This window comes from Monodelphis domestica, chromosome 2 (genome assembly GCF_027887165.1).
Source record: "Monodelphis domestica isolate mMonDom1 chromosome 2, mMonDom1.pri, whole genome shotgun sequence".
Classification (NCBI taxonomy): Eukaryota; Metazoa; Chordata; class Mammalia; order Didelphimorphia; family Didelphidae; genus Monodelphis; species Monodelphis domestica.
Window position 1 is genome coordinate 122204225 of NC_077228.1, and position 144179 is coordinate 122348403.

Below are 144179 nucleotides of genomic sequence, written 5' to 3' on the forward strand. Positions count from 1 at the left end.
AATAGAAATCCTATCTAAGATAGCTGTAGATGGGGGCAGCTGGGTGGCTCAGTGGCTCAGTGGCTTGAGATCCAGGCCCAGAGATGGGAGGTTCTGGGTTCAAATCTGACCTAAGATACTTCCCAGCTGTGTTACCCTGGGCAAGTCACTTAACCCTCATTGCCTAGCCCTTACCACTCTTCTGCCTTAGAACCAATATATAGTATTGATTCTAAAATGGAAGGTAAGGGTTTTATAAAAATTAAAAAAAAATAGCTGTAGACAATATAAAATACCTGGGAGACCACCTCTGTAGACAAATTTAGGAATCACAGAAACAAAACAATTCACACAAATAAAGTCAGATTTAAACAAATGGAAAAACATTAATTGTTCATGGGTAGGTCAAGCCAATATAATAAAATAAAAAATTTTACCTAAATTAATTTATTCAATGACAAAATAATCAAATAAGCACAAAAATATTTTATAGAGCTAGGAAAAATAATAAAATTTATCTAGAAGAACCAAAAGCCAAGAATATTAAGGAAATTAATAAAAGAATATGAAGGAAAGTGGTTAGCTGTACTTGATCTTAAAATGTATTATAAAGCAGCAACCATCAAAACAATTTGGTACTGGTCAAGAAATAGAGTGGTGGATCAATGGAACAGATTAAACACTCTACACAGCAGCAAATGACCACAGTAACCTAGTGTTTGACAAAACCAAAGATCCAAGCTTTTGGAAGAAGGACTTAATATTTGACAAAAACTGCTAGGAAAAGTAGTCAAAATTGATATATGATTTAGAAATAAGGAGAGATAACATGAACAAATAAGGGAAGAACAAAATAGTTTACTGTCAGATCAATGGAAAAGGGAAGAATTTATCACCAAACAACATAAAGAACATTATGAGATGTAAAATAATTTTGACTACATTAAGTTTAGAAGTTTTTATACAAACAAAAACAATGCAACCAAGATTAGAAGGTAAACAACAAACTTGGAAAAAATCTTTACAGCAAATGTCTTTGACAAAGGCCTCATTCCTCAAATGTATATAGAGCTGAGTCAAATTTATAAGAATACTAAGCATTTTCTAAATGACAAATGGTGAAAGGACACGAACAGGCAATTCTCAGATGAAATGAAAACTATTTTTAGTCACATAAAAATGCTCCAAATAACTATTAATTAGAGAAGTGCAAATTAAAGCCACTCTGAGTTACTATCTTATACCTATCAGACTGACTAATAGGACAAAAAAAGGAGAATGATAAATGTTGGAGGGGATATGGAAAAATTGGGACACTAATACATTGTTGGTGGAGCTGTGAACTGAAACAAAGATTCTGGAAAGGAATCTGGAACCATGCCCACAGGACCATCCAACTGTGCATACTCCTACTAGGTCTGTATCTCAAAGAGATTAAAAATAGGGGGAAATATTTATAGTATTTCTTTTTTTGGTGGCAAAAACCTGGAAACTAAAGGGAAGTCTATCAATTGGGAATGGCTGAACAAGTTATATTATATGGTTGTAATGGAACACTATTATACCATAAGAAATGATGAACAAGATCACAAAAAACCTGGAAAGATTTATAGGAAGTACAGTACCAGAAGAACATTATACACAGTAAAGATAGTGTACAATGATCAATGCTGAAAGACAACTATTATCAGCGAAGCAAGAATTCAAGACAACAACTTTGAGGGACTCATGATGAAAAAGAGCATATTTACTGTTATTAAAGCAACTGATAGTCTGAATGCAAACTGAAACATACCTTTCTTCATTTTATTTGCTACATGAATTTTTCTCTAGCTTAAGCAATATGTGTCTTGTTTCACAAGACGATGAATATGGAAATAGGTATTATATGATATCACATGTACAACCTATATCAAATTACCTGTTGTCGTGGGGGGAGAGTAGGAAGAGCACATATCATAAAATGTCAGAAAATTATTATTAAAATTTTTTTAATTTTTAAAAATTTAAAAAAATTTAAATTAAAAAAATTTTAAATCATTATGAAATTAAATAAATAATGATAACTAATAAAATTATTATTAAAATTGTATTGATGTATATAATCTGGAAAAATTTTTAAATATTTTTGAAAAAAAAGGAATGTAAAGAACTCCTCATTATAGAAGGTTTGAGAATGACTGCCCTGTTACTATTAGAAACAGCTAGATGACCCTGAGGTCTTGGACCCTGACTCAGAGAGACCTGAGTTAGTACACAGTTGCTAGCTATGTGACTCTAGGAAAATCCCTTAATTTCTCTCTACTTCAGTTTCTTCGTTTGTTAAATGAAGATAATAATAACACCTCCTTCTTAAGATTGTTTTGAGATAAAATCAGATATTTGTAAAGTGCTTTTCAAGCCTTAAGTCCTTTTTAGATACTAATTATTATTACTAGTATTATCATTATTATCATTCTTTGAGATTACACATTTTTTCTTCTCCTGCTACTTTTTAAAATTATTTTTTCCCCTTTATCCTTTCTCTTCTAGAAACCAGGGAAAGAATAGCTTAAGAAGATGGTGTCTGTGACTACAAAGTAGTAATTATAAAAACTACTGAATATTTTATTTGTTTTGATACTTGATTTAAAAAAAGAAAATAAATAAGAATACTGAGGTTTTCAAACATATTAAATATATTATTTGACTAAGCAGCATTTTCCCTTATATCATCTTCTGGACCTGACATTCAGAGAGAGAGACCAGAAAGATCCAGAAAAAAACAAAAGCCTTGCTTTTACTAGTTAGTATCTTTTGAAAGGACTCCAGTTACAGCAAATATGCAAAATACACAAAACTGAGGGGAATAGAGGATCTCTACCTGAACAGATTAAATTTCCAAAAAAAGATTTCAAAAGTCTAGAAATTTGGGTTTAATTTAATACAAATGAAATTAAGAATAAATATCACTGTCAAACACTAGGTGTCACTGGTGAATAAGACAAGATGATGTACCAGGTATTGTTCTGAGCTGAATGCTTGAAAGGACAACTTGGTTCTTCTCCCTTTAAATGGGTGGAACTTCCCTAACAGGTTGCTTCCTTTTAGAATTCTATCTTTTCCTTTCCATACAGCTCACTCTCTCTACTTTTTTTTTTTTGGAGCCATGGCTTTATTTTCACATATGGCCAGCCAAATCACCATAGCCAGGGAAAAAAGGGGGAAGAGGAATAATTTTGCTTCTTAGATATTCCTGTGTGTTTGTTTGTTTTTTTTTTTTTACTTTACCTTCTGTCTTAGAATTTATGCTCTGTGTTTGTTCCAAAGGCAGAAGAGTAGTAAGGGATAAACAGTTGGGGTTAAGTGACTTGCCCAGGGTAATATTGCTAGGAAGGGTTTGAGGCCAGTTTTAAAAACCTGCTCCTCCTGATTCCAGGTCTGGCTCTCTTATTCATTGAGCCCCCTATCTACCCCATCCCTGGGTTTTAAAAAAAGATTTCTTTTGGCTAGTCTTATAACAGTCCAATAGTCCTTCTCTCTCATTCCAGCCACACACACACACACACACACACACACACACACACACACACACACGTCCACAAATTTTTTTTTTTTAAGTGTCCAAATTACTTTAAGTCAGGGATGGGCTGGAACCAGTTCATACTGGCTCCCTTGAGATGATTATTCAATTTTCAGGGAGAGCATTTAAGCAAATGTTATCCATCAGGGCTTGATTTATTGTTTTGTTGCTTTCTCCACTTAAAAAAGGGATGGTGAAAATGTTAATAACATAGATTAAACTTTGTTACAAGGGAATCACTTTAAAAGACTGATATATATTAATTTAAGGTCGCCAAGGAATCAGCAATGTAATTCCTAAATGAAAACTTAAGTCAGCCGTCAATCTTTTATGGAGTTTAATTACAATAGGAGGAAGTAATTAGAGATAGAGAGAGAGAAAAGGGAGAGAAGGAAATAGGGCTTAAATACCCCTTCTGTTTAGGCTGGGCCAAAAGGCCCAAGCCCTTAGATAGCTGGGGCAAAGAAAAGAGATCAGTCCCTATTACTCACGTGACCAAAATGGAGAAACAGTCTCAGAGGCCCCCACCTTCAGCTTCCTTTAGAGCAAGCTTCTCAGAGCCCACACGAACCACACCGACCAACTACTCAACCCCCCCTGGAGTCTTCAGACCCCCTATCTTTAAGGAAACCCTCCAAGTTGCCTCCCCTCAGTCCTCACATCTACCAATCACTGTTCATCAATTTCCCTGTGCCAATGGAGGCTCTAGCTTAACCCAGGACCGCCCAGAGGTTTCTGGCTTTTGCACATGTCTGTTGAAGGTCATATTTTCAAATGATTAAATCTTTGCTCCTTTGCTACAGCCCTTTCTAAATCCTGTAGAGATTGGAATAATTAAATTTTGATCTAGGCTGCAGCCCTTACTCAATCCTGTTAGGACTGGATAGGGTGGAGATTTATTCCAAGTATTTCCATTGTATCAATTCTAAAATCAATCATGACTGAAAGAAATTCCTGTTCTATGCTTAAGCATAGGTCAAAGTCCTTTCCATTGTTCAGCAAAGGGTTTCTGTCCTAAAGTAATCTTAAGAAGGGAAGAGAAGGAACCTCCCATGCCAATGGGGTTCCCATTCCAATAGACTATCAGTAAGAAATTTTCCAAGTATGAAATATCCCAATGGTGAAATTTCCAACATTTATAAGTCTAAGGAAATTTGAGGTTTACAACTTAAAAGTGTGTCATGAGTTTTTGGAGAGTTAATTAAACATTTGCCAGTACAATCCTGATTCAGGACCCCAGTCAGACTCAAGCATGATGCCTGTCCTCTCTAGACAGAATCTGCCCAGTCTCTCCCCCCCCCCCCCCCAGTCTCTTTCATCTAGGTACTTGGGATCTAAGCAAAGTACAAGCAGAGCTCAGATAATATTATGCTTTTGTCACAGGGAGAAGTATCAGAAGCTAAAGCAAAACTTTAAGGAAAAGATAGAAGAGGGAGGTGGAGGAGAGGAAGAGGATTCACCTGCTTGCTCCTCTCCCTAAGGCAGAAATCCAGAGATTCTCAGAAAAGTCTTCAGATGCATTCAGCTCTGATCTCTCCTTTGGCCCAGCAAGACAGCCTTTGTGTAACTGTCCATTACTTTACTTTTTTTCCTGTAAATTATTTCAAATCTTCTTCTTTGTTTAACTTCCTTGTTCCTTCTCTCTTACCTTCCTGGCTCCTTTATGTACAAGATCCTTTCCCAAAATTTGGTGAGCAGTATGAATTTGAGATTCAGTCTATGTTAGTTAGTGGCTGCAATTATCAGGCCCTCTTCCTTCCAAAACTCTTGAATCATTGTTCCCTGTGAAACTGTTTATATAAAATTTTACAAAGGCTCAAAAATCAATTTTAGAAGTAAAATATAGGAAAGACATAACTAGGTAGCTGTTAATATGGGAAAAATTTGAGCATTTTAGTGAATAGCAAACTCATTAAGAGTCAACCATGTGAAATGGAAACCAAGAAAACTGATGTAGTGGATAGAGTGCTAAGCCTAAAGTCAGGAAGACCTGAATTCCAATTTAGGCTCAGACACTTCCTAGATGTAGGACTCTGGGCAAGTCACTTAATACTGTTTGCCTCTGTTTCCACATGTGTAAAATGAGCTAGAGAAGGAAATGAAAAACTACTCTAAGAGTTACAAAATGCAAAATAAATAATCTGGATTACATCAAATTAAAAAGTTTTTGTACAAACAAAACCAATGTAACCAAAATCAGAAGGGTAGCAACAAATTGGGAAACAATCTTCATAAAAACCTCTGACAAAGGTTTAATTATTCAAATTTACAAAGAACTAAATCAATTGTACAAAAAATCAAGCCATTCTCCAATTGACAAATGGGCAAGGGACATGACAGGCAGTTCTCAGCCAAAGAAATCAAAACTATTAATAAGCACATGAAAAAGTGCTCTACATCTCTTATAATCAGAGAGATGCAAATCAAAACAACTCTGAGGTATCACCTCACACCTAGCAGACTGGCTAACATAACAGCAAAGGAAAGTAATGAATGCTGGAGGGGATGTGGCAAAGTGGGGACACTAATTCATTGCTGGTGGAGTTGTGAACTGATCCAGTCATTCTGGAGGGCAATTTGGAACTATGCCCAAAGGGCGATAAAAGACTGTCTGCCCTTTGATCCAGCCATAGCACTGCTGGGTTTGTACCCCAAAGAGATAATAAGGAAAAAGACTTGTACAAGAATATTCATAGCTGCACTCTTTGTGGTGGCAAAAAATTGGAAAATGAGGGGATGCCCTTCAATTGGGGAATGGCTGAACAAATTGTGGTATATGTTGATGATGGAATACTATTGTGCTAAAAGGAATAATAAAGTAGAGGAATTCCATGGAGACTGGAACAACCTCCAGGAAGTGATGCAGAGCGAAAGGAGCAGAACCAGGAAAACATTGTACACAGAGACTGATACACTGTGGTACAATTGAAGGTAATGGACTTCTCCATTAGTGTCAATGCAATGTCCCTGAACAATCTGCAGGGATCTAAAAAATACTATCCACAAGCAGAAGATAAACTGTGGTAGTAAAAACACCGATGATGAAAAGCAACAGCTTGCCTACAGGGGTTGAGGGGATATGACTGAGGAGAGACTAAATGAACACTCTAATGCAAATACCAACAACAGAGAAATGGGTTCGAGTCAAGAACACATGTGATACCCAGTGGAATCCTGCATCGGCTATGGGAGAGGGAAAGGTGGTGGGAGGGGGGCGGGGAGGAAAAGAAAATGATCTTTGTTTCTAGTGAATAATGTTTGGAAATGATCAAATAAAATAATGTTTAAAATAAAAAAAAAACTACTCTAATATCTTTGCAAAGAAAACCCCAAATAGGGTCTGGAAGAGTCAAATGTGACTGAACCATTATAAGATTTTGTGCTGTACATTGAGAGTCTAAGACTTGGCAGGAGTCTGGTATAGTTCCCTTATACTCTACTATGGTCTGACTCGATTTGGAGAACTATTTCAGTTATGGGTACCTTGTATTAAAAAGCACACTGATAACCTAGAACATCCAGAAGATAGTACAAGATAGAGAAGGGCCTCAAGTTTATGCCATGTGAGGATTTGTGGAAGGAACTGAGGATATTTACCCGGGAAAAAAGAACACTTGGAAGTGAGAGGGGACATGATAGATAGCATATATTTGAAGATGGATTAAATTTATTTTTGCTTGGCCCTCAAGTAGCCATCACTGGGTAGAAGTGGCTATAAGGCAGTCTAAGGTTGGTGCTGGTGAGTGAGGTTGGGTATCCATTGGTTCTGAGTTGCTATGGTGACATCTTCCCAATGGAGCACGCTTTATTAGAGCCTTTCTGCTGAGAAAGCATGGATGTGAGACTCTCTTCCTTTTCAAAAATTAGCTTTTGAAATGTAGTGGAAAAACTTTACTTTTCCATCACATGATGCTTCTGACTTCCTTTATCCTAAATTCCATGGTTTGGAAACTTTTTCAGAGCTGAGAAAAGTCTAACACCAATCCTTCCACTTTCCTCTTCTGGTCAGCTATTTGTGAATCCCAGCCTAACCCAGCTTGACAGAAAATACTCTATCTTTAACATAGGGAAATTCTTCCTCTCACTTTAGCTATCATCTCCGTCTCTGTCTGGTGTGTACAGAATTCCAGACCTGGAATTAGGATGATTTGAGTTCAAATATGGCTTCAGATATTATAAGACCTATGACTATATGACCTGACCAAGTCATTTAACCTCTGTTTTCTTCAGTTTCCTCATCAACAAGATAGGTATAATAATAGCACCAACCTCTGAGGGTTGTTGATATAACAATTATAAAGAGCTTAGCACAGTCCTTAGCACATAGTAAACACTACAAGAATGTTAGCTATTATTATTATTACTTGTCTATCAAAACATTAAGTAAAATATTACAAATGAAGTAGGGTTCTTCTGATCTTTCTGCCCATTGTGAGCATGGCCAAAGATGGGCTATAGTCAGTTTATGTTAATCAAATCAAGGAAACAAGAATTTATTAAGCATTTACCATGTGGCAGGTACTGGGCTAAGTGCTGGGAATGCAAAAAAAGGTAAAAACCAAACCTTTTCTTTCAAGGATTCTTAGATTCCAATAGGGAACACAATATATAAACAACTCAGTACATATAAAATAAAAATACCTAATTGATGGGGGGAAATCTCAGAGTGGAAGGCTTTAGTAGCTGGGAAGGCTGGGAAATATCCTCTGAAGTAAAAATAGATTGGTAAGGGCTACTTCAGCAGGTACAAACTGGACTAGACTTCCATGATTCTCTATTCACTCCCCAAGACTCTTTCTCTTCTAAAAGTCTTGACTTTGATAGGTAGCTCTGAGGGAAACAATATCCCTGTTCCTAAATTCTTCAGTTTCTTTCCCTCAAATTTCTTCATCTTTAGTAATGCTTTCTAAATTCCTTTTCACAATATCATTTGTGCTGCTATGAATCAACTGCTAGTAGACAGTAGTTATCCATTTTGGGGAGGGTCTTTGATAGTCACCTCATGAATACATGCCCTGGAAAGATTTGTTCAGTCATTTCAGCTGTCTCACTCTTTCCTTGGCAAAGATACTAGAGTGGCTTGCCATGACCTTCTCCAGCTCATTTTACAGATGAGGAAATTAAGGCACACAGTTAGTAAGTGTCTGAGGCTAGATTTGAAGTCAGGAAAATGAGTCTTCTTGACTCCACATGCAAAATTCCATCCAGGGCACCTAGTTACCCCTCTAGACATACTAGACTGCTCAGGGGCCAGCTGGTGGCAAAGCACAAAGAAACAAACAAAATTTAGTACTCTTCAGAAAGGAATATGAAGTGTATTCCCTACTGTGACCGCGAAAATATGGTTTCAAGACTGTTAATTGCCAAAACTGTGAAGATAATTTTAAGTGTCTTGAATTAAATAAAAAATAAGTGGTCGCCATGGGAAAATTTCCCAAATATGAGTACCCAAGTCAGCTGGGTTTTATGGAGATTTTAATTAATACAAATGAAGGAATTAAGGGAAGGGAGAAAGACAGAGTAAGAGGAAATAGTAGGAAAAGACCTAGGCCAAATGGCCTAGACCTTAGCCTTAAGAGAGACTAGTCAGTCTTTAATCACTCACCACAAGGTCATTCCAAGCAAAACTCTAGTGTTCATAGAGACCCTCCAATTCAGCTTCCAAACTCAACTCCCTAAGTTCAGAGAGCCAGCTCCTCCACACTAACTCCAAAAACTCCAACCCCCTAAACTGGGTTTAGACAGCTCCTTTTAAAGAGAAATTTCTCTTATGTCACCTCCCCTAAATTGTCACATCTACCAATCACAGTAGACATTTTTTACAGGACTGTCCATTCTTAATTCACATCTTCTTTTGTTATCACCTTCCCTGAGTAGACTAAAACTTCACACCTCTTGCTAAGCTTGCTAAGCTTGCCTAAGCTAAGCTTGTAAGTTGCTTGACATTTTAGTGATTAATTTAACCTTTATAAGTATTAGATCTAAAAACAGACCTAGCTTAAGGGCTTTTGCTTCACTATAAGTATGAGTTGGGGACTTTTCATTGTTCGGTAAGGAGTTTACAACTTTATCTTCCCCTAAGGTATGCCTAAGTATGGGTGGAGTAATGTAAAGTTCTCAATATGTTCCTGATTAAGTGATTAAGATTTGTACAATAAGGGAATAACCTTAACCAAATGTTCCAAGGTACAGTCTGAGCAGTTTTAAGATTCACACTACCTATAATCTCTGCTATTGGGGAGGTTTAAGGTGTGTGTGTTGAAACTAAGTTTGGATCACTACAGTGATTAAAAATTAGTCACTATCCTTCACTTGTTGAATTTTCTTCCTTTGATACTTCATGAATAATCTGACAGCACTTGTGGTTCCATATCATCCTTACCTGGAGTACAAAAAGGTACTTTAACAGAGGGTCCAGCTTTCTCCTCTTTAGGAAGAGCATCATATCATTGAATTAGTGATCTTCTGGGTAATATTCATCCACTACCCAACTCTATAACACAGATCAGAATTCCACTTTGCCTTTCAAGGTTTCTTTTCATTTTTTTTTTACATTAAGGCCTTTCTTCTTTGTGTGTATGTGTGTTTCTATAGTAAACTCTGCCTTGGATCTATGGAAGTAAGTTTTGTCTTAGTTCTGATTGTACAAAATTCTAAATTTCCTAGTAGAGTAGAGAAGGAATCTACTGATTACGTTAATTAGTAATAAGTGATTCCAGAAAATACCATTTGAAAATCAGTTGAGGGTAGCATAACATAATAAAAAGAGCATTGAATTTTTAGTCAGAGGGTCTGAGTTTTCATCCTGGCTTTGCCATTTACCAACCGTCTACCATTGGAACCTTCTTTGATTAGCCTCTTTAAATCTCATCTGAAAAATGAGAGGATTGGTCTAGGTCAACTTTTAAGGCTTATGCCAGCTCTAAATCTGTGGCATTATGATTTAAAAGATATTTAGCCTGGAAAAAAAAAAGACTTACAGAGTGGATTTTAATTCTATGTACAGGAAGACTTTCTAACTATTAAAGCTATCCAAATGTGCAATAGGATGAATTAGAAGGATGTAGATTCCCTTTGTGATAAGCCTAATATCTACCAATGTTTCCCTGATGCAGCTTCTTTATTCAATCTACAACATGGGGTAAGCTAAGCCAGGGCCCCTCCTTTCTCTCTTTCTCAGTGCTTAGCTTTCCTCAACAAGAGACAAAGCTGTCTGGAGGGCTATATTGGCTTCTGCTTCTCCAAGTCAGCTTTCTGGTCACCTGAAGGCATTTAAAAGTCCCATTCAAGGGCAATTGGGCACCCTCTATGTTGGTGGGCTTCTGAAATCATCAGTCAATAAAAATTAAATTCTTATGTGCTTAGGGTTAGGGATGAAAAACAAAGTTTCTGCCCTCAGAGAGCTTACGATCTAATGAAGGAAGATAACACATAAAAGGAATCTGAAAAAGAAGGGGTGAGGGTATAAAAAGTACTTGGAGTCCTAATGTAGAAATATAAAGGAGTACAGCTAGGTAGAATAGGAAGAAATGGCTGGTTTGGGCACCCTCCTTACCTGGAGGTTCTGGGAGGACTTCTGCTCCATTTTCTAATAAAAAAATCATAAAGGACAGAGGGCACTGATATGGTATGAGTTTTAGGGGTGATGTGACAAAGAGATTCTTGGAGAAAGGTGGAGAAATCCTAAGGAGTACAATAGAGTGAGAAATATCACTTACCATCCTCTGCTCTGATGACCAGAGGTGTTTCCAAATTGGGACAAGGGAGACTTCAACCAGAGAATCTGCACTGTATCCTTATAGACTTTTGTTCTGTTATGGCAAAACAAACCTTTTTTTTTTCCCCGTTAACTGTTTAATCACTCACCGATGCCTCCTTTTGTCACAACTTTGAATCCAACAGTGTTGGTATTAGAGTTATCTCCAAGACCCTCACTAGAAATCTTTGAGTAAAGTCATAAGCATATATATATATATATATATATATATATATATATATATATATATATATATATATATATATATATATATATAATATATCTAGAATACTAGAGGGACTTTTAATTCAGGAATTGATTGGATTCTATGGTTCCTGAGGCCTCCTCCTACTTAGATTTTATGATTTGGTCACAAACAATACTTTCTGCCTAGAATGTAAACTCTTCTCAACTCTACTAATCCATCCCATTCCAGTTCAAAGCTGTGTGTCTCTACAATTTTGTCACTGTACGGATTATTTATTTGGTCCTATTTACTTCATTCTGTAGTTCACATACTCTTCAAGTTTCTTTGAGATCAATTCCTTGATAATTCCTTTTTTTTTTTTTAAACCCCTTACCTTCCATCTTGGAATCAATACTGGGTATTGGTTCCAAGGCAGAAGAGTGGTAAGGGCTAGGCAATGGGGGTTAAGTGATTTGCCCAGGGTCACACAGCTGGGAAGTGTCTGAGGCCAGATTTGAACCTAGGACTTCCCATCTCTAGGCCTGGCTCTCAATCCACTGAGCTACCCAACTGCCCCCCCCCCCCCCTTGATCATTTCTAATTGCACAATAATTTTCTATTGCACTCATTTGCCACAATCCATTCAACCATTTCAACTGATGTATATCTTCCTCGATTCCCATTCTTTGCCACCTTAAACATATATAAACTACAAATATTTGTATTTATAATGATTATATATTTATATGTAAATATGTTATATTTACATATTTATAGTATTAAATATGCAAATATGTCTACCTTACTAATTTGATATAAATATCAACTATATAGTTTATAATTATTGTGGGGGGGAAGAGTACACACTTAGTTGAATGTTTTGTTTAGGACTAATCCCTCCCTTATTCTACCCTCTCTCTAATTCTTCCTCTTCTTCCTTCTTTTCTGGGCTAGGCTGCTCTTTCTTCCATATTATTAGGATATTAAGTATTGTCTTATTCCAGTAAGTCAGGGACAACTCAGGCTAGGAACTTACAGGCTTTTAGTGCTCTCAAAGTAGTCTAATCTAGTTTGATCAGTGTCTCTCCTGTCCCACTCCTACCCTGCTGACCTTTTCCTGATCTGGATTAGGGTTTAAACAATTAGTAGTTTACTGCTGGACTCAGCCATTAATGGCTAGTGGGGCTGTGATTCCTGCTCTTCCAACTAGTCTGAAGCCTGAAATCTAGAAGTCAGACCTGCCCTGATCCTGGGGTCCAAGCCACACTGCTGTTGCTCCCTTCTGAGCCTCTTCCATGGCACAGAGCACAACATCTTCCACTGCTCCTTGCCTTAGAACACCATACTCCTGGACACAGGTCCTTTCCTTAGTATGCTATGCAATTTGTGATCTGGGATTGGGTAGTGGGTGACAAAGCTACTAATTGCACCTGACTGCAATAGGTGCCCTGGTATGGGTATTGGATCTCCTCTTGACTCTGCCTATGCTAAAATGGTTTTCAGGTGTATTCCTGGCCAGACCTAGTCTTTTGTGCCCATAGACTTACCTGCCCATCTCCCTGTGTTTACCTGTGTTGGAAAAATGAATCAGTGTGGTTCCCCCCCCCCCCCCCTCGGATTTCCTCATGAGAATTGGATCTTTTGTTTTTTTCTAGATGTTTTTGGAGTATTTGGGAGTGAGAGAGCATAAACCTATATCTACTGCATCCTGCTGCTTCACCATCTTAGTTCATATGCTCCCATTTTCCATATCACTTTCCAAAACTACAATTCTATTGATGCCTCTGGAAAATATGTGGTAGTAGGCTCCTTATCAGTCTTGTGATTCTAAACAGTAATACTCTTCTCTGGCAGAGTTGCACAAAGGGCCAGCCTCACACTGCCTCACTTAAATCCAATTCATGCACAAGCATCACCCCATGATATCACTGATCTTAAAAGGAAGAACAAACAACAATAATCTTTTTCTGGCTAACACTCCCTGACATGTATTGTCTTGATAGCATGTAACCTCCTTGAAACCAGGGACTGTCTCTCTTGAATTTCTATCTTATTTTTAATATAGTTTTGGGACACACAATAAAGTCTTAATAAATTCTATTTATTCATTAATTTTTCCATGTACTATAGTGGCTTAAATACTTTTAAGTTTCCTTCATTAATTAAACCCTATTCTACTGAGATGTTTTGCTTTCCTCAGGCTCTGAGGGTAACCAGTAGGCCTTAAATTTATCAGTGAATTAGGGGGGTATGTACCCCAGAGAGAAGAAGACTTCCCTAGCAGAAGAGGAAGATGAGAACAATTTGTTCCAAACACCATGCCATGAAGGCAATGGAAGCAGATGCTGTAGAGCTCTTAGAGTTTGGTTAGACATAGAAGAAGCCATGGTCATCCACTACATCTTGGGCCATCACCAATGGCTTTTTTGTCTTGCTATTGGGTTTAGATAACTGGAAGAGAGAGTGAAACTGCTGATTTTGTGAAACTCTGCTTAACTTAAATCTAGTTTTAAGCTTGATATCAAACAGTTACCTTATTTTGGTCCTCTTCCAGTAGGAAGGACAACAATCAACCAACCAACCCCAGAGTACTGTTTTGCAAATATAAATCATCTTACCAAAATAACAGGCTTCCTGAGTATCTGAAGAGGCATGTAGGTGGTCCTGGAGTCAGGAAGCACTCCTTTTTCTGAGTTCAAATCTGGCCTGAGTTACTCATTAGCTGTGTGACTTTGGGGAAGTTGCTTAATGTTTGCCTCACTTTCTTCATCTATAAAATGATTTGGAGAAGAAAGTTGTCAAATAATTCAGTATTGTTGCCCATCCCTACCCCCAAATTTTCCTACTAGTGTGGTTACTAGCAGGATACAACTGAACAGTAAAAGTATCTGAATTCCTGGACAACACAAGATAGATGGGGAATCAGCAAAGAGAAAGTAAAACAGGTTAACTTTATTGAAGACACAAGCCTTGTTATATGGAAAATGCTTTGCAAATTAGAACATGTTCTACATTCAAACATGTCATTGTTTACAGTGTATTTTTGTTCTATGAAAAAATACAAAAATATGTCAGGGTATACTTTTACCCCACTATTTTTTCTCTTTCACTACTCCACATAGCCTTTCCAGGGCCTCAGTTTCCTTCTCTGCCAAAGGAGAAGGCTGGACATGATCTCTAAGATCTCTCAGCTCTAAGATTTTATAAACTATCACCTTATTAATAAGCACATTGGCTTCATAATCTTTGCTTAAATTTTGCTGCTACTATTTTCAGAAAAAAAAATCCTAACATAAATCCAGTAGAGCTATATAGAAAGAACATTTTTTTAAAGTGGATCAGAAATAATAACACTAACGACAGAACACTAGTGAAATAATGTATAAGTGGAAAATAAGGAATGGAAGAAAAGAGAAAAAGAGAAGAACTATGGCATCTCTTGCAAGAGAAAGCAGGTTTGTTGGGCCAAAGATGCCAAATGCGCACAAAAAGGCAGCCGGCATCCTAGAGCAAGACGTCTCGAGGAAGAGCGGGGATAAAATCAAGAATAATATTTTGTGCCAGCTCTCAGGTCCTAACCCTAGGTTCTAAGAACAGAAGATCGAACAAACACCGAAACAGTAAACCGGGAAGCTCGTGTAGGCAACCGAACAACCAACCCTATGCGGTTCCAGCTGTAGGATTGTTTTTTGAATTTATACAAATGCACCAATCAGGGACCGGCTTCCCAGAGTGCGAGAACTGATTGGGGCGGCCCGAGAAGATTCGGACCAACGGGCAACTAGATTGCTCTGCGCACGGTGCGTTGCTGATGGTAACGGACGCAGAGAGGGCGGCGGTGGCGGCGGCGGCGGCAGCGGCGAGTTTAAATCGGAGTTTTTTTAATTTTTATGACTCAAGGCTTGGTAGTGGCAGTACCGGAGCTTTGGGGTCCTTTGTTGGAGGTAAACCTTCAGCCTCAGTGCTGTAAGGTAAGTGTCGGGACAGACTTTACTCTACGTGGAGGAAGGGAAAGTGGAAGGTGTTCTGGACAGGGTCGTGGAAGTGACCGGGAGTTGTTTCTATAAAGTTCCCATTTCCCCTGGGGTTGTGAAAAGGGGTGGCCCCTGTATCTCAGCATCTGTGGGTGAGAGGATATTCGCTTTCCTCCTTTCCCTTGCCTGCTGTAATGAGGGGACTTCTGCCTCTTTCCTGTTCTCCGGAATGATGATATGTCGCCCACACCCCAGTATTGACGGTATCCCTTCCCCCACCAACCCTCGCTGTGTGGTAATGAATATTTTCCTTTCCACTCTGAAAGTATCCGCGTTCCGTCCACCCCTTCCCCCCTCCATGAAGATATCCTTTTCTCTTAGCTTTCCCCCCTCCCCCACACAAAACCATGCAGGTATTCCTACCCCATCCCCTTCCACAGTTATACAGGAGTTGGGGTAAAGACAGTGAGTAGGATACCAAAATCCTGGACAAAGGAGAATGACTTAGAACCGAGACCATAATCTGAAATGGTTGAAAAATTTAATAGATGAGCGCACTACCCCAGACAGTTTATATCTTTTGCTACATGTTAGGTATAATTCAGAGCTGGGGGTGAACTTCAAAGGGCCCTTTCTCAGCCTTTTGTCCAGGTATCCTCTCTAGTCCAGTTCTTAAGGGTTTCCTTTTCATCATCCCTCCTGGTCAAGAAGCCATGCCTAGTTAGCCTAGATGGACCTTCCCACCAGACTAGTTAGGGCTCTCATTTTTGTTTTTGTACATCCATTGACTATCTTTGTACCTACTACACATTAAGTGATTAAAGACTTGTTGAATGATCTAGCAAAGGAGACTTGATAAGGAGTAATTAGACAAATTGGAGGTAAACTGTTATGAGCAGTACCACAAAAGCCTAATAATGAGTGTTCCTATGGTGTTAGAAATTAAGAAGCATAAAACCAAGAAAAGATTTAATAACTAAGAAATTTTTGGTAGTTTTAGAGCAAACAGTTCAGATGTGACGTTTATTGCATGGCTTAAGAAATGAGTGGGGAGTGAAAAGTATAGAGTGAAATTCTTTGAAAAGGATGAACAATTTAGATTGTTGGCTTGAGAGGGATAGTGGCATCAAATGAATAGATATTTTTGAAGGATTGGGAGATCTGGACATGTTTGTAGGGGACAGGGAAGTAATCAGTGTACAAGGAATTTCTCTGCCAAACCCTTGGAAGAGATGCTGTCATGGACAAAACTAGATGGGATCAGGCTTGGTAAGAAAAGGGACCCCTTCTTCTTAAGAGTCCAGAGCAGTGGAGGAGAGAATGGGGAAATGGTTGTCTAGGGGTTCGGGATTGAATTGGAAAAAAGAGGGAGGCATCAGGAAGTGCTTTCTATTTCTTCTATTAAAGGGTGAAGAGTAGTGGGAGTGGGAAGTAGTTAAGGAGAGAAGGTAAGGTTTTGAACTGCCACTTTGAGAGACATTCTTCAAGAACATGGAGCAGGAAAAGAGAAACTGATAATCAAGGCATGCTAGGTGAGAAATAGGATAGGGGAATAAGGAATTTGATGGAGTTGAACTGATTTACCTATGTGGTCAACATTTCAGAGTGAAGAAGGAATGATGAACTGGGAAGAGCAAGGAGGAGGGTGTGTAAGGACAAGTTCTGGTGAGGAAGAATTCATTTAGAGGGAGTGAGATGGGATAGGAAGTTGTAGTTTGAGAGGTTAATAGACTTTTAGATCATGGGACCTCAAACAGCAGTTAAGTATGACAATGGAGTCAAAGGCATGAGCATCCTTTTGAAGAGGCTGAGGTTGAGAAAAGGTACATAACCCAGGGGAGGTGATGAATTTTAACTTGGATCATGGAGTTTGAAGAAAGATCACAATCTTTCTCTTTATAGATATTGATAGAGAGGTACATATAGATACATAGACTGATATCTGTAGCTATCTCCTACATATATTATGGCTCTATTTTCTTTATATTAAGTTTTGGATGGAGAGGAAGATAGCCTACTCTTGAACTTGTTGAGAAAAGAGGGAGAATGGGAGCTGTGGCAGTTAACAGCAATCATGTTTGGCAGACTCCTCAAAAGGGAAGTTTTGTATGCAGATTTTGGAAATGATAATGAAAAAGCAAAGAGTGTGTTAGCTATCTTTGTGGACCATAAAAAGAAGGTGCATCTAGTGCAGGATAAGGTATCCAAGAGTTCGGTGTCTTCTGGGGAGAGAGGTTTTTCCAAATAATTGAAAAATAGAACAGAAATGTGAGAATTTAGGTGACTGGGGATGAGTCAGTGGGAAATAGTAGCAGGATAGTGTTTTGTTTTTGCTTCATGAAGTAAGTTTTCTAGATAGAAGATAGTTGATTTTTCTCTGCCTTCCTAATAAGTAACAATAGCTTTGTTCTTGTCTCCTGGCTTTGTGATGAAGGATAAAAAGAGAGAGGATAATATTCAGATTGTATAATTCACTGGATGGCTATGAGGAAAGTGCTTCACAAACCTTAAAGCTTCTTATGAAAATGAATTGTATTATGGAAATGGTGATGAAGCCTCAATGCTTGGCTACCCTTGAGTTTTCCAGTATCCCTGACCTAGTACATATTCCCTGATTTCTAGAAAAGGCCAATCTTGTAAATAATAAATTTGTCCTCCTGTGAAACTTCTGTTTTTTTTTATTCAGCTTATTCATAGCATCCTGACAATTTTGGGTATTAATAAATTGCTTGAGAAATGTTGAAGTTTTGGGGTGCCAGTGAGAACCATCTCATTTGTATAGATAGCTTGGTTGCAGTGAAAAGGAAGGTAGTTGGCAGACAAGCTTGAAGATCACTATAAGAAATTTACTTTGAGAGAAAAGGGGGGGGGGGAGTAATTGACCTATAAGCATCTGGGAATAAGTAGATTATTTTATTGGCAGCTAAAACTTTTTTTAAAGGATTTGATACTGAATGAGCTTGGTTCTTTGTTGTTGCCTCTCTCAAGAGTTTTGGTCCTTTCACAACTATTTTTAACTTGGTTACATTTTGTTTAGTCCCAACAAATACCTCCCAAAACCTCACTACAAAATATATTCCCTCTTTTCTCCTCTCACTCAACACAGTTATAAGTATGTGGCTTTTAAATTTTAGACTATTAAACTAACATTGGGTGATGAGCTCTGATGGGGGCATAATACAGTATGATTATATCTTCCCTATTTCTAGAAGCTATGCTTTTTTTTTTTATGAAGCCCAAGTTTTTTTTTTTATTGCTATGTCACACTGCCGCCATTCAGCTTTCAGTTAACCAAAACCTTTAGGTCTTTTTTAGAGCAACTGCCATCTTTCGCTGCTTTCCTCATCCTTTACTCATGAAGTTAATTTTTGTACCTAATTATATTTTTAGTTTCAGCCTAATAATGCCCTATCCTGTCAAGATCCTTTTGGATTCTGACTCATTAACTGTTAGCTATATCACCCAGTTTCCTGTCAACAAATTTATTGAGCACCATCTATGCCCTTATTCAGTTCATTGTTGATAACATTAAAAAAGCATGGAGCCAATCAGGTCCTTTAACAACAAAGAATGCATATGCTTGTATTCTCCAGTTCACATTTCTCTATCTTTTACACAGGCAAGTATTATTACAATCTTGGTAATTTGTATCCATATTATGGAGTGATCCTCTTAAAAAAGAAAATGAGGTTAGTCTCAGATGACTTGTTTTTGATAAAGTCATTCTAGTCATTTATATTCACTGATTTCTTTCCTAGGTGTTTGCCAACAATTTCTTTAGTGAACTAGTCTAGAAAATTTCCTGGGAATCAGAGCTAACCTCACTATCCTATAGCTTGCAGACTGTGTGCTAAGTGGTTCAGTGGAAGAGAGGGCTGGCTTGGAGTCAGAAGGACCCTGGAGTTTTGGGAGTCAGATTTGGCCCCAGACACTTCCTAGATGTGTGCCCCTGGGCAAGCCACTTAACCTCAATTTCATAGCTCTTGCCACCCTTCTACCTTAGAACAAATACTTAGTATCAATTCTAAGACAGAGAGTAAGGGTTTCAAAAAAGAAGAAAAAATAAAACTGGGATATTTGTCCTTTTCTAATATTGTAGTATACCTCTTGTTTTCCATAATCTTTCAGGATAGTATTGATAGTGCCCAGCAGTTCCTTTTGCCATTTCTTAAGTACTCAAGGATATAGTTTGTCAGGGCCAAGTGAATTGGATTCATTAAGAGAGACATTAGGGTGCTGTCTTACTCTATCTTCTTTATTTTCTTGGGTATCACTTTCTTGTTAATTATTTGTGTTCTTTTCATGTCCTTGTTTCTAGGTCATTCTTGCCAGAAAAAAGAGAAACAACAAAAGAGTCATTCTCCCTTTTCTCTATTGTTGATTATCATTATCTTCTTCAAACAAATATTTTCTATCTTTGATTTTCATTTTTCTGCTATTATAGCTAAATCTCTGCTTTTTATTGTCCTAATTAGCCTCCTTCACTAGCTTAGGCTTATTTTGAGACAGAACATTTCTGATGCTATTTTTTCAGGACTGTGCCAATATCTTCTATTTATCCTCAGTTTTGTGGCTTTGCTTCTATCTTCTGTATGTTTCTTTTAAAAATTTTCATTTGGTTGTTATATTCCCTATACTGCATTCACATTGGACTTCATAAGATGAATGCCATTTGTCCCCTCAGAGCTGTTTCCTTTTTTTGTGTCTTAAGGACAGTAATATTCTATTCTGTTCACATACCATAATTTGTTTAGCTATCTTAGCTCTGGAACTATTAAGGACTTCAGTGGCCAACCTCTTCTTATCCCGCCTAATTTTACAGATGAGTTCAAGGGAGGGTAAGTGAGTTGACAAGGGGTACCAGAGGTGATGGTAGTGTCTGAGGTGGAATTTGAACAACTTAGTAACTTGCCTAATTTCAAATTGTATTTTAGAATGTTTAAGCCAGTTCACAGCTCCTTCCCAGGGAGTTGGGATGCCTGTTTTCTCATCTTCTCTCCAGCCTTGAATTTTCCCCATCTTTTTTTAGAATAGTGTGAGACAATGCCTCGGGATAATTTTATTTTACATTTCTGTAATTATTGGCTTTTCTTGCTTCTTTACGCAGAGCATCAAGCTCTTCAGCCACTTGTTAGTTTTGATAATGATGCTAAAAGGAACATAATCTAAGGTTCTAGAAGGATGGAGGTATAACAGAAAATTAAGTATTAGGGTTATCTGAGCTGATTCATCCAAACTAAGCCACATACTTCTTTCTATAGATAACAAGCTTGAATTACTGTTACCTTTTCCATTGTAATGGCTTCATCATCATGTCTTAAATAACAAATTACAATATTTTAATCTGTACTACTCATTCCTCATCCTCTGCCCCCCATGAAAAAAAGATTATGACATTTATAATAATGATTATGATAATTATATATTGAAAATATCTGACAGGAGGACAGATCAGTTTGCACTGATTGCACTGCATTGTAGAAAGGAAGACACTCAGCCCGGTATTGGGAACATGCAGAACTTTGCTGTCTGCTACAGAACAGTAACATGTATTCTGTGTGCTAAATAACTGCTTTCTTCTGGGAAAAAATCAAATTTCTTATAACAATAGTAAATGTATAACACTATATATGATACTAAAAACTTTGCATCAAAATCAGTGGAAAAGTAGAAAACTATAATATGAGATACAAGCTATAGGATAGAAGAAGCAGCATCAAAAAAGATGCTGTTTTTAACTTCTTGTTATACTTACTTCAAGTGTCATTGTTCAAAGTTATTGTTGATTTTAGTGAAAAGACTAATAATAGCTCTAGATCAGTAACCAGAATCCTCTAGCCAAGCTAATTGGACATTTTATGTCTGAGATGTGACATCTAAAATGCCTGCTCTGTGATACTCTGCAAACTGGACATTACTTTTTACTTAGCACTAGAGAATCTGGATGTGAATAGATTGGTTACCCTATGAAACTGAATTCCTTTTTTTAATAATTTTCTTAATAATACCACAGGTACAGTGATTGCAGTCTTCTTTTCAATTTGTTTTAAAATGTTGATTGAGTAATAACAAGACAACAAAATGAGTTGGGCTTTAGAGGAATGGAAAGAAGGTCTGTCTACCAGAGCCCTTCAGAAAATTCAAGAGCTTGAAGGGCAACTCGACAAACTAAAGAAAGAAAGACAACAAAGACAATTTCAGCTAGAATCTTTGGAGGCTGCCCTTCAGAAGCAAAAGCAAAAGGTAGTAGTATACAATTGATTTAATTATTAACAGGTAAAGTAAAGAGTATTATAATTGCTTGATTATACTTTAATTCACATGACTGGACAGACTTGTATAAATGGTGAGCCAACCTATCCTCATACTGAGGAAAATTTTTTAAATTATAGGCTTGTTTTTAAAAAAAAATTTAATTTTTCTCCTTTATTCTAAATCCTTTAGCTTGCTGTTGCTGGGAGCTTCTGAGCCTCCTTCAATCTTATACTTTTACTTTACTTACTTTTACTTTAAAATAGTTGAAAGGATGATGGTATTTCTCTTCCTCAAGTGTATGGGGTATAGTATCTTAGAAAGATTTTCACCTTGGAATAATTAAAACCTAGGGCTTGAAAATGAATGTATAAATGGCAGTCTTCTACTTCTACACTTTGTCTTCTAATTGGTGACATAATTATTCTGATTGCCAACTAGGAGCAAATGTATTTTAAAATTTTGATTAAAAATGTACATCGCCAAATAATTACATATTGTTCTAAAATTATATATTTTTAGAAAAATCTAGATTAATCTTTTATGAGCCAGAAGCATTTTTTTTGCTTTTTCATTGATATCTTTTTATTTCCACAGCACTAGGAGGGTGTGCACACAGGGCTGTTAAACATTGGAGTAGTTTTCTTGGGGAAGTTTAGAGGAGGTTTCCTTTTATTGAAGAATTTAGAAAATGTAATGCTGTCTCATTTACCAGCAATGGTATAAATGCTACTCTTGTCTAAAGGCAGATAGTTATGACTGGATGATCTTTATGAATCTTAAAAAATTAGGATTCAAAGAATGTTAACCTTAAAGTCTATTTCAAAGAAATAAAACTTGAATTATTAAAATACTTTAGCAATAGAGTGTGTGTGTGTGTGTGTGTGTGTGTGTGTGTGTGTGTGTGTGTGTGTGTGAGAGAGAGAGAGAGAGAGAGAGAGAGAGAGAGAGAGAGAGAGAGAGAGAGAGAGATCCTTACCTTCTGTCTTAGAATCAAGACTGTGTATTGATTGTTTCCAAGGTAGATGAGTAGTAAGGGCTTGGCAATGCAGGTTAAGTGACTTGCCCATGGTCATCACATATCTAGGAAGTGTCTGAGCTCAAATTTGAACCTAGGACTTCCCATTTCCAGGCCTGCTTCTCAGTCTATTGATCCACCTAATTGTCCCTTCAGTAAATATTTTTTTTTAATGATTTTTGCTTTTACTAGATTATAGGTTCCTTGGTCCTTTACATCTCCCTCAGAAATAGAGAACTAGTGGTTTTTGTCTATCAGACACTTAAATTTTTGTTTAATATGTTACTTTTTGATCAGTAAATGCTTTAATTTTAGTATTTTATTTTTGTAAATAAATTTAGAAAGTAATTTAGGAAGAAGATCCTCATTTTATATTCCTTAAATTATTTTTGATGATTTAAATTAGGCTGAAGATCAAAAAAATGAAGGGGCATCCCTCAAAAGAGAGAATCAGAGCTTGATGGAAACATGTGATAATTTGGTGAAAATGAAGCAGAAGATTTCTCATGAGCTTCAAGTCAAGGAATCACAAGTGAATTTCCAGGAAGGACAGCTAAATTCAAGCAAAAAGCAAATCGAAAAATTGGAACAGGAACTTAAAAGGTGATTCTTTTTATAAATGTTTTAGAAAGTTGTTGTAGCTTTTTGTTTTTAATTAAATTCATTTTAGTTTTTATTTGTTTTTGTAGAAGCTAGGATATTTTCATTTGAGAGGAGTCTAATTAAGCTATTAATAATAAGGTATTAAAACTTAAAATCACACTAAGACTTTTGGGATACCCTGTATTTGGGGAATATGTCATATCATGGTTTCTTACATAGATTGGATCAAATGAGAATTGGCATGATGTAATATTTGTGTAGGATTTGAAGTCAGTCTTCCCAGGTTCCAATTCTAGCTTTCAAATTTATAGTCTGGGCAATTCAGAGTCTCTGTGTCTTCCATTTCCTGACTTCTAAAATGACAGGAGTTAGACTTCCAAATTTCCTTCCAGGTCTCCATCTCTCACCCTAAGACTTGGGCTTAGGGCCTGACTGCTTTGTGCTCTTAGGCTCCTCATGGAGAAAGTGAACTAGTTGGCCTGGCTTATAGAAGCCATCTGTAGTCTTGTAGCCTAGATTCCTTATTTTGCCTATGAGAAAACTGACCCGGGGAGACAAGTCACTTCAAGTCTCTTAGCCTTTGTTTCATTACCTATAAAATGAAATGGTTCAACTAGATGAACTTTGTATCTGAAATCTATGTTTCTATGAAGAGTAAGTGATCTCAAATTTTAGGTGATCTGACTCCAAATCTAGCATTCCTTCCATGGCACTGCATATGTGGCATGATCCCTTTGATATTTTCTAATTCTATCCTGTGAAATTGCCTCCACTTCTGAGTATCAGAGTGAATAGAGCATTGGACCTGAAATCTGGAAGACCTGAGTTCAGATATTGTCCCAGACTTGCATTAGCTATATGACCTCACAGCAGGTCACTTAAACTTGATCTGTCTCAATTTCCTCATCTGTAAAATTGGGATAGAAGTCGCATCACTTTCCAGGGTTGTTGTGAGAATAAAATTAGATGTTTGGAAAACATTTTGCAAACCTTAAAGTGCTCTATATATGTGAGTTGTTAATATTATTCCATAATTATTACATTGAGCCAATGTAGATTTACTTAAAAAGTAAACCTTTCTTCTTGTCCCACACCAGTATTAGGACAGTAGTTATTTTGTTTAGTTTTTAACATTTGGTATTTGTTCTTTTTACTAGTTTTTCATTATCAAAATTGTGAAAAGTACTTTATTCCTTCTTGATGTATGTAACAAATAATACTTGCGTCAGACCAAATTGGACAGGTTAGACTTGCAAATGATAATATATTTAGAGGTATCCTGACTTTCTCTTTGAGGGTCACTTTGATTTTTTGAAAGTAGCTAAAATTGTTTTGAAACTAAATCTGGTTTATAATATAAAAATTTTTTAAATTCCTTTTACAACAGATACAAATCTGAACTTGAGAGAAGCCAACTAGTGGTGTTACCAGGAGATGTCTCAACACTAAATAGTACACCGCAGAAGAATTGTGGTACTCCCGTACAATCAAGTCATCAAAGTGGTATGGATTTGATACTTGGCTTATAGTAGCTTAGAGCAGGGACCTCAACTGAAGGGCAGCGCAGAGTTTGAGTAATGTACTAGAATTCCAGCAGACAATCCTACCTGAAGTTTTCTTGGTTTACTTTCTTCTACTAGGACATAATTGCTAGAATCCCAGTTCTGCCTGTGTGTGTGTGTGTGTGTGTGTGTGTGTGTGTGTGTGTGTGTGTGTGTGTGTGTGTGTGTGCAGAGAGAGAGAGAGAGACCATGTATTTATGCATTTGTGGACCCCTCCTTTTCCCTTTAGACCCTTTACCCTCTTCTCTTCTTGTCCTATCTGTTCTCCAAAAATCCCACATTTTCTCTAGCTCAAATGAAGGATATAAAAATGGTTTTTGAATTTAAGCAGAAATGGTAATTAAAAAAATAAATTTAATTTGTTTAATAGGATGGAGAATCTTGTTGGTACAGTTAAATTGCTTTTTATTCCTTCCTAAATATTATCTCGTATTCATCTACTATGCCCCTTTTAAGAAGACTGCCTTCTAATTATTCCCTCCCAAGGCCCAACTCTAGTTTTTGTTATTTTTAGGGTTAAAGCTGGTAGTCTCTATTGTCTTTCCTATGACTTTTTGGGATTACAGTGCCTCCAAGCCATATTGTTTTTTAGCCCATTTGAATAATTGGGTAAGACAGACATAAGCTGCATTCTATAAAATATTTTACATCTGTCTTAACCCCATTACCATCTCTAACCACTTCTTTCTGCTGAAGTTGAATCATGTCTCACACTTAACATCCTATTACCTCTCCCTCCTCCCTATGGTATCTTCCCAGGCTCCCTATAATATTACCTCATCACGTAAACTACAATAACAAGATGTCACTTCCAACAACAGTTTGAGAAAGATCATGTCATCACAATTTATTTCAGCTTAGAAATGTAGTGTACAGAAATTGTCGACTGAGTTTGAGTATATTTGTTTTTCTATGTTCAGCTCAAGCTACTCCTCCAAACTACAGCAAGCTGATGTGAGAGATCTCCTACAGCTCACGTTCCCCAATGTGGTTCCTCTCCCCCAAGTGGTTAGCAGGACAAAAATACTTCCAAATGATGCTATAATAGCTGTTTTACCAAGTAGTTGCTTTGTAAATCTATACTCACAAGTAATTATTAGCAGTATACAATCTCATACTTTTAAGCATCTGTATCTACAAGTTACACAGAAGAAGACAGTTTACCAATTCAGTTTAGGGGAAAGGGAAAGGGATAAGCATTTATATAGTGCCTACTAGGTGCCTAGCACTGTGCTAAATAAAATTTTACGAATATTATCTCATTTGATCCTCACCACAACCCTGTAAGTTTTTTTATTTTTGTTTGTTTTTTATAAACCCTTGGGTATTGATTCCAAGGCAGAAGAATGGTATGGGGGTAGGCAAAGGGGGTTAAGTGACTTGCCCAGGGTCACACAGCAGGGAAGTGTCTGGGGCCAGATTTGAACCTAGGACCTCCCATCTCTAGGCCTGGCTCTCAAACTGCTGAGATACCCAGCTGCCCCCAATCCTATAAGTTAAGTGCTGTTATTATCCTCATTTTATAATCGAGGCAAACCCATATAGTAAGGATCTGAGGCGGAATATAAACTCAGGTCTTTATGACTCTAGGCCCCAGGGCTCTATCCATTGCGCACATAGCAGCCTCAGTTTGTACCCTTTATACTTTTTCATGAAAGAAAGGATGTGAAAACATTGAAGTAGAAATCTCAGACTCTAGTTCAAAGGACTTTACTAACAATTAAAAGGGAAAAAAAAGAAAAACCTGAAGTTTAAAAAAAGAGAGCAAGTCTTTATGTTTTTCTAATTCTAAGTTCTTTTTCTAGGATGGACAAGATTTGTGAAAATGTGAACATGTAGTGGCATGATCCTTGAATAGGAATTCATGAGATCCTAATCCCAGTCCTCATTATGACAGTAATTGGCTATATAATCTTGAAAAAATACCTTTCCAGTTTCTTTTTCAACCTGATATAAGACTAAATGTAGCTATTTAAAGATAAGCAGCTAGGTTTTGTTATCAAATTAAATATTTCAGATTTGTCCCCTAATCTTAATGTTGTATGTCTTTAAAAGGAATTTTGATGTTTTTTCTTGTGTAGGTCTTGAGAAGTTTTTTCTGAAAACTATGTTCTTGGTATCTTCCATTTCTATTTTTAAGTTCTTTTAAGTAATTTAACAGTTCTCTAGTCATGATAAAGTCATTTTGTTTTCATTTGGAATTCAAAATGTTAATTTTTAAATTCTTAGCTTTTGGATAGGTACTTTGTGGGTTTTACAGTGTCAAACTGAAATTCCATTCCTGAAACTAGTTATATCTCATAATTGTTTTTAGGTTCCAAGAATAAAGAACTGCAAGAAAAATATAATAAAGAAGTTGAAAAACGAAAAAAGTTAGAGGAAGAATTAAAAGCATTACAAATGAAGGTAAGTTAATCCTTTGAAAAATAAATTTAAAAAAACTTGTTATAGGCTATACAAGATTTGAATGTATTTTCCCCCAAAAGTTCATATTTTTATTTAATTAGAAAACTAAGTTACTTACTATTGGTAGTGTGCATTATTTTACATGAAAAATGGGAATTTAATAGTCAGGTACAAAATAAGAAATTAGTGTAATAACAGGGATGGATAGTTTGTCTTCATCCTTGCATATAAATCCTACTAGGAGCACAAAACCCTGTAGTTTATTTTATAGATTTATATTCAAACATGGAGTTATTTCTCTAGATAATGAGATAAACAAATGGAAGAATGCTTGAGAAGGCCATGGTCTTGTTGACTTAATTTTTTTTTTAACCCATACCTACTATCTTAGTATCAGTTCTAAGACAAAAGAGTGACAGCAACTAGGCATTTAGAGTTAAGTGACTTGTCCAGGGTCTCACATAACTAGGAAGTGTCCAAGGTCAAATTTGAATCTAGTTTCTTCCAACTAACTTATTGGTTTGGTGCTCTATCTTGTAACAGTTAAATTAATTTCTCTACTAAAATGTATTATATTTTTATGAGGTTTATTAAGATTATTAGAAATCAAGGAAATAAGAAGATACAAAATAAGAAAGGCATGTGCATATGGCTGATTAGCCCATTCACGATTAACTTACTTCTTGTTGCAGTCTCTGAGTAGAGGAAGAGCAGAGAAGTAGGTGTTACAGCCAGTTTAAATACAAATTTTGATCTTGCCCAGGTGGGGATCTCAGGAGAGATTATAGGGAATTCTGGGAAGTACCAAGGACTTCTGGGGATTGAAGTCTGGGGTTCAAATCTCCATTTTTACAATCCACTGGGATACCTACCCACCCTGAAATGTTAACTTGAGTCAGTTGCTTAACATGTTTTGTTACTTTTTTCTCATTTGTTTCAAGCAAATTGCTTTCTCATAGTGACGCTTCTGTAGTTGACTTTTTTTAGCCCAAAGACTTTATACTTTTTTACTAAAATCTTTTGGGGCCCTGACTTTGTTCTCCAATGTACCAGTTTTGTATAATCTCCAGATCTGACAAGGATACTTGTGTCTCCAACTCATTGATTTAAAATCTTAAAAATAACAGAGCCAAGCATAGATTGCTGAGTTACTCCACTGAGACCCCATTAGTGACTACTACTTGCAAATCCAAATCCATCTACTTGTATTATCATCTTGCCAACATCTCCATCTTTTCAATAAAAATAGTATGAGATACTTTTTTCAAATATTTTCCAGAAATTAAAGTAAAATAGATCTATAGCATTCTTCTGATTTACCAGGCAACAAATTTGTTTGACATGACTGTTTTTCTTGCTAAAGCTGTCTTGGTTGTTTGTAATTGTTTCTTTTCTAGATGTTCACTAATCATCTCTTTATCCCTTTAGATGACAGAAATTCTTAACATAATTTTGTCTTTTTCCAATCTAGTGAAGCCTATAGACCCCTTGGCATAATGTCTTGTTTTTTTTTAAACATGAAATACATGGGACTTTTGAAAAGGAAAGAAATTCATTTTATTGAAATATAGTTATTAAAAAATATTTTTACAAATGTTCATAGATTGTAAATTGCCAATTCTGCCAGATAACTGGAAATAAGGCTATTGTCCATCTCATTCCACTACAGGATGAGAATCACATCTCTTGTAGAAGTGAATGTCGGTCTTATTCGCTTCCATGTTAGCAGTCATACAATATCCTCTTTATTTTTCTTGGGCATCTAGGATGTCTCATTCCCCACTTCCAACTTCCAGAGCCTTATTAGGTTTATCTCACTTTATAGGTATGTATAAGATTATATAAATATTTCATTGCATCTTACTACTTTGGTATTCACTCCCCAAAGGAACAGACTTTGATTATTATTTAACCTATTAACACAAGTGGTCTTTTGTGAGTCATAATACAGTTACTTGTTCTCATTGCATCTTCTGTACATATTTTTGATTAAATTAAGTTGTTTGATAAATGGCATTACACTTTTAGATTTGTGTTTTATAGATGTTTATATCCCAAATATTGAAATGCTGATAACAGGTATATCTGTAGAAAATTTCAATGAATAGACAATAGTATCAAGAATGTAGATGTCAATACTTCTGGTTCTCAATGTTTTAAGAATTTGATATGCATTAATGATTGTGGCATTTACCTAAAAATAAGCAGCCTTAAATGTGGAGATTTTTTAAAGTCTTTAGCCATTTTATTATCTTTTCACAGAAAGCAAGTAAGCCAGTTCCCCCAAGCACCCTTAGTCATAGGGAAATTGCTCGGCATCAGGCTTCATCATCAGTGTTCTCATGGCAACAAGAAAAGACACCTACTCATCATTCAGCCAGTGCTCAAGAAACTCCCCACAAGAGAGGTTTTACTGCCTTACAAATTCCTTGGGAACAAGAAACACCGCCTAATAGGAAGTCAAGTTGGCAAACGGAGAGGAAAGATACTAGTTACAGTTTCCATGAGAACCAAAGTAATCTTAACCTGCTGGATCAGTTAAAAGCCCAGAACCAAGGTAATTTATTGAATTATAAGATATCAGATGCTACATGGTTCTTAGGAAGTTTACTTTCTTTTTAAATCCATAACTCCTATCTTAATACCAATTTTAAGACAGAAGGGCAGGGCTAGGCATTTGGCATTAAGTGATTTGCTGAGGGTCCACCAAGGAACTGTCTGAGGCCAGATTTGAACCCAGGTTCTCCCAACTTCAGGCTGGATACTTTGTCCATTATACTACTTTGCTGCCTTGCCCTACTCTTAGAAAAATTTCAAAAGTGATTACAAAACATTTTGTTGGAAATGTCATTTTATGTTTACAGCAAACCTTAGAAATAACTTTCGTTGTTAACCTTTATGTTAAATAACATGTCTTTCATTTTGTGGATGAGGAAACAGACAAAATGAAGTGATTTTCTCACTTTTTAATAATAGAGTTGGGAATAGCCTCCAGGTCTCCTATCAGTAAATTTTCCACTGTATAATGTTTACTTTGGGGAGCTTGAAGACATTATCCTTTTCTTTTTGAACTTTATAATTTTTTTCAATTAACAGGTATATTTTCCTTTTCTTACCTACTATTCCCTCTTTTGCAAAAAGAAGGAAAAACAAAATCAAAATATGCATATATACATAGTCAAGCAAAACATTCCTTCATTGGCCATGTCCAAAAAGAAATGTATCATTCTGATTCTTGAATCCATCATATCTGTTTGGATGTTTTGGTAGGATGCTTCATTTTTAGATCTCTTTTGTTACTGGTCATAGAATCCATGTCTCGTTTTTTCTTTTTAGTGTTGTTTTTGTATAAATTGTTCTCTTCAATCTAATCATGGCATTCTATCAATTCATGCAAGTATGAGGTTATTCTACTCTATTCATGGTCACTTTTTGTGTAGGTGCCATGTATTGCTGAGAGAAAAGTTTATTTTTTAATTTACTTTCTATTTCCATTTAGTTTTCTCCAAAGATCTATCATATTTAACTTTTCTAAAATACTCTTTCTTTCTTGTTTATTGTTTGGTTTGCTTATCTAGTTCTGAGAAGGAGAAGTTGAGGTCTCCCACCAGTAGAGTTTATTTATTTCCTGTGATAACTCATTCAACTTATCTTTTAAATAATTTGGATGCTATTCCATTTGGTACATATATGTTTAGTATTAGTATTACTTCATTGTTTATGGTACCTTTTAGCAACATGTAGTTTCCTTATCTTTTAAAAAATATTTTATTTTCCTCCAATTATAAGTAAAAACAATTTTAAACATTAATTAAAAAAAAAAAACTTGTTCAGAATTCTTTCCCTCCCATGCTTTCTCCCTCCCCACTCCTTGAGATGGTAAGCAATCTGATAGAATTTATGTGTGCAAGCATATAAACATTTTCCTATATTAGTCATTTTGTAGAAGAGATCTCAAATGAAAAAGTAGAAAAAAGAATGTGAAATATAGTATGTTTCAGTCTGCAGTCACCACCTGTTCTTTCTTGGAGGGCAGATGACATTTTTCTTCCCATTTTTTTGGGGATTGTCTTGGATCATTGCATTGCCAGAATAACTAGGCCATTCACAGTTGTTAATCAAAAAATATTGCTGTTGCCATGTACAATATTCTTCTGGTTCTGCTCACTTTGAGCAGTTCGTGTAAGTTTTTTCAGATTTTTCTGAAATTATCCTGCTCATTATTTCTTATAGCACGGTAGTATTCCATCGCAGTCATTTACAATTTGTTCAGCCATTCTCCAATTGATGGGCAATTTCCTCAATTTCTAGTTTTTTGCCACCCCAAAAAGAACTGCAATAAATATTTTTGTACAAATGGATTCTTTGCCATTTTTTTGGTTTTTAATCTCTTTCCTTCCTTATCACTTTAAATTAGATCCATTTTACTTTTGCTTTGTCTGAGATAGTGATTACTACTCCTGCTTTTTTACTTTAGCTAAAGCCTAATAGATTCTACTCCAGCCTTTTACCATTACTCTATGTGTGTTTCTCTGCTTCAGATATGTTTTTTGTAAACAACATATTGTAGGATACTAGTTTTTAATCTCTGCTATTGGCTTCTGTTTTATGGTGGGTTCATCCCATTCTCATTATTACTATTTCTCTTTGTCTTGTTTTTCCTGTTTATCATCTTTCTCTCTTGCTTCCCTCCCATTCTGCCTCTCCCCTCATGTTTCCTTCCAGTGTGAAAGCTCTTCTATGCCTCCTTTTTTTGGAGATAATTTACTGCACTGTGGCTCTCCCCTCTCTCAGAGCATCTCTCACTCCTTAATTTTGTTCTTTTGGACATAATTCCGTCATATTCCCTTGCCCTTTTTCTATTCCCTCTTTGAAAAAGAGTTTTAGGTATCATCTTACAGTGCAGGAATATAAACAGTTTAACTTTATTGAATTTCCTTATGTTTTCTCCTTCCTGTTTACCTTTGTATTTTCCTCTTGAGTCCTGCATTTTAAAATAAAATTTTCTATTAAGCTCTAGTCTTCATCAGGAATGCTTGAAAGTCTTCTATTTGGTTGAATGCCCATTTTACCCTGGAAATATCAGTTTCACTGAGTAGGCAATTCTTGTTTTAATTCTAGCTTCTTGCCTCCTATATCTAATTCCAAGCTCTCAGATATTTTTAATATAGAAACTGCTAAATCTTGTGTACTCCTGTAGCTCCATAATATTTGAATCATTTCCTGGCATCTTACAGTAGTTTCTCCTTGATCTCAGAGCTTTAGAATTTTAATTTTGAGATCTCTTTTAGGACATGATATATGAATTGTTTCAATGTCTCTTTTTTCCAGGATATCAGGACAATTTTCCTTGATAATTTCTTGAATATGATGTGTAGTCTCTTTTTTGGTCTTTTGCTTTTGGGTAGTTCAGTAATTCTTAAATATTTCACCTGGCTGTTTCCAGGTCAGTTGTTTTCTCAGTGAGATATTTATATTTTCTCTTTTTCTCTTTCTTTTTATTTTGTTTTATTGTTTCTTGATATCTCATGGAGCTATTTACTTTTAGTTGCCCAATTCTAATTTTTAAGAAAGTATTTTCTTTAGTTAGCATTTATTCCTTTTTCATTTGGCCAATTGTATTTTTTAAGTGTTTTCTAAAGCGAATTTTTGTACATTTCCTTTCACATTTTCTGATTCCTTTAGCAAGCTTGACTTTCATGACTTTCTTTATCAATCCACTTTCTTTTCCCAAATTTTCTTCTAATCTCTTATTTGATTTTTAAAATCCTTTTTGAGCCCTTCCGGGAATTCTTTTTGATCTGGCACCAATTTACATTTTCTTTGAGGCTCTGAATGTAGCTGTTTTGACATTGTTGTCCTCATCTGAGTTTTTATTTTGATCTTCCCAATCACCATTGGGGATATCTATGTTTAGAATTTTGTTTTGTTTTTTTTTTACTCATTTTCAGCCTATTTCTTGAGTTTTAACTTCATGTAGAAGTTAGGTCTTGTTCCTGGGTTTGAGGAAGCACTGTCCCAAGCTTCTGTTTTTTTGTCCTATTATTTTCAGAGATTATTCTGGGGACCTGTGAGTTTTCAGTTCTTTTAAGCTGGTTTCATCTAAGGAGAGGTGTGGTTACTGATCTTCTGGGGTATGCTCTGGTATGTGAGTGACCACAAACACTCTGGACCTATTTCCTTGTGGCCTCATGCTCTAGTCTGCTGATCCTCTTCCTCATGCTGGAGCCCGTGACGCAGAACTACATTTGGTCAGTGCTCTAAAGTGCTGCATTTGGTACCTGTGGCATATGCCCAGAATCTTCTTCTGACCAGTTCACTGACCCCCTTGACATCTTTGGGCTGAAATCTCTGTAAGTCACTTTTCAGTTGGTTGACCCCAAAACCTGCACTGGCTTGTGGGACAGGATTTTGTTGACTTGCTAAGACTGTCTGTGCTAGAGGTAGACTTTCCTATCAACCTTTTATGTTGTCTTGAGCTGTAAAATTGTTTTACCCCTTTGTTTTGCTGTTTCAGGATCCATTTTGAGGCCTTATTTTAAAGTTATTTGGAGGGGAATTTGGGTGAGATCAGGCACATTCCTGCTTCATTACTCCTCTACAGTGACTCTACCCCCCAGTTGTAATTTTTAATATACTTAAGTTTACTTCTTTTTCATATTCCTTCTATTCAAATTATCCCTGATGCTGGATGGATTTTTTTCATTTCCCAGCCTGTAACACATTCTCTGTCCTAGAGAGGTCCTTACATTCCTCTCTTCAGTAGAAGGGAAGGCTGGGAGGTTTGGGTGGCTGTCAGAGGTCACAGTGAATACTTTTAGCCCTCCCTATTCTTCTACTCCTCCTCTTACCTGAGAGGATAACTTTATCCCTTACATTATTGCATTCCCTTTCCCCCAAAAGCTGTAGATGTAGGTTGTCACATAGCCTTTTTCCATCACACATCCTGAGGCATTGTGTACCAGCTTCATTTATTATTGACAACTGCATAGTTTTGACAAACAAGCTCACATAAAATAGTTTTCATAGATAGAATGTGAGGATTTTTCCTTGGGCCTGTAAGACTATTATATGAGATACTAAATGGATCCACAGAAAGCAGGGTCACATAGATGTGCTCAGATCATTTTTGACCACATCATTCCCATCAGACACTTAAGTAGAAGATCTTGTTTTCTCATTATATCTGAGGTCTAGGAGAGGAGAAGTGAATGCAGGTTTCAGAGAGGAGTGAGGGATATATGAAACCAAGGCTCTCATACAGGATGGTACTCAATACATTTTAATTTTGCGATTTCTTTACAATGTAGAAATGTTGTGAAGGAGTGGTACACTTCAATTAAAAGTGGTTTTTGGCAGTCACTTTCATTTGCATGGAAATATGAACTCTGCCTCATTTCCTCTAGGGTAGTTGATTATGGGAGAGAATGGAAAAGAAAATATTGCAACATAATCTCATTAAATATCTTTTAATTTATACCACATTTGGATTAAATGGTTTAAGGTGAAACTAATTGCAAACTCTCTAATTGTAAAATTCAAATTGTAAAATTCAAATATATTGTTAACACAGCTTTTGGTGTTTGTTTTTGTTTTTTGGTAATTTAAGAGTTAAAATGTAAAGTTAATGAATTGGATCATCAACTGCAAGCCCAAGAACATGACATAAAAGGATACATGAATAAATTACAAGAAACACAGCTCCAACTAGAGAAAACAAAATTGGAGTTAACAGAAAAAGACAAAGTTTTGAACAAATCTGGAGATGAAGTGATGAGATTAACATCACAGTTGGATCGGGTAACAGCCAAGGTAACTTGTGCAAGTAGTGGGAGAGGGTTTATTTTAAAATTCCCTTTCAACAAGAGACACTAAGTAAATATTAGTAATAACAGTGAATAAAAATGAAGTATGGGAAAGCTTTAAAGGCCTTAAAAATATTTAAAAGATGTATGAAAACATAGTTTTTAGACCTGCGTGAATTTAAACCACTTATTTAATATTTAATAGAAATCATAAAATCTTAGAATTTTAACCTTGAGGTTAACCTAATCTACCTTCCCATCCATCTCTATTATTTTTATTTCTCAAATATGTATAGTGACTTTTATTCATAGTAAATTAATTCTTATTTAGTTAATTTTGATTGTGTCCAGATTGGTGAGATGCCTTGAGATCATGCCATAACAGAATTGATTGAAGGAATTAGGAATGCTTAGCATAGAGAAGAGAAAATTTTGTGGGGACACGATAGGTATCTCATGTTAGTTAAAAGATTATCCCATAGAAGAGAGATTAGCTTTTTTTTCACACTAGAGAGAAGAGAATGGTGAAAACTTCAGGGGGACTGTTTCAGTGGAATGTAAGGAAGAACCTTAACAAATAGAACTATCTGGAGGTAGTGGTTTCTACCTTACTTTTTAAGTAAAAAATAGCTAAATACTCATTTGTTGGAGAAGAGGGTTCTTGACTTGAACTCAATGATCTATGACCTTCCATCTTTTTTTAACCTGATAAGGTAGAGAAGACTTGATAACTGAATGTAAATAGATGAGAGTTAATAGAATGAAAAGTGACTGAGCTTAGGAATCAGATGACTTTTAAGGATGAAGATACTTAAATTAAGAACTTATGTGATGGGTAATGGTAATACCTTTAAGAGCAAAATGAATATTTGGGGGTAGAATCAAGAAGAGCTATTTTTCATTCTGAGATAATCTGAATTTGATGTAGTATCATCTTGGTGAATAAAGAGACAGTGATCAAGAGAAAGTTCATCTCAGATGTAAGCCTGTTGATTTATACCCATTTAAAATTAACTTACTTTCTGTCTTTACCTGTTTTCAGCTTCATTTCTTATTGCTTGAAAACTTGAAAGCAAAAGAGGGAGTTGAATTGTCAGAGGTTTGAAAATAGTGGCACCTGTGATGATCAGCAATCCTTGCAGGTGTGCAACTGAAATTTTAGAATGTCAATTGTTGCTGTATTTTAAAGAAAAAATATATCTTCAATCACTTCTAAAATTCTGCTTTTAAAGAACACACCTGCATTTGAAATCAGAAGACCTAGGTTCATGTTCTCTGCCCTGCAACTTGCTATCTGTTAAACCTTAGTCAATCACCTAGCCTCTCTGGTCTGAATTTCTTTTATCTATAACATGAGGAAGCTGGACTAGGATGACTTTGAGGACCTTCTAGCTCTGCATCCATTAAATCAATCCTCTCTTGGATTTTCTTCTTTGATGCAAGGCATCTAAGAGAAGGAGCCGAGGGTTCACAGTTCCTTTTTACTCCTATGCTGAGCTAGAAGAGGTAAACTTTTGAAGATTAAAGAAATTGATGTCATTGTGGTTATCAGGATTTTACCAAGTTCTGGTAGAATTACCAGAATTTTAAATTTGTCATTAGAAACTTTAATAACTTCTATTTTCCAGCTTATATGTGATTTACAATACCATGTATACCCATTATATATGTTGATTACCTGGCTTCCTAGTGTAAAGGCCAGAATGTAAGGGGTTAAAATTAAAGGGTTCGATTAAATTATTTAAGAGTATGGTCGCCAGAAATTATTACTCAATTCCAAATGATTTTTTATGGTAATTTATTTACAAAAGGAGAAAGAGTGAAAGTAAGAAAATCAGAGAGAGTAGATATTTACTCTGGCTAGGTCAGAACCAGTCAGGGCTTAAGAGGCCCCAGTAAAGGGGACCCAGAGGTAATTAAACAAGGCTTTAGCCTCTCTGGAGGCTAGTATCTCCAGAAAAGCCAGGGAAAGGAGTCAGCCTTTCTCACTTACCCACATGGTAGTGCAAAGGGAGAGATTTAAGAACAGTCTCACCAAGTCCAGGGTCTCAGATCCATGAAGTAGATTCTTCACCAGCTTCCAACTCTTAACTCCTAACTCCAAAGAACAAAAGAACTCCCCTTCACAGGAAGTTGTGACTCCTTTTAAAGATGCTTCTTTGTTCTACTTCCTGTGCTGTCTTCTACTTTTTTGTGGACCAATTATAGTCTGTAAATTTTCTTAGGACTGCCGTCTGGTTCTGATTTGTCACTCACTTTCACACACATGGGTCACAGGCCTTACCCCACTTAAGGATGAGTGGGGTGTATACACATCTGGTGATTAAATATAAAAATGGGCAGGGGAGAGTTAATCCCATCTTCACACTAGAAGATTCCTAAAATATAGCTCTTCTTTTGTTTTGGTACCATTAACTTTTTTTTTATTTAAACATTATTTTATTTGGTCGTTTTCATACATTATTCATTGGAAACAAAGATCGATTTCTTCCCCCCCCCCCCCCCCCCCCCCCCCCCCCCCCCCCCCCCCGCCTTTCCCTCTCCCATAGCCGACGCATGATTCCACTGGTTATCACATGTGTTCTTGACTAGAACCCATTTCCCTGTTGTTGGAATTTTCATTATAGTGTTCATTTAGAGTCTCTCCTCAGTCTTATCTTCTCCAACCCTGTAGTCAAGCAGTTCTTTTTCATCGGTGTTTTTACTCCCACAGTTTATCCTCTGCTTGTGGGTAGTATTTTTTTTTAGATCCCTGCAGATTGTTCAGGGAAATTGCATTGATACTAATGGAGAAGTCCATCACCTTCAATTGTACCACAATGTATCAGTCTCTGTGTATAATGTTTTCCTGGTTCTGCTCCTTTCGCTCTGCATCACTTCGTGGAGGTTGTTCCAGTCTCCATGGAATTCCTCCACTTTATCCATTAACTTTTTAAAATGTAATTTCATCTGATTTTCTTGTTCCAAAGTTAATGGTACCAAAACAAAAGAAAAATCTAAAACTTCCAAAGTTTTAAAATATAGTTAGAGATTTTTGTATTGACCATGTGCCAAAACAAAAATAACTTCTATAATGCATTCTTACCTCTATCTAGACAGATGGTTAGCATGTTTTATTTAGTTCAATTCTAATCCTCAAGGTTTTTTTGTTGTTAGAACAATGGACTAATGGTACTAATCAATAGATATAAAGTAATCATGGTTTGTCAGACTTTGTAGGTTTTTTTTTCCCCCCACTATAGATTTGTAATTAGCTAACTTAATTTTTGCCTCACTGCAGTGAAGTAATCCCTTTATTCCCCCTTAATTCCTTTTTACTCCTTAAAGAATCTATTCTAACCATTCTTTTTTCTCTTTAAGTATCCCATAACTCCTCCTCACCCTTTCTCACCCTCTGTCCTCACCACTACTTTCTCAGCTGAGAATGACTTTTTTTTTTTTTGCAAAAGTTGAGGCTCTTTGCCATGTGCTCCCTAATCTCCTTTCTTTTCATTTTAAACTCCCTTGACATCATCTTCCACTCTGTTTTGGAATGGCTTTGTACTTCACATTAATGACTTCACATTATATGACTTGACGTATTCTTAGAATTCTACTTAAGCCTGATGGGATATCCTGTTGACCAGAGTTGCTTTGTGATAGAAATGGAAGTGATTTGAAAGAAATGTTTTCATCTGAAGAATTTTAGGTCCTTTCCTTTTGCCTAACAACTAATATTTTTGATAGAGATATTTTAACTTCGTAAAATTATTTCATATCTTAATTATTTAATTGTTTCAATGGACTTTTGTGAGGTAAGGCAAAAGACAGATTTTTTTAGGCTGGAATTTCATATCATTAGAATAGCTTATTTACTGTTAGATTATAAAACTATATATTGTTAATTCTATTTTATAGGTAAATATACTAAAGCATGGAGATATTAAATGATATCTATGTTACTATGGCAGAACAAAACACCTTTCAGTTGCATCTGTTTGCTAGTCTCATGGGATTGTTTACTTGATCAAGATTAGTGTTTATAACTTGTGAAATCTTTGAAGCGAGCTGTAAAGACTTGGCATAAAAAATTGCTGTTAAAAATAACTGGCCCATTTCTGTTTAAACAAAGTAACCTTAAATCTTGTTCACCTTTTAAAATAAGATTCAAGGGTACCTAGCAATGTTAATTAAGAGTATTGCAGAATGAGGTATTTAATATCCCCTACAACAACTTGAGATTGTCATATTTAACTATTACTAAAATAAAACACTGAAAATTATAAAAGAAAATAAAAGAGCCCTTGTAAAAATCAACTTAGGAAGTTCTTTAATGCTGTTTTCCCCCTTCATCTTCTTTTAGGAAAATCCAGATTCTCTAAAAAAAAATCCATTTTGCTTAAATGTAGATTTTAAAATTCCCTGAGAAAACTTGAATACTGTACTCTGGCTTAAGTTGACTTGGTAATTGACATTGAAATTCTCGATTTTGGATTAAATTGAGAGTTATTTTAGGCCAACTATACACAGTTCCTATATTAAATTCACATTATACAAATCTGAATTTATATAAATAATTCTGAAATTCTTATTCCAAAAATACCTATGTTACCTTTATAGTACTGTGCTTGCTTTCTCTCCATTCATGCCTTTTGGTTTGACTCTCCAAAACTTCCTACCCTCCCACCAAAAAAATAAATCCTAAAAACAATTCTCTGAGTAAAAGAAGAAGAATATAAACCCTGAGAGACTACCACTGCTGGATTGGGGTCTTGGTCCAAGAACTCTAGCACTGAGAGAGGAGATCTTTGCCCCATTCCACGTCTTGTCTTCTGTTCATCTGTGCTCAGGTAGTGTGGTTCACCCGTCCTCTCCTATCTTTGTGTCTGGCCGTCATATGGCTGGCCTTGGCCTTGATAGTTTCCTATTTCTGGATTTGCTTCTCTGACCCTGGTCCCCATGTGCTAGTTCCCTGCTTCCATGAGCGTGTGACTCCCTTCTTACCTCCTTTCTTTATGAGGAAGCAATTCTGTTTTATGTAAAAATTGCTCTTTGTAGTCTGTATAATAGTCGATTTACATAAAGTGAAAAATGTAGTTTATTTCATGTAATTTATTTCATGTTTCACATTGAATCTTACAAACTCGATGATGTTGACACCTCAGGATAAATTTATTATTACCAAGAAAAAGAAATGCAATTAAAAAACAAAACTTTTTTATATAGTTGAAGTTTTTGTATTTAATGAAGTATTTAATTCATTGTCAGTGTACAAAATTGGAGCAGAAATTGAAAAAAATGTCTGAAGATTTGAATTGTCAAAGACAAAATGCAGAAAGTACCCGATGCTCTTTGGAACAGAAAATCAAGGACAAAGATAAAGACTATCAGGAGGTAAGAAAGAAAGAAAGAAAGAAAGAAAGAAAGAAAGAAAGAAAGAAAGAAAGAAAGAAAGAAAGAAAGAAAGAAAGAAAGAAAGAAAGAATAATCTAGTTAATATTCTTAGTATGTCTATATATGGAGATGGGTTTTTGATTTTTTTCCCTCTGGAATATATTCTCATTTTGGTGGCTAAGGTATGATATTCTGGAAAAAAATATTATGAAGTCAACATGATATGATTCAGTAAGCATGGAAATGATTTTGCAGTTCTAATTACCTCTTATTTTTATCTTCATGTTCATCTTTTTATATCTTTCACAAAGTAGGTAGAATAGACAAAAAAAATCCTATTTGTTGTTTTTTGTCTCTTTTGGGATTTGTCAGCAGGTAAGAAAAAAACAGTGTTGTCTTTTTGAATCATGATAACTATATCCTGCTTTGATAAATTATATTGCATTTCCCAGCTTTTACAGCTTTGAGTTTGCTTAAGCATGCAAGGATTAAGGGGAAAGGGCAGGTTAGACCCTGTGTTAAGGAAAGTTGACAATTTGCTTCTTTTAAGTTAAAATTGTGCATCAATACAATATATTGCTTTTTGATATAGTTAATATAAATGTCCATCTGTTATTATTCTGGTTACCAGAGTGGATTGGTGGCTTTTGCAACTTATACTTTTCTAAATTTTTGAATGGCATCTTGTATACTTCTATATACCATGTGTACTCTCTCCATATACTACCTGTAAATAGTCTCTCATTTTGTTCTGCTCCATTCATGTCCTCCCATAAATTTTCCATTCTTGGTATCCACTAGTTGTGGTGAGTTTTCATTTAGGCCTCTTAACAATATATGAATACCATTGTGTGGGTTGAGGTACCCATCTCTTAATCTTTTGTTGTCACTGCATCTCTAGCCATCTTGTTGCTTACATGACCCCAGTCTCTTAGAATCTACTTTGGTGAAAGATTTTGGCTTTTGTAGGTTCTGCTATATTCTTGAACTTAATGTAGTCAGTAATAAAAGTCTAACATTAGGAGAGCTAAACTATTTAAAGCTGTTTTTCTTTCTGGAAGTCTTACAATCTGTCTCTATCCTACCTTTCCTGACTTTCTTTCATAGTATATTATCCAACTCAACTGGCCTTTCTTTCTGTTTCTCATGTGATATTTTCATCTCCCATCTCACCTTTGCACCTGATGTCTCCAGTTTTTGAAATGCATTTATTATTCCCTAATTTACTTAAAGCTTGGATTCAGTGTCATTTCCTATGTGATTCTCAATCTGTTCTTCCCCTTACCCCTCATTTGTATATATTGTCATATGTGTATGTGTTGTTTCCTCCAGTAAACTCTTAAGTCTTTGGGAGTTGGGGACTGTTCTCATTTTTTGTCTTCTATATCCAGCATCTACCATAATAAATACTTGATTGATTGTGTTTGAACTCTACACAGGACACCTTCCATGATGGTGACCAAAATGTTTGAGCATACATCTTCTCTTTTTATGTCTCACTTGTTAACTGAGATTATGGATAAATTCATCCTCTTTCATTTTTCAGTTAATCCTATGGAATCTTAATGTGCAGAGAAGAGAAATCTTTAAATATTATATTTTAAAACTGAAAAATCAAATGCATTTTTATATTATAAATATAGTAGTTAGTGTCTAATATTCTTTATTCAGTTTTATGACTGTAAAATTGATTAATATAGACTTTTCATAAACTCCTCTGTTCTCTCCTTATATTTTCATTAAATGTGCTCTTGATATGCATATTGTATGTATGACTTTTAAAATCTTATTTCTGTTTGAGCAGAATTATTAATCTTAGTAACCTCATTCACATATTTGAGTTCCTTTATACACTGTTCTAAATAGAAAAGAAAATTAAATTAACATTCTAGTAGAGAGCTAACACAGACTACTTTGATTCTAGATGATTGTTTATATAGTATTAGTTCTTGTCTATTCCCTGCCTAAACAGATCTGGATTTGATTACCAGACCCAGTACTAGTGTTAATTATATTATGTTAAAAAATTAATGGGAGGTCTGGCTCCCTATTGTCTGTGGCTCTTTTAGTGTACTGACTGAATAGTTTTTAATTTAACTCTCTTTTTTCCTGAATGATAGCTATTTTAAATTTATTTTTGTTCTCCTAATTTTTAGGAACTCTCACATCAACAACGTACTCTCCAGATGCTAGACCAGGAAAACACTCAGATAAAAACCAAACTAAATCAAGAGTTACAGCAGGCCAGAAGTACTCAAAACATATTGCAAGCTGAACTTGATAAAGTAAGTTGATCTTCATATTTCTTTTTTTCACTGCAATCCCATATCCATACCTTAGCTATCTGACAAAATAATATTGTATGATCTTGGATGGGACTCCTTGGTCACTTGAACTCTTTCTTTTAAGGTGCTAGTTTAAATATTACCCAGAAGTTTTGCATTTTGGCTATGATGTTCCTGGAAGCTTTCTATTTATGGTTCTTTTTAAGGAGAGAGAGAAGGGAGCAAACATTTATTTAGTGTATATTGTGTGCCTAGACACTCTGCTAAGTGTTTTATCTAGGAAAACAGTATAAAGGGAAAAAAATAGATCACTACTAAAATGGAAGGTATCTGAAGTTTCCTGATACAAAAACCTGAACTGAATATAACTTCCAAATGTAAAAGCAAAGTGATATGGAAAATAGCAAATGCATTTGATCAGTTGTAAGAAAGTAGAAGATATTAATTGTTTTTATTCTTATGAAACCATCAGAAACAAATTTCCTTTTAGGATCCTAATTACTTCAGATGTTATAGAGAAAGTTTGATAAGGCAAGTAGAGTCCCTTTGTATGGCTTTGTTCTCTTTTAGTGGTCTTATGAACAGAAGGAAATGAGAAAGAAAAAAGAATACATTGGGGAAGAAAGAAGGAAGCAGGGGAAGGAACTCGCTTTTTCACAAAGTTAAGGAACAAACATGAAGGGGTGGAGTGGGGAAAAAATGATATCATATGAACCCAACACAAGAAGATAGAATACATTTCTTTATAAAGTATAGTTCATAAATATATTAAACTCAACAGGGAAGAAGGAGTCATGTTAGAAAGGGAGGGTAAGATAAGTGAGAAAGTAGTCCGAAGCAAAATAAACTTATTCCAAAGTACAGAGTGGGAATAGAAAGAAAGAAAGTAACAACCTGTGATGAGGGCCGATTAGTGATTTCCAGTTTCCCAAGGATTAAAATTGAGGGTTACTGTGAACCTTAAAAATTCTCAGACCCTACTTCATAAGATTTGGTTAAGACCATTCCCCATTTTAAACAATGAAGGAACTTAGATCAGGAATGTGAGACCTCTACTCCACCCCTACTTAAGCCTGTTTTAGGGGAAGAAACTCCTTGCTGAACAATGAAAAATACTTAAACCCATACTTATAGTAAGACAAAAGTTCTTAAGCTGTGCCTATTCTTAGATCTAATACAAAAGGATGCTAAGTACCTATAAAGGTCAGGCAACTTGTGAATTTACAAGGAGCAAAGAGGTGAGAACTTATTCAGAGGTTTTTTCTGGTATGAACTTAATCAAAAATTTAAGCCTTCTTAGGTGTGAATTAAGAATGGTCTGTCCTTTGAAAAACGTCTACTGTGATTGGTAGATGTGAGAACTTAGGGGAGGTGACATAGGAGAAAATTCCCTTTAAAAGGAGGCCTCAGGAGAGAGAGACACATTCAGCTGGTGGAGTCAGCTGAGGTGGAGCTAGCCTGGTGCCTCTCTGAACACTAGAATCTTGCTTGGGACAAATCTTATGGTGAGTGGATAAAAAACTGATCTCTCTCTTAAGGCTGGCCTAAGCTGGTCTAGTCCTTTTCCTACTATTTTCTCTTACTCTCTTTCATTTATTCCTTAATTTTGTATTAATTAAAATCTCTATAAAACCCAGCTGACTTGGGTATATTTTCATATTTGGGAATTTTTCCCTGGCGACCACTTTATTTTTAATATAAAAAACATATCTTTGCGGTCACAATTTAAGCCAACCACTCTATTATCTGCCACAGTTTATAACTCCCACTATTTTAATTATCACATTACCCAGAAGATTATCGAGAAGGAAATGATAGGCATGAGCAGATTGTAGCATGTTAGAAAGGAAGAATTAAGTAAGAGAAACATCAGGAAGGAAGTCAGTATCATAATTCCTGGGGGAAAAAGATGAGCATGCAGTCAGGGAATGAGCATCTAGGGTCGAGAAGCAGATACATAGAAGAACTTTTAAGTAGTCAACTTCCTATTTTAATTTTTGAATTTGTAAATATTATTGAAATGTTGAATTGGATTTGAAATACAGTAATGTTTGAGTTAAGAAAAAACTTCCTAGGAATTAATACTATTTAAAAATGAAATATTATTTTTGGAGATTGCGAGTTCATCAGAACCTGTATGACAATTGTTGATAAATGCCATTGAACTAGTTATTGTTTGAGTCCAGGTTAGACTAAGTGGATTTTACAGTCCCTTCTAACTTGTAAGATTTTCTGATTTTGTGATGGTACAAATTTATCCCATTTAAGGTAATTTTCTTCTTGTACCCATCCAAGGATAAATACTATAGAAAATAAATCAATTGCACATATTTGTCAGGCAGGAAGAAAAAATAGAGTTTGTTCTTTCTCTTGTCTAGGTGATAGTGATGAAACAGCAGCTAGAGAAAAATTCAGATGAGTTTAAGCAGAAGCTCTGCAGAACTGAACAAGCATTGCAGACAAGCCAGACAAAGGAAAACGATCTGAGGAGGAGCATGGAGGTAAGTGTGAAGTAACTGGCAGTGACATAGAGAAGCCCTGAGGGGTCAGTGGTGGGTGTATAGTTTTCTATGGGTATATTTATAGGGGACAGCTTTCCACACATGCCCGCCTCCCCTTGGATTTATGCTCTGTTTGTTCATCTTAGAACAGAGAGTTATGTATTTCAGGCAGAAAGTACCACAGTAAATATATTGAACATATATATTCATTCCATGTATGCATTAAAATCATAGAAATATGAAACACTAAAATATCATAACTTTTGTTTCTATGAAGTACTTGACCTTTTAATGAGGGAGGTAAAAAGGAACTTTGTAAATACTAAATGATAAAAACTTGTAGTGGAAAGCATTATTTAAACAAATACAAAGTAATAGACATTCCAGGAATTCTTATTTCATTTGTCAAGAAGAAGAACCATGTTAATGAGTTGCCATTCAAAATCCCTTCTCACAGACTATTTTGGGGTACCAATTCCTCTTTGAAGCCTACATGAACTCCTTGAAAGGGTAACAGTCCTCTCCTTTCTTCAGTTACCTTGTACTTATCTAAATATCAGCTCTTTTAGAGGAAAGACCATCATTTTTGTTTTTGTACAAAGTTCTTTGCATATAGTAGAACTTAATTAATAGGACTTAATTAATCTTTGATTCAGTTGAATAGAAACCTCATCGTTAATGTAACATTGTTTTTTGTCTATAAACTTGGCTCTGTTCTGCACAAAATTTCACAATTGAAAAATGATTTAAAATAACCTCATGGTACATACAGTATAGGAATTTAACCTTAATACAGAGTATGAGTACCATTTGACCAGTGTTTTTAATATAAGTTTGAGCAGTTTGTAGAAAGATTTCTCGATGACAAGTGTATTAGGAACAAATAAATGTATTTTTTTTCTACACAAGACTTTTTACCAACACACTTTTTAATTGCCTTTGTGCAGTAGACTTAGGAGTTTTTATTTTGTGATGTTAATCAGGAATAATTGGAGACATGTAATAAACTGATGATATTTAGTGAGATCTAAGAATCAGTGTTGAAATTTTTGAAAGAAATGCATAGCAAAAGAATGGTACTTTTTCTCTATATTAAAGGACTGCTAGCATCTATATGGCAATGTGGTTAAAGGATTGGACCAGGAGTTAAAGACCTGAGTTAAAATTTGTCCTCAGATACTCAAAAGCTTTTTGATTCTGGACAAGTCACATTTAACTGCTTCTTGCCTCAGTTTCTTCATTTGTTAAAATGATTATTTTAAAGCACATAGTGCTATATAAATGTTAACTATTATTAATTATTACATGATTTTGAAGAGGATGTGGTTTTCTATATATCCTGAACTAAATTATGGTTCAGGTACTTGGTTTTAGCAAGTAAAGATTTTTCTTGATTTTTACTGAATTGTTAATTGTTGAGAATATGACATTTTAAAGCTATGAAAAACAAGTTGTAGAGGAAACCTTGAAATCTTTGTGGCAAAGAAATATATTAGGGTAGAAATAAATGGCTTCAGAGGGGTGTTCTCTATGTAGAAATAAATGAAAAGCTGCCAAAACCCAAGTAGAGAGAAAACTTCAAATCAAATGTTGGTTTTATTAGTAAACATTTTTAAATGGAAGTGTTTGTTTCATCAAAACAAATGTTTGCCTTTTGGCCAGGGGTATCTACTAACAGATGCTTCTGCTGACATAGCCACAGGCTGACTGGCATCAAACAGTGTCCTCTGTGAGCTGTATTTTTAGCCAGTTCTCATGTGATGTTAACTGGCTGCTGGTGAAAACATTTTGTAAACAATCGATTGATTAGGATGGTTAAAACACTTAAAAAATTTGTGTCCTTGGCCAAATCTTGGTGGCAGGCTAGGCATTCCTGCAGTATTTTTTAAAGATTTTTTGTATCTTAGCTTGCTCAAGATATTATTTGCTGGCATAGATACAAATATAGAGTAGTTAGCCACAATTATACTTGTTTCAGATGTTTTGATTCCTTGAGAAGAAGACACTATCTGCAAAACCAATTCAGATTTTACAATAAATTTAATTTTTAAAAAATTTTTATAAGATGGTACAGTGTTTGGGGGAGATTGGTGACAGATTAATTAATTGTAGATTTGGTTTTAAAAGTGATTTAACAAGTTATCTTTTAAACTGTTTACTTCTTTTAGTAGCTCTTATGTCCTGTTTTTGCCACTGTCGTAGTTTTAATAATGTTCATTGTTACCCATGGCAACAAAAAATATGGGGAAGTGAGACATTTAAAAATTTTTTTAAATGATTTTTGCCCTTTTGATCATGGTAACTATACTTTAAGCTTTATCTAGTTTTTAATAAGTGTAAAGTTTAATATGCTAATAGGTTTAGAAATAGAAATATTAAAATTGTACTAAATGCTTTCTCATCCCTATTGAGTAAATTAACATGGTACTTACAATGTGAAGTTATTAATTCTAGACATGCAATTTAGTGGTCTAATCATTGATAAAGCTACCCCATAGTATCAAATCAAATATAATCTAGAGAGAACTATTCACCAAGGTTATAGTGCCAACTCAGTAGCATCATGATGTAGTGCAGTGAAGTGCTATCATGTTGACAATCCAAATCTAGGAACATTTGCCTGGGGACTTTTCCAGGCATGGAAATCTGAATGACTAAGTACTCTGAGGAGTTTGACTTGGCACATAAATATGGGTGAACTATATAGTAAGAAAAATAACCCTTCCAATCCCCATTTTCATGATGATGCAGCCTTTTTCCATCAGGGAGACATTAAATTTTATTCATGGATGGAGTTGAAATGTACCAAATAGAAACTAAAATCTGTTGTCTTTAGCCTTAGGAAATGATGCCTCCCTTGTTTCTCCTAAAAATCTTTGAATCTGGGTGGTTTTGCTTGCTGAATACTAGTGTTTGGCACATAGTTATCATGATTTTTGTTGTATTTTTCCAGAATAGTACCATTTTGCAAATCATGTGAGGATGCCTAAGAGACTATATCATTATATACTTATCTCATTGTTGCTGACAAGCTACCCAATTAAGTCTAAAGGAGCTACAACCACTCTAAAACCAATTGCTTAGGAATAACAATCTGAAATTGTCTTTTCAGATATTCATTTTTGTTAATCTTGCCCTTTTAACATTTTTGGATTTCATAACAACTATATCCTCTTTAGAATTTGGACCCAAGATTAGCTTTATGCTTCTTATGAACAAGAGTTTGGTGAGGTAATTCCAGAAGAGGGAGAACTCTTGATGAAAGCATCTGATCCTTGAGATTATCTTTTAAATACTTGGAATAATATAGATGCAGGTGAAATACTTTCTGCATTGATATGTTAATTCTTCCAAGTAGATTTACTGCAAAATCTTTCCCTCATCCCTATCAAGACCTTTAGGACAGATAATATTTGTTCAAATTTGCATTTCAAGAGGAGAAAATATTGCACAAATACAGATATTTAGTCCACAGTTTGACAAGACTCCAAGCTCTCTTTAAGGTATTGCATTATTGAGTTATTCTTACCATTAATCTGGGAAGTCTGACCAATGTTTAAATATTAGATAGAATAAGAGATGTTGACTTTCTCAATTTAGAGAAGTGTTATTTATGAAAATTCCTATTTTGTAATGATACAATTATACTTTAATTATTTGTTATAAAAATTTAATTTTATACAGGAACATCTAGTATCTTTTTTTTTTTTAATTTTTATTTTTTAAACCCTTACCTTCTGTCTTAGAGTCAATACTGTGTATTGGCTCCAAGGCAGAAGAGTGGTAAGGGCTAGGCAATTGGGGTAAAATGACTTGCCCAGGGTCACATAGCTGGGAAGTGTCTGAGGCCAGATTTGAACCTAGGACCTCCCATCTCTAGGCCTGGCTCTCAATCAACTGCCCCCAACATCTAGTATCTTTAAAAAAAATAATTAACCAAGGTAATCTTAATATTTAGTCTTAATTGATTCTTCATCCTGAGATAATCTGAATTTGATGTAGTATCATCTTGGTGAATAAAGAGACAGGGACTTGGAAGCAAGTGATTAGAGTTAGATTAAATTCCGTCTCTGTAAAAAAATTAAAAATGTATCCTTGAGCGGACAGCTGCCAGTAAGTTTTCAAGTACTTTTCCCTAGTCATATTCTTTTTTCTTGCATTTGGCTTTCCTACATTGGTACCCATCTGCTAGTAGTAACTAGGCTGATAATTGAAGGCAGTATTCCAACATAGTATTGCCAGCACCATCTGTTATCTAATAGTTCAGCAGGGTGTTGTCAAGAGGAGGGGATGGTATTTTTTTTTTTTAAGAATCAGTTTTATTTGAATTTTAGAGTACAATCTTGTTAAGGCATTTTAAAGGTACAATTAAAAGCTAAACATCACACTAAAGAAACATTGGAAACATGGAAACTACTGGAACATCATGAACAAGGTTATCATAGGTAAATGAAATCCATATCCTTATTAGAGTAATTAATTTTATGTTTCTCCTTCAACAAATGGTTTTCTACAAATGCAACTAATGAGCTCAAGTTTTATTTTCAATTCCAAATTCCCTCCCTTGCCTAGTTTCTCCCTCACCTATTGAGAAAATAAGAAAGAATATATCCATTATACATATAAAGTTATGCAAAACATTTTCACTTAAGCAGTGTTATAGGTGCATGGTGGGATGATTGGATCATTTCACAACTCCACTAACAGCACATTAGTATTCTTTTTTTTCCCACGTTTCTTCCAGAATTTGTTATTTTCCTTTTCTATCATCTTGGCCATTTTGATGAATTTGAACTTGTTACCTCAAAGGTGTTTTCATTTGCATTTCTTTTAATTTTTAGTGATTTATAATATCTTTTCATATGATAATCAATAGCTTTGATTTCTTTAAACTGCCTATTCATATTGTTTGACCATTCATCAATTGAGGAACGACTCTTTGATTATTTTATGTATATATTTGGGAAATGAAACCTTTACCATAGAAAATTGCTATGAAATTTTTTTCTCCAAAAAACCTTTCCTCCCAAATTGGACTACATTTTGTGTATATATATATGTGAACTCTTTAAAATTTAATCAAAATTATACATTTTAACCTCCTGTGACTCCCCCCCCAATATCTCTTCTTTTAGTCATGAAAATTTTCTTTATAAATCTGACAAGTAATTTTTTTCATTTCCCAGTAATTTGCTTATGATATTACCCTTTATGAGTCCATTTTGACCTTCAGTGTGGGATCCTGGTCAGTCAGTGCCTAGTTTCTGCCAAGAGTATTTTCTAGTTTTTCCAGTAGTTTGGATCTTTGGCTTTATGAAACATTAGGTTACTTTAGTCAATTAATACAGCATATTGTGTGCCCAATCTATTCCATTGATCATCGCACTGCCATACTTAAAAACACAAAAATCCCTGCATTTTGTGTTTTTATCAGTGAGGGACCTTAGATGGGTTTCCATTATTGTAGATAATTAGCTTTAATTTTTTTTTATAGTTTTTTATAGGTCTTTTATAGTTAATTTTTTTAATAGTTTTTTTATAGGTCTTTTATAGTTAAATAACTTAACTATTGTTGCATCGCTAATATGTGTCAAAAGTGAGATCTGACTCAAAGTCTCACTGATTCTGGAGGCAGTTCTAGTCACTGGTATATATTGTCCCCTCATACTAAGCCCATAACATTTACTTTATGATTGAAACTCAGAAAAATTCACAAGATTTTATTATATTACATTTGTCATGACAAAAATTGTTACATGTCCAGAGAAAAGGAGGGGCATAGTCTTCCTGAAGTTAAACATGTTTTACACAGTATTAAGTTTTGTTTCATTCTTTGAGTTCTCATTATATAGTCTTTATGTACATCATTTTTCTATTTATACTTATTTACAATCAGTTCATAAAAATTATTCCACGGTTTTCTGAATTTTTGTTAATATAGTTTCTCATAGCACTATAATATTCCATTATTATAATATGCCACAATGATTCTAGTTAATCCTAATTATTGTTGCCACCTTCATTGTTAGTACTTTGTTGCCACAAAATTGTTGCTCTAAATATTTTGATATATAAGAAGCCTTTCTGCATTTGATTCCTCGGCGAAGTAGATTTCTAGTAGTAGAGTTCTCTGGTTCAAAGGATATGAACATATCAACATATTGGACATACTCTTTAATGAGGTTCCCAACTAAAAACTTAGCAGCTCTATGCTAGTCTCAGAGAGACTGATGATCCAGGACTCTCTAGCCTAGGCAGCCTTTCTGGAACTGCTTAGTTAAAGGTCTGATTAAGTTAGTTCCCAAATAGAGTATAAGTGATATATGTTAGGAACACCAAGGGTGGAGAGACTTCAGCTGCTGAAGATGAATGAAATGGGTCGACATTTTTGTGTATGTTTTAAAAAATTAACTTATTCCAATAAGAAAAAAAAATATATTTCTTAGTTCCTAATTATTTTGAGTAATTATTGTACCAATTTCAAAGCTTTACTTTGCATTTGTGAACTAAATTCAAAGCTTTACTGTGTATTCATTTACTTGTCTTTCCATAGCTCCTAAAAGTACTTTTATTTAATGAAGTATCAAAATAAAATTGTGATTAGGTAATTTCAATATGGCTAGTTTTCACTGCCTTGATTAAGGAGCATAAGTAAAAGTTTTTACTGAATTTGGCATCCATTAATCAATTTCATATTACAATACCATACAAAGGTAGCAGCAGTTATTTCAGTATGCAGTACCCACATTATTGTCACTTAATGTTCTTCTAGAAAAGACTTTTTTTGGCTTATCAAGTTTTATTAATATTTTAGGAAATGATGCAGGAAAAACAACTTCTCAGCCATCAGTTAGATAAAAAATCAAGAGAAGTCAACCAACTGGAGGAAGAACTCAAGAAAATGAAACATTGTTTAAAGCAGAGTCAGAATCTTGCAGAAGAAATGAAAGGTAACTTACATAACTATCTAAGTATTTGGTATCTATACTGTTTTTCATTAAGAGAAGAAGATATAAATCTTTGAATATCTTGTACATGAATTTTTACATGTAACTTATTTCAACAATATGATATGATATTATATTATCAACAATTATGATAATTGTGATGATTTCAAATTTAAAACCTCCAAATGGCTAATTTGTAGTTCTTTGAAAGAATGGTAAATACTTTCCAAACAAAACTGTTCCAGAAATCACTTTCTCCACAATATTGTTTTTTATATCTTGGGTACGAGTTACACCAAGAGTATTCATTTCATCATTACAATTTTTCTCACAGAAATTGGGAAAATCAATTTGATCTTAATTTGTTTTATAGCATTCTGTTATCACTGCCAACATTTTTTATAACTGTGAGTCATGCATCATTTGTGTCCAAAGTTAAGTTTGGAAATTTTAGCTTTCCTCAAAATCATTGTCTCTGATCTATGTTTTAGAAGTTCACCTGCTAGTACTGTTCTGTTCTTGTGTCAAGAAATGTTATCCTTGAAGGATGCAGCTGAACGCCAGAATGTCTGGTCTGTTATCCAAGGAAAGCTGGTTCAATATTACTGAAATATCCTTGCAGGTGGACTTCAGGAATCAACATTTCTTAGTGACAGAATGGAAGGTGGTGTTGTTGCTACCCCCACATTCCTAATTTTTATTCAGCCATATTGCTTTTCCCATCTTCTGAATGTACCTTCTTTTGGATCTAAAAGAGAACCATCCACCTCATCAGGGATCTTTTGGCTTGCTGAAAAGCTGAGAGACCCTTTTTATTGGTAACTGCTAATCTTACCAATAAATTGTATGTGCTTGGAACGTTGTGCCCTACAGTATCTTATATTCAATCATAACACTTATAATCAACTTTTATTTAAATATATTATTTCCCAGGACCTCTGACTATTTTCTGAGATTTATTTTAGTGATTTCATTTGATATTTTTGCTGCCAAAGAAGTATCCTTTTAATAGCACTTGAATTTACAATTGAATTTTGTTAACATACATTTGTTGCCATATCTTATTCATATATACTTATTTTTATTTCCTTCTTATATTTACTGGTAAAATGACTATATTTTTCAATAAGTTTTACAATACACATTTCTAAGTAATCTGAATTTAAATAATTTCATTCTTGCTTAAAACAACTTTTGCTCTTTACTGTTTTAAAAACAACAGCTAGTAGAAATATCAATTACATCTTTCCTGCTGGAAGACTTATGCAGATTGCCATTACTATTTCCATAATTGGATTGAAGTTGTGTTATGCATGAAGTCATGCCATACAGCAAAGATCTCTTACCATGATCTTCCCAGCTATAAAATAGGTTATTTTGGGGAGATAGAGGAGCTTCACTTCATTCTAATTAGTTTGTAATTTCAGGTGCCATATTAAGATACCATATGCCAGATGATTGAAACTGTTTGTTCTGAGTAGTCACAGGTGATTCTAGCAGCTTCTTTTTCAGAACTATCAGGATAATATCAACCTTACAAGTTATTTTAAAAAAACTCAGAAAATATTACAGGAATAATATGCGTTAGGAAATGGAATAATCCCTTCCAGGCTTTGCTATAATCTCAATTTGTTTCTTTGCCCATGACTCATATATAATTTGATTTGCTGAAAAAGAATGAGAAAGCTTCTAGCCCACTGAGAAGGAAAGATTACTATATGTATCTTTTAGTGCTATCTGTATTGTTTGAAAGAACATTTCCTAATTAATCTCCCATAAATGATAGTTTCCTTCTTAGCATGTATAAACCCAAATAATTAGGAATCAGGAGTCCATTATATTGTAGAAATGTATATATATATCTATCTAGTGGTTAATGCACTATAATTGGGAATTGTCCTATGGATTATAATTAATTAAAAGCCTTATGTTTTTTAGATAAGAATGCCACTCAAGAGGGTGTTTTAAAAGCTCTACAAGAAAAAATAAATCAACAGGAAAAATCTTCAGTGTTGGAGTTAGCAGTGGCGGATCTGGAAAAGCAACGGGATTGTTCTCAAGATCTGCTGAAAAAAAGGGAACATCATATTGAACAGCTAAATGATAAATTACTTAACATACAGAGAGAGTTAGAAGGGTTACTGAATACCTTGGGATTAAAGGAAAAGGAATGTGAAGAACTGAAAAAAGAGACAATTCTATTTTCTCAGTGGAAAAATGAAAAAGAACAACTTTTGAATCAGTTATTGTTAGAAAAGGAAGGCCTGCAAAGCACAATTAGTAATTTGGAAATATGTCTGAAGACGCAGCATGTGAAGAGTCACGATGTTAATGAAAGCTTCAAAATAATGGAAACGGAAAATGAAAAATTAGGCTTAGAGATCAAAAATCTTCAGAATGCAATAGAAGGAAAAAATATAGAATTAGAAGCACAGAAACAAGCCTATGAAGAGCTCCAGCAAAAGGCTGAATACTCAGATCAGAAATATAAAAAGGAAGTAGAAAATCTCTCCTTGAAGATAGTTCAGTTAACTACAGAAGTTGAACATTTGAAACAAAAACTACAGTTACTCTCCAGTGAAATAATAGGGAAAGATCAGCGTTATGAAGAATTGCATATACAATATGAAAAGATCAGCAGTTTAGTAAAATCTGAAAATTCTTCTCAAATGATGAATGAAGATTATTGTGGTAGGGATCTCTTGATCTTAGAGCAACCAGTATTGAATAATTCTATTTCAAATATACTTGAAATTCAAGGAAGCCTACCTTTAGAACAGGGAGATAAGAGAACTAAATTACATTCAGAAGATCAGAGTATGGAAAATGTAGCCAAATTGCAACATAAAGTTTCTTCATCTGAGTTGTCTGCTGACTCTCAAAGTCAATTGAACTCAGATTTACAAAGGCATTGTGAAGAGTTGGTACAAATCAAAGGTGAATTAGAAGAAAATCTGATTAAAGTAGAACATACACATATAAATTTTGTTACTGAAACAAACCTGTGCATTAATAAGTTAGAAGAAAGCAATTCGCATCATAAAGTCATTGATGAAACTTTAATTGCTCTTGAGAACAAGGATAAACAGTTACAAAAGTTGAGTGAACAATTAGAGTATGGAGAAGCAGAGATTAAGGATTTAAAAACCAAAAACCAGTTACTTGAAGAGTCAGTAAAGAAGCTGAGTTCTGAAATAAAGGAAATTAATTCAATTCTCCTTCAAAACAAGAAAGAAATTGAAGAACTAATCCATGAAAATGGCAATCTTAAGGAAATTAATGCAATTTTAAATATAGAAAAAATGAACTTAATACAAAAAAATGTTAGTTTTTCAAACTGCTTTATTGAAAGAGAGAAAACTATTTCAGAGCTATCTGATAGGAGTAAAGAGGAAGAACTTCTTTTGCTAAAGAGATGTGAAGAAGCTGAAAAGGGACTTGAAATTCTTAAAGAAAAATATAAATTAATGGAAGAAAAAAACATTGAATTGGAATGTATCTTAAAGGAACATACTATTACTAGTCTTTGTGGAAAAGGAAACAATGAATTAAAAGAACTAGAAGAAGCTTTTGCAAGAGAACACAAAGATTACATGAGCAAGCTGGCTTTAGCTGAGGAGAAAAATGAGAAATTAATTTTTGAAATGGAGACAATGCAGTGTAGATTGAGAGCTGAGGTTGTGGCTATTCAAAATAGTTCAAAGATTGAAGCCGATGGCTTAAGACAAGAAATATCAAATTTCAAAGATGAACAAAACAAAATGCAAGAACAACATCATTTCTTGCTTCAAGAGAATGATCGACTAATGAAATTAGTTAAGGGAAAGAATGTTCAAATGAATGAATTGGTTCTTACTAGCAGTCCTGCTTCTGAACAAATCAGTGAGTCTGTAAATGAATTAGATAATCTTGAGGTAACTCAGATTGAAATGTTACATTTGAATCTTGAAGCTAAAGACAGTTCTTTAAATACTCATAATGCACAAGTGATATCACTTGAGCAAGTCATTGAACATATGGAACTAAGACTTAAAGAAAGTGAAAAGGAGAAAGAAGTCTTACAGCAAGAATTAGAAATGATAAAAAAAGAATTAAAAATTAGAGATTCATCTGATCAGTCATTTGAAACTAGCAACTATGAACATTGTAAAAGAGAAATGGATGAAAAATATATTTCAGTTCTTCACGAACTATCCACAAGCCAAAATGATAATGCGCAATTGATGACTTCACTGCAGACAACAGTAAATAAACTAAATGAATTAGAGAAAATGTGTGAGATTTTGCAAACTGAAAAGTTAGAACTGACTTCTGAACTGAATGATTCAAAATCAGAATGTATCTTAGCAACTACCAAAATGGCAGAAAAAGTAGAGAAACTAGTAAATGAAGTTAAAACGCTAAATAATAAAAACAGTGATCTTTCTGGTGAACTTATAAAAGAGAATGGTAAAGATGAATTTAGAGAACAATTTGATCAACCAAAGTCTATTTGCTTAGAACTTATAGAGGGTAGAATTGAAGGTGGTAATGACTATGAACATTTGAAACTGTCAAACAAAGAAGTTCAAATGCATTTCATTGAGTTACAGGAAAAATTTTCATCTTTGCAAATTGAACACAGAATTTTACATGAACAGCATTGCCACATGAGCTCTAAGTTGTCAGAGCTATGTTCTTACACAGACACATTAAAGGCTGAAAATTCTGTATTGTCGGTGAATCTTAAAAATATACAAACTGATTTGATGAAGCAGCTCACTCCTGGTAAAGAAGAAATTGTGGCTGAGGAGGGCGAGTCTTTATCATCCTGTATGAATGAAATAGCCAATCTTACAAGTTTTGTGGAATCTTCTTTTTATAAGGATTTATTTGAAGAAACAAGAGAAATACCTTCTTTAAATAGTTTAGAGGAGAATCTTTTAGACAATCAATCCAGTGCTAATATAGATGAAAGCCCTTGTAGCAGTCTTGATGCAGGCTTTATGACCAAGAATACTAGATCTGGTCCCAATTTGAATATTGAAGAATTTGAGACACTTTGCCAAAGTTACCAGATATCAATCAAGAATCTTGAAGACAAATATGAAAATCAGAAAATTATGAAGGATAAAGAGATTCAAGAGCTTAAAGAACTCATATGTTCTGAAAGAAATGAGCTAGAATTCCTCAGAAAACAGTATTTGTCAGAAATTGAACAGTGGCAAGAGAAGCTGGCAAATGTGACCATGGAAATGGAGTCAAAATTGGCAGCAGAAAAGAAACAGTCTGAGTACTTGTCACTTCAACTTGAAGTAGCAGGGCTTCAACTTCAAGACCTCGAATTAAGTTCTCGCTCATTCCTTATTGCTGAAGGTGAAGATGTAAGTATGTTATGTTTATTTTCCCCTTCCATTTGTTGTTCGAATGAAAAAAGGTATTTATATTGCATTAATTCCAGTATAATGATTAAGTTCCTGAATATTAAAAGAAAATAAACCTGCTTAAATTCATATATTATCTAAAATTTGTTAAAACTCCATTATTACTGTAGTAAAATGAGCACATCTAATTCTTGGCTTTAGCAAATTACTACAGCTATTGACATTATTGCAACCATACTCTATAGGGAACTATTTGTGGTGATTGTTTATTTGGAATAATATAATATTTGAACACGAACTTGAAGGAAAATATGTATATATATGTTTATTAACCACTAATGAGTTAGTAAGTGTTTATGTTTGAACTAGTCATTGCTTAGGTGTATCATGCCCAGTATTAATTGTTTCTATGATGATTTTAAGTGAAGTGAAATTATTTGAAACTTTCATGCATTTAGTTCTCCTGGTGCTCATTTGCTTGGTCATATCAGTGCTGATAATTTAATGTGTGTCCTAGGTGACAGTTTGGACATTAAAGTTATGTGAATGAATTGACCCCTTGTGTGCCTTCTCAGGAAGAATCTTATATTTTAGATTTATGGCAGATAGTAAGAATTCTTTATAATTAGTTCCTGTGTTTGGAAAATTTTGGCCTGGTAGCTAACTCTGACATACCTATTTAAAACATAATTTTGTTTCATTGAATAATGATTTCTTCATGTACAATTTAATTTTTAGATATTTAAACATTCATTTTTGTTTAAAATTGTTGAAATCTTAAAAAGTTAAACTAAATTAAAAAATGATATCTTTGAAAGAAAAAAAAGTTTTATATGTCTATTCTAAAGAATTTTTTAGACCTCCTGCCCCAGTTGTGTCTTATATAACATAAGTTGCTATTATTTACCTTGAACCAAAAAATAACATTTAAAAATTGCTTTGATAATCCTAGTGGAGACTTGAGAACTGGGTTTGGAGGCAAATAGGAAGAAAGTTGCATTTTAATCTTTTTTATTGTAAAAAAAATCTAGAAATTAATTTCTGGCCTACTTATGTATTTCTTTGTGAAAAATAAAATGCTTTCTTATTGACTTTTCCTACTTACAGGCAATTAAGAAAGACCAAGAAAACAGTATCTTGGATAAAGCAGAAGAACATGTTTCATTCATCAATGAAAAGATAATTAAGAGTGACGGACTACAAATTTATAAGCAGAATCTTCAAGATACCTTTAATTCGGAGTGTGAGGAAATAGCTGAAATTGAGGGCATTAGTTCTGTAGCAGTATATTCCAGGGAAGTGAATTTAGAAAATGAGCATAGACGTTCATCAGATAAAACTCATTCAGAATGCATTCCGGAATCATCATTTTCTAGTAATGATACTTTGGCTGCTATGGATTTCCTTGAGAATCAGGTACTCATTCAGAATCTACAATTTAAAGTGAAAGAGACTTCAAATGAAAACTTGAAGTTAATCCATGGCATAGAAGAAAGGGACAAAAAAGTTGATAGATTGCTCAGTGAAATCAAAGAATTAGATTACAAGGTGGATTTACAAAAAGCTGAATTAACTGCTAAGATTTGTATGTGTTCAGAATTAGAAAAAGTAATTCAGGAACTTCAGAAAGAAAAATCAGATCTGAATGAGAAATTGAGATTTCTCTCTTATGATAATCAAAAATTACTTCAAAGAGTAACATCTTTGGAAAACTTAAATTCTGGTTTGGAAATGTGCAAAGTTATATCCACAGACACTACAGATGTTGAAGATGATGTAGCAATGGTAAATAAAAGCTGGAAAGAACAATTTCTTGAAATTGAAAATGAATTCAAAAAGGTAAAATCTGAAAAAACCAGCATTGAAAATCATGCCTTCTCCCTTGAAGCTGACTTGGAAAGTCTTCAAACAAAGAATCTCTGTTTAGAAAAAGATAATGAAAATAAACAGAAAGTGATATCCAATCTTGAAGAACAGCTTTCTCTAATCATTTCTGAGAGGAACCAACTTAATGGAGAACTAGATATTCTATTAAAGTCAAAACTGAAAATGGAAGAAATATGTGATGAATTGAAGGAAAGAGTAAAAGTACTTGAGTCAAGTCAAAGGAAATCTCTGCAACATATACAAGTAGTAGAATCTGAGGTAAGAGACAAAACACAACTCCTTCAGACCATGTCATCTGATGTAAACCAATTATTAAAAGACAAAGATTATCTCCAAGAACAGCTTCAGAATTTAGAGAAGGATGCACAGATGCTTAGTTTGATAAAAGATGGTTTGAAAAATGAAATTAGTCAATTGACTGATGAGAAAGAGCTATTTCTAAGACAATTGGAAAACCAGCAAGCCAAGTTGAATGATGTAGAAGCAGAAAATGTAAACCTTTCTAAAGCCTTAGAGGGTTCTCTAATTGAGAAAGGTGAAATTGCAGCAAGATTGAACTCAACACAAGAAGAAGTACACCAGCTGAAAAATGGTATAGAAAAACTAAAAGTCCGCATAGAAGCTGATGAAAAGAAAAAACACCATGTTTTAGAAAAGCTGAAGGAAAGTGAACGTAAAGCTGACTCATTTAAGGACAAAATTGAAGCACTTGAAAGAGAATTGCTAATGTCAGAAGAAAATCAAGAAGCAATCATTCTTGATGCTGAGAATGCGAAGTCTGAATTGGAAACACTGAAAACACAAATGGAAGAGTTAACTAAAGGCCTAAAAAGGTCAGAATTGGAATTATCTGCTTTACGCTCAGAAAATATGTTAAATGGATTACAAGAAAATCAAGGTCAACAGTCTAAATTGGAAGAATTAACCCAAACTATAAAGTGTTTGGAAATGGAAATTTTTGCTTCAAGGACAGAGAAAGAAAATATAGTGAAAGAATTACAAAAAAAACAAGGTCAGTTGTCTGAATTGGAACAGTTGGCTCATACCTTAAGTTTTTTAAAATCAGAGCTAGTTGCATTAAAATCAGAAAAAGAGATTATTTTGGATGAACTAAAAGAAAAAGAAAAACGAGTGTCTGAATTGGAAGAATTGATTCAAAACTTTGGAGAAACTGGAGTTGTAAATTTAATTTCAGAAAAAGGAACTATGTTGCAAAACCTTCAAGAAACTCAGAGTCAAATTTCTGAATTAGAAGAGTGGTCCCAAACTCACAAATGTTTAGAATCAGTCACTTTAAGTTCAGAAAAAGAAAATATACTGAATGAACTACAAGAAAAGCAAGCTAAAGTGTCTGAATTAGAGGCATTGAACCAAACACTAAAACATTTAGAAACAGAACTTATTGCTGTAAAGTCAGTAAAAGAAAATTTATCAAAAGAACTGCTGCAAGAAAAGCAAAATAAAATGCTTGAATTAGAAGAGTTAGGTAGAAATCTAAAACTTTCTGACACAGAAATTCTTGCATTAAGATCTGAAAAAGAAAATGTGTTAAAAGAACTACATGAAAATCAAAGTAAAGTGTCTGAATTCTTAAAGTATGTGGAAAGTATTGTTTCCTTAAAGTCAGAAAAAGAAAACATGTCTATTGAACTACAAGAAAATCATAATTACCTATTAGAAGAATTGACTAAAACCCTAAAATCTCTGGAGATGGAGGTTGTTATTTTAAGGGCAGAAAAAGAAAGCATGTCTAAAAACCAGCAAGAAAATCAAGTGTCTGAAGTAGAAGAATTAACTCAAACTATGAAATATTTAGAATCAGAACTTGTGGCATTAAGGACTGAAAAAGAAGCCATATCAAATGAATTACATAAAGAAAAGCAAAGTCGAGTGTATGAATTAGAAAACTTGACCCACTCTCTACAGTTTTTGGAGACTGAAGTTGCCTCTTTAAGGTCAGAAAAAGAAAATATATCAAAGGAACTGCTTAAAAAACAGGGTCAAATGTCCGAATTAGAAGAATTGATTGAAAACTTAAAATGTGTAGAAACAGAGGTTGTTGCCCTAAGGTCAGAAAAAGAAAATGTACTGAAAGAATTAAAGGGGAAACAGTATCATATTTGCCAATTAGAAAAGTTGATTCAAAACCTGAAATGTTTGGAAAAAGAAGTTGTTGTCTTACGGTCAGAAAAAGAAAATGCACTGAGAGAATTGCAAAATAATAATTATCAGATTTTTGAATTAGGAGAATTAGTTGAAATGCTAAAATGCTTAGATTCTGAACTTGTCACTATGAGATTAGAAAAAGAAAATGTTTTGAAAGATCTACAAGAAAAGCAAAATCAAGTGTCTGAATTGGAAGAGTTGGTCATCAGTCTAAAAAACCTGGAAACCGAAGTTAGTTCTTTAACTTCAGAAAAAGAAAATATGTTGAAGGACTTACAAGAAGAAAAACAGGCTCAAAAGTGTGAATTAGAAGAGTTGACCAGAAACCTACAATGTTTGGAAACTGAACTTGTTAACTTAAGAGCAGAAAAAGACAATATGTCAAAGGAGTTACAAGAAAAGCAGAGTCAAGTGTGTGAATTGGAAGAGTTGACCAGAAGTCTAAAGTCCTTGGAACCAGAAGTTGCTTCTTTAAGGGCAGATAAAGAAAATATGTTGAAGGACCTACAAGAAAAGCAGGCTCAAAAGTGTGAATTAGAAGAGTTGACTATAAACCTACAATGTTTGGAAACTGAACTTGTTTCCTTAAGATCAGAAAAAGACCACATGTCAAAGGAGTTACAAGAAAAGCAGAGGCAAGTGTATGAATTAGAAGAGTTGACCAAAACTCTAAATTCCTTGGAACCTGAAGTTGCTTCTTTAAGGTCAGAAAAAGAAAATATCTTGAAGGACCTACAAGAAGAAAAGCAGGCTTATAAGTGTGAATTAGAAGAGTTGGCCATAAACCTACAATGTTTGGAAACTGAACTTGTTTCCTTAAGATCAGAAAAAGACCACATGTCAAAGGAATTACAAGAAAAGCAGAGTCAAGTGTGTGAATTGGAAGAGCTGACCAGAAATCTAAAGTCCTTGGAACCTGAAGTTACTTCTTTAACTTCAGAAAAAGAAAACATATTGAAGGACCTACAGGAAAAGCAGGCTCAAAATTGTGAATTAGAACAGTTGACCAGAAACTTACAATGTTTGGAAACTGAACTTGTTTCCTTAAGATCAGAAAAAGACCATATGTCAAAGGAGTTACAAGAAAAGCAGAGTCAAGTGTGTGAATTGGAAGAGTTGACCAGAAGTCTAAAGTCCTTGGAACCTGAAGTTATTTCTTTAAGGTCAGAAAAAGAAAATATATTGAAGGACCTACAGGAAAAGCAGGCTCAAAATTGTGAATTAGAAAAGTTGACCAGAAACTTACAATGTTTGGAAACTGAACTTGTTTCCTTAAGATCAGAAAAAGACCACATGTCAAAGGAATTACAAGAAAAGCAGAGTCAAGTGTGTGAATTGGAAGAGCTGACCAGAAATCTAAAGTCCTTGGAACCTGAAGTTACTTCTTTAACTTCAGAAAAAGAAAACATATTGAAGGACCTACAGGAAAAGCAGGCTCAAAATTGTGAATTAGAACAGTTGACCAGAAACTTACAATGTTTGGAAACTGAACTTGTTTCCTTAAGATCAGAAAAAGACCATATGTCAAAGGAGTTACAAGAAAAGCAGAGTCAAGTGTGTGAATTGGAAGAGTTGACCAGAAGTCTAAAGTCCTTGGAACCTGAAGTTATTTCTTTAAGGTCAGAAAAAGAAAATATATTGAAGGACCTACAGGAAAAGCAGGCTCAAAATTGTGAATTAGAAAAGTTGACCAGAAACCTACAATGCTTAGAAACTGAACTTGTTTCCTTAAGATCAGAAAAAGACCACATGTCAAAGGAGTTACAAGAAAAGCAGACTCAAGTGTGTGAATTGGAAGAGTTGACCAGAAGTCTAAAGTTTTTGGAATCTGAAGTTGCTTCTTTAAAGTCAGAAAAAGAAAATATATTGAAGGACCTACAGGAAAAGCAGGCTCAAAATTGTGAATTAGAAGAGTTGAACAGAAACCTACAATGCTTAGAAACTGAACTTGTTTCCTTAAGATCAGAAAAAGATAACATGTCAAAGGAGTTACAAGAAAAGCAGAGTCAAGTGTGTGAATTGGAAGAGTTGACCAGAAGCCTAAATTCCTTGGAATCTGAAGTTGCTTCTTTAAGGAAGGAAAAAGAAAATATATTGAAGGACCTACAGGAAAAGCAGGCTCAAAATTGTGAATTAGAAGAGGTGACCAGAAACCTACAATGCTTAGAAACTGAACTTGTTTCTTTAAGATCAGAAAAAGACCACATGTCAAAGGTGTTAGAAGAAAAGCAGACTCAAGTGTGTGAATTGGAAGAATTGACCAAAAGTCTAAAGTTCTTGGAACCTGAAGTTGCTTCTTTAAGGTCAGAAAAAGAAAATATCTTGAAGGACCTACAAGAAGAAAAGCAGACTCAGAAGTGTGAATTAGAAGAGTTGACCAGAAACCTACAATGTTTGGAAACTGAACTTGTTTCCTTAAGATCAGAAAAAGACCACATGTCAAAGGTGTTAGAAGAAAAGCAGACTCAAGTGTGTGAATTGGAAGAATTGACCAAAAGTCTAAAGTTCTTGGAACCTGAAGTTGCTTCTTTAAAGTCAGAAAAAGAAAATATCTTGAAGGACCTACAAGAAGAAAAGCAGGCTTATAAGTGTGAATTAGAAGAGTTGACCAGAAAACTACAATTTTTGGAAACTGAACTTGTTTCCTTAAGATCAGAAAAAGACCACATGTCAAAGGAATTACAAGAAAAGCAGAGTCAAGTGTGTGAATTGGAAGAGTTGACCAGAAGTCTAAAGTCCTTGGAATCTGAAGTTGCTTCCTTAAGGTCAGAAAAAGAAAATATATTTAAGGACCTACAGGAAAAGCAGACTCAGAAGTGTGAATTAGAAGAGTTGACCAGAAAACTACAATGTTTAGAAACTGAACTTGTTTCCTTAAGATCAGAAAAAGACCACATGTCAAAGGTGTTAGAAGAAAAGCAGACTCAAGTGTGTGAATTGGAAGAATTGACCAAAAGTCTAAAGTTCTTGGAACCTGAAGTTGCTTCTTTAAGGTCAGAAAAAGAAAATATCTTGAAGGACCTACAAGAAGAAAAGCAGACTCAGAAGTGTGAATTAGAAGAGTTGACCAGAAACCTACAATGTTTGGAAACTGAACTTGTTTCCTTAAGATCAGAAAAAGACCACATGTCAAAGGAATTACAAGAAAAGCAGAGTCAAGTGTGTGAATTGGAAGAGTTGACCAGAAGTCTAAAGTCCTTGGAATCTGAAGTTGCTTCTTTAAGGTCAGAAAAAGAAAATATCTTGAAGGACCTACAGGAAAAGCAGACTCAGAAGTGTGAATTAGAAGAGTTGACCAGAAAACTACAATGTTTAGAAACTGAACTTGTTTCCTTAAGATCAGAAAAAGACCACATGTCAAAGGTGTTAGAAGAAAAGCAGACTCAAGTGTGTGAATTGGAAGAATTGACCAAAAGTCTAAAGTTCTTGGAACCTGAAGTTGCTTCTTTAAGGTCAGAAAAAGAAAATATCTTGAAGGACCTACAAGAAGAAAAGCAGACTCAGAAGTGTGAATTAGAAGAGTTGACCAGAAACCTACAATGTTTGGAAACTGAACTTGTTTCCTTAAGATCAGAAAAAGACCACATGTCAAAGGTGTTAGAAGAAAAGCAGACTCAAGTGTGTGAATTGGAAGAATTGACCAAAAGTCTAAAGTTCTTGGAACCTGAAGTTGCTTCTTTAAAGTCAGAAAAAGAAAATATCTTGAAGGACCTACAAGAAGAAAAGCAGGCTTATAAGTGTGAATTAGGAGAGTTGACCAGAAAACTACAATGTTTGGAAACTGAACTTGCTGTTTTAAGATCAGAGAAAGAAAATATATTGAAAGATTTACAAGAAAAACAGGATCAAATTTGTGAATTAAGAGAGATGAATACAAACCTACAATGTTTGGAAACTGAAGTTATTTCTTTAAGGTTAGCAAAAGAAAACATGTCAAAAGAGTTAAAAGAGAAGGAGAGTCAACTGTCTGAATTAGAACAGTTGATCAAAAGTCTGAAGTCTTTGGAAACTAAATTTACTTCTTTAACATCTGAAAAAGAGAATCTGTTGAAGCAGCTGTGTGAATTAGAGGAGTCAACTAAAAATCTAAAATGTTTGGAAACTAAAGTGGTTTCCTTATCATCAGAAAAAGAAAATATTTTAAAACAACTACAAGAAAAGCAGGATCAAGTGTCAGGATTAGAAGAGTTGACCAAAAATCTGAAGTCTTTTGAATCTGAAGTTGCTTCTTTAAGGTCAGAAAAAGAAAATATATTAAAGGAGCTGAAAGAAAAACAAGGTCACACTTGTGAATTAGAAGAAATGCTCATAAAGTTAAAATGTTTGGAAACTGAAGTGATTTCTTTAAGATCAGAAAAAGAAAACATGTCAAAAGAATTGCAAGAAAGACAGAGTCAAACATCTGAATTAGAAAAGTTGTCCAGAAACCTAAAATCCTTAGAAACAGAATTTGCTTCTTTAACATCAGAAAAAGAAAACATGTTGAAGCAGCTGTGTGAGTCAGAAAAGTTGACCAAAAACCTAAAATGTTTGGAAACTGAACTTGTTTCTTTGTCATCAGAAAAACAAAATGTTTTGAAAGAACTACAAGAAAAGCAGGCTCAAGTGGAAGAACTGAAAATGTTAAATGTTTCATTTGAAAGTTTACTAGAAAAAAAGGAAGAGGAAAAGAGAAAACTTAAAGAAGAATCCCAACATACAACAGAGTTGCTTCAAAAACAGTTGAATGATCTAAATGAGAAAATAGAATCCTTTCAGGAAGAACACAATATACATAAGGCCAGTGAACAGGATCTAAATTGTCAAGTGGATTGCTTAAAGCATGAGAAGATTCACTTGCTGCAGCAGCTTGAAGAGACTAAAAATAATAATGCTATGCTGAAATCTTCTGTCAATGATTTTATTCAAGAAATAGAAAATAACAAACAAAAATTAGAGAAAACAACTGAAGAAAATGGAATACTGCAAAAGCAAGTTCAGGACCTCGGAAAACTCACTTCTATGCTGACCCAGATGGAGGCAGAGCAGCAACTCTGGGAAAAAGAAAAGTCACAGCTGGAACATCTTACAGTTGAATTACAGCAAAAGATCCAAGAACTATCAAAGAATGAAACTTTGTATAACAGTTTAGAAGCTTTGCAAAATTCTTACGCCAATCTGGAGAATGAACTTAATTTGACAAAGAAGGAAAACTCGTCTCTTCTTGAAAAGGTAAATTATGAAAAAAGTGAATTATATTATTTGCAGCTTTGTAGATACTGTATTTCATAAGGTTTTGTGAGCAAAGTATCTTGCAAATCTTGAAATAATACTATATAAGTGTACCTATTATAATTAGTGGGGAAATAATCTTGGAAGTTGCAAATTTGCCTGTAATTTTAAAATTTGTTGGGATCTTGAATTACATTGGTGAAAAGGAGCTCACAAAAGTGGAAACTTGCTCTACTAGGGCAGATGGCAACCTTTTTTGCTACTTCTAGTCTTAGAGAGTTGCAAAGGTTTACTGCAGTATTAAGTGACTTCCCCAGATTCATATAGTTGATATATATCGGAGGTAAGACTTAAACATTAGTCATCCTGATTATCCCTCCTTCTGTCTTCTCTACCTTGCTGCCTCTTGTTTGTAATATTGATCATGATAATGTGATCTATGTTCTCTAAAATGTAAATTAACCAGAACATTTTGTATTGTTTTGCTTTTTAGAGAAAGACAAATTATTAGATGCCTAATATCAGATCTTTTATAGCTTGTATTTTCAATAGAATTTTGAATTTGGATTTGTGATCCATAATCATCTAAGTTATATTCAATAATATATTTTATTACTAACTCAAAAGAGGAGTTTCATTACATTTATATAGTTTTATTTCCAGCCTTATTTCACACTTTGTCAGTGTGACCTTACCATCCCAGTTCCCTTCTACTGTACACATCTTTATATGGGAGGCAGCTGGTAGTACAGTGGATTGAGTGCTGGAACTAGTTAGGAAGACTTGAGTTCAAATTCATCCTCAGGTATTTTTGGACAACTCACTTAACCTCTGTTTGCCTCAATTTCCTGAATTATAAAATGAAAATAATATTAACTCCTACTTCTTGGGGTTGTAAGGATTAAATGAAATATTTGTAAAAAGCACTTAAATTAGTGCTTGGCATATTATTTTTCATTTTTATATTACTAGTGACTAGCACAGTTCTATGGATGCACAATTCTTCCCCCCCCCCCCCACTTAATAGTTTAAAATAAACAATAGTAAATCAGGAAATAACTTTTTTTCTTAAAGCACTTTTAGAACTTTTCTATATTTATTAGCATGAGATAGCTTTTATTTTAGAGATGATTGACCTTTTTCATCTTAAAACCATAAATATACATAAAATAGCTTTAAAAGGTTCTAACTAATAATAAAAATGTTCCTTTTAGATCAGCATACAATGAGGATTAGTAGTGAACCTAGGGCTGATCAAATCCAAGAAGCTGTTTCATATAGTGTTTTTCTTTTTGTTTTTTCATAAGTATGGCTTTGGTTTAATTTGTAATTGTTTATTTATCAAGGATTTGAAGACTTCGTATCCTTTGACATTCTTGTTTTCTGTTAAATATTTGCTGAAAAGTAAAGAATACTTGTCTAGTGGGTTTTGAAAATTATTAGAATGCTATAAAGTAAGGTGAGAATTTCCAGGTTATATTTTATTTTGAAGACTTGGGAACTTAATAAGAATATTTTGTAAAGAAGTAATTAATTTGATTAAATATTCATGTATCAGTTAAGCATAAAAGATTTCATTTCAGATAACTAAAGTTACAAATAATGAAGCTTTGCTCCAGCATGAAATAAATGAGATGATGCAAAAGATGACAGTGTTACAAGAAGAATATAATGGAGAGAAAAACAGGTTTACTGACTACATAAAAATTAAAGAAGCAGAGAAGAGTAAAGTAAGTTACTCTCTGAATTACTGACTACATTTAAATAATTTCAAGTTTTAAAAGCCTATTAAGGAAGCATGACATACAAAATATCTTTAAAACCTTTGTTTTTAAACACAATGATACCCAGTCATATGATGATGATCAGACTTCTCCACCTTCTCATTTTTAAAACTGAGGTAATGGTATCCGTCATATTTGCCTAAGAGTTCTTGTGAGACCAAAATGAGAAAACCTCAAACTAAATATTGGCTACTTTGTTGTTACTTTTATGTGTTTTTCAATTCTAGTAGGTCAAAAGAAGTGGAAGAAGTAAAGCTTAGGATCAGTCAAATAAGCATTCAGAAGACCATGCACTAAATAATTTAGTCCAGGATTTCTTAGGCAAGAACTTGTAATGCCCTTGATGAGTGATTTTATTTTTCACACAATTCTAGTAAGTTGATATCTGGTTTCTTTGTTTAATTCAGGTTAAAGGCTAGAGTATTATGAGTAGACATAGTAGGCTATAGTAGACATAATGGCCACTGACAGTGAAGGAGAAAAAGACAGCTATGAAGGCACAGATTTGTGGAATCTTTTAGTTTAGGGGCAAATAACTATACACTCCCATCTTCTAAGAGCAACATTATATAAACTGTGATACTTAGAACATCCTTGAGAAATAAAAAAAGTTTAAAATTATATTTAGACATGTATAGAACATATTTTATGTTGGCTTTCATTTAAAAATTTTTATGGGGGGCAGCTGGGTAGCTCAGTGGATTGAGAACCAGACCTAGAGATGGGAGGTCCTAGGTTCAAATCTGGCCTCAGCCACTTCCTAGCTGTGTGACCCTGGGCAAGTCACTTGACCCCCATTGCCTAGCCCTTACCACTCTTCTGCCTTGGAGCCAATATACAGTATTGACTCCAAGACGGAAGGTAAGGGTTTTAAAAAAAAAATTTTTTTTTTATGAATGAGAATGAAAGAATTAACTTTTGGGTTTCTTGATTCGCTAAGTTTTTAAGATGTTGGATATATTGTTATATATTATGATTACTTCTTTTTTTCAAAAATTGTAACTTTAACATATTATTGGTCTCTGTTTTCATATATAAAATTATTCCCCTCAGAAGTTAACATTTCATAGGCATTTGCTTTTTTTTTTAAAGGAAAGCAAAAGTTTTATCAAAAAAAATAAACATTTTGATACTTAGATTCAGTTGGATAAGCTAATTCTGGAAAAGTATGAACTGAAGAAGAGTTTGGACTATGTAGAAAAAGAGCCAAGGAAAGTGAAGAGAAAGCAAGATATGAAATATCAGACTATCAGTGTAGGCTTCAGGATGCCAATAAGAAACATGAAACTTACTCAAGAAAGTAAACAAAATAGTTTTTTAACTCCATTTAGGGGAATATAATATATGCAGATTACTGTGTCCTAAACTTTTTTGGGATGATCAAGTAGTAGCAATTCTTCCTATGTAGTTATGTGTAGAGGTTATAGGGAGATATATTTTAGTTCTGTATGAGGAAAAATTTCCTAAAAATTAAAGTTATCTAAAAATGAAATGGTTTGTTCACTTTTCTTGTTAGCTGTCTCCATCTGAACCTGGAGAGTGATCTGATTGTTTTTTAAGTAAATTTTATTACTTTTCAAAATTAAATAGCATTTTGCATTCTTTTTCTCTACTCCCCACTAAGCAAAAGATAATTTAAAAAAAGGAAAAACAAAAACCCTCTTAACAAATATGTAGTGTCAAGCAGATTTGCTCTCACTTCATTCTCTTTTTTACTAGTTCATAGGAGTCTTCCCAGTTTTCTCTGAAAATTTCTATTTTACTATTCTTGTGGTGCAATAATATTACATTCATATATGGTAATTTGTGTAGCTGTCCTCCAAGAGATGAGCATTCCCTTAATTTCTAGCTTTTGTTTCTATAAAAAGAAACCTATGGGTGTGTACCTATGGATTGTTTTCCACTTTCTTTTATTTCTTTGGAGTATATGCCTAAATAGTGGTATAATTGAGTCAAAGGGTAGTGAGTTTGGGGGCATGGTTCGAAATTGCTTTCTGGAGTACCTTTAACAATGTCCAATTGCAAATTATTAGTATCTTTGTTTTCCTGTAGTGTTACCAATATTTATACTTTTCCTCTATTGTCATCTTTGTCAATCTGATGAGTATGAGGTAGAATTTCAGAATTACTTTAATTTTTGTGTCTCTCTGATTTGGAGCATTTTTTTTCATGTGGCTTTAATTTCCCTGAAAACTGCGTATTCATATTTTCTGACTTTGATAAATATTCTGAGTTCTTTATGTAACTTGGATATCAGAGCTTTAACAAATAAAATGACTGGAGATATTTTCTTAGTTATTTCTCTTCTTGTAGTATTTGTTTTATTGTGCAAAACTTTTAAATTTATGTAAAAATATTATCTATTTTATAGTTTGTGAGCCTATCTCTTCTTTTGTTATGATTTCTTCCCTTATCTCTAGATTGAAAAGGCAATTTCTTTTTCATTCCTTTTATTCGCTTATGATGACAACCCTTTACATTTACTTCATTTGGCATTTAGAGTTCAAATTGCTATATGTTGTGAGATGTTGGTCGATGCCTAATTTTTGACATTGTTTTCCTATTTTCCAAGTTTGTTGAATCTTTAACTTAGTAACTGGAATCTTTATGCTACTGTGTTTGCTTCTCTAATGTTGTGTACTTGATTTGTTCTGATTAATTTATCTATTTTTTTAGCCAGTATCAAATAATTTTGATGATTACTGCTTTTTTAAAGCATAATTTAAGAACTGATATTGTTAGGCTTTTTCCTTTTCTATTTCTTTTTGTTACTTTCCTTTAGATTCATGATCTCTTGTTTCCTCTAGATGACTATTGCTGTTATTTTTTTCTGTCTCTATAAATAATCCTTTGGTAATTTGATAGGTGCATCACTGAAAAATGTAAGTTAATTTAGGAGTAGTCTTTGTCTCTTTTATTATATTGACATGACCTACCTAATGCATTTAGTCTTTTTCCAGTTATTTAGGTCTATTTTTATTTCTGTAAAGAGTATTCTGTAGTTTGAGTAATATAATTCCTTTGTGTGTCATGGTATAGATAGTTCCGTTTTTAAAAAATTCTATAGATAATATCTAATATCTTTTTCTATTTTTTTTGTTGGTAACCTACAGGAATACTAATGATTTGAGTATTTTATGTTGAATGATTAATTTTCAGTGACATGAAGTCCCTTTTTATTTTTATTTTTGTGCAATACTAACCAAATCTTTCCTTACCCCTGAATTATTCTGTATTTCTTATAAAAATACCTCTTATGTCTTTAATTTTTAATACATTTTTATGTTACACTATTTATTATATTAGGAAATTATGTAAGATTAAAACTCATAAATTTAGATCATAATGCAATTTTTAGATTCTTCAGTTATCCATATGAACTCAAACTATGACTTTGGTAAAATGTATTTTTATTTTAAAATGTATTTATGTATTTTAGTAGAGTATAATGTAGTGTTAATGCAGGTACTTCTTTGGCCTCATCTAAATAGTCTGAATTCTAGAAGTTCCAAACATAGTGGCCTCTGCCACTAGTATTATTTTCAGCATGGAGCATTAAGAACTGTATCAGAGGAAGGTTTTAATATATTTGGCAAAGTTGGAACTAAGATTAAAATTAGGACCAGGGAATAGACATAGAGAATTTCATTAAAAGTTAAGACTTTAATGCACTAATTATAAAAAAGTTTTTTTTTATGGTTACCTTCTTTTTGTCATTATATGGTACTTAGTTCCTTTTACATAGTTTCTGTATTCCACACCCATATTTGTTGCTGAATGAAATAGGATAGTGCGATTGGAAGGTTCTTTATTGTCAAATCAGTTAATCTAGGTTTTAGTCCAATTTTAGTAAAAAATAATTGTGGACTATATGCAAGTCACCCAATTTTTCCTGGTCTATAGAAACTTAGAGTTGGAAAGAATCTTAAAGCAGAGATTGCCTAGTCTAGTTGTAACTTAATAAGAATTCCTTCTACAGTAACTGGTCATTCACTGGAAGTCAGTGATATGAAACATTGTTTTTATGTAGTATAATCTTGGACAATTAATACTTAGTAAATTTTTCTCTCCTCAATTCCCTCATTGCTATTCGTTCTTCTTTTAGGTTCCAAATAGAAAAGTCTAGAATCATAGATGTCCTGTGATTTAATGCCTTATTCATTTATTTTAATCTCATTTCATAGAGTAGAAATCTTAAGGATAGAGATGATTAAATGGCCTGTCCAAGGTTCATACCATCAGTAAGTTTCAATTTGAACTCATATATTCTGGCACTGATTCTAGTTATTTTTCTTTTCTAACTCCCCATCCCCCGCCTGTATCATACTGCCCAATCTTTTTTCAACATGACAATTCTTTAAATACTTGAAGATAGGCCAATTCCAGCCTCCTTCCTTAATATCATATATCCTTTGGCCATTGTTTTATTAGGGAATTTTGTTTTATATTGGTTGCTTATAGCTCTTGAATATCAGATCTTTATAAGATAAATTTGTTACAGCTTTTACTGGAGGGATTTTTTAGGAGGTATGATAATTAACTTAAGGCTCTGAACATCTTTGATGATCTTGAATTGTCTTTTTGAAAAGTGCCTTACTTCATAGGAATTCTTGACTTTATAGGTGACATGCTGCCAATAAAGAACAATATTGTCTGTATACATCAGATAACTCTTATCTTTCTTGATACTCTTGAGTCTTCCATAAGTGCATCATGTGAATGTTTAAATGACTGTACCTATATGTGAATTTGTGAACAAACCATGCTTAAGGTTAAAAACAGTTAAAATCTTTGTGAGACAGTATATGGTACTTTCTGGCAAGTTATTCAATTATTATTGAATTAAGAAATTTTTCTTTGTACTCCTAGAGCTTTTTGGTAAATCTCTTTTACCCTTATCTTTTTTTCTAAAACCTTAGCTTCTGGCTTAGAATGAATACTAAGTGAAGGTTCCAAGGTAAAAGAGCAGTTGGGGTTGTAACTTGCCCAGGGTCACATAGCTAGGAAGTTCTTGAGGTCAGATTTGAACCCAGGGCCTCCTGTCTCCTTTCTCTTCACTGACCCACCTAGCTTTCCCCTAATTTGCACTTAACTGTCATTTTAAGGTACAATTTGGGCTAGATGATGTCTAAGATATTTTTTTCCTCTAAACCTGGTTCTGTGATTATTATCCCTTTAAAAAAAATTCAGAATTGTGATTTCAGTGGTATAAGTAACCTCCAGTAAGGGACTTCCTTAACCAAGGTAGATTGCCAACTTCTCTGCAAAATGTGATCTTTACAGAGTGTCTTGGGCCACTGAGAGGTCACATAGCCAATATAGGCTTGAAGTGTGGGACTAGTTTAGGTGTTCCTATCTGAGTGAAGCTTTCTATTTGCTATACTGCACTGCCTTCCTTACGATGGACATTACTGAAGATAGCACACACTACTCATCTCCTGGAGGAGGAGGTAATGGATTTTTGATTATGAATAATGTGGAAATTTGTGTATACTATGTATATGTGCTAAAGGGGTTTTCTTTTTTTTTTAATTCAATGGAGGAAGTGAATGAGAAATTGTACATTTTTATAAGTGTGTGTGTGTGTATATATATATATATATATATATATATATATATATATATATAAATATTAAACACCTCCCCTACAACATAGTAATACAAATTCATTTGTTTTTGTGCCCCTCCTAATAAAGATGTACATTTGCCTATTTAAAGAGAGGGTCCTGTGGTAGAGTTCTGCAATCTTCATTTCAGAAAGTATAATTCTGAAGCCCAGACTTTTCTTCCAGGTTATGAAATGATATTTTTGACTGTAATGTGTTATTTTATCAACTGAGCTACTTGACCAACACTATATTTTATCTTTCTTAGCATGAAGTGGAAATTGAGGCTTATCAAGAGAAACTGGCTGCTAAAGAACAGCAGCTCAACTCACACAAGTCAGAGATGGAGATTTTGAGGTCCAATAAAGAAGAATTAACCAATTCTCTGAAATGCACTAGTAAGATATTAGAAGATTTGAAGAAAACCAAGGTATTTCCATGATAACATTCAGCCTAATTTAATACATAACATTAGGGACATTAATGATAGTGACAATAATACAAGTATTTGATTTACATTAAATTTATAATGTTGGGGTTTAAATGTTTCCCTTTTTTCACTTTACATTAACTCATGCTTAAAGATAGTACTGTTGAAGTTCATAGACTGTGTTGCTGAAAAGACTGAGAAATGACGAGCTAACTTTTCTTATCTTTGCACATATAAACATATTTTGATAGCCTTTCTCCCTGAGTTCTGTTGAAAGGAGATTAAGGAGTTGTGGAGATCAATGTGAAGGTTATGGTTTAGGACAGAGTTACTTGTGATATACTAGTAAATCTCATCACCTTAAAATCAGTTTATTGCTTAGTCACTTGTTCTAGTTTCATCATAGGTGTCTGAGGCTTCTTTAGAAATAACCAGGGCACTACTTTGTATTTTCAGCTCTTCTATATACGGACATATCATAAAACAATGTATAAATTCATGTAATCCTAGTCCAGGTATTTTTATATTATGCAAAATTTATTATAGTAAAGTATTCAATAATCTCTCACCTTTGGGAGGGAGGAAGGTTATTGTGAATGACTTAAGTGACACAATTAAATATTTTTAAAAAATTCTTAAAATTTCAAAGATGTATAAGAATTTGAATAGTGAAGTATTTATTTTCTTAAGAAATTTTTAAATGACAATTTCAAAGCTAGAAAGGACCTCAGAAGTTACCCTGCTTAAATAAGAATAATTTCTTAGTGCATTCTTGACAAGTTGTCATCTGGTTTCTTTTTGAATAATTATATTTTCATATAATTTGTAATTTTGGAAAGTTTTTCCTGCTCATTGTTACTGATTCATCCTCATAATGTCTTGATAACACTAGTATTTGGCTTTAAAAAACCTAAAAATGCATTGCCTATCAGTGTGAGTCTTCCTTATACCGTGTCTTCACTCAGTATAGTTTTGAGTTGTGACCCAATATAGTTCATCTCCATATGTCATGTAATCCATATCCTTGTGGCAGAGATTTACTAGATCAGGTCATTATCCCTTTTCCCACTGGCAGTTTATTACATGGTTTAATGTTTATTTCCATCCCAAATTGTTTCCTTATGACAAAGGGAATGAAAGTAACATATCTGTTTATAGCTGTAGGATTCAGTCAGACTCCAATGAATGAATGAATGAATGAAATTAATCTAATGGTAAATATTTAACTTATGTCATGGTTGGAGATAGGTCATCCAGACATTTAGAGCTAAAGGAACCTACTTGAAACTTGTCTACCTTGACTACCTTTATGTTGTTCTTTTAAACTGTTACCTTCTGTTGTAGAATCATTACTCAGTATTGGCCCCAAGGCAGTAGAGTGGTAAGGCCTAGGCAATTGGGGTTAAGTGACTTGCTCAGGATCATACAGCTAGGAAGTATCTGTGGTCAGATTTGGAACTAGACCTACTCCTTTACTCGAAGCCACTTAGCTGTCCCTGCTTTTATGCCTTAAGGGACTCAGTTCTGCAGTCTTAATTATACAAATGATAGTGTCATTTAATAATTAGACCTCAGTTTACCTACAGTGAGTGATTGCTTGGGCTATATAATCCACAGTGCTGTTGTAAAGGGAGCACTTTACAAACCATACAGTATAAGTTTGGAATCCACTGAAGTAACTTTATTTGTGTATAAAGAAAGATTATTTAAAATGTATAAGGTTTTAACTAGAAATGGTTTGTTTTGTTTTTTAGGTGGAAAATGTAAAATATGTAACTCAGTTGAAGAAAGAGAATGAGAATGCTAGAGGAAAAATACAGTTGTTGATAAAAAACTGTAAGCAGCTGGAGAACGAAAAGGAAGCACTACAGAAAGAAATTAATGGCCTTGAAACTCTACAAGAGAATCAGAAACAAAGTAGGCATTAATGAGAAGTAATAACCAGGATTCTTTTTCAACAAGGAATGCTCTTCTGATTCATGTAGTATCTGAGATGCATGCCCTTTTGAGTTGTTATTCAATGATGCAATAATTCATACTCTTGAATTTGTTTTTAGATTTACCATCAATTAAGAAGAAACCACATTGTTTTCATATTGTAATAACTAGGATCTTCAAATTCAAAAAAAACATTTACTAAGGCTTCAACTTGTGCAAATATTGTGCTAGGAAACAAGAATGAAAAGTCATTTCCTGCCTACCTTTAGGGAACTTTCAACCTACTAGAGGGTATATAATATGTTTTATATACATAAAATAGAGAGTATGCTGGATGAGGTAAGATAAAGGTCTAGACTTGAGGAGTGACTTCTTTAAAGGATGAAGATTTCGACTTGTAAAATGTTGAGGTGAATAAGAAGTATTTTCCAGGCATGGAAGACCTTTTGCCCCAAATACCCAGAGAACCAAGTAAGGCATGTGCTGTAAAGTGTAACTTAATAGCTCAATTAGTTTGGAATGTTGAGTTTGTGAAGGAAGGGACCAAAAAACCAGGTTTGGTTCCAGTATATTAGGCCTTAAATACCTGTTTGTTGATAAATTTAAAAGAGAATGCTAGAATTCCACCTGTGCCTTTGGGAAATTATTTTGCAAATGATAAGGATAGATTAAAGGAAGTAAGATTGGAGTCACAGAGATCATCAAGGGAAGGGGCAGCTTGGATCATACAGGTGAGATGATGAAATAATGAGTAACAGCACTTAATGAGTAAAGAGGAAGACAATATATGTGACACGTGGAGATAGAATTGACAGAATTTGGGCACGGTAACTAAGATTTGGACACTAAGGGATGGGACAGACCGAGAACAGCAATGGGAGGGAATAAGATCAAGGGAATTATTTTTTTAGGTGAAATGTAGAAGGAGTTGGGAGGTAAAGGCTTGTCCTATACTTAATAACAAGGGAGAATCACTGTTCTGTGGATAGCTTTGTCTTCTAGAACATTTGCATACCTGCCCATACATATATCTGTGATGCAGTTGACTATCTGTGCCCATGGTTCACTGGTGAATGTATTTCTTTAGCCAAACACTAAGCACCTAATCTAATAGGTCACAGGAAGATATGTATAGGAGTGTGGGTGTGTAACTCAATTATTTAGGGCAAGCCTATTTTACTTAGTTTTGAATGTATATTTGTTCCATCTCCTTTAAATCATTTCTTTGCACATTATTATTGTTAACAGGAAGTGTGGCTAGAGAAAGTAGGAAGTGAAATTCAGAGTTATTTATTTGGTTTTATAAGCAACCCTGGAAGAAAATGATTTGATATTATAGTGATGACTGGATGGTTTAACTAAAATTTTGTTTCATTAGCCGTGGATCTAATTTAATAATGTCTTTATGTGTTTACCTTTATAAACATAATTAGGGATTGGCTGATCTGTTCCAATATGTATTCTAAAAGTTTTAATTTTGTTCTTTCTACTTGTTTAAATTTTAGTTATTTATATTAACAAATTAGAGCTGCTTCAACTACTTAACTCTGATATGACCTTTCCTTTTAAATAGATAGTACCATGGGTGTTAATGTAGAAGAACTTATGGCTGAGGTGAAAGAACTGAAAGAAGCGATTGAAGGAAAAAATAAAGAGACAGATGAATATTTGGATAAGTATTGCAACCTTCTTGTTAGTTATGAGAAGATGGAAAAAGCTAAAAATATGTTAGAATCACAGGTTACTCTCCTGAATTCTCTGCAAGGAAAAATTGCCTCTCAGTCTTCTCCTATGCTTAGTTCAGATGATTCAATGCACTGTTCAAGTCAACCTGTTACTGAAAATAAGACATTAGCCAGTCATGGGAAAGTTCCAAGCAAGAGACCAAGGTCTCGTATTGCCAAGGAAAGTGATGGAGACGCATTGCCTTCTACACCAGAGACTTTTATTAAGAAGATCAAGAAGGAGGTGACACCAAAAGGCATCACATACTCCTTAAGGGGCTTGGAGAACACTCAGTATGAGCCAGAAGGATTACCAGAGGTGGTGAAGAAAGGTAACTCTTATTTCTGAAATGGCTTCTCTCTTTCCCTACCCTCCTTTTCTTAGTGTGTGAAATAAAATCTTGTCTAATGCAATGGAAATATACAACTGGCGGGAAGGGTGGGGGTGGGTAAGGGGAGGGAGGGGGCTGTATCCCTGAAAGATACGTTCCAAGACCCTACTGAAACCATGGATAAAGTCAACTCCTGCTGACTTCTATCTCTTTCTCTCTTTTAACATCCATCCATCCATTCTTTTCCCACTTCTGCCCTCTGCTTGACTTAGGTCCCCCCCACCCCCCAAAAAAAACAACCCCAAAACAAACAACAAAACCTCAAAAGTGAATGCAGACAAGATCACCATGGGGGAAAGACCACTGCCACAGGTGGACTACTGTTTTTTCCTTATGAACTTCTAGCACTTCTGGGGAGACTTCTGGTACTTTGGATCATCCTTGAATAACAAACTGTGGAAGGTCAAACCTTGGAAAAGGGGGACCTATTACCTTTTAACATTTTTAGAACATTTATAGATATCAGTATATAATTTGGCCTTTATGACCTGCAAAAAGTAGGTTGATTTGAGTAATTTAAAAAACAAACAAACAAAAAATAGCTCCAGATTTGAATCTTAGCCAGAATTTCAGTTTCAGGGGTTCTCCCAGTAAACCCTAGTAATTGATTGCTATTTTGATTGTCATTTGAGAAACTAGGTGTATCAGTGTGAGAGTATTGGTGATATCACCACCTGATATTCCTTGCTATGCCTTTTACCTTTTCTTTTGTTTCAGCCCTGAGTATAAATCATTAACATCTTATACTATAAAGGATCCTATCAGTAAATATATCCTAAGTGTCTGAGGCCAAATTTGAAACTAGGAAAGATGAATCTTTCTGACATTAGTCCCGGCTCTTCATTTACACAGCCACCTAAGTGCCCTAAGGAATAGGGATTAAAAAAAAAATTTTTTTTTAAATATGCTGTCATTGCAACCAAATTTTTTGGTACTACACAATGTGTGACGCTCTGAATATTTTGTTGTTTGTGGCACCTTTCTAGTAACCTCCTTCAGTTTTTATGCTCAGGGGTTTTTGAATATTGGGTCAACCACTCTGTTGTTTAGATGAAGATAGTGATTTAATCACTGGGAGCCATTTGATTTTCTGGCTTTCTTTTTATCTTCCACTTACAATAGATTCTACTCTTTCTTTTTCAACTCTTTTTCTTCTTTGTTTTTCTTCTACTTTCTTTTTTTTCTTTCTTCCCTTAACCTAAAGCATGCAAGGGGCCTTGGGCTTAACAGGAAGTCCAGCAAACCATCTACAGAGTTGATAGTGACTCAGTTGGTGATTTTTGCTATGTTCTTTGTCAGAGTTTTTGTATTTTTTGTCTTTGTCAAGAGTGTCTTTGTCAGAGTGCTTTGTTCTTTGTCAGTGCATGTATTACATACACATGCTTATGTAGGCATCTACAGACAAAATTTTCCTCTATTTAATTCTTCATGATATGGAATCTCATTTTAGGAATTCTAAGACAAGTCCCTACAGTAGATCAAAATACATATGCCTTGTTCTGTGGCTAGTATGAAATGTTCATTTTAAAAACTACCTTTTGTCATAGGATTTGCTGATATCCCTACTGAGAAAACAAGCCCTTATATCCTTCGGAGAACAACCATGGCTACAAAGACAAGGACCAGCCCCCGTCTTGCTGCACAGAAACTATCACCTCCAGATCTACAGAAGAAAGAGTCAAAAAATCTTGCCGAGACCTTCAAACCAGCAGCTGGTGGCAGCAAATCACAAATGGTAAATAACTACTGTGTACAGTGATCTCATCTGAAATCATAGGAAATTTATGTATTGTATTTGGGAAAGAATTTGATATTACACTTTCCACCCCTGTGCTTACTGACTTTTAATATCTGACCTTTCTTCTAATGAGGTGTAAATAAATGAATAAAAATAAGACCAGTGAAAATGCCTAAGGAAAGGCATTGCACTATTTTTTTATTATACAGACAAATCCATGATCATATAGAACACTACAATGCTATGTATAAATAGTTGATGTGATAAATAGTTCTATGATAATTGAAATAGCATTACCTCAAAATCCCAAATGAGATGATAAGAACAAGATTTCTCAAGTTAGTAATGAGGTCTTCCAGGTGGTGTCTTTTTCCCTTTGCTCCCAAATACTGATAATTTGCTTATTCATTTCTCTTTGCTCTCAGACACTGATAATTTGCTTATTCAAGGCAGTATTTTTTCACTTCAGTATTTTTCAGTACTTTTAAACAGTGCTTTGATGGAACCTACAAATCTCCTGATGAGGAAGGAGAATGTAGTGATTTTCCTCATTAAGGTACTTGCAGGTGGTTTTAAACATCTGCATTCCAGCTGAGAAAAAGGCATTATATAGGTAAGAGTATTAAACATAATCATGCTTACAAATTATTTAATTTTTTCATGTGACCTTTGAATTTGTCATGATAGGTTGTAGAAGGCAAAATCGTTAACATAGCTTTATAGAAAGAGGATCTTCTACCCAAATTCCATTCTACTATTCAACTTAGCTCCCATCTTGTGGTTTTCCTTTGTTTGTTTTGCTTGTATCAATGTATGAGTTGACTATATGAATGTACTGATTATGTTTGTTTTATACCGAAAATGTCATTGTAGTTTTTCTAGGTGTGGTGATAATAAGTTGTATAATGCTTTTTTCCCCCTATAAATCTTAAATCTCATAAGAATGTAGTAGAAGTGCTTTTATTTCCATTTAATAGATGAGGAAACAGGCACCTCAGAGATTAAATGATTTTCCTAGAGATATGGAGCTAATAAATATCTGAGATATAACTAGAACCTAGGTTTCTTGCTTCCATTGGCAACATACTTGATCACAATGCTACATATGTATGTATATATAAAACTAAAAGAACTTAGTCCTGTTCTTACAAACAGTAAAACTTACTCTTTAAGAAATACTGGTGGCATTAATAATCCCTAGTATTACATTAATAAGAATAGCATTTATTTTTTATCAAATAACAAGTACTTAATTTATTTCACCCATTTCATGTGCCCCAAATTAAAAGAGAAAAAAAAAGAAAACCCTTGTAATAAATATATATGCATAGTCACTGTTCAAAGATATACATCTCTTTTGGCATCTTGAACCCTCTTTCTGGTAATGAAGGTTATTAGTTCTTTGAAATTATTGTTGACCATTGCGTTTGTAAAAGTATTGAATTGATATTCTAGTTCTACTCACTTCACTTGACATCTATTCATGTCTTCCTGTTTTTTTCTGAACACATCTTTTAAAATATTAATTTAATTTTCTGTTTTGAATTCACTCTTTACTTTGCCCTTTTCTATCAATTGAGAAGACAAGATGAACAAAACTCATTAAAATATGTATAGTCTTTCAAAACAAATTTTTATCTTATTCTTATCCAGAATTTAAAAAAAGAAAGAAGAAAATATGCTTCATTCTGTACTCTGAGTCCATCAGCTCTTATCTGGAGTTGGGTAGCATCTTTTCATCAGGGGTTTTTTAGAATTGTGAATGATCCTTATGTTAATCCAAGTTCTTGGTTTTCCAAACTAATTATCTTTACAGTATTTTGTATGAATTGTTCTATTAATAACGTTCACGTCCTTCATGTAAGTATTTCCAGAGTTCTTTGAAACTATTCCTTTTGTTATTTCTAACAGCACAATAATTATTACATTCATATATCAAAATAAATTCATCCATTCTTCAGCTGATCCCCTTTTGTTTTCATTTCTTTGTCACTGCAAAAAGATCTTAGAGCACTTTATAAACAACAAACCTCCAGAATGATTATAACTTCTCCAGATTTGGGGGCAGTTGGGTGACTCAGTGGTTTGAGAGCCAGGCTTAGAGACAGGTTGTCCTGGATTCAAATCTGATCTCAGATACTTCTTAGCTATGTGCCCCATGGCAAGTCACCAACACCCCCTGCCAACCCCCTTACCCCCCCATTGCCTAGCCTTCACTTCTCTTCTGCCTTGGAACCAATACATGGTATTGATTCTACGATGGCAAGTAAGGGTTTAAACAAAACAAAACAAAGCAACTTCTCCAGATTTACCAGGGATATCTAAACTGCTAAATTTAAAGGTTGTTTTTCAGTTGTGATCATTCTTGATCTTTTTGCTGCATTTGACACTGTTGATTCCTTTTGTCCCTGGATATTTTTTCTTCTTTAGGTTTTAGTGACATTGCTCTCATGGTTCCTCAAACTATCTCATCACTTCTCAGTTTCCTTTGCTCATTCCTCATTAGTCCTGGAACCACTGGCCATGATTGATAATCCCTAAGACTGTTATGGGCCATCTTTTAACTATACTTCTTCATGTGATGATCTTATCAACTGTCTTGAATTCAGTAATTTCTACAGATAATTCTCACGTCTACATAGGCAGCCCTCATTTCTCCAGCCTGACTACTGCTTTCTAGTTATCTCAGATTATATAGGTCCAGAACAGAACTATTTTGTCTTTTCCCCAAACTTCCTTTAATTCCCCGTTTCCCTATTATTGTTCAGGGTGCCAAACATTCCAAGGTGAATTGCCTCAGTATTATTCTTGACCTCCTTATACTTTTCATAGTCAGTTGCCAGATTTTGTCATTTCTGTCTCCACATGTGGCATATATGTTCCTTTCTCTTGCAGTCATCATTTTAATGCTCATACAGGTTCTCATTTGGACTCTTGGAATAGCCTTTAAAGTCGTGCCTCTGTCTCACGTGTTGCTCAGGACGCTCTAATCTCCATTCAGCTGCCAATGTGATTTTTGTAGAGCAGCCAGGTCAGGGGAGTAGGGGTTGGACTTGGAATCAGGATGACTTGAGTTTCAACCCTGCCTCGCAGATTTAAAAGATATAAGACCCAAGGCAAGTCACTTAATATGTATTTGCTGATTCTGTTTCCTCATTTGAAATGGATAACATCTACCTCTCAGGGTGTGAAGATCAAATGAAGCCATTCTGCAAACATTAGTGTGTCAATATCAACTCTAGCAGTTATACTGTTGTAGCATCCTCCACATCCTGAGCTCCTGTGCCTCTCTCCCCTGAGGTTCAAGTAGCGTCTCTCTTTGGCATTTAAAACTCTTCATCATATCCAGTCCTTCTTGTACTTACTTGTCAGAATGGTCTTCCTAAATGGGATCATGCCACTCAGTAAACCTTGGATGTCTCTCTGTCACCTCGAGGATCAAATATAAAATCCTTTGATTTTTAAAGCCCTTTACAACCTAGCCCCTTCCCACTTCTAGTCTTCTTCCTCTCCTCTGCATGTTCTATAGAAGTCACTAACTGCCCATAGTTGTCACGAGGTTTTTTACTGATATTTCTGATAACTCTCTGTCTCTCCCTCTCCCTCTTTTTCTCTCTCTCTTTCACACACTCAGTTCACTATATATGTATGTATAGAAATGATATATGTATGTGAATAATATAATAAAAATACTATATATTTTATATATATATGTATATATATAATGTGAACAAGTGTATGTAACAAAAATAGTACAGCCTGTGAAGAAATGGCCATATGGTAAATTTTCTCTTCTCATTTGTGTGTTATCATACATTTGATAGAAGAGGGACAATGGCCTTTTTTCTCACAAGATATTTAACTGGGCATTTTTATTGATTGTCTCTCTTCCTTGGATACTTTCCCCCTCCCCTAGTCTTTTATCTTCCTTGGCTTCTTTCTCTGCTCAAATCCTGGCTTCTGCAAGACTTTCCTTCACTTATCTCCAATTTATCATGTCTCTATCTTGTTTGAACATAGATGTTGGCAAGTTTTTCCCCTTTACTGTGTAAGCGCCTTGAAGACAGACTGCCTTTCTATGGATCCCTAGCACTTAACCCCATGCATGGCACATTGCAGGCACTGAATTTCTTTTCTTCTTTCTGCCTTCTGTAGGAGACCTTCCCCAATCTCCCTACCTTCTCCCAACCTTGATGTTTCAAGTTAAGGCCTATTTACTCTCTGTTTACTTCATACATTCTTAGTTATTTTCATGTCTCTCTGCCTATCCCTTCCCCCATGTCTGGGATGTAAGCTTCTAGAAGGCAGGCACTTAACTGTTCTTTGTCTTCTTTATTACCCTAGTGCTTTGCACTGTTCCTGGCACATTGTGAGCCCTTAATATAAATTCCTTTTATTCACTAACTGCCCTAAGTTGTCACGAGGTTTTTTACTGATATTTCTGATAACTCTCTGTCTCTCCCTCTCCCTCTTTTTCTCTCTCTCTCTCTTTCACACACTCAGTTCACTATATATGTATGTATAGAAATGATATATGTATGTGAATAGTATAATAAAGATACTATGTATTTTATATATATATATATGTATATATATATGTATGTATATAATGTGAACAAGTATATATAACAAAAATAGCACAGCCTGTGAAGAAATGGCCATATGGTAATTTTCCTCTTCTCATTTGTGTGTTATCATACATTTGATAGCAAAATTAATTTGAATGTGGTTTTTAGGATTTGCTGTCTAAGGGAAAAAAAAAGCTTTGTACTCTAGGGGGGCTTTAGTTCATACTATTTTTTCCCAATTGCCCAAGGATTAATAACTGGTTGTAACAGATTTACTGTGGAGTGAATTAAGTAAAGATCATTTGGTGTATGAATCTCCAGTGCTTTAAACTTAGTATTTAGTATGTGTTGATTTGAAATGGAACATGGAAATGATGAGGCATCCTTCTAAGAGGACTGAAAAAAATAACTTGATCAAACTCAAACTTGTTTTTAACTCCTCCATCCTATCGTTTAAAAATATCTTATTGGGGGGGGGGGGAAGAAAAGAAAATGATCATTGTTTCCAATGAATAATGTTTGGAAATGACCAAATACAATAACGGCCATGAGATGGGAAGTTCTAGGTTCAAATTTGCTCTCAGACACTTCCTAGCTGGGTGATCTTGGACAAGTCACTTAATCCCCATTGCCTAGCTCTCTTCTGCCTTGGGACTAATACTTAGTATTGATTCTAAGATGGATGTTAAGGGTTCAAAAAAGAAAAAAAGGAAACAGTGATCCCTCACCTATCACAGGAGTTATGTTCCAGAGATCCCTGCAATAGGTGAAAATATGCAAAGTATGAGTAATTGATAAGGTAAAGTTAATTAAAAAATATATTTAGTTTGTAGTATAAGCTAAGTCTGATGATGAAGGATGTATTATATCTTTTCAATATAAGATCAGTGGTTTATTCTCAAATACTTTCTCTATGTAATAATATTTAAATAGGAATTTGATGAAAATGCTTCCAACTATGAAGTTGGAGAGTCTTGTAACTTACTCTTAGTCCTAAGTTTGGCATATGTTGTAAATTATTTTTTTTCCTTAAACCAGAGAGAATAGGTTTGTATTACACCAATTATTAACTACAGCCTGAACTTTTTTTGTGATAAGTAAAGTGTCTTTTATGTTGAATTTGAAGAAGCTGAGTAAAGCTAATTGACCATTATGGGGATCAAACTTAGAAAACAAGCTTTAATCAATTACAGATCATAACTTCCCAAATTAGTCATGATTTAGGATTAGAGATATGCAGCATCAGGGACACAGAAGGGTAAAATTTGGTTCTGCAACTGCTTGGGGTTGATGACAACCTAGTTTTGGTGGTCCATTTTACTTTTGGGAAACCCTGAGATTGTTTTGTGTTTGTTGAGGTATGGTTGGAATGTCTTATTTTTGTTGCTCTTGTTCTTTTTCAATATTTATGTCTGAATGTGATCCATTTTTCCTTTCCCTATTAGCTATTTGTTTTTTATTACAAGAATATAAACAATTCAGAAAAATCAGCCAACACATCTATCATATAAGCAACATTTCTCATCTTTTATCTCCCACATCTAAAATGAAATGAGGGAGAGATTCTTCCTTTTCTCAGGGAACAAAAGTATTAAATGTTTTTAAATTGTTCTTTCATTTTTAATATCGTTGTGGTCATAAGAAATCACTTACATTTGTACCAGTTGATATCCATCTTCCCATACTTCTCTGAATTACTTTTTGTATTTTTTTAAAATATTTTTTAGGATGTAGTTATTTTTCACTGTACTCTTGTACTACAGTTTTTTTTTGTTAGCATTTCTTCAAATGATGGATGCTCTGTTAGTAAAGAATTGGAAAGCAATGCCATGAATATTTTGGAATATGTCGGACATTTGTGTCTTTTCCTAGGGTTATATGGAATTTCTGACTCAAAAACTAGACATTTTGATCACTATTTTTTAAAGCATGGTTCTGAATTGCTTTTCTTCATGGTTGTACTCCCTCCACCAAAAGTGTATTTGTATTCCTGACTTCACTCCAGCATTGAGTATTTCCATCTTTTCTCATCTTTGCCTATTTGCTAGGTGTGAAGTTTTGGAGTTTTTCTTTCTATGATTAGTAATTTGTAGCAGTCTTTCATATGGTTGTTAATAGTTTGCAATAATTTTTTAAACTGTTTTTATCCTTTGGTCACCAGAAATGGCTTTGGATTGTGTATATGTATGTGAATACCCTTTATATTATTTTAGATTTTAGTCTCTTCTTAGAGGTATTTGATGCAAAGATATATTCTTCCTGACACATTCTTTTATTAATATATGCACATTGATTTTGTTCCTACAAAATCTTTTTTGAGTTTTGTGTATCTAAAAGCATCTCATGTTTTAGATTACCCTTGTATCCCTTGTTTAGTTAAGAACTCTCCTAGTCCAGCCCCCTCATTTTACAGTTTAGAAAGCTGAGGCCCACAAAAGGTATTTTTGCTAATGTCACACAATTATGTCAGAGCCAGAAATTTGAACCTAGTCCTCTGTTTCCAAATTCAGAGCTCCAAACACTGCACCACAGACTTGAGGTGACTTTTCAACAAAACTTATATGTATATATATTTTAAGTATGCATTAGTAGAATTTCACTTTACACAAACTATATTATTTATGTCCTACCTGTTTTGAAAACTGATTGCAGCTATACAAGAGGAAAAAATTTAAATTATTTGATCTTTTGTCTTGACTTACAATTTTTGCAAGTAAAAATGTTTTCTCCTTTCTTCATTGAAAGAGCATTGAAGGGGGTTAGTGGGTTGAGAGCCAGTCCTGGATACAGGAGGTCTTGGGTTCAAATTTGGTCTCATTTCCTAGAAAGTCTAGGCAAATCACTTAACCCCCAGCTACCTAGCCTTTACTTGGATTGGATACTTATTATTGATTCTAAGACAGGAGGTAGGTGTTTAAAAAATACGTAAATAATAATATAAAATGTAAAAATAAATAAATATAAAGGGTTTAGGAATATCCTCATATCTGATCATTTCTAGACAGGAATATTGTTACATGTATTGGCTTATACTAAAATTACTCTCATCTTCCTGATTGCAGCTCTAGTTTTCCATTCATCTAGTAGTTTGTTAGTCACCTACTATATTCAAAGCAAACAGGCTCAACATTTTCCTACTTTTTCCTTCAAATCCAATCACATAGCTTTTATTGATACTATTCCTCTTACTTGCTCATCATAAAATTAATAAATAACCTTTATCCTTCCCATTCAATGTTCTTATTCCTTTCATTTGTCAATACAACATTTCTCAACTCTTAGCTTCTGTGTTAGACTAGGATTTCCATGAGAATAAAGACATTTTTAATCTACTCAAACAAGCATGCTAAATGTTTGAATGGAATTTTAAGAAGCAAGTTCTAATTTAGTGTATCAGGGAGTTGTGTTCCTGAGAATTGACATCAGACAGCTGCCTCTGCCAATGTTTAATCAGATATCTTAATAAATAATACAAAAACAACATGATACATTTCTTTACCTCCTGTAATACTTTAAAAAATGTGTACTTTGAGGTCAGGTAGCTTGTCTTTATAAATCACTTAAAAGAATTATTAGAATTTTAAGTTTAAATATATTGTCATCAACATTAGAAAATGGAAATAACACTGGATTGGGAGCCAAAATTCCTTAATGGCTCAAGTAGACTTGCAGAGAAGCCAGGCTTCAAATTCAGATGAAGTCAAATGACCCCCAAATTGTCCTGGCCTTTTTCCCTATCACTCTGCTGACTACTAAATCAGGCTATACTTTCTTATTTCTTCCCCGATAAATTAAATCATGTTGCTCAGGAAATGAGAAACAATAACACATACAGTTTCTACTTAGAACATATTTGACAGTTTAACGATGCCCACTGGTATATACATTTGCAGAAATGTTTATATTCATTAACACAAAAATGTTTCTGTTGTAGGCAAAAGATGTCCATCAGCACAAAGTAGAATCAGTTGTGACAGGTGCAGAAACCAGCACAAGATCTCCTCTGTCTACAAATAATTTTTCAAAAAAATCTTCGGATGATGCAACTAAAGAGAGCATGAGAACCAGGCGAGTCAAACAGTCCAAAGAAGAATCCTGTAAGGTTCAATAAAGTTTAAAAATCATCTCCTGAGTATCAGGGCTATAAAGCAAACCATAGGAATTAAACATTTTGTAAAAGCCTTCCCGAAAGGCTTTTGTTTTAGTCAGTCTTACAATTGTTGATTTTTTTTAAAGATGGCAATGTTAGAACAAGAAAGTTTTCATTCTCTCTTTGCGTTCCTCCTTGTACAGTAATGTAAATAGTCTTGTATAGTTATATGGATAAAATTGTAAAATATTCAACTAAATGGAGGATGATGCATTAAACCTACAGACCATATTGTATGTTATATTCATTAAAATGTCTAATAGTATCAGAAATGTATGTTATATTCTAGTTTTAGTCTGTAGCAGGAGACATGTGAGAGAATTTGTGGAAGGAATTATGATGATCCTATGTCCACCTGAGTAAATAAGGAAACCATGTATTTTTAGGAGTAAGTAAAAGCTATGTATAGTTTGTTTATAGTGAAATTATGATTTTGAAGTGTATAGCTAACACAGGTGTTTAAATAAAAAATTGATACATGACTTATGGAAATATATTATTGATTCTTTATTGTCCTTTGGGGTTGGGGAAATATATCTTGTGTGTGAGAATGCTTAGAAGTCGTACGTTATTAATCAGATGAAAGGTATAATAGTTAACCTGTAAGAAAAAGAAATACAAAAAAAAATTGGCCTTCATTAAGATAGGCATCATCAATTCAGTTCCACATTGAAATCAAGATGGTTAAAGATTGAGAAATGACCATTTGATCCAGTGCTTTACCTCACATTCATTTGGGTATAGAAATCTATCTTACAGGAAATAGGTGGGGAAGGGGGGGCTAAGATAAGTGAAAGCCTAGTAAAAAAAGGTCAAGTTGGGGGATAGACAGAATGAAAGAAAAGAGAAAAGGAAAAGTAGGGCAAATAGGATGGAAAATAATACACAATCCTAATGGAGAGGAAAATTTTACAACAGGTCTCTCTTATATACATATAGTATAATGTACATAAGACAAATGAATTGAATTTAGAATACAAGTTATTATCCAATTGATAATGGTCAAAGGATATGAACAGGCGATTCTCAGACAAGGTAATTAAAGCTCTCTTGCATTATGAAAAAATGCTCTAAATCACTATTAAGAGAAATGGAAATTTTAATATCTGTGGTACCATACCACACCTGTCAGACTTGCTATTATGACAGAAAAGGAAAATGACGAAAGTTCGAGGGAATGTGGGGAAAATTTGAGACACTAGTGCATTGTTTGGGGAATTGTGAACTGATTCAACCATTTTGGAGGGCAATTTGGACCCAACGGGCCATAAATCATTCTTTGACCCAGCAATTACTACTATTACTAAGTTTGTATCTCAAAGAGATAAACAAAAAGGACCTATATATACAGCTCTTTTTATTGAAGCAAGGAAGTGGAAATTGAGGGGAAACCCATCAATTGGGAAGTGGCTGAGTAAGTTATGGTGTATGATTGTAATGGAATATTATTGTGCTGTCAGAAATGATGATGAGGAGCTCAGAAAAACCTGGAAGGAAAGACTTGCAGAGTGAAGTAAGCAGAACCAGAAGATCATTGACAGGAGTACTATGCAATGACTATTCTTGCCAATACAGTGATCCAAAACAACCCTAAAGGACTCATGATTTAAAAAAAAAAAAGGAAATTTTATCTGATTCCAGAGAAAGAATTGATGGGAGTCTCTGAATCCAGACCAAAGCAAATTTTTAAACATTTTTTTGTTTCTTTATGGATTAATATTAAAAAATGTTTTACATGATTGCATATGTAAAATTTATATCATTGATTATCATCTTGGTGGGGGTGGGGAGAGGGAGAAAATTCTAGATTCGATTCTTTTAAAAATGTTAGAAATCTTATATGTAGTTGGGGGAAATTAAATAAAAAGATTTTATATTTAGTCACTCAATAAACATTTTATTAAGTACTTAGTATGAATAGCCCTACTAAGCACTGGGAATATGAAAAAAGGCAAAATATAGTTCCTGCCCCAAGGAGCTTAATATCTTAACAAGGAAGACAATAAGTAAACAAAAGATGTTAAAATAATATTTATATAGGATAAATAGGAAGTAAAAGAAGGCACTAAAATTAAGAGGTTGAGAAATAAGTACTCTTTGGGTAGCCCCATGATTTAATTATTTCTCACTTCTCTAGAGAAAAGAAATCAAACTATTGTTAAGGATTCAGTGAGTAACTGTTGTTGGCAGAAAACTGACTTGTTATACTATGGAAGGATGGCAAAGAAAATAAAAGATAAAAACTCACCTTAAAAGATCATATAGTGACAAAAAATGTATAGTATAGAGACAAAAGTCTTATTTATGAAATATTTTTAAATTTCAAATATATTGCATTTGCAAAAATCAACCCATCAATAAATTGGTTATAAAATGTAGTATGAACAGTCGCCAATAAAATAGATTTTGGGGTATTAGAGAAGAGTTAAGAATGTATTTAGAAGTGCTAACATTAATTTTTCTTTAAAATTAGTTTCTTATTATTGATGCTTTTTGGTTTCATATGAATGTCTTCCCATATACTTCTTCCAACATCAGCAAAGATGATAACTGATGGAAATAGTCAATTTTGGAACTGGGAGTTGAATGAAACCAGAATTTTATTATAAAATATTTTTTGTTTTTTTAATTTTCATATCACTTTCATTTTTTACTATATTGTTCCTTCCTTTATCTCTTGAGCTATCTTTTAACAAGAAAAAAAGTGAGGGGAAAAAAAACTATAGCAAAATCAGCTTCATGAGATATGTTGTGTTTACATTCACAGTTGTAGAGCTCTGCAAAGTTGGAGAGGTATATTTTCTCATCTTTTTCCCTTGGACATGCTAGATTGTTAAAATTACTTAGCATTCATCTTTTATTATAAAGATATTTTACCAATACTATGCGATAAATTTCCATGAATGTTTTCTAAATTGTATGGTTGAAGTAGTCTCCCTCCCTTCTGTCCCCCCTCCTGGAGCTGGTATGCAATTCAATAAGTGCCATACATGTATTATGCAAAACATATCTCTATATTGTTAATTTTTGTAAGAAAATAATCATATAAAACTAAAATCACAAAATAAAAGTGAAAAATCATATGCTTTGATCTGCATTCTGGCTCCAACAATTCTTTTTCTGGCTGTGGATAGCATTCTTTGACCTAAGTCCCTCAGAATTTTCTTGGATCAAATTGCTGAGAGTAGCTAAGTCTTTCAATTGATCATTCCATAATATTGCTTTTGTTGTGTACAATGTTTTTCTGGTTCTGCTTATTTAATTGCATCAGTTCATAAAGATCTTTCCAGGTCTTTCTGAAAGCATCCTGTTCATCACCATCATAAGTCTCAATTTGCTCAAACATTCACCAATTGATGGATATCCCCTCAATTTCCAATTCTTTGCCACTACAGAAAAAAAAGGCAGCTATAAATGTTTTTGTACAAATAGGTCCTTTCTCCTTTTTTAGAAAAATCTCTTTGGTATACAGACCTAATAGTGGTATACTAGGTCAAAGGTCATTTTTGTATAGCCCTTTGGACATAGTTCCAAATTGTGCTTCAGAATGGTTGGATCAGTTCATACTACCACCAGAATGCATTAGTGCCCCAATTTTGCCAGGTTATCTCCAACACTTATCATTTTACTATCTTATTGGTCAATCTGATAACTTCAAGGTGGTATCTCAAATTGTTTTAATTTGCATTTCTCTAGATAAGGGATTTAGAACTTTTTTTCATATGATCATTAATAGCTTTGATTTCTTAAACTGAAAACTTCATATCTTTTGACTTTTTGTTAATTGGGAAGTTGTATTCTTATAAATTTGATTTAGTGAGACCTTTATCCAAGAAATTTGATATACAAAATTTCTTTCTTAGTTTGTTTTTTCCCTTCTAATCTGGGACAATTTGGGAGGAAAAGCAAGAAAAAGCAAAAGATTTCTGAAAATTTAGGCAAAACAAAACACTTTCCCAGGTAAAACCCTTCAGGCTATAGTTCTAGTTTGGCTAAGAGGGTGTTAAGAGTTTTCTCTGTTCCTCTCCTCCTAGGGGTAGAAAATGCCAGAGGCCGCTTGCTTCCACAGCCATCTGGGCCTGGAGCCTTTGCTGAACTGGCCTGGGAGGGCAAAAAGGCTTGGATAGATAGCACAGGCTGTGGGCTACTGGGATTTTGTCCTTAGTAGACTGAAAGCTTCTCAGGGTGAAGGGAGCAGTTTTAGTTATCTTTACTACTGTTCTCCCTAACTGCGCCCCCCAGTGTTCCACCTCCCACTTAAGCTGATGCTAGAGACAAGCGGGGGCTCAGAAAGGGCCTTAAAAAATAAGTGGACTCCCAAGAGCAAGATAAAGCTAAATTTGTTAATTTTAGCTCAGTATTTAACACCTGATAATAAAAAGCTGAGCTGAACTTATTAACTTCCTCCAATACTCCAAAATTCTGGGCTGTGAGGCGGTAACTTGTAGGGGTGGGGTAGCCTTCCTAGGAGGCAGAGAGTCAGATGGGGGGTTGGGGTAGAAGCATCCCATTGTTGCTAAAAGAAAAATAAAACAATTGGCTTACCAGGCAGTAGCTCTCAGCTGTTCTCAGGAAAAGGGGGGGGGGGCAAGATTTAGGATTTACCCTTCTGAGCAAGAAACAGACCAACAGCAGTAGCTTGTGGCTAATCTGCCCTTTTGTTTATTTTACTCTACCAACTTAAAGTGTAGTAAGAACTCTGTGAATTCTAGAATTCTCTACCAACGAACTGACTTAAGGTTTTAGAGAGAAAAAAAGTGAAGAAAATTGAAGATTGAGGGTGCTCGTCAAACTTCTGTGGTAATAATTAAATGGGTTTGACAAATATAAGAATTTTACAAAGTTGTGGTCGCCATTTGTAATCATTAAAAATTAAACTGATTATTTTAGTAGCTTTATTACAGCAAAATAGTGATAGCAAGAGAGGAAAATATAGGAAGAAGATAAGGCATTTTCTAGCCTGCCACTCTAAATATGCTCAGAAGAAATCTAAGCTTGCTTCCCCAACAAAGTTCCAATTTCCGGCCAGAAGAGAGGTAGAGTCTCAGCCTCCAGGTTCCAGTCTGAAGGTGGAAGTCTGCAAAAGTCTCTTCAAGTGAGTCACTGAAGCTGAACTCTTCGAGCCACCAATGAGGAATCCAAGGCAGAATTGAGTAACTAATCAAGCTGAGCTGCCACAAGACTCCCAGGGTCTCAGAGGCTCCCCCTTATATACAGTTTTCTCCCCCATCAGCTCTCCTCAGCACATCTCAAGAGTTAATCAGTCTTACAATTGGCCTATCACTGCCCCAGGCTTGGGGGCAGCTGCAGTGCTCATGGTCTTTTAGGGTATGAACTTCCTTTTCTAGTAAAAGGTTCTTACTAAGTGTTAATGACCAAGTGTGAAAGGCAGGGCACTCCAGGTTCTTGATTGATTAACTTAAAATAGACAAGGAAGTTTAAATTCTCTTTCACCATGTCTACAAAACCTTTTAAACTTAATAGAATTCACCTTTTAAACAGAGCTTCAAATAATCTTTCAGAATGGGTAGAAACAATTCAGTTCTACCAATAGCAATTTAATGAACCTATCTTCCCCCAGGCCCTCCCAAACTGACTATTTCCATTTCTTTTTGTCTTCCTTGGTAATTCGGTGGGTATAAAGTAAGACCTATTATTTTAATTTGCATTTCTCTTATGTCTGCTTCAAATATCCAATTAAGTTCTTATATTTTATGATTTAGTGTTAATATGTGAGACCAAGAGACATCAATCCAAAGATGTGAATAAACAATTTTCAAAAGAATTGCCAACTGTCAATAATCATAGGAGATATTCCAAATCACCAAAAAAAAAAGTTGTAGGCTAGATGTTGGATTTCACTGGTAAAAGGAACTCTGGGTTGAGAGAACTTCTACCAATGCAGGTCATTCCCTTCTTAGCAACTAGAGAGTTGCCTAGAACACTGATTGTGGCTATTGGAAAAGGGCTTTCCAGGAAGATTTAAGATGCAGAAGTGGGGGGCAGCTGGGTAGCTCAGTGGATTGAGAACCAGGCCTAGAGATGGGAGGCCCTAGGTTCAAATCTGGCCTCAGACACTTCCCAGCTGTGTGACCCTGGGCAAGTCACTTGACCCCCTTACCACTCTTCTGCCTTGGAGCCAATGCCAATACACAGTATTGACTCCAAGATGGAAGGTAAGGGTTTAAAAGAAAAAGAAAAAAAAAGATGCAGAAGTGAGTAGGGTGAGAAAGTGAGAACTTTGGCTGAAGAGTAGAGTAGAGGGAAACCAATAAATTTAGAAAGATTATGGAAGATCTTGAATTTTAGGTAAAGGAATATGAACTTCATTCAGTAGTGTGATTTATAAAGATAAATATGGCAGTAGATATAAAGGAGGATTTGGATGCCAGAGATTCCTGTATGGAGAGGGAAACAATGGAAATCTGCCCCACCAATGAGAGTGGATTAAGTGGTGAAAGTGGGAATGGAAAGAATGGAATGAATTGGGTGGAAATATTGTAGAAGATTTTATGACTGATCAGATTTGGTGGATTAGGAGGAGAAGGAAGCAAAGATAACTGAATTTCTGAGACTTCTCCCTATTTGGAAGACCATTTTGCCTCTTCTCTGCTTAGATAAATTCTATTATTCCTTTAAGGGGTCAATTGAGTCCTACCTTCTCCATGATGTCTTTCCAACTACCTCAGACTTTAATGATCTTAAAAAAAAAATAAATTAAGTAATTTAAAAGCTAGGTTGCTGTTTTTTTTTATCCAAGTATATGCTGCCTTCCTATTTTTTATGTACATTAATCTTTAATGCATATTTTATCTTTTTGTGTATATTTTCTATCTTCCTAAGTAGATTCTAAGCCCTTTAGGATTAGGGTCTTCTGTCATTTATGTGCACTGTGTATAAGATGCTAAATTAAAGCTTGTCAGTTTTAACGAAGATTGAATTTTGTTTTCCCCAATAGTATGTAAACTTCCCTCATTTTATAGGGACTGTCACCTTTTTGTATTTGATTTCCTAGCATCTAGCACAATGTCTGGCCCATCATAGGTAATTAATTGATTTATTATTATCATCATCATCATTTAGCATTAATTATTTATATTTATTTTATATATTATTTATATATACATGAATAACATAATAATCATTTATTGTTTATTATTATCAATGAATTATTGATTGACTGGTCAGTTGAATTTTCTCAGTTCTGAAAAAGGATGTCTAGTTAACACCAATGAGCTGTTCCACTTTGGCCCTCTGGAATGTCAGAGGCAGGACCCTTACAAGAATTTGAAAGAATGCCAAGCCAAAGGCACAGAAAATTCCAGCCCCATCATGCCATTGGGGTATAGGGGCATGTTTCACATTCTTGCCTCAGGCACAAAATTAACTATTGTGCTGGGTCAAAGGTAAGCTTGACTTATTTGTGGTAGGACCAAAATTAAATGCATCTTGTTTACCATTCTCTTTCCCTCAGACATTGGAGTAGGTAAAAATCACATGGCTAAGCAGGTCCAGCCCAGAATCCAAAAAGGATATTTTTCATTGTATCACAATAGAGTAGACAGAAATACACGCATCCTCCCACTCTCAAGGACACTATTTGCCTGCCTTCCAGGGCAGCAAATCGCAAATTCTTTTGAAGCAGGTCAAGATGATCCATATGTTCTCAAGGATCCAGTGATGGAAGGTCAAGAAATTGGAGCCAATTTCTTCCAATAGAGTTGCTTTTTTGGAGACTGTCAGTACAAGATAACAGACTCATCACATCTCAGAATTGGAACAGATCTCAGAGGTCACTACTTAGTCCAACCCATTCCTGAACAAGAATCCCTTTGATAGGGAAGTGTTATAGACCCCAAAAGCTGTACCCTCCAAAATGGCAAAGCAGATGATTTATTTGAAGACTTTTGCTGACAGAAAACCCACTACCTCCTGCCTCAATTCATGTTGTTGCCTCTTAATTTTTAATAAGTGTATCCTTATGTTAAGTATAAATTTATTTCTGTTTTTTGCATCACTTTTACTTCTGGGGGCAACTAGGTGGTACAATGTATACAGTGCCAGGCCTGGATTTAGAAAGTCTCATCTTCCAGTGTTCAAATTTGGCCTCAGACACTTACTGGCTCTGTGAACATTTAATTCTATTTGCCTTAGTTTCCGCATCTGTAAATGTGGCTAATAGTAGCATATATCTCCCAAGTTTATTGTGAGGACCAACTGAGATGACATTCACAAAATTCTTAGCACAGTGCAGGCATATAATGAGTACTATATTCCAGGGAACAAAAGAACGAAGTTTACTTTTGCACTATCCAACAGGAATGGCTTTTCTAAACAAATAAGTAATGTAACTCCTCACTCCCCCAGAAATAATGCCTAACCTAACTAATAATAGCAGAGGTGTGCTGCTAAATGTTTAATGACTGGCTCTGTCTAAAAAACAGCACATATTTTAAAGTTGAATCTGATTTATTAAACCTTATCCTCCTCTCCAAATTTAACTTCTGCCCAAGATCAGGTCCCTTAAAACCACCTTTCAAATTTCCTTCTTACCCATTTGAAATCCTTCTCTCTTCTCTACCCATTTATCTTAATTTTTTTAACATTAAATCATTTTCTTAATATTCTTAACAATAAATGAAGCCCTGATTTGTATCATTTGTCCAATTTCCAATGTTTTGTAAATGCCCCCATCAACAATTTCATAATTCACTTTTTTGTGCCAGTTCCAGCTGACTCCTGCATGATATTATGGCTTATTTTTGTATCATTGATGACGATCAAAGTGCTGGATTAATTTAGGAGTAAGTTAGCAGAGATATTGTCACTTCTATTTTGTGGATGCAGACACTGAGGTTTAAAGAAGGCAAAAAGTCTCATGAGGTCTCACAGCTCCTGAATAGAGGAGCTGGAATTAAAACTCAAGTTTCCTTCATATTCCATTTCCCCTGCTTTTAAGTACTATGGTAACATCAATTTAACAGCTAATATGTTTGCTGTCATTGATTCTTATTTATCTAAACATTTACTACTGGCTTCTCCCAGAAAAATTAGTGGGGAGAGACCACAAGGGAAAAGAGAGAAGAATTTCAAAGGAGTGAGAAAGAAATCTGCAAGGTGATTTTGAGGGATCTCGTCTTGGGCAAAAGGCCAGAAATTAAATTTGGAGAGAAGACATTTGGCAGGATTTGAGAAACATGTGAAAAATATCAGTCTGTAGATTTGAATTTTACTTTCACTTTTTGGAAGGAAAGGAGTAGGTCCTGGAGTCAGGAAGACTCATCTTTGGGAGTTCAAATCCTGTCTCAGACACAAGCTGTGTGACTCTGGGCAGGTTTACCTCAGTTTCTTCATCTGCAAAATGAGCTGGAGAAAGAATTGGCAAACCATTCTAGTTTCTTGGCCAAGAAAATCCCAAATGGGGTCATGAAGTCAACTAAAAACAACTAAACAACAATAGCAAATGGAAAAATCACACATTGAATGCACATTAAGGAATTTTGATCTGGAAAAAGCTTTTGCACAAGATGTTGTGTTGGGTAATACAAGAAGGAAAAGGAAATATTAACCCTACCCTTAGAGAACTTTGAATTGAAGATTAGTAGCTGCTCAGTAACAGTTATTGTTTTTAATGTTAATGATTGAGAAAGCAAAAAACATGTGGAAAAAGAGATAAATAGAGATAGTTTACAGGATATAAATACTAGAGCTAGCAGTTATCTCCTGACCTCTGCCAGGCTCTTTACTTTGGAAGGGGGGGTCCTGGACCTCTTCATCCACCCCAGCCTGCCTTACTTCTATCTCTCTCAGTACCAGCCTGGTTTTGGAGTCATATCCACCATTTTGGTTTCTGGCAGAACCTAACCTCACTTCTACTCTGACCCCAACCCCTAACCATGCCCCTAATCCCTCCTTGTAGTGATGCCTCTTGACCAATATTGGTCACTATTGAGCACTAAAATTTTTTATTTTGTTTTGTTTTATTTTTTTCCTTTTCTTATTTTTCCTACCCCCCTCCCCCTTTTTCCTGCTTAGCTGCAGTGGCTGTTTGATGCCACCAGAGGGCAGCAACAGAAAATTTTTTTCTTTTTTTTAAGAATAAAAATCCAAGGGGGCAGCTGGGTGGCTCAGTGGATTGAGAGTCAGATCTAGAGACAGGAGGTCCAAGGTTCAAATCTGGCCTCAGACAATTCCCAGCTGAGTGACCCTGGGAAAGTCACTTAACCCCCATTGCCTAGGCCTTACCACTCTTCTGTCTTGGAGCCAATAAACCCTAGTGACTCCAAGTTGGAAGGTAAGGGTTAAAAAAAACAAGAATAAAAATCCAACAAAATCATAAAAATAAAATAAAAAAATAAATATCCCTCCCCTTACCCTATACCTGCCCCTAATAAAATAATATTAATTTTAAAATATATACATTAAAAATTAAATTATCTTTTTTTCTCCCCTTTTTCCTTTCATATATATATATATATATAAATCAAAATGCTAAGCAGCAGAAATGCTACTTGGCATGAAAGCCGTCTGTTTTTTGCCCAATTAGGGACCTTTAAGGTTCTGGATTATCTCCTTCTTCTTATATTCCTAGGACATTTTGTTTTTCTGATCTTCAATGTTAAGATAAAAAATACTACTATATAAAAGATTAAAGCAGAAATGCAGGCCAACAGGCAAATTCAATTGGACAATTTCAAATACTTCTTACATGATCTAATGACAAATGATGATCCCATCCAAAACAAGTCTGAATTTTGTAAGCCTGTTCCTGAACCACTAAGAGAGGACACTTCTATTTCTCCTGAAATGGAGAAGAAACACCTCTTTCCTATATATCAGGTACAGACCCCTCTCTCTCATACTCTGCAACATCTCTCATGGTCTGTAACTCCTGGCTAATCTTACCTCCCCTGATTCTTCTTTTAGTCCCCCGTATTTTCCTGTCCCTTCTCCCACCCCACGGCTAATCCCAGCCCCAAGGAAATCCCATCATCCTACCATACCTTTCCTACCCATGTTACCTTGATATCCCCACAGTCAACTTCTAAGGAACCACAGCCATCGAATGATTCCTATTCAAGTCTTTTCCCCTTAAGGGAAGTGCCCGAAATAGGATGTAATGGGGAGATGGTAACTGTAAAATAAGATCATCTCTCATGTTAACAAGGTCCGGGGGTGTAATGCCGCACACTGGGCAGCTCAGGATCCTGACTGGGATTATAACAGCCCCAAGGACCATTTGCAATTACATCATTGTAGGGAGGCCATTATAATACCAATGTGAGAATGCTCTGAGGATATGGAAGCATGGACAAAATTTGAAAGCTTCAAACATTCAGATGATGAGACATCCTCAGAATTCATGGATAAGCTCATTGAGCTTGGGGTGTGGTATCTAGACCTTGATATTTCTAAAGACAAAGATATTAAGCAAATAAAGAGACACTTGTTCAACAACTCTTGCAGGGTGGGCCAGGATTATTTTAAAACTCATTTCCCTTTGTGATTTCAGATGAACTTGAAGATTTGAGGAAAACTGCTATTTATGTCTTTCAAGGCCAAAAAAACCCAAAACAAAACAGGAAGAGACTAATAATCTCATAGAAACCTTGCAAAAAGAAATCAAATCTTTAAAGAATAGGTTTGATGAACAAGAGAAAAGGCATGATGCTCAGCCAATGGTGCTAGCCCCTTTCCAAGAATCTAATCTTCTAGTCCCTTACCTGCTGCTCCTGTTGGAAGAAGGGCCATGTAATGATGGAATGTAGGAATTTGTTCCAGGCAATGAAAAACAATATCTTCTGGAAAAATTATCAAAGAAACGATTATAGAAATAATAATTACAATGGTGATTTCAGGAATTGTAATTTTAGGACTGATAATAATTTTAGGAATATAAATCAGGAAAATACGAATAAAACAATTCATACCAAATGACCCCACAGGAGTATATCTTGAGTGGAGCTCATCCCTGAACCATCCAGGGTGCTACTGCCCCTCAAGGGGGAAGCCCAAGGAACTACCCAAAGATTATGAAGGTGTATAGTGGTGGTGGTGGTGGTGGGGATTGGGGCACAGGAATCAGAGGATACAACCTTTTAGGACCTGTTTAATGCCAAGTAGCCTATTATTCAGCTCAGCTTGACCCAGTAGATGCTGGAGTACCATCATACTTTAGAGGAGTAGCTGCCACAGTTTATTAGTAACCAAATCTGCCAATCTGGTGTTAGGATGCCCTCTTACCATAATGTGCCCACATGAGGTTGAGGCATTGTTATTAAGACATATGACACAGGCATTTACTGACCAAAGGATTACTAGGTATGAGAGAATCCTATTAAATAATAAATATAGTACACTAAAATGCTGTGGAGTTCTTAATAATGCAACCTTGTTCCTTGATTTGCCAACTTCTGGAGAACCTTTACATGATTGGACATCTTTAGTGTCCATTGCTGATAAACCTCATAATGATTTACTGGACACCCCTTTGAATAATTTGTATTTAACATTATTTACAGATGATTCTTTGTTTATGAGGGATGGTGTGCACTATATAGGAGCTGCATTAGTTACCAAATTTGATACTCTGTGGTGTTTCCTTACCCTCAAATGTAAGTGCCCATGGTGCAAAACTCACAGCTTTGAAACATTCCTGCATCATTGCAAAGGATAAAAGAGTCACAATTTACACAGACTCCCTCTATGCCTTTGGCATATGTCACACCATCGGCATACTATGGCTTCAGAGGGGATTCTTAACATCAGCTGGAAAATGTATTGCCAATGCAAATCTTATTACTGTACTTCCTTCTGCCATGTAGTCCCCCAAAGCTATAGCTGGCATTTGTTGCTCTCCACATACAGGTGGCACTGACCCTCTCTCCAGGGGAAATAGCCAAGCAGATATTGCAGCCAAACTAGCAGCCTTAGAAGGCCCTGAATTCATTATGCCACTAACAATTACCGATGATTTGGATCTATACCTTTCCTATAATGACAAGGAAGTTGAAAAATGGAAGCAAACATTTAAAGCAAAACAAATTAATGGAATATGGGTATCATCAGATGGCAAACCCCTGCTTCCTTGAGCTTTCTATAACCACATTTGTCACTCCATCCATAAACATGGTCATTTTGGCATCCAAGGCATTGTAGACTCTGTTAAAAGAGTATGGATAGCACCTGGAATAACTACAATTGCCTCCAAAGTATGTAGAGCTTATCCTACCTGCCAGGCCTTTAATCAACCCACCTTTCAAGGAAAAGCCTTTGGTGGATGTTCTCTTGATTACACACCATTTGAGCATCTACAAATTGACTTTATCTCTATACCAAAAGCTGGCCAGTATAATTTTTGTCTGGTCATAGTTGATCAACTGACCAGGTAGCCTGAAGCATTTCCTACTGCTCATGCCACAGAAGCTTTTGTTGCCAAATTCCTTTTGAAAAAAAATGATTCCTCATTTTGTCCTGCTGGCACGTATTGATTCAGATAAAGGAACTCATTTTACTGATTTGGTCTTATCTCAATTTATTCATGTTTGGGCATAACTCCTAAGTTTCATACACCATATTATCTCTATAGCTTTGGCCAAGTTGAATGAATGAAGAACTTAAAAAAACCATGATTTGCAAATTGTTCATGGAGACTCATTTATAGTGGCCCAAAATTCTACCTCTGGTCCTATTTTATCTCAGAAGCAGACCCAGAGGTGATTGTCACATCTCACCATTTGAGATGCTATTTGGACATCCACCTATTCAAGCACAGCCATTTACCCCAGCCTATACCTCACTGTTACGAGGGGATACAACCATTGCTACATATATCAGACAATTAGAAACAAAATTGCAAGAACTCCACAACTCTGGGGCTGCTATTCAAGCAGGCCCCATAGACTTCTCACTGCTTATGATGGACCATTCCAGGTCCTACTAACTACACAGGTAGCCATAAAAATTGGAGAAAGGGACTCATGGATTCATTGTAGCTATGTAAAACAAATACCTTCTGTTGATGTGGAATAATTGCTTGTATTGCTTGTATTTGACTATTGATTGTGATAAGACTTCTTTATTGCTGGATTTGTACTATTTTGTTGCACTTTATTTGGTTGGTTCTAGTTCTTGCACAAATTACCTTATAGGGCAACACATACACTACCTCAAAAAAGAATTTCTGTATTAATGACCTATATTGACCTAATGTGCCTTTTGTAACATTTTGTGATTTTTCTAATTTTTCTTGTTTTTTTTTCTTGAATGTATTATTGCTTTATCTACCTCATTTTCACTCACATTGTTTTGTCTACCTCATTTGTATTCACATTGTTTTATCTACCTTATTTGCACTCACATCATGGATCATGGTAAGTCAAAGAGGAAGTGAATCTTATTTTTTGAACACTAGCCTCTATAATTTACCTCTGTAATTGTGAAATATATACAATTTTAATATTTTTGTTTTTTTCTTCATATATTATACAGTATTTGATTTTTTCTTCTTTTCTCATTTTTGCCTTTGAAACACGTGTCACTAGTATTGAAAAGATTTTAACTGTTTTACTTTTTGCAATAGCATAACCTAAAATGTGTATTTATCTAGCATATAAAAGCATACCCACAAAGCTTTGGACTATAGCAACCTGTCACTAATTATTTAACTATTATGAGACTTTTGCTCTATGACTATGCCTAATCCAAGGAGAAATGGACCACAAAGGAGCACAGAACTTAACCTGTAAAGTGCCAAACTAGCACAAAAGGTAAAAGAAACCAAGTCAATCCTATGGGGATTGATGACATTATGTACAAAAAGCAAAATGACTTGATCATGTGTGAGACTTGAGGTTGCAGCTGTTTAACATGTGTTAAATGGAGGACTTTCTTGTACAACACTCTATATCAAATGCATAACATTGATTGTTCTGGCTTCATTATCCTGAAAAAGTGAAGAAAAGGATTGAACCATGGAATTCTATTTACCATTTGTCTTTGATCGAGTCTATTTTTCTATTTTCTTTCATGATGTGGCATCTTACTGTATTCCGGGCTGCTAAATTGGGTTATTAATGAATGATTGTTGTTGCATGCTTATGGGACATGGATTGCTACAAGAACCTGTTATTGATTTGTGAATTTTTTTTCCTTCTTCCCAGAATTTTTTCAAGTTTTTAATTTATATTCTAGATTTCATTCAGAGGTTATTTTTAAATTTCTTTGGATTCTTTGATGTTTTTGATGATTGATTCATATGCCTTATGACTGGACAATTTATCCCTGTGTAATTCCTATGTGTATTCCAGTATCCTCAGTGGGGGTATGTATTATTATTTTCCTCAGTGGGAACTATGTTATTATTGTGAACTTTGGCTTGAATTTGAGCCACATTTAGAACAAGAGACTACCTCCCATAATCTAGACAGCACTGTGAAGATGCCTGAAGAGATCACATGTTGCATCAGAAGATCCAGAGGGAACTTTGAGATATGGTGAATTTGAACTTTGGAGGAGGTAAAATTCTTTTGTTTTTAATGTACACTCTTAGGCCAAAGAGGACTGTCTCCTAATTGGTTTTTGTCAATGCACCTATTATTGGTTTTGTTTCTTTTCTTTTTTATTTTCCTCTTATCTTGAAATTATTGTAACTCCCCTTTAAAAACTGTAATATTTGTATATACCTCTAGTTCAAATTATAAGTTAGTTATATTTTTATGATCCACTGGGGAGACTGGTCTCCAAAAGGATCACAAGAGGGAATGTATTGATTGGAATCTTGAATCCTGGGGACTACAATCCCCACAGTTCCCTTTGCCCTTTCATATATATGTATCATTGGTTAATTTTGTATTTAGTTTTGATTTTGCACAGGCATATTCTCTCTGGATCCATGTGGAGGAGGGAGGAGTGGCTCTTGGTTTTTTGCTAGCCTTACTTCCTTATACTTCAAGATAAATATTTATTAAGTATTATTAAATATAATACTTGGAGTATTGGATATCAATTTTAATCTTTACAACCTGAACTAGAAAACTCTTGCCTTTTCTTGTTGCCCTTCCTAAATTTAGTCTAGGGCTAAGGTTTTCACCCTGCCGTCCATTCAAAGGCTGAATGGGCATGTCTCCATCTATTATCCTTGTGAGTTTTTTACTCCTAGCCAGTACATACTACGATACTGACACATCCAAACAGGAAGTAGAATTGCTAACGATTTAATGATTTGATTTAAAAGCGTGGTCTACTCTATGAAAGAGCAGTGCATTACCACAGTTTTAGGATGCCTTTTCATACTACCATTCCTGGGAGTACTTAGACCAATTGGACACTTTGAAATTTATCCATTCCTCCTCAAGAAAAAACAACTAAAATATATGTTGAGTAATATCAATATGCAAAAGTGAAATTCTACCCAGTCTCTGCAACACATCCAATATGTGGTTTGTCCACACTATGCTCAGTGAAGAGATCCCCCTCAGTATGGGGAACCCCAAAAGTGTGACCAAAAGAGTCTAGATGGATGATGATTCTCGGGAAGGGAAGGAGCCTCAAAGAGTCTGGAGGTGACTTTTAAGCCTTTTCAGACTCCATTGTCTTATTGATGTTAACTATTTCACTTTGTTCCTCTCCAAGTAGTGAAGAAGTCTCTGTAACTAAGCTACTGGTATTGGATAAAAGGACTATTAAATTGATTGTTCACATGTAAAACCTTATATTAACATGGAGAACCTGTATCCTATCCTGCTTATTGTATTTGCTGATTTGCTTTAAAATTCAGTTTTGTTTTTTAAGTTCACATATTGATCTAATCTAATATATTCTGTTACACTATGTCATTTTCAGATATTTTGTTTTGGCCCTTAGCTATATGTTTTGTTACATTTCCTTTATCTGTACCCTCCCCCATGACTGGACTGGAGAAAATACCATTATAAAATTCCATAAACAACTTGGACAAATCCTTTTCTGTGGCAAAACCAGAGGTCCTTATGGATGCTGGGTTTGTCACCAGATTAATTGAGGTCACAGTTTGCCTTAACAGTCTTTTGTTCCTTTTTGCATTTTTTAATTGTCACATAGATGATGAAGGATGGACTCCATCAAACTACTTACAACCTGTTCACAATCTTTGGAGAATTTAATGAGCTATGTAGGAGCACCACTACCTCTGACTGATCATTTACCCACCTTTGAGTTGTTTGTAACAAGAGGTAAGGATCTATTTAGTAGTTCAAGTGAAGTGCATTAGCACTATTGTATTCCCCACCTCCCCATTTATACAAATTTATTGGATGAGACTTCAGAAGTGATTTTCACTATTGTATTTCTCATCTCTACATTGTAATGGATGGAATGTAAAATACATGCCTTTTACGGCTCTTAGTTTCACACCAGAGGAGGGAGGTTTCTCAAGGAGCTTGGTTACCCCATTATGGGCTTTAATATCATCCAGGAGGTGAAAAGGATTTCCCAGGGGGCTTGGTAACGCTTGGATGGCTTCTGGAAGGAAAATTTTCCCATGGAGCCTAGTGGATCCTGGATGTTTTTTATATTTCTAACTCTTCACTTACTCTACTCTTTCTACCTGAATGATCTAGATTCTTGGTGAGATTTTAGACTCCAAAGGTCTTCATCAGCAGAACAGAGGTTTTTCTGGGCTCTCCTGCCAAATTTTGGAATGATGGCAGTAATAGACTTTGTTAGAAATATCTCAGCTAAAGTTGAAAGATTGGCTAGATATGGAGAACTTGTGACAAGTATCCATGAGCATCTAAGGTTTTGGTTTTTAAATGACACGCAGCAGGTGGCTATAGAGACTCATGTGAATCCTAATGATAGCAGATTTGTTCACAATTGTCATTAAATGGGCTCTTGTGATTTTGGGAATTTCTGCACTTTTTAGAATGTGCATTAGCTGCTGTACTACTGTTCTTAAAAACTGTTACTTGGTGAAAATCATGTACTCACACTGTAGATTATTGCCAAGTTAAAAAGGAAATGGATCTCATTTTTTGGTGAGAAACCTTTGTATAGCCTCTACTTAGCTGACACCTTTTCATGGAATGTGAACTATATATTTTTGATTAAAATTTTTTTTATTATTATTTTTCCTCGTATGTGCAATAGAGTATTTGAGTTTTCTTTTTTCTCTCATTTTTTTTTTTGGCACTCGAAGCACATGTTACCAGTATAAATGGTTTTTAAATTTACACTAGGATAAGTTTAAAATGTCCAATAACTCTAATGCTAATGCCTACTCAAAAGCTTTAGACTATGGAAACCTGCCATTGATTATTAAATATTATGGGACTGATTAATGATTGTGTCTGATTCCAGGAGAAGGGATCACAAAAGAGCCACTGCACAGTGCCAGGGAGCACAACGTTAACCTGCTCAGTGCCTAGGAGCACAAAGTCAAGGAGACCAACAAATTCCAGTGGGATTGATGAGATTCTACTCCAAGACAGGGGACTTGAACTTATTTTGGGGTTTAAGGAAGAGGCTGTTTGACACCATCAGATGTAGGATTCCCTTGTGCGAGATCCAGACTTCTGCCAAGTACCTCAATTTGGCTGCCATTCTGGCTCCCCTATCCCTGAGAGCAAAGGTAAAATCAGACCAGGGAATGATATTTCCCTTATGCTTCAAAATTGAATCCTTTCTCTCTCTCTCTCTCTCTCTCTCTCTCTCTCTCTCTCTCTCTCTTTCATAGAATGGCAATTTTCTGTAGTCCTTCATCCAGAAGTTACTTCTCTCTTTCTCTCTTTTTCTCATGTTTTTGATTTTCTTTTGACAATTGATTCATATGCCTCATAACTCAGCCTTATATTCTGGGGTGATCCATATGTTGATCAACACCCTCCTCATGAGGGGATTGTATTATTGTCATAAAATTCTAGGTTTATAAAAAATTTTCTTCTTTGAGGGTAATTTTAGGATAAGAAACTTGTTACCTCCCTGAATCAAGAAAATGAACTGCATGGAGAAGGCACCATAAAGAAGTCTGCAGAAATCACACACTGAACCAAAAGACCCAGAATGAACTTTAGGATGTAATGAATTGAACTGTGGGGGGTAGAACACATTTATTTTGAAGGCATACTCTTATACCAAAGGGAATTTCCCCCTAATTGTTTTTTTTTTGTCAATGTGCCTAGCAATCATTGGTTTTATTTTCTTTCTCTTCTATTTCCCTTTTGTGTAATTAGAATTTTGAACCCCAGGATTCTCTCTCCTAGCATTCCATTTTCCTTCTCATGTTATGTGCTTATGTATGCAGAGTATATTTTGATGTGGTCCCACCCCTTGCTTTTTTTCCCCTTGATTGTGGTTTTTGGATCCGAGTGAGTGCCAGGCAGGAGAATTTTATTTATTGTGGTCATACATAAGTTTTGTTCTTCTATTTCTTCTACTTCAAATGATTATTAATGAATCTTATAAAATATAATATTAGGAGTTATTGGATATTAATTTAAATTTTACACTCATCTCCAAATTATTGTAATTTATCCTTAGAAAATGCAATATTGTATGTACCTCTAGTTAAAGATCTTTAATGATATAGGTTGGTTATGTGTACTGATTCATTGGGGAAACTAGGTATGTAAGTTTGGAAGATTTCTACTTGATCATTTCCCAATGGAATCACAGGGGGGAATGTATAATTCGAATTTTCTCCCCAAAGTTCTTTTTCTCAGCTTCCCATTTTCCTTCTCATGTTATATGCTAATGTTGGGAGGATATGTTTTGATGTAACCATGCCCCTCCTCTCTCTGCTCCTGGGAAAGCAGTTATGGAGGTTAGATGAGACCCAGGCAGGAGAATTTTACTCACATGGTCATACTTGAGCTTTGTACTTCTATTTTTTCATCTACTTCAAATGATTATTAATAAATCTTATAAAATATAATACTTGGAGTAATTGATATTAATTTAAATCTTATTTATAATAATGAGCCCAAATAAAATGATCTTTTCTTTTCTTCTTTTTTTCTTAAGCTTTGAAAATGTTTATTCAAGAATGTTATACATAGTGTAACAAATGGATTTACCCAGTTGAGATGGAATTGTAGACTCTCAAGGGATTCAGATTGCTAGATATTTAAAAAAAAACCTTATTTATTTAATTAATTTAGAATATTTTCCCATGGTTACATGATTCATATTCTTTCCCTTCCCTTTTCCCTCTCCCCTCCAATAGCTAATGAGCAATTCAACTGTGTTTTACATGCATTATTGATCAAGACCTATTTCCATATTATTAATATTTGCAATAGGATGATCAAAAATGATCTTTTCAGTTGGATTTCAAGTTATGACTTCATCTAAGTAAGCTTTAGCTAGGGGATCCTAGGCTGATGGTTAGGTATACTTTTTTCTTTCCATGACCAACTCAATAATTTTCTTAGTTTTCCTAACATCAAATATGCTATTGTCTTAATTCTTAATTTAGCCACATTAAGTATGTAAAAATAACTGAATCTTTCTACTTTTCTGCTCTTTTATTATTCATGAAATTGTTAGCAAGAATAATTCACTAGAGACACAATTCAGCCTCTATAAAATATATTCCTCTAAGAAATATAAATTCCTTGAGTCAAAATGCTGAGAAAGTATTAAATTGTTATTTTAAAATTAAACTTAAATTTAAAATTAAATTAAAATTTAAAAAAATTATTAAAATAGTATGAATATTAGAGGCATGAATTGAGGAAGCAAAGGTATCCTAAAAGTCACTAGCCTTCAGGTGCCAAGTTCTGTGTAATTTGTACTGGTTTTGCTAGAAAAGGCACACCCCTCAGCAGGATACCCTTAAACTCATACAGGTAGTTTCTGAACTAGGATGTGTACTCAGATCTTTTGCCATCCAGACATGTTTATTTCACTCTTTCCCACTCCTTGATAATGTCTAACAATCAGAGCTGTTCAAAAATAGAATGGACTACCTTTAGTGGTAGTGAGTTTTTCAATCCTCTGAGGTCTTCAAGCAGAAGTTGGATAACCATTTTTTTTGGGGGGAGGAGGGAAGGTCTGAACATGCATGAAATTGTAACTCTTCAGCTTAGGAAGACAGTTGCCTGGGAAGAATGAGAGATTATGTAGCTTTCGTATTGTCACAAAGTCTACTTTTAGACCAGTTCTCAATTCATTATACCTAGTGGCGTCCTATCCATTACTATTATGAAATGGTGACATTTATGGAACACCACAGAAATGTAGTGCTTTGTTCTGGCAGAGACATTTAGAATAGGAATTTAGGAAAAATAAACTTTTTGACCTTCTAGGGATCTGTATTTCTTAGAAAATGGGGAAAATCCAGTTTTCTATAGAATTTCCTTTGGGATAAAAGATTTTTTTCCTATTAAATTTGCATCTATTCTGGCTAAATAGATAATGCTAGGAAGGATTTTACCATTTTTCAAATCTAGTGAGAAACTGTAAAGCATGGTGCCCACTTATAACCAACTCACTGTTGCTTATACTAAATAGTGCAGGGGAAACACTAATTAGGCTTGTACTCCTCAATGCATATAATCACACTTTATTAATTGAGGCCAACAATACAAAGAATACCCTTCCCTAAGGGTCTTAGAGTTTCTGATAAGCTTCTTTCATACCAGACTTATGCCAAGTTCCTTCACTGCTTGATCAGATGCCATGTGTCTCCCTTTGAGTTTGTTGTTGGGCAATGTTCTGTCTGTCAGTGCCATCTTAAGAGGAACAAGGGCTACTTGAACTCAAGTGTGGGGAAAATAAAAGCTAGTTCCAGATATGACCTGAGTAGGCTAATGGCTAGAGCCTCTAGTGGGCATCTTATCATTCTAGAAATTCTAGGTATTTCTAATTTGTTTCTCAGTGTGTCTGTCTGTCTCACATTGGTGTGGCCCTAATAATACTTTCTCCTCCTCAAATCAGCAAAACATTTTTTGTGTGTCTGTCTATTTCTTTGAATTTGTTGGGCAAAGCCAATTCATACCTACAACTCCCCTCCCCCATTCTTCCCACACACACCTAAATTCAACTACACACATGAATACACATAAAACTATTTCCTCCCTTTTTACTGCCTCTATTACCCCAGTTCCTAATAACTGGATGCCTGGTAAGTCTATTTACTGCTATTATCTTCTAACTGCCATTCATTACTTGAAACTGTAGTTTAAAAATTTATAGAAGCCTGGGAAGGTATATGAACTAATGCAAAATGAAGTAAGCAGAATAGAAAACCCCCCCAAAAGAATGGCTGATTGTAAGCTCTTTGAAGGTAGGGGCTCCTTTTCTTTTATATTAATTGTATCCCTAGTGCCTGGCACATGATAGGCTTTTAATGAATGTTTGTTGGATTGGATTCTGAGATAAGTGTGAAGAACAATAAAACTGAATATGATGACCGATATATTCAATAAATATTTAGTAAATGATTACTAATACAGGGGAATACAAACAGAAATTATAAGGAATGACAACCCTTGCCCTCAATGAATTTACACTCTAATGGGGGAAGACAATAACCTAAAGGAAGCTGAAAATCTGAATGTAGGAATGAATTCAGTGCAGGAGCATCATAGAGTGGGCCAGAGAGGCCCTAACCAGTATAGAGGTGGGAAATAGGTCAATATCATTGGTGAGGTGGGGAACATTGAATATATATTCTTAGGCTCATCTGATGTGTTGCGTAGTTTTGTTGAAATATTCCCCTTTCTTGCTTTTAGATTTGTTTGTTTGTTTTTTACAAGGGAGAATATTTCTGGGTAGTAGACTAGGGAGAGATATCTATTTGAAAAAGAAGTTGATAGAAATAGAGTAGGTTAGAGCACCTATGTCCATTGGTAATAGATATGGTGTGTGGCTAAACTTTTACCCTGAGGGAAAGAGGAAAAAAAAAGTCTCAAAAAGTCAGAAATAAAGGAATCCCATAATTGTAATAATGAATCAGCAAGCTTTTATTATAAACACCAACTATGTGCCAGGACTGTGTCTGAAAGGCTATGAAATAGTTTAATATGTCTCCCTGCCTCTAGGAAGTCTTGGCCTTATACAGCCACTGGCTCAACTGTTTTTTTTTTCTTTGTGCTTTTGTTATCAGCCTCAATTATATATAGCAACTTAATAGGGACAAAACTATACCTATCATTTCGACATCACTGCCATGATTTATGTGACCTGCTTGTTATTATTTTCACAATTGATTTTTTTTAACATTCTCCCAAACCTTCAGGTCAGAGTGACATTTTTTTCTGACCTGCCAATCTTTAGCAATTACTCATTTAGTCTGGGATACCAAAAGAGACAACATTTCCTTTTCCTCAGGACTCAGCAGAGAGCAATGATAGGAATGCAACTCTGATTTCTCCAAACAAGTTCAGCATGCTCTAGGCACTCAATAACTTTGCCTTCTGTCTTTGAATTGACACTACATGGCAGCTCTAAGGCAGCTCCATGTAGGGCATATAGTTGGGATTAAGTGACTTGCTCAAGGACACAAAGCTAGGAAGTGTCTGAGACTAGTTTTGCACTCATGATTTCCTGTCTCCAAGTCTGGTTTTCTATCCATTGAGCAACTCAGCTGCCCCTAACTATCTCTTTTCTAGGAACTATAAAATGCATTTCACCATTAGTCTTTTGAATTTATGACTGATCACTGCATTGATCAGATTTCTTATGGCTTTCAAAGTTGTTTTCCATTACACTATCTAGTCATTATTATAAATTGTTCTCATGGTTATGCTCCCTTCACTCTGCATCAGTATTGGTCTTCTAAGTTTTTCTCTAATTCTGTCCTTTTTGTAATTTCTTTACAATATAATAATGTCACTACATTTATATATTATATTTAGTTTGGACATTTCCCAATTGATGGGCACTCAGTTTCCAGTTCTTTACTATCACAAAAAGTGCTACAGTAAATATTTTTGTCCATGTAGATACGTTATTTCTTTGATTGCTTTGGATGCAAATGGATCGTAGTAGTATTTAGATAGATCAATGGGTATGAACAATTTGTCGACTTTTTCAAACATAATCAAGTTGCTTTCCAGAATAGCTAGATGAAATAAATACACAGCTCCACCAGCAGTGCATTAGTGTGCCTATTCTCTCATAGCTCCATTAATAATTGTGACTTTCTATTTTTTAATTTTTTTAATTTTTCTATTTTTGCCAGATTTGAAATGGAACCTAAGATTTATTTTAAATTTCAATTCATTTATTATTAGTGATGTGAGGCATTCTTATAAGGTTACTAATAGCATCATTTCTTTATTTTTTTTGAGAACTGCTTGCCATGATTCTTTGAACATCTATTTAGTATCTTATTTTTATATGTCATAAATACAGACTGTTATAAAAAATTGTTGCAAGATTTTCCCCCAAGTTAATTGTTTTCCCTGAACTGGATCCTTTTAAAGAATATATTTTCCCCTAGTTATGATCTCAGATGAAATTCCGACCAGTCTTCCTCTATTTTCTAAAATAATGAAGATCAGAGGATAGAAGAGGAAAACAAAAGAAAAGCCCTTTTGAAAGAACATGCTCTAATCTCATGGGCACTACTAGCTTGAATAAAATAACTTAAGGATACAGGACAGTGTGTGCTTTCAAATAAAATGGACAGATGCAAATGGCCTTGGTCATATGCTGTCCTTTCCCCTCTATTTCCCTGAGGGCCTCACATGGAAAACAGGCTGTCTTCTTTCTTTTGTCACCTCATTTCCTCCACTTCTGCAGGAGTTCTTGTCTTTCTCCTAAGTATGTGTATTTTCCAAATAAACATGGGGTATTAAACTTAAAATCCACAAAGGACATCCTGATAGTAAACATATGGAGAATCCCCATAGAGAGAAAAGACAGTACTCTAACTGCTCCCTAATCATTCCTGTTTTGGCACAAGAAACATCCATTTGCCCACCCAGAACTCCTTTGCTAAATTCATGGTGACTTAAGGAACAGAGAATCAAGTATATTCCTTTGGACCAATGAAGAAGGTTATATGCAACCACCAGCACCAATTCTCTTACACTTATTGTTGCCAAAAGCAACTGCCTTACAAGTCTAGCTTTCTCTAAAATGGCCACAGGGTACAAATTTTGCTGAATCCTGGCAGAAGCTACTGTATACAGTCATCAGGACAACCTTTTCTATATTCTTTAGCTATTAGTTCTTTTGCCCTCCTCATATTTCATATATATATCTTATATATTTTATATGTATCTTATAGTATGTTTAGAGTAGAATGTAAAGTCATTGATGGACAAGACTAAATTTTGTATTAAATTTGTATCCTCAGGCCCCAGAACAGAGTTGTTACATAACAGGCATGTAATAAATGCTTGCTGAAAGGATGAATGAAATATTAAATATAACATTTCCAATTTACTTCACTGTCAGAGAGCCAAGTTTCCTTCTCTAAAAAATGAAGGGATTGGACCAAATAATCCCTAAAGTTTATTATATTCCACTCCAATTCAACATACAATTATTAGGTGTCTGCAAAGAACAAGACACTAAGTTATGTGCCTGGAATTTAGAGACTGAAAAAAAGTCCTTACCTTCAAGGAATCTACATTCATTGAGAGGAAAAGGAAGGTGTAAGGAGAACTTAGCCATCTAATAAAACTGCAACTCAAAGAGTGAAGAGTAACATAGATGGCATAGACATTGTCAGGCAAACCTAGAAAGAATATTGCCTACAGCATTTAACTTCACTGCAAACATTTTGAGTTTCCTCATTTTTTAGTTCTCTTTCTTGTCCATTTATCGAGCTCTTCATTGCCTTCAAACCCTAATGAAAAAGAGTTTTGAGTTCAGTTAGCTTATTAAAGTGCCCTCTATGGACCATGTCCTTATTCTTCTTGTTTCCACTCATTTTCCTTCCAAAGTCCAATTATTTGTAATGTTTGTAACAAGTTCACTATTTGTGTATAAGGCAATTTTACTCGTGTCTTGGGACTTGATCAGTCTCTTCATGGGTTGCATTTACTATTACCATTTGGTTTGTGTAATTTATGTTCAGAGAGTTGGAACATCTGTAGATGCCTGTATTTCCTTGTATCCCGTCTCTTTTCTCCTAAAATCTCCTAATTCAATCTCACCATATTTACTGAGAAAATAGATACCATTAGCTACTTTTTCTCTGCATCTTAAAACTCTGTGACTTCAAGTCTAGTCTTTTCTCTTTTACTCCCTTCCAATCTCTAATGATCAGGTAGCTCTTTTTCTTGCTAAGACCAGTCCCTCTACACATACACTTAATCTGATTCCCCTCCTATTTTCTCTTACAGATTGCTACCACAATCATTTCCACCCTCCATACCACTCTTTAATTTCTTACTATTTTTTTCCTTTCTTGTTAACTACAAACATACCCGTCTCCCCAGTTCTTAAAAAAATTCTCACTATACCCTTCTATTTCCTGAAGTAATTGTTCTACATCTCTCCTCTCTTTCTTAGCCAACTTCCTTGAAAAAGATATACTTTCTGCTTCTACTTCCCTTCATTCCTCAAACCTTTGGTATCTATCTGGCTTCTGACTCCATTCGATCAACTGAAATTTCATATGGTATCTTAATTGTTAAAACTAATGGTCTTTTCTTTGTCCTCAACCTTTTGGAGGTTAATTTTTTTTTTTAAAGCACTTACCTTCCATCTTAGAATCAATACTGTGTATTGGTTCCAAGGCAGAAGAGTGGTAAGGGTTAGGCAATAGGGGTTAGGTGACTTGCCCAGGATCATGCAGCTAGGAAATGTTTGAGGTCAAATTTGAACACAAGACCTCCCATTTTTGGGCTTGACTCTCAATCCATGGAGCCACCAACTGCCCCTGTGGTTAATTTTTTTTTTTGAATGGAATTTTGATACCTTATGTTTTTATAATAAAACTTTCCCCTTTCTCCCTTTTCAACACTTTTCCCACAGGTCCACATCTTATAACAAAGAATTTTTAAAAAAGAAAATAGAAAAGAAGAAGAGGGAAAAATAAGCTGAATTAATCAATACTTTAAATAAATATTCCATAGTGTTGAACTCTCTAGTCTGAGGAGTTAACATATGTTTTGTCACTTCTCTTTGTAACTTTTAAGCTTTCATTTTTGATTGTTTTTGTGTTTTTTTCCATTTCATTATTGTAGTCATTGTGTGAGTTGTTTTTCTGGTTCTACTTAACTTCACTTTGTATCAGTTCCTGTAGATTTTCCATGTTTCTCTGTCTTCATTACATTTGTTGTTTCAGATAGCATAATAGTTTTTCATTACTATTTTTTTGCTTATCAGTTTTTCAGCTGATGGGCATCTACTTTGTTTCCATTTGTTACCACTAAAGAGTGCTATGATAAATATTTTTATGTAAATGAGGTCTTTTAAATAAATCAATGACTTCATTAAGTTATATATTTAGCAGTGGAATCTCTGGGTAAAAAGGTGTGGAAATTATAGCCACTTTATTAAAAAATACTTCTACCAAAATCACAGCTCCACTAACAATGTATTAGAGTACCCATCTATTCACAATCCCTCAATCCTTTTATTATTCCCATTTTTTGTCATCTTTGACAATTTATTGTGTGTGAGATAAAATATTGGGGTCATTTTAATTTATATTTCTCTTTTTATTAGTAAGTTGAAATGTTATTTTATGTGGTTATTAATAATTTATAATTTTTCTTCTGAGAATTGCTTTTTCATCTTCTTTACCCTCTCATTTACTGGGAATGGCTCTTAGTTTCAAATATTTCTGTTAGATATATAGAAAACTTGGATACCAAACCCTTATCTAAGAAAAATGATACAAAGATTTTTATCTTTATTAAACTGCTTCTTTTCTTATCCTGGATACATTACTTTTGTTTTTGCAGAAACTTTTCAATTTCTTCTTTTTTTAAAAAAAGTTATTGATTGATTTGTTTCCTGATTACATAAAAATTCCAAGATATCTCCCTTCAGCATTTTTCTTCTTCCACCCAGCCTGTAAAGGGAATCATTTGTCAAATATACATATAAAAAACTATATCTTCATGTTTCTATTTATCAGTTCTTTCTCTGGAGGTGGACATTCACAAGTTATTCTTCAAACCATAATTCTGTTGTTATATATTATGTCCTCTTGGTTTTATTCAATTTGTTTTTCATAATTTCATATAGATCTTTCCTTATTTATTTAAAAACTCTTGCCTTCTGTTTCAGAATCAATCAGAAGAATGGCAAGGACTATACAATTGGGGTTAAGTGACTTGCCTGGGGATGTTTAAGGGGAAGAAACAAGAGGTAAATATCTAAATATTTTGAGTTTATTAATGGGGAAATGGTATAGGAATGAAGGTAACAAGGAGAAGGGAAATTTCTAAATCTTATCTCCAAAACTAATTTCCCCTAATAACTATCTTATTGGCTAACTTCTTAAGCTAAATAAGTTAAGTTCCCCCCAAACAGAACCTCACAAACAGAGTCCAGGTATCGGCCAAGATACCAGAGGTAAAGTCCAAACCCTTTCCCAATAGAGATTGATGGTTCTTTTCTTGATCTTCACTCTAGGTGTCAGCAGCCTGTTCAAGCAATCTCTTTCATCAAGCTGGTATCTTACAGGGGCCAGATATCTTGTAGATAGGTGAAAATTACAGCTACCACCAAATCTTCAGCAAGAAGACTGTTTTCAGTTGGGACCATACTCCCCTTGGAATGTTGAGCTAGGCTCTCATGTTGCATGCTTTTGTCAATCAAAATGCAGTTTTTCTTTGCTTACTACAGTCCCCCCTTTGCACAAAGCCCAAATCATGTTGAAAACACTATTTTGGTATTTGTGCACAACCTAAAATACTTACCAATTACCTAAGCTAAGATATCTACCTCAAATAACAAACAACCTACATTCAACTATCTTAATCTAACTAATACTAACCTATTCTAGGGAATATAACAAGGTAAAAGGAAAAGGAATTAAATAATGAACAAGTACAAATGTCAAACAGAAGCAAAAGCAAAACAAGCAAATAACATCAAAACAAAAGATGAATATAACTTTCATGGAAACATCAAACTCAAAGTACTATTATCAGCTAATACAGAACATTGTACTACTATTTTAGTACATTTACATCAAACTTAGAGAAAAATTTTTGAAAATGACAATAAACACAACATTGCTAAGTTTTACACTGAAAATCAAACCAAACATTAAACTCACTTATGCAAATACATGTAACAATATATATAAATGAGTTATATACATAATTTACACATATATACACATAGTACATACATACAATATATATATGCAAGCTATACACATGCACATATACTTAATATTCACACACATTACATATTACATACAATACAATACAATTCATTTACAATTCTATTATATACACTATTTACATATATTCACATATGTATTTATAATTTTGTTTGATATGTGATGTCATATGTTATTTGTGTTGTGTAATATATGATGTAGTATAAGTCAGCATCTAATTTTCTTATCTACTTAATCCTACCAAACTAATACCTATCTTCAAAATTCTTCTAACTAGATTTCTTTACTTAAATTAAATTTAAGTATCTAATTACATTTTGTCAGTAAGTAAGCTATAGGTAATTATAATAAAGTTAGTACCCTAACTATACATTGTTTCACTCATTTAAGTAATGATTCAATGTAACCTAACTAGGTTTATGTTTTGTTATGTTGTTACTTTTGCTAAGCTATGTTGTTTTGCTAGTGTAATGTCAATGTCAATGTTACTGTTATGTTAGTGTTATGTTACTGTTGCATGCAATATATACTTACTACTACTTCAGATCTTTCCTTCTCTTTTCATCTCCTCTTGCTTGAAGAATTCTTCTGTAATTCCATAATAGTAAATATATTTATGTTTGTGTATGAATAAGTGCTATGTTATTTTGTGCTATAATACATTACCTCAAGTATTAATTCATTAGTACATTATTCCTGTAGTCCTCTTCATTGCAAATTTCCCAAAGTCTTTAAATTTATAAGTTTTCAGTCTTTTAAAAATGACTATTAATTCCTGAATTCTTCTCTTCATCTGCAGTATCCTCTTCTATCCTCTTCCACAGGAATGGTCCTCTCCTTATTGATCTTTTTGACTGTAGACTCAATTTGACTGATGATACTAACTTTCTACAATCTCTTCTTCATTTTCTTCTTCAATGATTTGTACATTTTCATTGTTAATACCAAGTGCTAATTTCATATGTGAGCAATGATACCATGAATCTCTTTTATAAAACTTTTACTGAAGATGGAGAAACTAACACAATAGTGTAAGTACCTAGCCAACTCTCTTGTGTTGCTGATGTTTTAGCAAAATTTTTGACATATACCATATCTCCTGGTTTGTAATTATGGAGAGAATAATCTAAAGGACCAGTTTGAATCAATACTCCCATATCATGTAATTCTTTGAGTCTTTGTTGTAAAGCACTTACGTAAGAAGTAAGTTGACAATCTCCTCCTAAGAGAGATGTATAGACTGTCATACAAGGTTTATAGTGGAGCATGTCCAAAGAGCATTTCATAGAATGATATATGTAAATCTTCTCTTGGTTTTGTACATAGGTAAAACAATGCTAAGAGAAGAATCTCTGGCCATTTGAGATGAATTTCAGCACAGATCTTCCCCACCATACTCTTGAGTTCCCTATTTACGTGCTCCACCTGACCTGAACTTTGTGGGTGATAAGGAACATATTTTGGTATTATTCCTAGATTCTCATAGATCAGTGGTTCTCAACCTTTCTAATGCCGTGACCCCGCAATACAGTTCCTCATGTTGAGGTGACCCCAAACCAAAAAATTATTTTGGTGGCTACTTCAAAACTGTAATTTTGCTACAGATATGATTTGGAATGTAAATACCTGATGTGCATTATATATTCTCATTGCTACAAATCAAACATAATTTAAACATAGTAATTAATCAAAAAAAAATTTAATTATATGTTGAGAAATATTAATCCAGCAGGAGATAGCCTGAGCGCTGGGGCGGAAGGTAAGTCCTGCCTGGGGAGGGGGTCTGCAGATGCTGCTTTCTTCTTCCTGTTGTCTCCCTTCAGCTCGAGCTGAGGCTTCACTTTGCTGGGGTTACTCGGCTCCATTATCCACTCCAGGAGTTATCTGCTCCAGGACTCGTTCTTAACCCCTCTGGAGCCAGTGCCTGGGTGCTCTCTCTGGGTCTCTGTTTGAGCCTGGTCTTCAGGCAACAGGGTAAATCCATCTCCCCTCATAGGGGTAGGGCTGCTGATAGGTAACTAACATTAGTACAATGTGCGGGCAGCAGGGTCCCTGTTCTTTCTGAGATCTTGCTGTAAAGTAGTGCGATTTCTCAGCAGCAAAAGCCATTGGAAATATGTATTTTCTGATGGCTTTAGGTGACCCCTGTGTTTTGGTCATTCGACCCCCACTGGGGTCATGACCCACAGGTTGAGAACCGCTGTCATAGATTATTTTAAAGATGTCTTGCATAAAATGAGATCCCTTATCAGAGTCTATGGTTAGTGGTACTCCAAATCTAGGTATAATTTCCTTAATCAACACTTTTACCAAAAAGCTACCTGTGTTTGCACTTGATGGAAAAGCTTTAGGCCATTTGGTCAATGTGTCAACAATTACCAAGTAAAACTTGTATCTTCCAGCTTTTGGCATGCTGATATAATCAATTTGCAGATTCTCAAATGGACAATATGCTAAAGATCTACCACCTAAACCTTACTTTCTGAATGTCCCTTGATTGAATTTTTGGCAAACAGAACAGCTTGAGCATATCATATTTGCTACAGTACTTATTCCAGGTGCTACCCATTGTCTCTTTATGGTGACAATTACAGCTTGCATACCAAAATGACCTTTTGTGTGGTTGGCTTGACACAGATAGTTTATTATGTGATAATTTACAGCTCTCAGATCTTGGATGAATCTCTAGACGATTGTGCCATTTTGATCTAGCTTTGGCTTTTTTATCAGAAGTATAGGCGTATTATACTTCAAGAAGCACTGTATTATGATCCCTTGCTGAATTAGGGACTCAATGATAGATCTCATACCTTCTATTACTTCTTTAATCAAGGGATATTGAGGAACACAAGGAACTGGTCCTTCCTTGGTTCTCACTCTTACTGGAGTAGCTGATTTTAATAGACCTACATCTGTGGAAGACTTTGATCATAAATCTTCTGGGATATCCTCAGGAATAGGATAGATGGAATCCAACTCATTCTCTATACTGACTGAATCCAAGAACAGCAATGGAAAAGCTTTCAGAGATTCTTCTGGGAGTTGTAATGATATATCCCTAGTGTCAGTACATTGAATTGTTGCTTGTAATTTACACAGTAAATCCACACCAAGAAGGTTCATGGGACAGTCTGGAATACAAAGAAATGCATGCTCCACAGATAAAGGACCTAAAGTTATCATTTTAGGTTGTTATTTTGCTACTCTCTCTGGTTTTCCAGTAGGTCCAGTAACTTCCATAGTACCAACAGCTTTACAACATTTAGGAAGACTTTTCAAAACTGATTTACTGGCTTCAGTATCCACCAAATGATCATATATGTGATCCATTATAATTACAGAAACATAGGGTTCAAGTGCTATTTGGAGGTTGTAAGGTTTCAAGAACTGATGCAAGCACATACAGTACAAAACTCAGTCATTTCCTGTCCATCCAAGATTATATCTGCTTGAATTACATGACTTTCCCAGGATTTTGTATCATCGGCTTTTATATTATTCTCATTGGTCCTTATATTCTCCATCTTAGTATCATTGTTCTCATTTACAATTTCATTATTATTATTCAGTTTATATTCTTCATTAATTTCCATCACTTTACATTCATTAAAATTTCCTACTAAATTTATATTACAATTTTCTTTTTCTATATAATTATTAACACTAATTATATCTTCCTTTGATTCAATTAATTCCTTTGTATTTTCATCAACTTTATTATCATTACACTTATTTTCATTTATATTCTACTCATTATTTCTTGATTCATTTTCATATGTACCCCAGGGAAACCTTCATAATGCATAGGCACCCTTGTTCTGATCACCTTTTACCACCTGGCTATATTTTGGCCTAGCTCCAGACTTTACCAACTCTTGCATAGTGGTCACATAAGGAGCTTGTTGTCCCTGACAACAGGCATTTTGGCACTGATTTACATATCTATTTTGATTATTATTATTATTCCACTGGTTATTATTATTATAGTTATTCTAATGATTGTTGCTCCAGTTATTGTTATATTGCCTATTAAAACTACCATTCTTATTAATTTGCCTTCTAAATTGGTTTCTGAATCTGCAATCCCTATACAAATGTCCAGTCCTGTCACAAAGGAAACATCTTATATATTGTATGTTTCTTGGACAGAGTAAATACCACCTATACTTTTATTAATTCTACATTACTGGTTGATGTAAACATGTCCTCAGATATGTTAGGCACAATTTTGTTGTTCATGTGGGAGTACATGTTGTACATCCTTTATATTATATTTGTTGGTTTCCCAAGCATATGTCACCTGATATTGGAGTTTGATTAGATGAAACCAGTCATGGAAGTCAAGCTGATTGCTATTTTTGCTCATGTTCCCCTAAGTGTGATCTGCTGTTTTGTCCTGTATTTTATATATATTGAATTGAAATTATATGAAATTATACTATAATTCCCACTGTCCCTTGTTTGGTTTAGACTACTTTTTATATTGTTAACTATGAAATGTATTTAATAATAATAAGGATAAAAGTATTTATGGAGGCCTGGAAGTTTTACAAAGTGTCTTACATGGGTTGTCTCATTTGATTCTCATACTACTTCTTTGAGGTTGGTGCTAATACTGTGCCATTTTTCAGGTGAGGAAAATAAGGCTAAGAGAGACCACGTTACTTGCCTAAGATCACATAGTGATCTTATGTGACTAAGTGACTAAGGCAGGAATTGAACCCAGATCTTTTTGACTGTATGTCTAGTACTCTATCCACTATGCCACAAAAGCATATGACCCACTTCACTTCTAATTGTTGTTGTTTTTGTATAACCCTTAATAGTTTTTTTGACCTGTGTTCAGCATTTGACACTGTCGACCATCTTTTTTTCCTGGATATTCTCTCCTTAATGGATTTTTGGGACACTGATCTCTATTGACTCTTCTTGACTGACCGTTCTTTTATAATGTCCTCTGGTGAAAAATAATCCATGCCATTCTCCTTAACTATGGGTATATATCAGGGATCTGTCCTGGTTCTCCTTTTCTCTATGTACTAATACTAATATCATTACCTTCAATTGTTTTAATTATTATCTTTATGCAGATGATTTCCACTTCTAAATTTCCAGCTCCTGTTTTATCTCTTGAATTCCAATTGTGCCTCACCAATGACCACTGGACATTCTGAACTGGTGTCCTTTTGATTATCTGTTCAACACATCCAAAACAGAATTCACTTCTTTATTGTTGTCAGATCCTGTAATCCTCTCAGTCACCCAGTTTCATAGCTTTAGTGTTATCTTCAATTCCTTGTTCTCCCTTACCTCAAATATCCAGTTACTTGACATTTCCCTTTCCTTAACATTTCTCACATCTATCTTCTTTCCATCCATTAGCCACTGTCCTAACTCAGATCCTCATCACTTCTCACTTGGCCTATTGCAATAACCTACTATAGTAACTAGTCTTCCCACCTAATGTCTCTTTCCCCTCTAATCCATCCTCTTATTTGCTACCAAAGTGATTTTTTTCCTGAAATGCAGGTGTGACAATATCACTCTTCTAAATAAATTCCAACAACTCCCTATTACTTTTAGAATAAACTCAGTTTGCTATTTAAAGCCCTTCACAACCTTACCTCAACTTGCCTTTCCAGTTTTATTATCCATTGCTCACCTTTCTATACTCTGTGGTTGTGACAAGGAAATCACTTTAAAAGACTGATATATATATATATTAATTTAAGGTCGCCAAGGAATTCAGCTATGTAATTCCTAAATGAAAACTCAAGTCAGCCATCAGCCTTTTATAGAGTTTAATTACAAACAGGAGGAAGAAAGGAATTAGAGATAGAGATAGAGAGAGAGAGAGAAAGGGGAGAGAAGGGAATAGGGCTTAAATACCCCCTCTGTTTAGGCTGGGCCAAAAGGCCCAAGCCCTTAGATAGCTGGGGCAAAGAAAGGAGATCAGTCCCTATTACTCACGTGACCAAAATGGAGAAACAGTCTCAGGGCCTCCACCTCCAGCTTCCTTCAGAGCAAGCTTCTCAGAGCACCTCTCCAACCACTCAGAGCCAAAACTCTCCAACCCTCCCCTCAGTCCTCAGACCCCTCTATCTTTAAGGAAACCATCCAAGTTCCCTCCCCTCAGTTCTCACATCTACCAATCACTGTCCATCATTTTTCCTGTGCCAATGGTGGCTCTAGCTTAACCCAGGACCGCCCAGAGGTCTGTGGCTTTGCACATGTCTGTTGAAGGTCATATTCTCAAATAATTAAATCTTGATCTTTTGCTACAGCCCTTCCTAAATCCTGTTACCTGAGTAGGGTAGAGATTGGAATAATTAAATTTTGATCTATGCTGCAGCCCTTCCTAAATCCTGTTAGGACTGAGTAGGGTGGAGATTGATTCCAAGTATCTCCATTGTATCAATTCTATCAATCATGACTCAAAGAAATTCCTGTTCTATGCTTAAGCATAGGTCAAAGCCCTTTCCATTGTTCAGCAAAAGGTTTCTGTCCTAAAGTAATCTTAAGAAGGGAGGAGGAGGAACCTCCCATGCCAATGGGGTTCACATTCCAATAGACTATCACTAAGAAATTTTCCAAGTATGAAATTTCCCAATGGTGAAATTTCCAACATTTATAAGTCTAAGAAATTTTAAGGTTTACATGGCCTAGTTAATCTTACCTTTTTACTATTTCTCATTTATGACACTCTTTTCTTCATCTCTGTGGCTCTATTGGTTATTCGCCATACTTGGAATATACGTTTTCCTGGCCTCTGTGCCTTAAATCCATAGTTCCCCTTAGATTCAAATCCTCCAGCCCTTCAATCACCCAGTTGTCTTTTTGTGAGTCCATGAACCAGAACATGCAGACCCTTTTTATCTTCCACCATCTCCCAAAGTTTGTCCAAGCTTGTGCTCATTGTTTCCATGACACTATTATTTAATTTCAAAATCTGTCACCCCCTTCTCCTTTTGCCTTCAAAATTTCTCAACATCAGAGTCTTTTCCAGTGAGTCCTGTCTTTTTATTATGCGACCAATATACCTCAGTATTTTAGTTCCAGTATTCAGTTTTGGTTTCAGTATTTGACCTTCCAATGAATAGTCTAAATTAATTTCATTAAGTATTGGTTTATTTGATCACTTTCCCGTCCAACAGAGTATTGATTCTGCAGTGCACAACTTTCCTTATAGTCCAACTCTCTATTCATTGCTACTGGAAAAAAACCATAGCTTTGGCTGTCTGGACCTTTGCCAGTAAGGTGATGCCCCTTTTTTTAGTGTACTATCCAGATTTTCACAGCTTTCCTTCTAGGTAGTGACTTTTAATTCCATGGCTACAGTCACTGTCTGCAGTGATCTTTGTGCCCAATAATATAAAATCGGACACAGCTTCTATTTCTTTCCCACTATTTGCAAGAAAATGATGAGACCAGTTGCCATGATCTTATTTTTTTTTTCATGTTAAGTTTTGTGCTGGCTTTTACACTCCTCTCTTTCACCTTATCAAGAGGCTTCTTAATTCTTCCCTTTTTGCTGTCAGAGTGAAATTATTTGCATATCTGAGATTATATATTTCTCCCAGAAACATTAATTTTGCTTTTTGATTCATTTAGCCTGGCATTTGACATGATGTAGTTTGCCTATAAAGTAAATAAATAAGATGAAAATATACAGTTTTCTTGGAATCCTTTCTCAATCTTGAATCAATCAATTGTTCCATGTTTTGTTCTAACTGTTGCTTCTTTTTTTTTTTTTAAACCCGATGGGAGATGCTAGGTTCATCAAACACTTCCTAGCTGTGTGATCCTAGGAAAGTCACTTAATCCCCATTTTCTAGCCTTTACCACTCTTCTGCTTTGGAACTATTTAGTATTAATTCTAAGACAGAAGGTAAGGGTTAAAAAAAGATCTGATATTCTTATTTCTTTGAGGATTTGCACTTTTTGTTGTAATCCACATATTCAAAAGACTTAGTGTAGCCTATGAAACAGAAGTACATATTTTTCTGGAACTCTCTTACTTTTTCCATAATCCAGTTAATGTTGGTAATTTGGTGTCTAGTTTCTGGGCCTCTTGGAAAACTAGCCTATTCTTCTGGTAAATCTTGATTCACATATTGTTGACATCTAGCAAAATATTAAGCATAACCTCACTGGTTATGAAATAAGTATAATTGATAACTTGAATATTTTATAACATTGCTCTTCTTTAAGATTGGGATGTAAACTGATCTTTTCCAATTCATTAGTCTTGTTGAATTTTCCAAATTTTCTGGCATGTTGAGTGTAGCACTTTAACAGAATCATCTTTTAGAATTTTAAATAGTTCATGGAGGAATTCCATGTGAACTGGAATGACTTCCAGGAATTGATGGAAAGTGAAAAGAAGAACATTGTACACAAAGACTGATGCACTGTGGCACAATCGAATGTAGTGGACTTCTCTACTAGCTGCAATGCAATGATCCAGGACAATCCTGAGGGACTTGTGAGAAAAAATGCTCCACATCTAGAGAAAGAACTGTGGAAACAGAAATGCATTAGAAAAATATGTGATCAAAAACATAATGTGATATGGATATGATTGGGGTTTTGATGTTAAAGGATCATACTACTGCAGATATGAATAACATGGAAATAGGTTTTGAAAAATGATACATGTATAACCCAGTGGAAATGCTTGTTGTATTTGGGAGGGGGAAGGGATAAGCAGGGGAGGGAAGATCATGAATCATGTAACCATGAAAAAATATTCTAAATTTTAGATAGTTCAGCTGGAATTCCAACATCTCCACTTGCTTTATTATTAGTAATGTTTTCTAAAGCTCTCTTGACTTCATTCTCTAGGATGCATGGCTCTAGATAAATAATGACACCATTGTGATTCTTTATAATGCTAAGATTTTTCTTGTATGGTTCTTGCCACCTCTTCTTAATATTTCCCACTTCTGCTAAATCTTTACCATTTTTGTCTTTTATCAGGTTCATTTTCACATGAAACATTCCTTTGATGCCTCTAATTTTCTTGAAGAGATTGCTTGTCTTTCCCATTTTATTATTTTCCTCTAGTTTTTTGCATTACTCATTTAAGAAAATGTCAAATTTCCTTGCTATATTCTCTGGAATTCTGCATTCATATCTTTCCTTTTCTTCTTTCCCTTCTGCTTTCCTTCTTTCCTCAACTATTTGTAAAGCCTCATCAGAGAGCCATTTTGCTTTCTTGTTCTTCTTTTTCTTTGGAATGCTCTTTGTTGCTACTTGGTATACAATATGGCAAACTCCTGCCCAGAGTTCTTCAGGCACCCTACCAGATTAAATCTCTTAAATCTATTCGTGTCTGCTTCATATTCACAAGAATGTTATTTCATTAATCATCTGAATGAAATTGATCCATTCCTATCCATTTACATTCAGATACCCAACATGTTGATAATTAATCTTTGAATTTCATGTTTGACCACATTCAATATACTTTGGTTCAGAAATCTTATATTCCAGGTTGCTCTGTAATATTCATCTTTGAACTTTCCTTTCATCATCAGACACATTCTCAGTTGAGCTTTAGCCTAGTCCCATGATGGTGAATCTATGACACGTGTATCAGCATTGACATATGCTGCCATTTTCAATGAGACATGGCCACATGCATGTGCAGGGCACCTCGGGGCCCAGAAGCCACCTGGGGAGCCATGCACCATGACCATGGCTACTCCACACACTGGCTGAGGGTGGGGTATGGGGGGAGAGCAGCAGGCTGTTGGTGCCAGATGACTGGGGTACATGGGGATCCCCCAGGGCAGGGAGGAGGAGCACACACTTGGGCAGGCAGGCTGGCAGGTGGCAGCCACTGCTCTTTCAAAGGCCCCCCAGCCCACCCCCCTCCAGCACCAGCTGGCTGGGTTGGGGATGGCCAGGGTGGAGTGAGGCTGGGCCAGAGGAAGACTGGGTGGGGTTCTGGCCCACTTGCAATGGTGGATTGCTTGGAACAGATTATCAGACACTTTTAGCACCCTGAAAATATAGCAATGGATTTACTCACAATTTTTCCCTTTATGTACTTTTGTGAGACCATATTCTCTGTGTTAAATAATATCAAAACCAACAAAAGAAACAGATGGACAGATGAAGTTAGTAGCTCTTGCCTGGGCTTGAAGTGTACACAATACCAACCTTCAATTGAAGATTTAGCCAATGAAATTCAGCAACCAAAAAGTCACTCATAGGCAGGCTAGTTAAAAAATTCCCCCTTACCCTTACTTATCTTAGTTCACGGAACCCCACACAAGTTAAATAATATCAAGACCAACAAAAGAAACCGACTGAAACAACGAACAAAATGTTACTAAGCAAGTAAGTTAAATAATTAGTTTTTGGTTTATTAAATAGTTATATATTACAATTATACATTTTTGTTATTTAAACTATAAATATTGTGAAGTTATGGTTTTTTCCTTAAAGTGAGACATTACCTGAGTTATGCTCAGTTTTTTGGTGAATTTTGACACACCAAGCTCAAAAGTTTGCCCATAACTAGCCTAGTCATTTCATTGATTCTGGAGCCACTTGTCTTCTGTTCCTCTCTAGTGGTACATTGGATAACTTCTGATGTGAGGGGACTCATCTTATGGTGTCATGTCTTTTATCATTTTAATACACTGTACAAAGAGCTCATAGCTTTATTGAGCTACTGGAGCCCCTCCACGACAAGGCAATGATCCAAAAGAAGCCATTTGTTCCCACCAGAAGCTTTTTCTTTGCCCTCCTCCTTATTCAATCCCTTCTACATCTCTTGTATATGTTAGGTACATATCTGTACACATACACATTGTTTTCCTTGCTATTTCATAAATTACTGGAAAGCAGAAGTTGTTCCACTTTTTCTTTGTCCTCCTCATACTACATCTAGCATACATTTAATTAATGCTTCTTGAATTACATCAAATTGAATTTCAGCAAAACTCATACACAAGGTTTCTACATAAAATTTAAAACAACCTAAAATCCTTCTAGAAGAGAATCCTTTCTTTGCAATTATCTGTGGTTTCTGGCAATATATGTAATGGAAAGAATACTGGGGTGGAAGTCAAGCCAATTAGGCAAGAGTGTACTAATGAATGTTTAACAAATGACTTTCAGAAAACCATAACATACCTTTAAGTTTAATTTGCATTATTAAACCTTTTTCTATTACTTTCTTAATTCTACATAATCAACACAACAATAAGTCAAGGCTTAATTTGTAGTGTTGGATTATTTTATTTTTTTTAAATCCCTACTTCTGTTTTAGTAACAACTCTAAACAGAAGGGCAAGAGCTGGGCTAATGGGGATTAAATGATTTGATCAGGGTCACACAAGGGAATGTCTGAGGCCTCATTTGAATCCAGTACCACCTGAATCCATGCCTGGTGCTCTATCTACTGTGCTACCTAGCTGCCCCATGTTGGCTTAATTATGAGGTGTAAATACATTAAAAAGTTCAAAATATTTTCATGTTTCTGTGTCTCACTTTCCTCATCTGTAAAATAAGGGATTGGATTGGGGGAAGTGTTCTCTAAGATCTCCTAACATTTTAGGACCTTTGTTTGGACCATTGGAGATTTATACATTTCATCATGGTTTCAAGATGACCTTGGATAGGAATAGGGAAGATGGACTTGCTTTTAGACTTGTTACAGTGATGCCTCTGTTTAAGTGTATCCATAGTGATGGTGGTTGACAATTGAAGTAAAAGTGATGAACATTTTATTCTGTACCTATGAGATTATGTCTTTTATGCAGGATAGCCTCTGAACACCATGTCCTGGATGTAGCACTTAAATACTCCCACCATAATGAGGCTTGATGAACTAAAAGCTTTCAGGGATATTAGAGAGGTTTATTTGTCTTGCTGGTTGTTCCTGCTGTGTATGTTTCATAAGATTCCATTTTCTCATTTTCAGAAAGAAGTCTGCTAAGTAAGGCTGGAGTTGTCTTATAAAATCAGTGGTGGTGAAAACTTAAGTAGAATGCTTATAAAATATGTGATGCACAAGTTCACCACTGGAGACCACAGATTTCTGCCTGGAGGATGGAATATTGGGCATCTGGTATTTTAGTACCCTAGAGTCAGGGGTTCAGGTCAAGGGTTATGGCCAACCCACCATCAATGCCCCAAGGAGTGGATCCAGGCTAGCAGAAGCTGTGCTGAGGATTCAGTCAAAAGTCATGCTACCTCTGGACACGAACTTGAACAGACCAATACTATGCTGGAACTTTATTGACTTCTGTGTGAAACTCATTTTCATTTTTCCAAAGCAGTTGTACCCTATATCTCTTACATGGAGACACCAAAAAAAAGATGAATATTTAAGCCATAGACCTTCGTTTTCATAGGAAGTTTGGGGCCAGTAAAGGAGATTTGAAATACTCAAGACCACTCTTCTCCTGTTCAGTCCTGGACCTGACTGATTTCGCATTTTTACTGTCATACACACACACACACACACACACACACACACACACACAAATACACACATATATCTGGGATTAGAGAGTAGAAAAAGATGCATATGTGTATGTATATACATTTATATATATATATACTTTTTTAAAAGCATAGGGTTTAAAAACACAACATAATTGAATATATAACATAATATATTTAATTTATTTTAAATATGTAATAAATTATAATAAATATGCTTATCTAAGGGAAACAAATTATCACATTAGCTATATTCAAAAATCTTATTTTTTCCTTCCTCTCAACCTTCTCCCTTCCCAAGAAGGCAGACAATATTATAAAATCTGTATGCGTATTATCATACAATACATATTTCTCTTTGCCATGTTGTGATACTGATACAAGATATATTGCTTCTGCTAGAGAAAAATTCTTGGAGGAAATAAAGTGAAAGATGATCTGCTTCAATCTTCATTCATATTCTTGTTTCTTCTATGGGGGTAGCTATCCCTCCTTTTTCATAATGAATCCCTTGGAATTATCCTGGATTCTTGCTTTTTACTTATGTAATTCACAGTTGATCATTTATACATTATTGTTGTTACTGTATATAATGTTACCTTAATTCTGCTCACTTCAATTTGCATCAATCCATATACATCTTTTCAGGTTTTTTGGTGATTATCTTGTTTGTCATTTCTTTTTTTTTTTTTAAACCCTTACCTTCTGTCTTGGAGTCAATACTGTGTATTGGCTCCAAGGCAGAAAGAGTGGTAAGGGCTAGGCAATGGGGGTCAAGTGACTTGCCCAGGGTCACACAGCTGGGAAGTGTCTGAGGCCAGACTTGAACCTAGGACCTCCCGTCTCTAGGCCTGACACTCAATCCACTGAGCTACCCAGCTGCCCCCTTGTTTGTAATTTCTTATGGTACAAAAGAATTCTTTGACAATCGTATATCACAACTTGTTCAGCCATTCTCCAAATGATGGACATCCTTTCAGTTTCATAGAATGTTGAGCTAAAACACATGGTGAAATCTAGGAAATGGATCTTTTTCAGTCACTTATATCTTTATTGCATAAAGGGACAGACCAAACACCTTTAAATGATTACAGATTGCTTCTAGGAGGCTCTGTAATGTTCTAGATGACAGTCATTCACGGAGACACATCTGGATAATATCACTATCCACAAGGAATCCCTCTTTAACTTACTATTCTAGATCTCCTCCATTAGCGTGGCAGATATTTTTGGAAACATGCATCTCCCAGTCATTCAATCTGCTTGATGTTTATTGTCATAGATAGTTGAATGAGGGCACTTTTGTTGTATCTTCCAAAGAATCTTAAATGCTTATTCACTTCAGTTCTTCTTCTTGTACTAATTCACTCATCAAAAAATACTCTAGAAAGATGGTCTTTATGCACACTTTTAACTATATGAGAGAGGAGGCATTTAAGTCAATAGTTATGCTTCTCAGCTACATTTTTTTGTATTAATGGAAGTCAAGATTTTTTTCAAATCTGTTGTATTTCCTGTCTTTTAGATAAATTTTATATATGTCCATCAGTATCCTCATAGTTCTGCCCCCTCCAACATTGAATTCTTTGATATATTCTCAATCCAATCCAGTTGTTTGACCTGTGTTTTTTTGGTGTGTGTGTGTGTGTGTGTGATTTCTACTTCTATAAGCATATCTGGTACTATAATGGCAGAACCCTTTATTAAGTTTCTGTTGCCCTCATTGGAAAGCACAATTTGTTACAATGATTATTTCCAAATCATTTTTATTTTTCTTCTATATGTAATCTTTCTGTTTTCATCTTTGAAATTCCTTGAGATAGAATTTCTTAGTTGCATATCTTGCCAAGCTATCTTTCAACTGATTTTGCTGTCTACTGCTTCTTTCTTGTTTTATGAAATTATACTTATAATTATCTATCATTCTTTTTTGTAAGATTTTACAAATGAGTTTATATTTGAACCTGGTATTACTTTTAGCAATCATCTCTCTCTATTTGTCAACTGTCAGACATTTGCTTACTGAGATGTCTTCTTAGATTTTTTGGCGGGGAGCAAATAGCTTATATTGGTTGAACTTCTGAATAAAATTGTTAGAGTTGTTGTTAATGTCATTTCTGTTGTCCATTTCCATTTTCCATTTTCCATTGCTTATTTAATGGTTCAGGGTTAAGTTGTTTCAACTCTATTCCAAGTCTTTTTATTGTTATTATATTTTTAGGTTTTTTTTTTCTTGTTCTTCTCTTAACTCTGACATGTTGATGGTCTTATTATAACCAGATGGAAGACCTAAGCATAATTCCATATGAATAATAAGTCCTTTCCTGAATGTTAAAATGAAATTGATTTTGTTCCTTTTAAATTATTAATTTCTTTATTCAGTGAAAAAAGTCAAGTGTCATTATAAGTCAGACATATGTAAAATTATATGCTAACTCAGTTAATGGCATAATTAATCATATTCATATATTTGATTCCATGAATACTTTCTTCTAGTCATCAGTTTATTTTTTCTAAGGGAAGAGCATAAAGTCCTATGTACACAGTATCTACTGTGCAGCTTTTTAAATGTGTTCATCCAGATTTTCAGAAGTATTTTTTTCTAAATAAGACATGTAAAATTTTTTTATAACTGTTAAAGTATTTATGAACAGAACTTGATTAATATTGTTTTATAGTCTGATGGGGACAGAATTACTAGTTTTTTTATTTTTATTTTTATTTAAACATTATTTTTTTATTTGGTCAATTTCAAACATTATTCCTTGGAAACAAAGATCATTTTCTTTTCCTCCCTCCCCTCCTCCACACCTCCCATAGCTGATGCGCGATTCCACTGGGTATCACATGTGTCCTTGATCTGAACCCATTTCCATGTTGTTGGTATTTGCACTAGGATGTTCATTTAGAGTCTACATCCCCAATCATATCCCCTCGACCCATGTAGTAAAGCAGTTGCTTTTCTTCAGTGTTTCTACTCCCATAGTTTTTCTTCTGCATGTTTATAGTGTTTTTTCTCATAGACCCCTCCAGTTTGTTCAGGATCACTGCATTGCCACCAATGGAAAAGTCCATTACATTTGATTGTACCACAGTGTATCAGTCTCTGTGTACAATGTTCTCCTGGTTCTGCTCCTCTCACTCCGCATCAATTCCTAGAGGTTATTCCAGTTCACATGGAATTCCTCCATTTTATTATTCCTTTGAGCACAATAGTATTCCATCACCAACATATACTACAATTTGTTCAGCCATTCCCCAATTGAAAGGCATCCCCTCATTTTCCAATTTTTGGCCACCACAAAGAGCACAGCTATGAATATTCTTGCACATGTCTTCTTCCTTATTATTTCCTTATTATTCCATAGCAGTGCTATGGCTGGATCAAAGGGCAGACAGTCTTTTATCGCCCTTTGGGCATAGTTCCAAATTTCCCTCCAGAATGGTTGGATCAATTTACAACTCCACCAGCAATGAATTAATGTCCCGACTTTGCCACATCCCCTCCAGCATTCATTACTTTCCATAGCTGCCATGTTAGCCAATCTGCTAGGTGTGAGGTGATACCTCAGAGTTGTTTTGATTTGCATCTCTCTGATTATAAGAGACAATTACTAGTTCTAGAGAGGATCACTGCCATGTTGTTCAGTCATTTCAGTCATATTTGAGCCTTTGTGATGCCATTTGGGTTTTTTTTGTTTTTTTTTTGATGGGACAAAAATACTGGTTTGCCATTTTGTCCTCCACCTCATTTTACAGATAAGAAACAGGCAAACAGGATTAAGTGACTTGCCCAGGATCACACATAGCTAGTGTCTGAGGTCATATTAGAACTCAGAAAGATTAGTCTTTTTGACTCCAGGTCTGGTACTCATCTCCCTGCCCAAATGGCTGTCATGGCATAGAGGTTAATAAGAATGTCATTTACTTCACGGCCTTCTGTCCTTTCACAATAAGTCTTACCAAACTGTCTCAGCTGCACTTCAGTTGTTCTACTCAAATTATATAAATTTTTCCCCAATTTGCTTGTGTTCTCTCCCATGCTGGGACACACCAGTCTTTTTCTTCCAATAAGACCCATTAAACCATCCTATCTAGCTTATTTCCAAATTTATCCAATATCTGTTACTCTCCAACACCTTCACTGTCTGACTTTTCCTATAAGACTGCTTGAATATTAAAGTCTTGTTGAACAACATACAGGTAAAGGGATCGCATTGGTTCCCTTAAAAATCCACAGAGTTCTGGAGAGAGCACTCAGACAGGTAATCTTTCATGTGTCCTAGACCTGCGAAAGTTTGTAGGGCTTTACTCACAGATCTAGGCTGAACTCAACATCTTTACCATGGCTGCTTCCACAGGGTAATCATGCAAACCCGGTCTATCCAACATCTGTGCAATAAAATGGGCCTTATGTAGTCTCTGTGTATAGTTTTTTTTGACTATTGGGGAAAACTTTTCTTCAAATTCATCCAAATTCACTTAGAAGTTGGTTGGATTTTCTGGTATAAAAGTATATTCTGTTGGCATTCTAATCAATTTCTTGGTCATTTGATCAACTAAACTTCTCATGCCAACCTGTCCTCTCTTTAGGACTTCCAATTTTATCATATTCCTATCATCTGGGCTGCTACCTGGCACAATGGATAGAAGAACATTGGGCTTAGAATCAGGAAGACTCGGGGGCAGCTGGGTAGCTCAGCAGATTGAGAGCCAGGCCAAGAGACAGGAGGTCCTAGGTTCAAATCTGGCCTCAGACACTTCCCAGCTGTGTGACCCTGGGCAAGTCACTTGACCCCCATTGCCTAGCCCTTACCACTCTTCTGCCTTGGAGCCAATACACAGTATTGACTCCAAGATGGAAGGTAAGGGTTTAAAAAAAAAGAATCAGGAAGACTCATTTTCCTGAGTTCAAAACTGGCCTCAGATTCTAACTAGTTGTGAGATTCTAGGCAAGTCACTTAAATCTAATTAACCCAGTTTTCTCATCTGTAAAATGTGCTGGAGGAGGAAATGGCAAAGTATTCTTGTATCTTTGCCAAGAAAAAACCCAAAATGGGATCACAGAGCATTAGACATGACTGAAACAACTGAACAATAACAACAGGACTTTCATCCCTATATTGTCTGTCTACTATTTCTCTAATTACATTTTCAAGGAGTACTTTTGTATTTTCAAAGTCAATTTCATGAATTATAGAGACCAGAATTCTTTTATAATTATTAGATTTATCATGAGTTATTAATTTTGATTAATTTTTCTTTCTATGATGAATGATGTTATTTTATCCTTTTTAGAAACGCAAGAATCAAATCCTGGCAAACATTACTGGCTAACCTATCATTTATGATCTAGGTCTTGGAACCATTTAAGAAGTAGAAATTCTGATCTTCACTGTAAGTTGTTCTGGTTTGATGGGATGCAATATCATTCCCACTTGTTAAAGTAAGACAGGAAGCTGTAATATATTCTTCAATGGTCAACTTGGGCAAATAGTTTGGTTTTTTCTCTTTGTTCTTTGCCAAAAGGATATCCTTTAGTAGGATCACTTGATATTCAGCCAATGTAACTGCAATTGTACCATCCTGAGAACAGATTTCTCCTACACGTGTATATTTGAAAAACAAATTCCATCATATTCTTCTGGAATCTTTATGTCAGAGTCCCAAGTTCTCTAATTTATGTAATGCTTCTCTAGGGATTGTATCATCCTAAAAAAATTTTTTTGAGAGTTCACTTCTTCATGTAAGATTTTTTTCTTACTGTTTTTATAAACTTCTTAGTATCATTTAATTCATCCAGGATCAATTCTGGTTATGGAAAAGCTTGATTCTTCTAAGTGTTCTATAGGAAGATCTCTTTGGTGTGTAGGCTTGGGTCTGCAGACCCATTACTAGATCATTGTGTATTGTCCACTGTTTGCCACCAATCTTCCACTTGATGAGGGTACCTAAGGCTTACTGCCCCAGCCTGAAGCTCATAGCATTCTGCTTACCAGTCTACCTGCTCTCTACCATACTCAAGCCACCAATGCATGCCAAACTCTATTTTATTTCTTACAATGTTATTTAGTTCTCTCCATGCAAGACTCTCGTGTTATGATTAAAATTCTCTGGAATCTCTGTGTCTTAATTTTATAATTATAATATATTTAAATACAAAAAGTGAGCTAAAGAAAGAGAGAAGCATGAACCATATGTGACTGACTAGTTCTTTAAACCATCTCCTCTGAGAGCTTGTTGAGCCAGGCTTGAACCAGACCAGGTACACTTCTAAGTCCACAATTCCAAGGAAAGAGCCTCACTTCCTCTTCCATCCATCAATTTATGCTCTGTGATATCCCTTTCCTGAGCTTCTCTGATAAGAGGATTCAGACCTCAATCAGGACAGGTGGCAGGTCTTCCAGACCAGTCTGCACAATGCATGTACACTTATCTTCATCTGGCACTGCCTGGCTCATTTAATTATTTCATCACCCAGGAGGCTTATTTACAGAAAAACAAAGAACCTGTCTCCACCCTACCTCAGCAAATGGGAGGAAGCCAGTTCATAATATCAGTCTTAAGATCAAACAATTTTTTGTGTTTTAAAATCAGAAGGTTGTTTTGGGAGCCAAAAAAGAGATACAGATTAATATTAACTTTCTACACTCCCACTTAGTTTCTTAAAGAAAGTGTTCATGATATAGAGGTGTGAGACTTTTTTTGTAATCTAATCATTGACCATCTGCATTCTTCTTTCCTTAACCCTGCTATCCAACTCATTCCTTCCCATTGTTATCTAGCTTTGTACTGAAGTCACCAAGTATCACAGTGTATGCCAGTTCAATTTGAGTCGTACCAAATTCTTTTTCTTCCAATTCATCCTCAGCAAACTAGCGAGTGCATAAAACACAATAATTTTTATTTTTGCAGTAGTCAAAAATCTCATAAAATACTACTGTTTCTTACTTTTTTTAGTTTCCTGGACTTTCCAGGCCCCAAACATTTCATCACTCTGTAGACAGCCAATAGGTGATGAGATTCTCACTTAACAATCTTAATCTGTTGCCAAAGCTATTACAATCACTGCAGCTTTTCCAGCTTGGTAGAAACCCAAAGCTATCTAATACCTCCATTCCATGAGGGGGCATCAGAAAAGAATTTCATGGAGGAGGCTGCTCACATAAACCATGAAATTAGTTCAGTTTTTTTCTAGGGCAAACTTCCAGGAAAGTAATGATTTAATTCCTTAGAAAGATATCTATTCATTCCTCTGTTGTATGAACAAGTCCTTTAATAGAAGAAATTATTTTTGATTAGAAACAAATTTATTTAGTTGGGGAACAATGCAAGAACAGTGTTAATTTTCAATGTGATCAGATTTCTAGCATTATTTGTCTTGGCCACACCATGGGAAGCCCACATGCTATTTTTCATTGCAGTTTTATGTCTATTAGAATTGAAACTGTCAGCAAATTAATTCTGTTTGATATTTCATGGAGTGAAACACTCTCTTATAAAGTATTTACCAAGGAAGACAGAATCATAATCACTAAATCTTCTTCCAAGGAGATAGCCAGCATTTACTTTAGATGGACAAGAAAAAAATATTTAGTTATAATTCTCTTTATTATCAATACTCTAATAAATTCCAAGCTCCTCATTTTACACTGAACAAATAAAGCAAAAGACTTAACTGATTTTATCTATCTTTCTTTTAAGTATGTTTTAGTCAATCTTGAGAAAGCATTTCTGGAAATGTGAGATCTGGATTAAAACTCATCTCCCTCCACAGGGGGGAGTTTCCTCTAGTGAACTCTTGTGGCAGTTTTTTTTTTCATTAATTCTATATATATATTTGGTGGAGTGTGTGCCCTAGCTTTATGGAGCTGTTTCTTAGCATATTATTTTAGTAAATAACTTTTCTTTGAACTAATTATGTCCCCTGGATGATGAATGAAAGATCAACACATCGGTGGGGGTTATTGAGTTATTTTTTTTTATTTTTTATTTTTGGTAGTTCAGACCCATAGAACTCTTTCATTCTGAGAAGGTTATTCCTGAGAGAACCCAACAACTAGAAGTGCTAGTTGACTTAGTTATCTCAGAGAGATTCTTAAGGTCACTTAAATTGCTCCTTTATTCTATGTCTTTTCTGTGATGCTAACTTCTCTGAGAATTTTTATATTTTTCCATATATTATTTTATTGTTTATAAATATTCTGGCCCTCAATCAGAATAGAAATTCCCAGAGGGAAGGGACTGTGTCTTGTACTTCATTAGCTTTGTTCTCTAGTTTAGTACTCTGCATAGAGTAGGTATCAGTATATGTTTGTTAATTAGCTCGATGTTAAATCTAAGAGAAACTCATGATAACAGACTATGGAAAGAGGTTGAGTGGGCCAAGACTAAATGATTGTTAGGGGAATATCTGTGTATGTGTGTGTGTGGGGTTGGGTTAAAGAACACTGGCACACAAAAAAGAATTTTTAAAACAGCCCATGTTTTGGAGGTGGATATAGAAGAGATTTTAAAGGAACCAAACAATTTTGATGGGAGTCTGGGAAGGAGCAAAGTGCAAAGCATTGTAGGCATTCAATCTGTCTTCCCACCATGTTCCTTTTGTCGGTATAATTAAGGCTGATTTAAAAAGATTTCAGTTGATTGTTCTTTAAGAGACTCTTCACTGCCTACTTTGTGTCACTCAGATGCATGTCTGAACAGTCTCTACAAATACTGATTCTCTACTAACTGATTTCTCTTTAAGAACCCAAGATTACTTTCTGCCTTCAGAACACTAAAAAAGTGTTTAGATGGTGATTTAATTTCTCTACATTGTGCACATTTCACTCCACATCTCTCTCTTATGGAAAGCACGTGAAACCAAACATTAGGAATGCTGTTCTTCTCTCTTTGAATGGAGAAGTTAGATATTAATTGCTATTTGTTTTCCCATCATTTCTCTGGTTGTTGGAACTCCTTGACCTAGCTCAAGATTCAACTAGGTTTATATCACTTCCCTAGTTATAAATCAACTTTTCCTCTTCAAGTTTATTACTTCATGCTGCTTTCTTCTAAGTCTTTATATCATTTTACCTTGTACTAAATGACTTACATATGGTTATCACCTCTATTAGTTTGAAAGCTTTTTGAGGGCAGACTAAGATAAAACCAGAATGGACACATGTTTTAGAAATAAAGTGATTCCATAAACTAATTAGGGGAGCATGGCATAGTTAACTATCAGATCTATGGATAAGGGAAGAATTGATGTCAAAAGAAGACAGAGAGAACATGACAAAATCTAAAACTGAAAACTTTGACTATAATAAATGAAAAAAGTTTTGCATAAACTCTTATGTCTTAGGTATTAATTCTAAAAAACTAAAGCAGCAAGGGCTAGTCAGATCAGATTTGAACCTAGGTTCTCCTGACTCTAGGTCTAGTACTCTGCCCATTGTGCTACCTAGCTACCCCAACTATTCCCTTCTAAAAATTTTCATTGCACTTTGGCTTGGCCTCTCTTTTTCAATGATTGCATTCTTCCATGTATCATCATTTTTCCTGTTCAAATACTTTTCCTACTATAGTAATCTTCTTAAATGTGGGGTGTTATATCCTTAGTGCCTAGTGCATAGTGGTTATTATATTTTGGAATGGACCTGTGGTATCATGGGCATGAAGGAAGACTCCCTCTATAGAAGCAGATGGAAACTTTAGTAATTTACAGTTTTTTAATAGTCCTGCTTGGAATCATGTAACCATGGGAAAAATTAAAAAGAATAAAAGACTGTTGTCTTCATATAAATTGATTTTTTAATTCTAAAAATAAGAGTCCTACTTGGATCATGGGGTTGGGGTAGGTTGTGGGAAAGCTTTAAGTGATATATATGCCCATGTTTGGACAACTAGTCTATATCAAAGTCGGGATTGGAACCCAAATTTTCCTGACTAAAAAGCTATCCCTTTAGTCACCATGCCATGATAACTTTCCTAGATAAAATTGGTACTTAATAAATATTTGTTAAACTGTGAGGAAAAGTAAATCTGATCTAATTGCCACAAAACCCAAATCCTATTGCTTTTACACTTAGCACAATGTCTTACACAAAGGCATATAATAAATATTTGTTGAGCTGTACTTGATAAAGCATTAGATCACTTATCCTACAAAAGCACGAGTCTTGAAGAAATATCATGCCTGACTTAAAACCCTTGCCTTCTGTCTTATAATCGATACTAAGCATTAATTCCAGAAGAACAGTAAGGGCTAAGCAATTGGGATTGTGACTTGTCCAGGGTCACACAACTAGAAAGTGTTTGAGGTTTCATTTGAATCCAGTATCTCCCATTCCTAAGCCTGACTTTTTAATCACTGAGCTATCTAGCTGCCCCTTATGTCTGTATTTCTAACCTTTGTCCAACACAGATTGGTTATAGTATGTGAGCACCACACCCCTGGCTATGTAGATGAGTCCAAAAGGTCTGTCTCTAAAACATAAGGAAGCTACCAGATGCCTTGATTTTCCCAGAGGATTTATGTTTAAACCATCTCTCTGTTGTTGCAACTTCTAGGAGCCTAAGGTTGGTTTAACAGAGCTTTCTGATAATCAAGGAGAATAAAAAAGTCCTCACCCACATGAAGTCAGATTCCTTTAGATTTAGAGGATGTTCCAAGACCATGGAAGTAAGCACACTTTCCCTTGTTGACCAGATTTGTTTCTGTATGGAGTGAGAGGGGCCATGCCTATCCAAACTAAATGCTAAATCCTTGTTTAGGATCCTTTTTATATTATGGCTAAGTGGATGTTGGAGAAGGTGAGATTTGAGCCATCTGAAAGAAAGCCAGGGAAACTTAAAGGTGGAGGTAGGGAAGGATAACATTCCAGAAGTTGGAGAGAGACACTGCAAAGGCACAGAGATGGGAGATGGGGCATCATGGTTGAGGTACAGCAAATAGGACAGTGTATCTGGACTGAGAGTACAAATTTGGTTGTTCCTCTCTCCTTAGGATAAGACATAAGGAAATTCTGTTTGGACATGAGATTGAGATGCTTGTGGATCATCAAAGTGGAGATATCAATCAGGTACCTGGAGATGATGTAGTGAAGTTCAGGAGAGAGTTGAAGCTTGGATATGTATATTTGGGAGGTATCTGCCTAGAAGTGAAAGTTGAATCCACAGGAACCTATGAGATTACTGAAACAGAGGGTAGAGAGAGTTCTAGATCAGAATCTTGGGGTACCCCAATGCAGAAGGGATGAGGCCGGAGATAGAGGAAATAAAGTTCTTTCCATCAAATTCTTTGGCTCTGTCCAGTATTTCAACATCTGAAAGAGATATGGTTGTATCAGTGGAAATGGATTTACTTCTACTTTGCAACTTCATTGTACAGACTATTAGATCTTTCCCTCTGACTTGTTGTAGAGGTATTGGTGCCTCTCATTAGAATGTGAGTTCTTTGAGAGATGACACTATCTCTTCTATTTGTATTTCTAGTGCTTAGCACAGTGCTATGCACATGGTAATCACTTAGCTTTTTATTTGCTTTTCATTCATCCATGAATCTTCAAAGGAGAGGGAATTGTTTGGACTAAAAGAACCACTGTTTAAGAGTCTCAGGAACAATGGGAAGAGATAGTACCAAGAAGGAAGTAATGATCAAGTCTCAAATGCTGGAGAGGGCAAAAAGGATGAGGACTGAGGAAGGGCTATTGGATTTAGTAATAAAAATATCATTATAGACCCTAAATGATCACCCTAGTACAAATATTAATAATATGGAAGTAGGTCTTGACCAATGATATGTAAAACCCAGTGGAATTGTGAGTCAGCTATGGAAGGGATTAGGGAGAGGGTAGGGAAATAACATGTTTTTTGTAACATTGGAAAAATACTCTAAATTAATTAATTAAATAAAATTTAAATAAAAAAATTAAAATACCATTAGTGACTTTGAAGAGAGCAGTTTCATTCAAGTGAAGGAGAAGGAAACTATTGCATTCTTTTCCAAGTCTTCATATTGTTGAGAAATGAATGGGAAGGGAGGAAAAGAATAACTACCAATATAGATAGCTTTGTAGGACACTGGTTGTGAAAAAAGAGATACCAGATTATCATCTGATAATCTGTTTGAGGTAAGATAAGGTCAGGTGATTTTTTTAAGGAGTGGGAGATATAGGCATCTATTTGCAAGTAGCAGAAAATAGTTAGTGGATAAGAAAAGGCTGAAACTTCAGAAGGGAATTAGGAATATATTTGAAATCACCAATGAATCATTTCTGGAATGTTATCAAATTTTATCTTTTTTTGTGGTCAGAGTGAAAAAATTAACTTAAAAATATTATCACTAGTATTTCTCTTCCCAAGAAATGCAGACTCCACAAGATAAATGAGCATTTCTTGTTGGCCTGGCATAAAACACAATTTCCACAATTACAGCATATTAAATATGTGTAGAATTTTACTGATTCTTAGTGAAATTTTATTCCTTCATAACTTCTTCCCACTCCATCTACCACTCAACATTTCCCCAAAGATGACATCACTTCAAATGAGCCAAATATGATAGAATATAAAGTTTTTCTTTAAATAGTGCTTAAAATTCTCAAATTTCCCAGAAGTCATTCCTCTTAACCACATTGGTTACATACATCAAGGTCATCAGTGTGAATTTACTGTTATTTTATTGATTTCTTTGGGGATCTTCAAGTAAGAATTATAGAATGGTCTGTTGAAATCTGAACTTGAAGTTATTTAAGCCTTTAGGAAACAAGCATGTGTACATGTGTGTGCAGACACGGCGCACATGCGTATGCATGTGAGATAGAGACAGAGAGAAAAAGAGAGACAGAGACAGAGATAGATAGATAGAGAGAGACACACAGAGAGAGAGACAAAGAGAGAGAATGAGAGAGAGAGAGAGAGAGAGAGACAAAGAGAGAGAATGAGAGAGAGAGAGAGAGAGAGAGAAAGAGAGAGAGAGAGAGAGATGGAGGATATGTCTCTATAAAAGTCTTAATTAGAGCTCCTAATGTTGAGTTCTAAGGGGCTATCTTAGCTGAGTGCATACCTGGAAGGCTTTTCTAAGACATCAAGTATTTGAGAAACATCCTGGTAACAGGATGTCTGATCAGAATAGCTAATTATGGAGACGTTCATTGTTCCTTAGTCTGACCTCAATCAATCAATCAATCAATCAATCAATTGAGAAGCACATGTTAAGAACCTATTAGGGGTAGCTACAGTGGATAAAGTGCCGGACCTGGATTCAGGAGGATCTGGATTCATATTTGTCTTCATACATCTCCTAGCTGTGTGACCCTG

The 144179-nt window shown here is 34.9% G+C and overlaps 1 protein-coding gene across 1 annotated transcript; it reads left to right on the forward strand.

The window, feature by feature from the left end:
* Positions 1-15280: 15280 nt before the first annotated feature.
* CENPF (centromere protein F) lies at positions 15281-89649 on the forward strand. Its single transcript, XM_056815920.1, has 19 exons — positions 15281-15455; positions 21472-21701; positions 23135-23331; positions 24719-24834; positions 27208-27299; positions 29562-29856; positions 34909-35111; positions 40352-40477; positions 42634-42762; positions 45141-45263; positions 52078-52213; positions 54149-57573; positions 58681-66837; positions 68421-68567; positions 74496-74657; positions 76412-76574; positions 78169-78651; positions 80259-80446; positions 88952-89649. Exons 2-19 carry the CDS (start codon positions 21540-21542, stop codon positions 89126-89128), a joined length of 14481 nt encoding a protein of 4826 aa, XP_056671898.1. The 5' UTR covers positions 15281-15455; positions 21472-21539; the 3' UTR covers positions 89129-89649.
* The last annotated feature ends 54530 nt before the right edge of the window (positions 89650-144179 follow it).

Bases quoted from the DNA above. Each gene is read 5' to 3' on its own strand.
- CENPF (XM_056815920.1), top strand. From the start codon at position 21,540: ATGAGTTGGGCTTTAGAGGAATGGAAAGAAGGTCTGTCTACCAGAGCC. The intron at 45,264-52,077 runs GTAAGTGTGAAG...TTAATATTTTAG, and splicing joins ATCTGAGGAGGAGCATGGAG to GAAATGATGCAGGAAAAACA. The intron at 76,575-78,168 runs GTAGGCATTAAT...CCTTTTAAATAG, and splicing joins ACAAGAGAATCAGAAACAAA to ATAGTACCATGGGTGTTAAT.